Raw genomic sequence first — 144,179 nt, forward strand, 5'->3', positions numbered from 1 at the left:
ATCCTTAGTACAGTCTTGGTCTGTACCTGCATTGGATATTCTCTTTATATCATTCTTGTCTGTGTGCTTAGTATGGGAAGGTGGTAATGGAGGGTGGCCTCAGATGTGGTATCAGCACCTTGGTTTGTCTTCAAAGTAGTTTTTTGTTTGTTTGTTTTTGTCGCGTACTATTGAATAAAATGCTTACCATATTTAGGTTATATCCCACATAGTGGCAATTAAGGAAGTGGATATGACTTTATTAGTTTAATGGTAGCTAAGTCTGAATGTCATTTTACTCTCCTTGTATTAAATTGATCCACCACTTTTCATTCCAGGACACTATAAATTCAGAGAAATAAATTTCTAAAAACATAGGTACACTGGACTCATAGGCGTACACTATATTTAGCCATGCTATACTCTTAAATAGCATAATTAAAGAAGAAAGCCAAGCACACCAAAGAGGCTCTCCCATCTGCCATGAAAAGCACCATAGCACCCTGTATGCTCTTTTCCACCCTCAGGGCTGCAGTACCGGTTTTGAGTGGTTTCCTTCTTCAGTAATTCTTTAAAATTTGGTTCTGTATTCAGTTAGGATCAATACTAAGGTCACTATTTAATACTTATAATTAAACCTCTCCATTTTTTTCTTTGGCCATTATGATAGTATAATGCTATCATAGCTGTTGTTTTTAGTTTGGAAATTGTTGTCTAATAGGCTTTTGCTTATCTTCAAGACTCAACATCATTTCCAGTGATGGTCTGGCTGACTTATGGACAAACAATACTGTATTCAACAATGTATTTTAAGTTAGAAATCCTGAACTTATTCACAGCAATTACAAAATTTTCAACTGCCTTGAACTTAATTTCTTTCAAATACATTTATTCTCTCTTTTTAAGTTCACAAATCACTCACAATGACAGAAAAGACAAGTAAAATAGAGTTGAGAGGTTGTGCCATCTCTCTGTCGCTTGTCAACACTCAGTCTTTAACTTTAGAAATCTTACTTATCCTTCTCCTCTCTCTTGGTTCTGGTCTGAAATCCTCTTCACTTTATAATTTCTTCGCCCACCTTCTTATAAAACTTTCTGCTGTGAAACTCCACCATATTGATATATTTTCTCCACATTCATCACATGTCAAAATTGTGATCCATTTTATCGATGCCTGGTTTTTTAGACCTTTAAAAGTATCAGAATTTCTTTTTATCGGGATTTAATTTATGTTTGATTAGGTGTACATGTGTATAGTGTGTGTGTGTGTGTGTGTGTGTGTGTGTGTGTGTGTGTGTGTGTTTCAGTATCCTTAGGAGGTCATGGTTTTATCCACTGAAACAAGTTAGTTTTAGGTGGCTTTTAGCAACCCAGTGTGGGTGCTGGGTACTAAACAAGAGTTTTATATGCTTTTAAAATGCTGTCTCATCATCTTTGACTATCAAATTATAAACACTTGGATATTACAAAAATACACACAATGTCCTATTTTGGGATATTTTAAGTATTTATATTTCAAATGTTATCTCCCCTCCCGGAATTCCCTCTAAAAACCACCTATTCTATCTACCTTTCTCCTTGTTTCTAGGATGGTGCTCCCCCCACAACTCCCACCTCACTGCCCTAGCATTCCCCTACACCTGGATATCAAGCCTGCACTGGGCCCAGAGATTCTCCTCTCGATGCCAGAAAAGGCCATCCTCTGCTACATATGCCACTGGAGGCAGGGTCCATGGGTCACTCCATGTATATTCTTTGGTTGGTGGTTTAGTCCCTGGCAGCTCCTGGGGGGTGTGGTTGTTTGATACTTTTGTTCTTTTTTTTTTCTCCATCTTTATTAACTTGGGTATTTCTTATTTACATTTCGATTGTTATTCTCTTTCCCAGTTTCCGGGCCAACATCCCCCTAACTCCTCCCCCTCCACTTCTTTATGGGTGTTTCCCTCCCCATCCTCCCCCCATTACTGCCCTCCCCCTATGGGGTTGCAAAGCCCTTCAGCTCCTTCAGTCCTTCTCCTAACTCCTACATTGGGTTCCCCACGCTTGGCCCTATGGTTGGCTGCTAGCATGCTCATTTTTATTGGACTCTCTCTGGCACAGCCTCTTAGGGGACAGGAGCTATACCAGGCTCCTGTCAGAAAGTGCTTCTTGGCATAAACAATAGTGACTTGCTTTGGTGGCTGCATATGAGATGGATCCCCAGGTTGGGCAGTCTCTAGATGGCCTTTCCTTCAGTCTCTGCTCCACTCTTTGTCCCTGTATTTCACTTAGACAGGAGCAATTCTGGGTTAAAATTTTGAGAAGGGTGGGTGACCTCATCCCCTAACTGGGGGCCTTGCCTAACCTCTGGATATGGTCTCTACAAGTTCTCCTTCTCCTTTGTTGGGCATTTCAGCTAATCTCATCCCTGTTGAGTCCTGAGAGCCTCTTGCTCTCCTGGCATCTGGGACTTGCTGGTAGCTACCTCACTACCCCATCTCCCATTGCTGCACACCTCTGTTCTAATTCCTGATCCTCCGTATATCATCCAGGTCTCCTCTTAAATCTGATCCTGCCTCCTTTTTTTCCCTTCCCCTCCTCTTCTCCAAAGTCCCTCCCATCCTTTACCTCCCTCCCATGAGTGAGTATTTTGTTCCCTAAACACAGAGTTATGACTTGGAGGATTGTCAAAATAGCCCAGATAGCAGTGACCCCATAAATCCTCTGTCATTAACAATGAAAGAAAGGATAATTTGCATGAAACATGGGGTCAAAATAAGGGAAATCCAGTTGTAAAAATGTGACCTTTATGAAAGAAGGGAGCAATGTGAAAAAATTTAAAGTTATAAGATACATGTGAACACATAAATTCTATTCTCTTGACTCACTAAACTTCATTAACCAAAAGAAATCATTATGATACTCTCGTAATTGTCTCTGTTTTCTCAGCAACTTTCAACAAAGATAGATAGGATCAGCTCTTTGTATTAACATCTAGAAAGTGAAATGTGCCTCTAAATGTTTCTGTTTTTCCTTGTATCATGCAATAAGCCTAAAGATAAAAGTTTCATACTACACACTACATGTTTTGTAATACATAGCCATACTGCAAAGTGTTCTAAATTCATTAGAGGAGAATAGCCTACTAGATATAGACAATGTATTTTGTTTCTTTGCATAAATATCTAGCAATATTTATAGGTGAATATTTTATGCATGTTGTATTTTAACTATGAATACAAATCAATGGATTATAAATAAATCATTTAAGCATCTGATAAAAGCATATGCAGTTTTGCTTCAATGTTATATATTCTTGTGGGTTTACTCTCAGCTATAACTTCTGAATGCATATTAAGCCATATATTTTCCATCAGTTCCTTTCAAAAAGAAAATACTTAATACTAGGAGTCAGTTAAGTTACTGATGTCTAAAATTGTAACATTTTGGTATTCTTTCTAAATTAAGTCGGATATTAATATATTCTATGTATTCTAATAGCTATGTGAACAAGTTTTGTTACAGACTTAGAAGCACTTTTATATAATTAAACCACACACTATATTGTCATGTTTATTGGTTCGCCCCACAGGGAAGAAATCTACCATTTGCCTAAAGGTCTAATTTGCATTCATGTAGCTGTTGTTAAGTTCTAGTTCAGAGTAAGAAACTAACGTGTATTACAGTTGCAAACTTATTGCAAGATTGGAACTTGAGGCTTCCTTAGAAATCATCTCTCTGGAGAAAAGTTGATCCCTGTAAGATTTTTGTTGTTATTTATTGAGATGATATGTTGCATTTATATTTCCCAACTGCAATACTTCTTACTTTGATTTGTTTTGTTTTGTTTTTCTGATGCAGGGCTTCTGTGTAGACTATTATCCTGTGTAGACTTATTATGTAGACCAGACTGGCCAGGAATACAAAGATCCCCCAGACTTTGCTCCCCAAGTGTTGGCATTAAAGGTGTGAGCCACTGCTGTCCAGGACAATTCTTTCTTGAGCTGTGGTATTTCTCAGAACACTTAAGGAATATGGGAATATAATGGACCATTATCCAGTTTTATTGGTAGACCGGATCAGCAGAGTTAATTTACATTTATGGTAGTGGTTGATATATAGTTTCTCTAGCATCTGCTATTCCAGATTAATCTGATGTTATTTGATATATATGAGGAAACAGTGGAGATTAACATGGTGGAAAATTATAGTGATAAACCAAAAAATTAGAGAAAGCTGAGACCAAGCTTATATAATTATAAGGGGGTCATTATATATCTCAGGGGAGTTTTTTTACCCACTTGTTTAACATAGCAGTTAGTGGCTCTAGGAATACAGTTCAGTGATAAAGGACACTTGCTGCTCTGCATGGGAACACAAGTTGTATTCCCAACACTCACATGACTGCACACAACCATTTGTAAATCAATGTCCATGAGTCCTGGGGCTCTCACCTGCTTTTGTGGGTTTCTGGCACATATGTGGCACTCATAAATATGTGATATCAAACATTTAGATGCATTAAAAATGTCTTGAGTTAGAGAAGTAAGAAGTAATTGAGATTGCTTTTTTTCATAGCATAATTCTCTTTTTAATCTGATCCTGTCATGGTGCAGAAACCATTTTCAAAATTCCATATATTCCTAAGACATCATATACTTCTGCCTTCTGGGTATCAAGTAAGGAACAGGCAGGAAGTGTCTGATTTTTCGCCAAACTCTTACTAGTATCAAACATTTGAAATAGTACGCTAAAGTAAATAGTCATGAAGGCATCTCACCAATGCTGATTAAAAAATTCTTTTATCTTCCCAAGTTTAATGTCATGTGCCCTGTGGTGAATCCCATTTCATTATGTTGTTTATTGTAGAAAACTATAGAAATTTGGAGCTTTTAGATTTCACAATTCACAATTAGTTACTTTTCTTCACTACTGTGAGCATAATTGGAATTGAATCAACGGAAAAAATATAAGAGCAATTGCTTGGGGTTATAGCTGAACAATTAAACAACCTGAATCCAATACAATAATTGAAAACTACTTTCATCAAAATAATACAGTGGAAAGTATAATTAAACCCACATTCATATCAGTAGTTATGTGATTTAACTTCTATATTATGGTCTAGTTCCCATATTTATTTTTGTAATAATTGTAACTCTGTAGAATGCTCACTGACATATTTTGTTCATTTACACACAATTTAAGAAGAAATGTAGCCAAATCTTAACATATTAATATTTGGTGTATGTACTACTGTTATGGAGGATGCATACCAAAATTAATAACACAACTACACACAGTTAAACATTTTTAATTCATATTTCAATCTAATCTAAATAACTCAAATTTGGGATTTCTTATAGGGTAGGCTATTTAGAAGATATTTTTGAAATAACATTAAGGTAGAGTACATATCATTTGTTCAGTACAATGATCTGGAATTTATGATTCAGTGCAAGAGAGAACTCATTTCCTATACAAAGATAATCTTTGCATTAATGTTTGAAATTTCATAGACTGTACTAGTTATCAATTTTCTGCATAGTAGTTTTTTATTTGTAATGATTAAGGAATTTAAAAAAAATTCTCTTTTTCCCTTTCTTTGCAGTCTTGTTTACTTTTGCATTTTAGTTTATTTTATAATATCTGTCATTAGTTAAAGTATGTAAACCTTGTGTTTGGCAAAATCCAGGATTACAGACGCTTTTCCGGTTGAACCCTTATATATGTGCTAATCAAAATCAAAGTCCATATCATCTGTCACACTGTTACCTGTTATCTGTGTCCTATCAAGCTCTCTTTTCTGTCTGGAATTGTGTATCTTTTTCAGACTTATCTATCTCTGCAGAGTTACAGTTTTCATTTGCCCTTTTCTTCTCCTGTCTTTCTTTTGTCATCGGTGCATGTTAATTTTGCAGTCTAATGAAGGAGCTTGTACAGTTTACAACTTCAATCCACTATAAGCTATAAAGTAGCGAGCGAAATCCAAAGAAATCTCCCACATACTTTGAGCCTCTTATTGCTGTTCCCTGAGTGAATCTCTCTATATGGATTTCAAGCTCTTCCTCTCAGAATTTGCAGCTCCACCACACTTGGTGTGATCACACCAGATTTGATAATGTTTTTTTCATTCTGAAGATGATGTTCATGACAGATACTCAACCAAATTAATTTTCTTTAGTTTTGCTCTAGAAAATCACAGATAGATAAGTCATAGACACAAAGATAGGTAGATAAATGACATATGTGTGATAGATAGATGATAAATAGATAGATAGGTGATGCATATAGAGAATACATAGAGATAGAATATAGATACATGATGATAGATATGTGATATCAAATATTTAGATGAATTAAAAATGTCTTGAGTAAGAGAAGTAAGAAGTAATTGAGATTGCTTTTTTTCATAGCATAATTCTCTTTTTAATCTGATCCTGTCATGGTGCAGAAACCATTTTCAAAATTCCATATATTCCTAAGACATCATATACTTCTGCCTTCTGGGTATCAAGTAAGGAACAGGCAGGAAGTGTCTGTAGAAAGAGTTATGTAGAAAGATGATAGATGACAGATAGAGATGATAGATAGATAGATAGATAGATAGATAGATAGATAGATAAATAGATAGTAGATGATAGAGAAAAAATAAATGATAGATAATACGTACATTTCTACACATGGTCCTTAAGTATTCCATATGCTTGTCCCATAATTATAATTTTCTTGTATCTAGAAGAACTGTAAACGAATTTGTAGTTCCTTTAAATTAAAGTTTCTGTTACCATTAGAAGGTGGCTGATATCTTGAGCAGAGCTGTCCAAACATTTTATGAGTATTCAATGACTTTCTGCTGTACTTAAAGCCATACTAATATTTAGAGACTTTATGTACCTGATCATCATAAAAAGTAGAATTATAAAAACTTAGTAATGGGTGTTTGTATATTTCCTTACCTAGTTAGCAATGCATATATGGAAACATGCATGTGTGTACACAGAGAGCAAACTAAGAATTATCAAGTCATTTAATTGATTTTCTATAAATTCCTCTCATCCTTAAATTCGTGACTATAAACCTTCTTGGTAAAAACATTTTTTAAAGCAATTGAAAGTCTAACAGAAAAGAACCTCACATCTCCCACCTTATATCCATATTGTATTTGAAATAGCATCCTTTATATAATAATTCATCCTCTCACATATAAACACTTTAATCGTTCATTCATGTATCTAGTATATACTGAGTTTATACAAGGTATGTGTGTTTGTGTGTGTGTGTGTGTGTGTGTGTGTGTGTGTGTGTGTGTGTGTTTGTGGATGTATTTGTGGTGTGTGTGTTTGTGGGTTTGTGTGTTTGTGGGCTTTGTGGGTGTGTGTGGTTTGTCCTGCTTGGTGAAAAGCATAGTTTCCAATTTCAAGAAACTTTTTTTTTTGAAAGAAACAGAACACTAAAAACAGCTATTCAGCTAAGCCCTTCCGCAATCCTCCTGGCATGGAATGAAAGGACTGAGTGAAATTCTACAAGTTATTAAACAGATGTTTGGAGAGTATTTGAAGAGAAAGCAATGATCATTAGGAACCAGCATGGGCTCACAAAAATAACTTCCTTTTTGTTAGAGGTGCTAGACTGGCAAATTAGTTGAATTTTATGGACAAACTTTGTTAATTTCAGCAAGCTACATATGACTTCAGTAAGGTCACTTCATTGATATTCTTGAAAGAAAGTGGAATTTATTATTCATAAGACAAATCATAATATTAATTGATGATACATAACAAAGGTGTATATTGGTTTGTTTACAGTTTTAGAGAGAGCTTGCTTTGTGAGACATATGGGAACTCTATTATAAGTTAAAATGCACCAAAAAATTAATTTGAAAGTGAAATATTCAACAGAAAGCATTTCTTTTTAAACATTTGAAATTACCTAAAATACTACAAAGTATGGCCAAACATAAATCATTTTAAACATACATATACAAAGGCCTTCTTAACTTTATGAGTATTGTAAAGATACATAAATAAAAACAGATCATAATATTGGAAATTTATACTTACATTTCATAAATTTTATATTCTATTTTTTATAATATAGGGTTATATTTTTACCAAAGACATTTTAAGAACAATAATTGTGATAAAATCTACTCATTATCAATTTTACAATAAAATTATCCTAGGAAATCAGTCTACTCATGAAAAAAATTGTAAATAGATGGCTTAGTTTTTAATATGTTGCCAAAATGGCAAAGGTTGCACATATCTATAATGTACTTAAACTACAACTATAATTATTAGAATACTCAGTTTTGAATTGAATTGAGTTAAATCAAATTAAATTAAAATTATACACCCATAGGAAGTTATCACAAAGTTGGCCAACAGAAATTGAGAAGTTTTTTTTTTTTGTTGTCGTTTTTGTTGTTGTTGTTTGTTGTTGTTGTTGTTGTTGGTTTTCTGTTTTGCTTGTTTCTTTGTTTGTTTTGTTCTTAGTAACTGGCCACATTTGATTCATGGATTTCTTGGGCTGTGTGTGATTGATTTATTTTTAACACAAAAATCCCTATATTAAAAAAGGCAAAAATAAAACAAGAAGCCAACAGAAGTCTGATGTGCCCAGTGTGGTGGTATATGTCTTTTTTTTTTTAAATTTCAAATGTTATCACCTTTCCAGGTTTGCTGTCCATATACCCCTACTCCCTCCCCCTCCCAATTCTTCTATGAGGGTGTCCCCAAACCCAACCACACACCTTTTCCTATCTCCTTGCTCTAACAGTCCCCTACACTGAGGAGTCTAGCCTTGGCAGGACCAAGGGCTTCTCCTTCATTTGGTGCCCAACAAGGCCAGCCTCTGCTACATATGCAGCCGGAGCCATGGGTCTGGCCATGCGTACTCTTTGGATGATGGTTTAGTCCTAGTGAGCTCTAGGGTTGCAAACCCCTTTAGCTCTTTCAAACCTTTCTCTAACTCCTCTGAGAAGATTTTTACTACAAAACCAAGTTCTACTCAACTGATTTCATTTGGTGAACATGTGACCAACAGAGGCAGGTTTGTGATAAGACTAGGATTAATGACTCAAACACTAACAAAAATTAAAGAATTTATATCAGATTATATTTCTAATAAAAGCTTAGCAAAGTTAATATCATGAAATATTGCCCATTCATATAATATCATATCATGGATATCAACTTTCATTTCTTAGACACCAGCACCTAGATATTCAATTATAAAGCTCCTCTGTTTCTTCTTCTATGGGATACTTCTTTTTTTTCCATCTTTATTAAATTGTGTATTTCTTATTTACATTTCAAATGTTATTCTCTTTCCCTGTTTCCAGGCCAACATTCCCCTAACCCCTCCCCCTCCCATTCTATATGGGTGTTCTCCCTCTCCATGCTCCCCCTATTATAGCCCGCCCCCCCCAAGAATCCAGTTCAATGGGGGTCCAGCCTTGGTAGGACCAAGGGCTTCCCCTTACATGGGTGCCCTTACTAGGCTATTCATTGCTATCTATGTAGTTGGAGCCCAGGGTCAGTCCATGTATAGTCTTTGGGTAGTGGCTTAGTCCCTGGAAGCTCTGGTTGGTTGGCATTGTTGTTCATATGCGGTCTCGAGCCCCTTCGAGCTCTTCCAGTTCTTTCTCTGATTCCTTCAACGGGGGTCCTATTCTCAGTTCAGTGGTTTGCTGCTGGCATTCGCCTATGTATTTACTGTATTCTAGCTGTGTCTCTCAGGAGAGATCTACATCCGGTTCCTGTCGGCCTGCATTTCTTTACTTCATCCATCTTGTCTAGTTTGGTGGCTGTATATGCATGGGCCACATGTGGGTCAGGCTCTGAATTGGCGTTACTTCAGCCTCTGTTCTAAACTTTGCTTCTCTATCCCCTCTTAAAGGTATTCTTGTTCTATGGGGTACTTCTTGATTAGTCTTAGATTACACATTTTTCCCTTAGCAAAGGCATTTGGAAGAACTAATCTCCAGGTGTATGTAGTACTGTGATCATTTAATTAGCTCTAAACCTTTGAAAATTTAACATTCTTTCCTCCTTCCTCTCCATACACACTCTCTCTTTTTTCCCCTAAGAACTTTGATATGACACATACATATAGTTAATATAACACCCAAAATAAGAACACAATTTTTTTTATGTTCAACTAGCTAAGAATATTTTTAGACATATTTGAATGTTGGCACAGAGGGAAAGACAGAAAAATAAATGATTGAAAGCCTCCAGAAGAAAGAGAGGTATAAAAGTCAGTAAATCAGAGAGTTCTCTGTTCAAGTACACATTAGACAGTAAGATGGTAAATTGTGAGGAAAGGATGGAGACAGGTGTAAAGAAGCATCCTTTTGGTCTTGAGATTTGTCATATCTGGGAAGAATCAAAGGAGTGAGTAGCAACCAAACGAATGTCAGCTGACTTATAAATACCACTTACGGGCAGCCAGTATCAGACTAGTAAACTAGTAGAAACTAGGACAAGTCTGGAAAACACATTGAACTTTACAGAATAGTGTCTTCATGCATAACAGCATTATAGCAGCTTCCTATTTTTTCTTTTATTGGATATTTTCTTTATTTATATTTCAAATGTCATCTCCTTTTCCTTGTTTCCCCTCTTTAAACCCCCTATCACCCCCTTCCCCTGCTTCTAAGAGGGTGCTCCCACACATACCTACCCACTCCCTCTCACCTCCCTTCCCTGGAATTCCCCTACACTAGGGCATCTAGCCTCCACAGGACCTAGGGCCTCTCCTCTGATTGACAGCTTCTGTAAGGCAAAGGACACTGTCAATAGGATAAAACGCAACCAACAGATTGGAAAAAAAAATCTTGACCAATCCTACATCTGATACAGGGATAATATCCAATATATATACAAAGAACACAAGAAGTTAGACTCCAGAGAATTAAATATTCCTATTAAAAAATGGTGTACAGGGGAATGTATACAGAAAGTGTGGTACATCTACACAATGGAATACTACTCAGCTATCAAAACCAATGACTTTATGAAATTCATAGGCAAATGGGTGGAACTGGAAAGTATCATCCTGAGTGAGGTAACCCAATCACAGAAAAACACACATGGTATGCACTCATTGATAAGTGGATATTAGCCCAAATGCTTGAATTACCCTAGATGCATAGAACACATGAAACTCATGAAGGATGACCAAAATGTGAATGCTTCATTCCTACTTTAAAAGGGGAACAAGAATACCCTTGAGAGGGAATAGGGAGGCAAAGGAACGCCCATTCAGAGCCTGCCCCACATGTGGCCCATACATATACAGCCACCAAACTACATAAGATGGATGAAGCAAAGAAGTGCAGGCTGACAGGAACTGGATGTAGATCTCTCCTAAGAGACACAGCCAGAATATGGCAAATACATAGGCGAATGCCAGTAACAAACCACTAAACTGAGAACAGGACCCCCGTTGAAGGATTCCGAGAAAGGACTGGAAGAGCTTGAAGGGGCTCGAGACCCCTTATGAACAACAATGCTAACCAACCAGAGTTTCCAGGGACTAAGCCACTACCCAGAGACTATATATGGACTGACCCTGGGCTCCAACTGCATAGGTAGCAATGAATAGCCTAGTAAGAGCACCAGTGGAAGGGGAAGCCCTTGGTCCTGCCAAGTCTGAACCCCTAGTGAACAGGATTGATGGGGGGAGGATGAGGAGGGGAGCACCTATATAGAAGGGAAGGGGGCAGGGTTAGGGGTATGTTGGCCTGGAAACCGGGAAAGGGAAAAACAATTGAAATGTAAATAAGAAACACCCAATTTAATAAAGATGGAGGACAAAAAAGAAAAAAATGGGGTACAGATGAAAAGAAGTGCAGAAGGATAAATTGCAATGAAAAAAGGTTATATCTTATAAGAAGTCAATGAATTTGTCCTTCCTTATTTGCCAATAAATTGCTTGCTTACAATATAAAGGTTTTTAATCTCTCAAAAAATTGTGTTTCTCAAAAAATTTATCTTTCTCAAAAAGTTTGTACAATGATGTTTTAGTGAGAAAATCTGATTCAGACATAACAATTAGAATAGGAAAATAACTTCATATTTAAACCAAAGAGATTAATTATATATTGGTGATAGCACGTGAAACATTTGATGAAACTATTTTTTCCTATGTTTTCCTTATATTCTCAGAAATATAACTCAGGCCTGGAAACACAGCACAGACGTATACAGTACCTATGTCAATTTTCCTGTTCCTACATGACAGTTTTCAACCACCCATAACTGTGGTTCCAAAAGTCCTAGCACACTCTTCTGGACCCTTCTGACAAGCATGCAGCACACACACATACATTCAGACAGAGATTCATACTTAATAAATAAATACAAATACATATGAACATTTGGAGAGATCTAACTGTGAGACAAATTGTAGTAACGGTGTACAGATTTTTCTTGGCCATCTATACTAATGAAATAAAACACGGGAGAGTTTCCTTTTGAGTGCTGAAAACTAGCATGTCAGAGGTTCATTTCCTTTGAATTGAAGCAGCCTCTTTCAGAGGCAAGAAGAAGGTTTATATGGCAATTTACAAACTTGGGGAGTTCATAAATTCATTACAAAACAGTTCTATTCAAAACGTTGGACAAGTTCTCCTGAGAGGAGAATCTTCAGAGGAGTAGCCTTCAACTTGAGTAGAGAGCTTCTAGGATACAGTTTTTTGAGGAATCTGCGATAGTTATTTCAGTGATTATGGTGCCTGACTGTTATCTCATACTCTTATAATTAATACCAATAAACTCATCTGGTTAATCCAGTCATCCTGATTGGAATCATTTGGTTGTTATTCCATCAAGTTCATATCAAGGGCTATCAAATGTATATTGATATTTCCCCAGAAGAAGAAGTCATGTAAAACAAAAGTACAAATAGCATCCCTGAATAACAAATACATTTTATGATGATAGGTGACCTACTTTATTTATTTTCAATTGACCAAATCAAATCAGTGAATGAAGGGGTTATTTGGTTTATATATCCACAGTTACAGTCTAATAATAATGAAGTCAAGGCAGGAAGATAAAGTGAATAGCTGAACTACAAACCAGGGACACACACTGTTCACTAGTTTTATTCTGCCTGTTTTCTGATACCACCCAAGCCATCTGTACAAGGGTTGCCACACCCAGAGATCTGACCCTCGCAAATCAATCATTAGTCAAAAAAGAAGACTTGGCTATAGGAGGCAATTTTCCAGTTAAGTTTCCTTTTCCCAGATAAGCCTAGCTTGTGCAAGCAAATAAACAAAAACCTAACAGTAACAGTGACAGAAAGTGAGAAATATGGAACACATCGATGAAGAGATCCCTCATTGAGAAGGAAAGAATGAATGGGAAAGTCCAGTGGGTCTCAATGTTCGACATTTAAGAGAACTTGTCTCTAAGACTTTCAAGCTTAACAGTGGGTATAAATATCTTAAATCTTACAGCGATCTTTGGTGTTCTCACAGGTATTTTGTTACTAGAAAGGAACTTGTTCTTTTTACTTCTAAGCTGCCAAAGCATGGAAAATAACTTGATGCTCAATATCTACTGCTACTCTTTTTAGTCCCACAATCTCCCTGAAGCTTATCAAGCTTGTACAAACCATGAAGAAATTACCCTATTCAAGCTGTGGGCACCTGTCACTGGTGTCAGGAATATAAAGAATACATTATCCCTTCCTAACCCTCCTAGACATTGCAGACTTCCACATTATATTTTAGTTTATTAGTGAGGAAAAGGATATACTGCTAAGAAAACATGCCTTATACTCCATATTTTTGCTCCCACATGACCCTTCTGAATATCATCTTTTTGTAGTTTCTGGCTTTGTTTTCACACACAGAAGACACAATCTCTGGGTTACAGCTAAGAAAGATATAGGGACACAATAAACTATTGTATACATCTGGGTCTAAGACGAGCATGGCTTTTACCAAGGGAGAGCAGAGTGCCACCTAAAACATTTCTTCAAGGGAAAGATGAATACTCTCAATTTCACCATTTGAAAACAGTAGAGACCACTGACCTTCAGATGTGCAAATTTCAATATAAAGTCACATGAATTATGGGAACAATTGATATGATGTCTGAATAGGAAGGCAATTGTAATCACTCTCTAGCAATTGTCCTGACAAAGAATCTAAAAGGATACTTATAAGGAAACTGAATGAAATGCAAGAGAGAAAATGCAAACAATTCCCTGAAATTAGGAAAACAATTCATACTATGAATTAGGAATTCATCAAAGAAAAAAACCAAACAGAAGTCCTGAAAATGAAGAACTCAATAAACTAAATGAAAGCACAATGTAAATCTTCAACAACAGCCAGATTACACAGATGAACAATGCTGGGTCTTAAAGTCAAGTCATGTGAAAATATTTTAATGAAGAGAGTATTAGAGACTTTTGGCTTAGCATTCTTCATATTTACAAAGTTTCTGAAGGGGAAGAAGAGTAAAGAGAGAAAGCATATTCAGTGCAATAATGTTGAATTCCTCAATAAAGAGTGCAACAAGGTGATTCAAGCATGGAAAGTCTGAGGTTACTAAATAGGCATGAGTGGAAAATACTTTCTCCAGAGTGTATTATGTGTGAATTGTCAAATTCATAAGGCGAAGATATGATGCTCCCTACTAGTCACATTTAAGACTATCTCTGTTGTTTTGGTACAGCAGAAACCTAAGAGGATGACAGGGAATGGTTATTTCTCACAAATTGCAGAATACTTCAATCAGTAGAAGCACCATGCCTTCCCATCGGCTCGTGGAAAATTCCCTAATATAAATTCAGAAGGAAGAGAGAGGAAGAGAGAGAAAGGGGGGTAGATAGATACAGAGAGAAGAAACCCATAATACACCTTTATGATCACATGGAATACAACTGGAAACATGTAAGAGAAGAAAATTTAGAAACAATACAGGTACATGAAGAACAAACAAAATATTTTTAAATGAACAATTGCTCATAAAATAGGAAAATTGTTTCCTATTTAGAAATAAAATTTAAAACTTGCCCAAACAAATAAAAACAAAAATTTGACAAACTAAAAGTTTCAGTGATATAAAGTTAAAGGAACAGTATCAAGAAAGATCTTTTTCAACATCTGCATCAGTACAAAAAATTCAAACAGCCAGACAAATATTATGTCATAATCTATACTCCATAATCCATTTTGCATGAGCAATATAAAAGTTAGGTAAGTAGTTATTTTGTGAAAGCATAAGTGAAATTAAGGAAAAATTAATCAGCTAATGCAAGAATACTTTATTTTATTTGAAAAAAGCAACAAGACCAAGTACATAAGTACAAATATTAAAGGAGAGTACAGATACAAATACTGGAATGAGATATCATTCGTAAGTGCAATGAATATCCTTTTGACAAATATAGTTATGCACACCTGTGATCATAGTACTTGGGAAAGCTTAAATAGGAGAATCTCAGTGTTAAGTAGCTAGAGATTCACAATGAATTCCAGCCAGAGTGAGGCTACATGAAAATTCACATCTGTTTATTATGCTTAAAATACTAAAGCTATCCAATGATTTAAAGTATAACATCACTAATTATAGAAGAAGTGTATTTCAATATATTGAAAACTATATATGACAGTTCTTTCCCCAACATAATATTGGGAAAATGAAGAATTTCCTTTAAGAACTAGGACATGATATAAATGTCCACCCTCGTTGCTCTAACTCAACGTAGTACTAAAGTTTTAACCAAAGCAGTTAGACAATTGAAGGGAATAAAAGTCATACAAATAATTAATTAGTATTTGTATAGCATGTGATACGATGCATAGACAATCCCAATGAATATTTTAGAAGTATTGGATTCGAAAATTTATAAAATTTCACAACATAAAATTGACATTGCAAAATCAATGGATTTTTACATGGCAATGACAAACTTGATGAGAAAACAATATATAAAACATTATGTAGCTTCGTAAACTTTCTATAATTAGCAATGCCTTTATCCAAGTAAATACCTCTATGGTGAAAATTAAATCCATTGAACAAAGAAATTAAAGAACACACACAAAGAAAAATGTGTCATATACTTGTAAACTGAGAGAATTAATGATTTTGAAATGATACATACTAGCCAATGTTATCCACAGACTCAACATAATCTTAATCAGTATTTCAATGACATTCTTATAGTATGGGAAGCAGAAATCCTAAAATTTAAATAGAAGCACAAAAGACTGCAAGGAACCAAACAAATTGATAGCAAAGAGTAAAGCTGGAGGCATTATATCTAATTCAAGACTTAACAGAATAATTGTAATCAAAAAACATGTTACTGATATGTGGAACTATGGAATGAATAGAGATGTGAGGAAAAATAACCATCAATAACTAATACTTGACTAAAATACTACAAGTTGCATTTTAAAAATATGACAAAGAGATATATCAGGAAAGACAAAGGCTGTGCTTGCCAATAAGAAAGATTTCTTACCAGTGAGTATGTGAATCAGGACAGCAAATAGGAGTAAGAATATTGAAAGCCTTTAAATATCTAAAAGTTGCTTCAAATATTTTTTATCATATGCACAAAACTGAAATGTGACATCATCATTTTTAGTTATTTTTTAACTTAAAACTTTTTATTCATACAACATATTTTGATTATATATCTTCCCCTTCTCTAATACTTTCAGATCCTTCTACTTTCTTACACACTTGAGTTTATATTCCTTTTCCTTTCAGAATAAAGACAAAAAATACAGAAACAATAACATTCACAAAATAAAATAAAACCCACAAATGAGAATAAAAACAGAGATAATATAAACAACAACTGAGAAAGTCCCAGTGTGGGCTCCAGGCCAGATGCAGTCTATGACTGAGCCTTCTGGTCTACCCTCAACATGGGTCTTCCCAATCTACACTGATAGTGTGCCCTAGCAAAGCAGTGCTTGTTCCTGGAATGGGGGTAGGGATGTGGTCACCCAAGGCTTGTATGGCTGGGTGCGAAATGGGCTGGAGGAAATATTTTTCAATTCCAGTGCTTGAATTTGCCTGACCAAATTATAAGTTTAATATCAACCAACCAGAACCCCCAGAGCTCCCAGGAACTAAATTACCAACCAAAGTATACACATGGAGGGACCAATGGCTCCAGTCACATATGTAGAAGAGGATGTCATTGTCTGGCATCACTAGGAGGAGAAGCCCTTAATCCTGTGAAGGCTCAATTCCTCAGTGTAAGGGGAATGCCAGGGTGTTGAGGTCGAAGTAGGTAGGTGTAAGTGGGAGCATCTTCGCAGAAGCAGTGGGAGGGGGAGGGAGAATAGGAGAGGAGGGGAAATGAGATAACATTTGAAATGTAAATATATAAAATATCCAATAAAAAAAGAAATAAAGTAAAATAAACAAAAAAAGCAACTGACTGCTGTTCATGCAGGCAGAGCTGTACTGTGATGAGAATACAATCTTTGTAGACCACAGTTCTGGGACAATGGTGGTCATGATGTATACCAAAACCCATTAAGTATATGCAATTGTATTGATGTCTGCATGTATATCAGACTTCAAGGATGAAAGTGAGCATTTAAGTTGGTACTTTAGTCACCCCCAGCCCCAACAATGGGAAAAGATCAAACCCTACCTCCCTCACATTATACAGTTTGGCTTTGCTGATGACCCCTTCCCTCATGGAAGGAACAACAAGAAGTGGCAGACTGGATACTCACTTGTACAAATTCAGCAACAATAGTCACTTTTAGACACAGAGTTCCATGAACTGGTTTGTGTGGTGAAGCCTTGCAAGAAGTACCAGATTAGTCAGGATAACCCATGTTCACCATGAGGAGGTCAAACAATAGTATCTGTTATCACTCAGCACTGGACATGGGATGGCCAGTTAATCTACAAAAGTGCCTGAAAGCCAAGCCTGCTTCAGCATTCACACTAACTTACTAAGATCTACCATCCTTATAGAACCCAAATCTTCCTGAGAAGCTATAAATTATACCAACTTTTTTTCCCTCTTTGAAAAGGAGACAGAATTTGTTTAGTCACCCTGTTGATTCAAAGAAAAAATTAGAAGTAGAATCTACAAGTATACATGATGGAAAGTCTCTATAATCCCAGTACTTCAGAAGAGAAAGCAAGATAACCAGGAAGTGAAGGTCACCCTGAGCCTGTCTCAGAAAGACAGCAAGATGAGTCCCTGTCTCCTGAATCTCATTCCAAACTATAATTCAATAGCTTTAACAGGATGTGCTCCATTCCTGAGAGCCCAGTACTTGAGATGCTGAGGAAGATGGTTTGAGGCTTGCCTAAACTGTTTAGCAAAACCTTGTTTCAACAAACAAACAAACAAACAAACAAAACATACAAATGAAAGAAGTGAACAACAACAAAAAACAACAAAAACTAATTTGAATGGCACATGTTCCTTTTTTGAAAATTTTTTTCTTTTACAGGAGAAGCAAAACATGACTAAATGGCCAAGATGTTGTCTTGGAACTCAAACTCTAGCTACTCTTTCAATCTGACTCAAGATAGTCAACTCAACTTGGGTCTACATCAATGAAAAGTCTGACACCTCCTCAGTTCCAGGTTCTTCTGAGAGGTTCAGAGAGACCAATTTATAAAGTTGCTAAGTGAGGCAGCTACAAGGGACACGTTTATAGCCTGCCTTCTGTATATATGAACATCCATAGGGCAAGAAGGATTCTGTTGTATTGTAATGCTACAATGTAGAAATGTGAAAATGATTCAAATACCAATCATAATGGATAAGATCAAAGCTTCAGGTTTTGGGAAAGATGTGAAGAAAGAGGAACATTTCTCCATTGCTGGTGGGATTGCAAACTGGTACAACCACTCTAGACATCAATTTGGAGGGCCCTCAGAAAATCGCAAATAGATCTACCGGAAGACCCTGCAATACCTCTCTTGGGAATTCCACTGTGCTCATAGTGGTGTTATTTGTGATAGCCAGAAGGTGGAAACAACCCAGATGTACCACAACAGAAAAATGGATACAAAAAATGTAGTTCGTTTACACAATGGAATACCACTCAGCTATTAAGAATGAGGACATCCTAAGTTTTGCAGGCAAATGGATGGAACTAGAAAATATCATCCTGAGTGAGGTAATTCAGACCCAAAAGGACATGCACGATATGTTCTCATTAAGAAATAGCTATTAGCCACAAAAAAAAAGACAGCATACCCAGGATATAGTCCACAGAAAAAGGTCAACAAGCTGACGGGCCCAAGTGAGGATGCCTCAGTCCCTCTTGGGAGGGAGAAGAAAGCAACCACAATGGGGGAGGGAGGGAGAGATGTTGTGGGAGGGAAACGGGACATGGTTAAGGGGAGAAGGGAACATGATCTGGTATTGGGTGGAGGAAAAGAATAGAAGCCCTGAGGGCCAACAAGAAGAAGTGGAAACAGGCAAGTAAGGGATGAGGTTGCCATCCCACAGGCAAAACTCTGACCCATAATTGTCCCTGTCTGACAGAACTGCAGGGTTGGAAATGGAGAAGAGAACGAGGTAAATAAAGTCCAGTGACAGGCCCAAAGTGGGATCCAGCTCAAGGAAAGGTCCCAAGGCCTAACACTATTATTGCGGCTATGGAGAGTTCACAAAAAGGTACCTATTATGGCTGCCTTCCTAAAGACCCAGCAAGCAGCTGAAAAGAGTTAGATGTAGTTTTTTGCACCGAACCAGTCAACAGAAGCTGCTGACTATCTGGTTCAATTAGGGAAAAGCTGGAAGGTAAGGAGGAGGGCAGCCCTGTAGGAGGACCAGCAGTCTCAATTAACCTGGACCCCCAAGATCTCTCAGACACTGGATCACCAACCAGGCAACATATACCAGCTAAGTTGATGCTTCCAACACATATATAGCAGAGAACTGCCGGGTCCGGGTTCATTCAGAGAAGATGCACCTAACCTACAGAAGACTGGAGGCCCCAGAGAGTTTATAGATCTGGTGGGGTGGGAGGAGTGGGGACATCCTAGTGGAGACAGGGAGGTCAGAGAGGAGGTATAGGATGTGGAACAGTTGAAAGGTGGACCAGGAGGGGAATAAAATCAGTAGTGTAAAAAATGAAATAGAATTAATATACAAAAAAATTTAAATAGAAAAAGGGAATAATTTACATTCAAATACCCATATTTGTGACATTTTTATCACATAACAATGTATGTGATAAAATAAAATTAACCTGAGTTAAACTGAACTTCCTATGATAATCTTTAAAAACAATAAGCCATATATTCCATTCTCTTTCAAACCTACTTCCTCCCTTTTAAATCTGTAAAGCTCTATGACCCACGTGAAAACTGGGAAGAGTCTACTATAAGTAATATACTCAATTTAGTGTTTGAATTATGCTTTGTAAGCGATTCACTTTATTTGTTATTACAAGAGAGAGAGAGAGAAAATACAGCTCAGAATATAACTTTAAAGACATAGTGACAATCTCTCTTTTAACCTCTATAGATATTTACAAACAAGCCAGACTGGAGCTTCCTTCATCGTAATCCCATTTACCATGATATAGAAGAGAAAAATACTTTAAAACCATTGTTGAGTACATATATATATATATATATATATATATATATAAATATATAAAATCAGGTATTTCAAGTTAAGCCTACAACATCATGTTCTGTACAAACAGCATAATGTTTTGTCTCAGGATTTTCAGAACTCCGTCTGTGGGAATTGGTTCCTAGGCATTTATTTTTAAATTTGCATTTTTTTTCTGTAGTGCTTTCCATATCATATCTGTTGGTCTGATGGTGTTTCAGAGCCTTACTCCATGACAGAAAATGGAAAACTTAACTGAGAGCTAACTTTCAATGTATTAGGTAGGAAAAAATCATTCATTTTACTTGCAGCTTTTGTTGTACCATGGAGTTTATACTTACTGCATTCCGACACTATTGTAAGGATAGGAGAATAATTTCTGATTTCCAGATTGGGGAAAAAAATCCACAAGAAAGAGATATAATTATTATAATTGTATAGTATATTATGAACAAATTAAGGCTAATACAATAGTTTTAATAACATAATTATAGTTTTTTATTACTTATGGTAAAATATTAGTGAAATAAAATAATTTCTCGCCTTCATATTCTGATATTCACTGCTATTCTGCCAGCATTCATGCCCATGCTGGCTATGATTCAGTAGCTAAAACAACAAAGGACCTTCCCTTTTCACACCAGCAGAAACTGACTTTCAAATTAAAGCCACTTCATATATCACATCTTTTCACAATAGGAATTGATGATCTATTATTTCATCGGGTTTGGGACTTTTGACAAGAGAAGTAAAAAGATCTGTAATTCAGAGAATTAAACTGTGTGGATGATCAAGATTAAATTCTGCACAAAGAAGAGAAAAAACTAGAGTGAAATTCATATTGATATCAGACAAATGTTTTGATGAAGGCTTGGGAAAAAGAATAGGCACTAATCAAATGAAGTATCATTCATGCATGGTCCACAATGAAACTGAGAACAGATGTGAAGGGCTGATGTTACAGCAGCAACGAATAATAAACCTATTCAAAGCTGACACCCACTTTACCTGATTATTACTGGTTCTTTGCTTGGATTATATACCAAAAATGTCCATTGGTAAAGTACTAAATCCATCTTGGGTATTGGTTCCACAATCAATTTGTCACGACAAATCACTGAGTGCAGTAGCTTAAGTCACCTACGCAGAACCTGAATCAGGATGTACTGTGCAGTGAAATAAAGCTAATGACAGCAAAAACTGTGCTATTGGGGTGACAATAATGGCAATAATACGCAAAGCACATTGTGTACGTGATCCTCTGTCACCTTGTTGGGCTCTCTTGGCTTTCCCTTTTTATTTCAGGAAACACCAAGAACTGTATTCTTGTTCCCATTTTAAAGATAAGAAATCTAACTAAAAAAGTTGATTAAATTATCCAGTTTCATCTAATAAGTAGAAGAGACAGGATTAATGTGGGTGCTCTGACACCAGTGCATCTGTGCTATAGCTCGACAAATAATCTTTAGGAAATCACACAATTACATAAAACACCCCAAGGCTAGAGGCTTTGAAGGTTATTGTAGGCCAAAATAAGAAGACATTTTGAGTTCCTAAAACTAGAAAATCTGGAAATTACTCAGATATTTTTTAGACTTCGTAAATTAGTAGTCATTTTTATTTTTTATTGCTTAGTTTATTTACATTTCGAACGTTATCCCCTTTTCTGTTTTCTCCTCCACAAACTTCTATTCCCTTCCCACTCCCCCTGCTTCTATTAGGGTGGTCCCACACACACCCATTCACTCCTACCTCAGGTCATCAAGCTGCCACAGAACCAAGGGGCTCCCCTCCTATTAATGACAGATAAGGCTGTGCTCTGCTACATACACAGCTGGAGCCATGGGTCCTTCCATCTGTACTCTTTTATTGCTGTGAGAAAATGGCAACCTAAGGTTGTGTGACTTTAAAACAAATATCCTGATGCTTACTGTATAGTTTGACAAATTATATATACATTATATATAATTATATATTATATAGCATATAATATATATCACAATTTATCATGGCATGAAGATTTAAAAGATATAACAGAATAGAGTTCATAGAAGAAGAGATTTGATATGAAGGCAAGTAGCCAGCTAGGAGGAGAAGCTCAATATCAGGTGAAATGATCAGTACAAAGCACTTTCAAATGAACTGGAAATAAACAGAAACATTTACGCATGTGTTAAATTCAGTGGTATAAGTATAATATATGTAAATACTCATTCATATATTTTTCACTATGTACTTGTGACTGGCTTGGCAAGGATAATTTTTCACTAATAGAAACTTATATATTATAATTTTGGTACATTAGGTTACTAAGTGGAGAATCGTAATGAATGTTTTCTTTAAACTATACACATCAGTTTTACTGTGAAATACATAAGGTAGTCTTAAGACATTCAGTATCCTTCTCTATTGCTTTTCACATTTTAATTTTCTGTTTGGTTTGATTTTTGTTTTTGTTTTCGCTTTTTTATTTTAGATCATATCTCTTCACTAAACATAGCTCATTGATTGGTTAGACTGGCCAACTAGCCTTCTCAAAATATTAAGTTCTTGGATCAGTGAGAGACTATCTCAAAAACATAAGGCAAAGAAGCAATTGTGGAAGTAATTCTGATATCAAAATCTGATTTACACAGTTTTCCCCGAAAGCACGCACACGCGCGTTCGCACACACACACACACACACACACACACACACACAAATGAATACACACATACACACAGTACACGAATGTTACTCAATGTGTTATAATGTAATAAATATAGTAAACAACATTCTCCACTTTCAGAATTTTCATATATATTTGCCTATTTCATAACATAAACTTTGATTCAAATCTTATAGTTATAATTTCTCAGGAGACAACAGATTCAAATGGAAGCCAAACAAAACAAACAAAAAGAAAAAAGAAAATACCTTTATTATGCCTGACCTCTTGTTTTCTAATACGAACAAACTATGCAATTAGAGAAAATAAAGTCTCCAGACGTGTCTCCTTTTATCAATTACAGCCAAACAAACTAGACTTTATAGGCTGATGAGGACAACCCTGAGGTTCAATTTCATTCATCACTTCACACCTTTGTAACAAAGAGACCCAAGTTCAAATTAGTAGTCTGCTTGAGAGGGGGAAAGAAGACAGCAGGAGCAGCCTGTACAAAAGACTGGTATAGACTTTCTAAGTACCACAGATGGATGGAAAGGGGAAAGAAAGGTTTCGGGATTCATAGACTACACATACTGGGGGAAACGGAAGTTTCCCAGGGAAGTGGTCTAGCCACAGATGCTTTGTTTGTTTCTAAAGGACTAAACGTGGGAAAAAAAACTGAACTGACATGAGGAGAGAAAGAGTTACTGGTGGAACAACCAATTTCCCTAATACATCACACTCACAGTGTGCTAAAGCTTGAAGCTGCACACACCCAAGCAATTGCGTTATTTACTGCCTGTCACCACCTTCCACAAACTCTCTTTAAGGCAGCTAGGAATGTTTTCAGTTGAACAACGCGTTATATACTCATCTGCTAGGACAGTATCTGGCACTCAAGGCACACTCAAATATTTTTAAAATTAGCAAATTTATGTCGAGTAAGTGAACAAGAAAGAAAAGGTATGATGTTCTTGTAAAGTTATTGCATTTAATTACTGATCTCATTAATTGGTTAGTGAGAACATGAGAAAGCAGAGAAAAAGAGAAGGCATAAAGTCAGAAGTTTGAACAGAGAGGTATGTGAGAAGCTAAGCACAATCATTTTCTTCCTGAATTTCCTTGTTCTTTTTCTTTTAAAAAATGTAGTCAGGATAAAGCTGAAATAATTTTTCTTTTTAGCTTTTATAGCCCTGATCATAGTATTTCCTTGACAGAAAATTTTATTTGGAGATTTATGGTCATTTATGTTCTTGACCTTTCATCTTCTCTCCAAAGGCAAATTGGAGTAAGCTTTGACTTTGCTTGTTATCATTGAAAAAAACTCATTCTAGACAAAACTTTGCTTTCTGTGGCTAATGCAGTTTCTTATTCATGTGTTCATTATGAGTGAACTTGACCATTGCAATAGTTCCCATAATCGCTTCCCTACCGTTAGAACAATTTTTGATGATATCATCCTCATGCTTCACTTACCTAATTAGACCCTAGTGCATCAATGAGTCATTTTAACTCTCGATTCCGAAGGCTCTTCATGCCGAGGGCTCACCCCTGTCTCTAAGTTTTATGCTCTTCTCTTACCCAAGGCTGTAGTATATTACAATATAGCTTCTTTTTTGAAAATTTCAGTGAGAGTTTATTGATAGCAGGGTGAATCTGTAGCCATTTCTTTATCTTCTTAGTATGTAAGAGAGGTGTTTACTTCACTGGTATATGTGAAGCTATTTACTATACATGTCATACTTATGATTTATTTAACATTAAGATATTTTTATTATAGGCTACTAGTAAGAACTCAGTGTTAAACAAATAGTAAAAATTAAAAAACAGAAAACTAAGATAATCTTTGCTCCTAGTCTAGAAGGAAAGATTTTTAAAGAGTTAGATTTCTTGATATGTTTGCATATAGCTTTTCTACTGACATACTTAGCATATTATAAGATTATGTTGTTCTTAAGATTATATTTGTATATATAATCAATAGCAATCATTTTATCACCTTTTAAAACATTTTAAAATATCATGTTTAATGACTATAAATTTAACTTAAGCTATATTTTTATAATGGGCAGCCATATTTTAACTGATAGAAGTACAGATTACATGAAAGAAGTAAGGTATACAATTGAGGAGAAGGGATAGATAACACTAAAGATGTTCAAAGTAGCTACAAGGATTTTATATTTTATATTTATCTAAAGTTACATATGCTTACTTATGCACAGTTTAAATGGATAACCCTTAGGATGATGGTGCATTGCATAAGTGACATAGACAATCAAAGAAAGATAAAAGAAGCCAGTGCAAATCATGAGAAATCTTTTGTATGAAAACTTTGTATGAATGTGTTAAGGAGTCTAAGAGACTCCTGTCATATTTTTGATATGACAGATTTAATTAGCCAACGCAAATATCATAGCACACCAGCACATTTAACAATATGACCTTCAATTGTTCCTGCGGGATGCAACCTGAAAAAAACTTTTTTTTCTCAATTGACAGCTGCTGGTAGTCCTGTGTATTTACACAATATCTTCATCATAAAATAGACTTTTCCTTAATTTGGGGGATATTCTTCTCAGGCCAATGAATCCAAACTCTTATTTGTGGTTGTTTCTGCACCATAGTCCAATTTCATGGACTGTCTTGGGAATAAGAATTATCCTAAATCCAGACTAGGAAAGGGCACAGGACAGGAATAAAATAGAAAGCTTGGAGAGAGAGGATTAATACTGATCCTGGATTACCACAAAAGTCATCTAAAAGAGTCTCCAGGTGTCCATGTTACCTCCAGATGCGCAGTCTTCCTTGGCCTGCGTCCATTTTTTTCCTCAAGGGCATCTTTATTCATTTAAAATGTACATTAGATACTTCCTACTGAGGGGTTGGTGCTATTGCTTGAGCCTTCCAACCTCCGCTTATCGCCACTGCTCATTAGCCATGGAAAGAGTGGGTTTCCTTAGCAAGTCTCAATTTTGTTATCTTTCCTTGACAACAGCTTACATCCTTTTTAACACCTGTCTTGTTGAACCACTTTCAAGACATCTAGGAAAATGTGTTTTTACTGCCTGTTGCACTGGTATTTTCCCTACTTAGTTCAGAAATGAGTTGATTTTTTTCTCTATATATTTCTGAAACACACTGATTTTAGGTAATAATAACTTCTGCAAGTCCTGAAGCTGTTTCCTTTTGTTATTCCAAGTATACCCTAGCTATGCAATCACCATCCTGGCACAAGTAAACAGACATCTACAAATCCTTTGCTGTATTAGTTCTTCTGAGCTGCAATGTCAAATACCATATGATAGATGCTTAGCAACCTGAAAATATTGCCTTTCAGCATTTTATAGTCTGGAAGTCCAAAATCAAACGATTGAAATATTTGATGCCAGTTGAGGGACCACTCATAATTGTGTCCTTATAATGGTGTCAATAGAGAAAAAAAATACCTTGAAACTGGAGCTTTTAGAGCATTATCCTACAAGGCTAAGTTCATATATTCAACCCCATTTTTTTCCAACTTAAGTGATCAGTCTTGGGAGATGTGGAGAGGAGATGGTTAATCAATATAGCAATACCATGGAAATAATAAACAAAAAGGTCTGGTGATCCCAAATGCTTCTGGAGTTCAACACAAGCTTTGAATTTAAGTAGTGAATGAATTGGGACATCGAGTAAAAATTATGTGTAGTTAGACAGTGATGATAAAATAATTAATCTTTAAAAAGTGGTTGATTGACTTCTTTATTCTGGATTAGTATGGTGGTTCAAATTTTATCTTTTTCTTGCTAAGTGAACTGTCTGATTCTTATAGTCAACTACTTCTTCTCCAGGATACAGTTTCATTGTCCTGGATAAATGCTCTCATTTGGGCAGGAATCTGGATTGTGGGGTAGAATTCTCCCCTGGAATCCAGGGTGACTGTAGGTTGAGAACAATAATTTATCTCTGTGCCATTAGCCAGGAGACAGACACGTCCAAAGGAAAGCAGAGATACATGGGTTTTATCCTCTTAAGTTACTATGTGAGCACAAATCAAGAGTCGATGCTTTTTAGAAAAAGTAGTATCTAAGTGCCCATTTCAATCCCTTCTTATGTTGAACATTTTTCAATTTCAGGAGAAATGAGTTACATCATTGACTTCATAGGCTCATTGGCCCAATGGTGACCTGTTAGATAAAAGGGTCACAGGTTGCAATGGATGAGGCAGATAAGTCGGAAGGGAGAATTATTTACACTTGAAAGTAGAAGCTTCACCATGAAGCATAATATAAGAAAAAGCCAAAGTCTGAGCACAAATTAAACATGGTTTAAGGAGGTATCATTTCATAAAATTAATTATTGTATTCTTTACATTCCAAATGTTGCCCTCCTTCCTGGTCCCCACTCTGAGTTCTCCATCCCATTCTCCCAAAACCTGAGAGGGTGCTCCCCCACTTGCTCAACCACTCCCACATCACCCTGCCAGCATTCCTTCCCTGGGGCATCAAGTTTCTTTTTGGTGGTTTAGCCTCTGGGAGCTCTCAGGGGTCTGCCATGGTCCTGTTCTTCCTATAGGGTTGCAATCCTCTTCATCTCCTTCAATCCTCCCTCTAACTCTTCCATAGGGCTCCCTGACCTCAGTCCAATGGTTGGTTTAAGTATCTTTATCTGTCTCACTTCACTGCAGTTAGAGCCTCACAGAGGACAACCATGCTAGGCTCCTGTCATCAAGTAAAACATGGTATCAGGGTTTAATGTCTCCACATAGGATGGATCCCAAGTTGGACCCGTCTCTGGATGTCTTTTACTTCAGTATCTGCTCAATTTTTGCCCCAGAATTTGCTTTAGACAGAAACAATTCTGCGTCAAGTCAGGAACAAAATTCTGGGTCAAAGATTTTGAAGATGGGTGGCTCCATGCCTCAAATGAGAGCCATGTCTATCTACTGGAGGTGATCACTTTTAGTTCCATATCTCCACTGTTGGGCATTTTAAGTAATGTTATCTCTATTGCCTCTTGGGTGCATCTCACATCCTTCATATCTGGGACATTTTGGAGGTACCCCTCACCACATGTTGCATATTTCTGTTCATTCTCATGACACTCTAAGCTTCTCTCCTGTCTCTCCTCATACCTGATCCTGACCATTCCTTTTCCCTCTCCCTCCTTATGCCTCCCCTGATTATTTTGTTCACTCTTCTAAGTATGCTTAGTTGGACCATTTTGTTGTTCTTGTTGTTAAGCTTCATATGGTCTGTGAGTTTGTATTATAGGTATTCTGAACATTTTGATTAATATCCACTTATCAGTGAGTATATACTATATATATCCTTTTTGGGTCTGGGTTACCTCACTCAAGATGATATTTTCTAGTTCCATCCATTCCCTGTAAAATTCATTATGCCCTTTTTTTTAAAAAAATAACTGAGTAGTATTCCATTGTGTAAATGAACGATAATTTCTGTATCCATTCTTTGATTTAGGGACAGCTGGGTTGTTTGCAGCTTCTGGCTATTACAAATAAGGTTGCTATGAGCACAGTGGGCCATGTGTCCTTGTGATATGTTGGAGCCTCTTTTGGGTGTATTCCCATGAGTGATATCTAGGTCTTCAGATAGAACTATATGCAATTTTCCGAGGAACTCTCAGATTGATTTCCAGAGTGTTTGTACCAGTTTTCAATTCCACCCTCAGTGGAGGAGTGTCCCTCTTTCTCCACATAGTCACCAGTATATGAAGTAGCTCAAGTTTTTGATCTTACCATTTTGATTAATAGAAGGTAGAATCTCAGGATCGTTTTGACTTGTATTTTCCTGATGACTAGGGACTTTGAAATTTTCTTTAAGTGCTTCTCGGCCATTTGATATTCCTCAGTTGAGAATTCTTTGTTTAGCTTTGTACCCCATGATTAAATTGGGTTATTTGCTTTTTAGAAGAGGGAATTACTGGAAATGAATACCATTCAGTTTTTATCACTATTGCTCTGTAGTACAGTTTGTGGTCAGGGATGGTGATTCTCTCAGAAGTTCTTTTATTTTAAACAACTTTATGTGGATGTGCTACTGAGACTAAATATCAGTGCAGGGGATTTGGTTTGAGGGTGTAGGGAACTCAACAGAAACTGGCCCTTAAAATCTCCTGGCTTTAGTTACTATTTAAATTAAATTGTTATTTATTTACATTCCAAAAGTTACCCCCACTGCTAGTCCCCCCTGCCTGAAAGGGGTGTTACCCCACCCACCCACATCTTCCCAGCTAGCATCTCCCTTTCTTGGGCATCACATTTCTTTAGGATTAGGTTCATTATCACCCACTGAAGTCAAATAAGGTAGTCTTCTGCTATGTCACAGGCCAGCCCATGTATGCTTTTTGTTTGGTGGCCTAGACTCTGTGAGGTCTGAGGAGTCTGCTCTAATTGATACTGCTGTTCTTCCTATTGGGTTGCAATCCTCTTTAGCTCCTTCAATTCTTCCCCTAACTCTTCAATAGGGGTCCCCAACATCAGGTCAACTAGTTGGCTGTAAGTATCTGCATCTGTCTCAGTCAGCTGCTGGTAGAGCCCCTCAGGAAATGCATCCTAGGGAGGCTCCTTTCTGCAAGTACAACATGGCAAAATTATTAGTGTCAGGGTTTGGTTCTTGCACATGGTATGAATCCCACCACTGGATGGCCTTTAATTTGGTCTGTGCTCCATATTTTTGGAATTGTTCCTGTCTAAAGATAATGCACAGCAATATCGAGACTTTAGTTATATTTAAATAAGCTAAACTATACAATTCCAAGTTTATTTTGGTCTATAAGACAGGGTCTTTTCATATAATGACAATGGCCCCAATTCATGCCCCAAGAGTTTGGGCTGTGAAAGTGCTAGGATTAAGAGCATTACCACTTTTTCCAGAATAAAAAAAGAAAATTGGACATTGAACTGTCTGAGGATCCAGCTATACCTCTCTTGGGCATATACCCAAAAGATGCCCCAACATATAAAAAAGTCACGTGCTCCACTATGTTCATTGCAGCCTTATTTATAATAGCCAGAAACTGGAAAGAACCCAGATGCCCTTCAACAGAGGAATGGATACAGAAAATGTGGTACATCTACACAATGGAATATTACTCAGCTATCAAATCAACGACTTTATGAAATTCGTAGGCAAATGGTTGGAACTGGAAAATATCATCCTGAGTGAGCTAACCCAATCACAGAAAGACATACATGGTATGCACTCATTGATAAGTGGCTATTAGCCCAAATGCTTGAATTACCCTAGATGCCTAGAACAAACGAAACTCAAGACGGATGATCAAAATGTGAATGCTTCACTCCTTCTTTAAAAGGGGAACAAGAATACTCTTGGCAGGGAAGAGAGAGGCAAAGATTAAAACAGAGACTGAAGGAACACCCATTCAGAGCCTGCCCCACATGTGGCCCATACATATACAGCCACCCAATTAGACAAGATGGATGAAGCAAAGAAGTGCAGACCGACAGGAGCCGGATGTAGATCGCTCCTGAGAGACACAGCCAGAATACAGCAAACACAGAGGCGAATGCCAGCAGCAAACCACTGAACTGAGAATAGGACCCCCGTTGAAGGAATCAGAGAAAGAACTGGAAGAGCTTGAAGGGGCTCGAGACCCCATATGTACAACAATGCCAAGCAACCAGAGCTTCCAGGGACTAAGCCACTAACTAAAGACTATACATGGACTGACCCTGGACTCTGACCTCATAGGTAGCAATGAATATCCTAGTAAGAGCACCAGTGGAAGGGGAAGCCCTGGGTCCTGCTAAGACTGAACCCCCAGTGAACTAGACTGGCGGGGGGAGGGTTGGGAGGGGAACACCCATAAGGAAGGGGAGGGGGGAGGGGGATGTTTGCCCGGATACCGGGAAAGGGAATAACACTCGAAATGTATATAAGAAATACTCAAGTTAATAAAAAAAAATAAAATGTAAAAAAAAAAAAGAGCATTACCACTATGGGCTGACCATAAGACTGGGTGTGGACTCATATAATTGCACTCTTGTCTTTGGGCCATTTTCTCAGAAGCATTATTGATCAAATGTCACATGAATTTTTCCTCACCTTTGAGATGATATATTTCTGTATTGACAGTTGCAATATAAGTAAAAGATGTCTAAAACCACATACAAGCAAGCACAAACACACACACACACACAAACACACAACACAGACACACAAACACACACACATACACACACACACACACACACAAAACCACCAACAACAATGAATAAAAAACCAAAACCAAACAAACAAAAACCACCATGACAACCATCATGAAAAAAGAACATTTACTTCTCAAATGTAAGTAAGAAGTAAAAGAGTCCCTTACCGTATGCTATCTAACGTCAATTCTTAAGCTTAGTTTTATATGTTCGCTAGGTATTATTTAGCAGTGTAAAATATTACCCAGGTAAGTTGGTTAAAACTTATTTTATGTAGCATATCAAGAAATAACAGTTACAATGCTTTCAGGAAAAATTTAAAACACACCAAGAGCAAATGTTTAATGAAATACTAGTTTCAATATAAAGACTCATTAGAATCATTTTTCGTGTATTTGTAAATGTGTTAGAGGAAGATCAAAACCAGGCACGATAAAAAGAAGAGTGATGATTAGAATTTTGTTGAAAGATTAGCAATTGACTGAACTGTCTGGTTACTTTAATTGTTTATACCATTTTAAGATAATAATCAAGATTGACAGCATTATATCTGAACTACCAGGTTGCAGTAACACAGATTAGAAATAATTTGTTTATATGTAAAACTCATATATAAATGATCAAAGTAGGAAAGGTTTACAGATAAATCTCCACTTAATTTTGATTTTTAAGAATAATTTTTTATGAAGTAGAAAAATTTAAGGATGTCCTCTTTAAATGATGAATAAAATTATATTACTTTTCTTTTCAAGGCACTTCTGGGGGATCCTAATATTGGGCACATTGATTTGCCTTTTTAAAAAGGGACTAGTCTGATACAATTAGGAATATTTGAACAGGAAGCCACACAATGTTAGCCTCATTAACAATTGGACTTTGGAGGACAAGACTTTGCTCATGATTTCTTTAACTTTGTATTCTATACTGTTTATGTAATGAGGAATATAAATACATTTAACATACAAAGAAGTCTGCAGCAATTGGTTTCAGAGCTACATAAAAGTTCTTTATGTACAAATTTAGATTTTACTATTGGCAATATAAATGTAAGAACAAATAGACATATTTTCTAGCATACAAATATATGTAACATATATAATAATAAAATCATTAATTGTTCTAAATACACAGATACAGACCAGGTTTTAAATAGAAGAATGTACAAAATATAAGTTATTTCATATGACTACCAACAGTCAATTTGTCAAAAATGTATTGGCTATTTTTTTTTATTAACTTGAGTATTTCTTATATACATTTCAAGTGTTATTCCCTTTCCCGGGTTCCGGGCAAACATTCCCATCCACCCTCCCCTTCCTTATGGGTGTTCCCCTCCCAACCCTCCCCCCATTGCTGCCCTCCCCCCATAGTCTAGTTCACTGGGGGTTCAGTCTTAGCAGGACCCAGGGATTCCCCTTCCACTGGTGCTCTTACTAGGATATTCATTGCTACCTATGGGGTCAGAGTCCAGGGTCAGTCCATGTATAGTCTTTAGGTAGTGGCTTAGTCCCTGGAAGCTCTGGTTGCTTGACATTGTTGTACTTTTGGGGTCTCGAGCCCCTTCAAGCTCTTCCAGTTCTTTCTCTGATTCCTTCAACGGGGGACCTATTCTCAGTTCAGTGGTTTGCTGCTGGCATTCGCCTCTGTATTTGCTGTATTCTGGCTGTGTCTCATAGGAGCGATCTACATCCGGCTCCTGTTGGTCTGCACTTCTTTGCTTCATCCATCTTGTCTAATTGGGTGGCTGTATATGTATGGGCCACATGTGGGGCAGGCTCTGAATGGGTGTTCCTTCAGTCTCTGTTTTAATCTTTGCCTCTCCCTTCCCTGCCAAGGGTATTCTTTTTCCTCATTTAAAGAAGGAGTGAAGCATTCACATTTTGATCATCCGTCTTGAGTTTCGTTTGTTCTAGGGATCTAGGGTAATTCAAGCATTTGGGCTAATAGCCACTTATCAATGAGTGCATACCATGTATGTCTTTCTGTGATTGGGTTAGCTCACTCAGGATGATATTTTCCAGTTCAAACCATTTGCCTACGAATTTCATAAAGTCGTTGTTTTTGATAGCTGAGTAATATTCCATTGTGTAGATGTACCACATTTTCTGTATCCATTCCTCTGTTGAAGGGCATCTGGGTTCCTTCCAGTTTCTGGCTACTATAAATAAGTCTGCGATGAACATAGGGGAGCACGTGTCTCTTTTATATGTTGAGGCATCTTTTGGGTATATGCCCAAGAGAGGTATAGCTGGATCCTCAGGCACTTCAATGTCCAATCTTCTGAGGAACCTCCAGACTGATTTCCAGAATGGTTTTACCAGTCTGCAATCCCACCAAAAATGGAGGAGTGTTCCTCTTTCTCCACATCCTCGCCAGCATCTGCTGTCACCTGAGTTTTTGATCTTAGCCATTCTCACTGGTGTGAGTTTAAATCTCAGGATTGTTTTGATTTGCATTTCCCTTATGACTAAGGATGTTGAACATTTCTTTAGGTGATTCTCAGCCATTCGGCATTCCTCAGCTGTGAATTCTTTGTTTAGCTCTGAACCCCATTTTTTAATACGATTATTTGTTTCCCTGCGGTCTAACTTCTTGAGTTCTTTGTATATTTTGGATATAAGGCCTCTATCTGTTGTAGGATTGGTAAAGATCTTTTCCCAATCTCTTGGTTGCCGTTTTGTCCTAACCACAGTGTCCTTTCCCTTACAGGAGCTTTGCAGTTTTATGAGATCCCATTTGTCGATTCTTGATCTTAGAACATAAGCCATTGGTGTTTTGTTCAGGAAATTTTTTCCAGTGCCCATGTGTTCCAGATGCTTCCCTAGTTTTTCTTCTATTAGTTTGAGTGTGTCTGGTTTGATGTGGAGGTCCTTGATCCACTTGGACTTAAGCTTTGTATAGTGTGATAAGGATGGATCGATCTGCATTCTTCTACATTTTGCCCTCCAGTTGAACAAGCACCATTTGCTGAAAATGCTATCTTTTTTCCATTGGATGGTTTTGGCTCCTTTGTCAAAAATCAAGTGACCATAGGTGTGTGGGTTCATTTCTGGGTCTTCAATTCTATTCCATTGGTCTATCTGTCTGTCTCTGTAACAATACCATGCAGTTTTTGTCACTATTGCTCTGTAATACTGCTTGAGTTCAGGGATAGTGATTCCCCCTGAAGTCCTTTTATTGTTGAGGATAGCTTTAGCTATCCTGGGTTTTTTGTTATTCCAGATGAATTTGCAAATTGTTCTGTCTAACTCTTTGAAGAATTGGATTGGTATTTTGATGGGGATTGCATTGAATCTGTAGATTGCTTTTGGTAAAATGGCCATTTTTACTATATTAATCCTGCCAATCCATGAGCATGGGAGATCTTTCCATCTTCTGAGGTCTTCTTCAATTTCTTTCCTCAGTGTCTTGAAGTTCTTATTGTACAGATCTTTTACTTGCTTGGTTAAAGTCACACCGAGGTACTTTATATTATTTGGGTCTATTATGAAGAGTGTCGTTTCCCTAATTTCTTTCTCGGCTTGTTTCTCTTTTGTATAGAGGAAGGCAACTGATTTATTTGAGTTCATTTTATACCCAGCCACTTTGCTGAAGTTGTTTATCAGCTTTAGTAGTTCTCTGGTGGAACTTTTGGGATCACTTAAATATACTATCATGTCATCTGCAAATAGTGATATTTTGACCTCTTCTTTTCCGATCTGTATTCCCTGGATCTCCTTTTGTTGTCTGATTTCTCTGGCTAGAACTTCAAGAACTATATTGAATAAGTAGGGAGAGAGTGGGCAGCCTTGTCTGGTCCCTGATTTTAGTGGGATTGCTTCAAGTTTCTCTCCATTTAGTTTAATGATAGCAACTGGTTTGCTGTATATGGCTTTTACTATGTTTAGGTATGGGCCTTGAATTCCTATTCTTTCCAGGACTTTTATCATGAAGGTGTGTTGAATTTTGTCAAATGCTTTCTCAGCATCTAATGAAATGATCATGTGGTTCTGTTCTTTCAGTTTGTTTATATAATGGATCACGTTGATGGTTTTCCGTATATTAAACCATCCCTGCATGCCTGGAATGAAGCCTACTTGATCATGGTGGATGATTGTTTTGATGTGCTCTTGAATTCGGTTTGCCAGAATTTTATTGAGTATATTTGCGTCGATATTCATAAGGGAAATTGGTGTGAAGTTCTCTTTCTTTGTTGTGTCTTTGTGTGGTTTAGGTATAAGAGTAATTGTGGCTTCGTAGAAGGAATTCGGTAGGGCTCCATCTGTTTCAATTTTGTGGAATAGTTTGGATAATATTGGTATGAGGTCTTCTATGAAGGTTTGATAGAATTCTGCACTAAACCCGTCTGGACCTGGGCTCTTTTTGGTTGGGAGACCGTTAATGACTGCTTCTATTTCCTTAGGAGTTATGGGGTTGTTTAACTGGTTTATCTGTTCCTGATTTAACTTCGATACCTGGTATCTGTCTAGGAAATTGTCCATTTCCTGAAGATTTTCAAGTTTTGTTGAATATAGGTTTTTATAGTAAGATCTGATGATTTTTTGAATTTCCTCTGAATCTGTAGTTATGTCTCCCTTTTCATTTCTGATTTTGTTAATTTGGACGCACTCTCTGTGTCCTCTCGTTAGTCTGGCTAAGGGTTTATCTATCTTGTTGATTTTCTCAAAGAACCAACTTTTGGTTCTGTTGATTCTTTCTATGGTCCTTTTTGTTTCTACTTGGTTGATTTCAACTCTGAGTTTGATTATTTCCTGCCTTCTACTCCTCCTGGGTGTATTTGCTTCTTTTTGTTCTAGAGCTTTTAGGTGTGCTGTCAAGCTGCTGACATATGCTCTTTCCTGTTTCTTTCTGCAGGCACTCAGCGCTATGAGTTTTCCTCTTAGCACAGCTTTCATTGTGTCCCATAAGTTTGGGTATGTTGTATCTTAATTTTCATTAAATTCTAAAAAGTTTTTAATTTCTTTCTTTATTTCTTCCTTGACCAGGTTATCATTGAGTAGAGCATTGTTCAATTTCCACGTATATGTGGGCATTCTTCCTTACTGTTATTGAAGACCAGTTTTAGGCCGTGGTGGTCCGATAGCACGCATGGGATTATTTCTATCTTTCTGTACCTGTTGAGGCCCGTTTTTTGACCAATTATATAGTCAATTTTGGAGAAAGTACCATGAGGAGCTGAGAAGAAGGTATATCCTTTTGCTTTAGGATAGAATGTTCTATAAATATCCGTTAAGTCCATTTGGCTCATGACTTCTCTTAGTCTGTCGACATCACTGTTTAATTTCTGTTTCCATGATCTGTCCATTGATGAGAGTGGGGTGTTGAAATCTCCCACTATTATTGTGTGAGGTGCAATGTGTGTTTTGAGCTTTAGTAAGGTTTCTTTTACATATGTAGGTTCCCTTGTATTTGGGGCATACATATTCAGGATTGAGAGTTCATCTTGGTGGATTTTTCCTTTGATGAATATGAAGTGTCCTTCCTTATCTTTTTTGATGACTTTTAGTTGGAAATTGATTTCATTTGATATTAGAATGGCTACTCCAGCTTGCTTCTTCTGACCATTTGCTTGGAAAGTTGTTTTCCAGCCTTTCACTCTGAGGTAGTGTCTGTCTCTGTCTCTGAGGTGTGTTTCCTGTAGGCAGCAGAATGCAGGGTCCTCGTTGTGTATCCAGTTTGTTAATCTATGTCTTTTTATTGGGGAGTTGAGGCCATTGCTAATGAGAGATATTAAGGAATAGTGATTATTGCTTCCCGTTATATTCATATTTGGATGTGAGGTTATGTTTGTGTGCTTTCATTTTCTTTGTTTTGTTGCCAAGACGATTAGTTTCTTGCTTCTTCTAGGGTATAGCTTGCCTCCTTATGTTGGGCTTTACCATTTATTATCCTTTGTAGTGCTGGATTTGTAGAAAGATATTGTGTAAATTTGGTTTTGTCATGAAACATCTTGGTTTCTCCATCAATGTTAATTGAAAGTTTTGCTGGATACAGTAACCTGGGCTGGCATTTGTGTTCTCTTACGGTCTGTATGACATCAGTCCAGGATCTTCTGGCCTTCATAGTTTCTGGCGAGAAGTCTGGTGTGATTCTGATAGGTCTGCCTTTATATGTTACTTGACCTTTTTCCCTTACTGCTTTTAATATTCTTTCTTTATTTTGTGCGTTTGGTGTTTTGACAATTATGTGGCGGGAGGTATTTCTTTTCTGGTCCAATCTATTTGGAGTTCTGTAGGCTTCTTGTATGTCTATGGGTATCTCTTTTTTTAGGTTAGGGAAGTTTTCTTCTATGATTTTGTTGAAGATATTTACTGGTCCTTTGAGCTGGGAGTCTTCACTCTCTTCTATACCTATTATCCTTATGTTTGATCTTCTCATTGAGTCCTGGATTTCCTGTATGTTTTGGATCAGTAGCTTTTTCCGCTTTATATTATCTTTGACAGTTGAGTCAATGATTTCTATGGAATCTTCTGCTCCTGAGATTCTCTCTTCCATCTCTTGTATTCTGTTGGTGAAGCTTGTATCTACAGCTCCTTGTCTCTTCTTTTGGTTTTCTATATCCAGGGTTGTTTCCATGTGTTCTTTCTTGATTGCTTCTATTTCCATTTTTAATTCCTTCAAATGTTTGATTGTGTTTTCCTGGAATTCTTTCAGGGATTTTTGTGTCTCCTCTCTATGGGCTTCTACTTGTTTATTTATGTTTTCCTGGAATTTTTTCAGGCATTTTTGTGGTTCCTCTCTGTAGGCTTCTACTTGTTCTCTATGGGAGTTCTTCACGTCTTTCTTGAAGTCCTCCAGCATCATGATCAAAAATGATTTTGAAACTAGATCTTGCTTTTCTGGTGTGTTTGGATATTCCATGTTTGTTTTGATGGGAGAATTGGGCTCCTATGGTGCCATGTAGTCTTGGTTTCTGTTGCTTGGGTTCCTGCGCTTGCCTCTCGCCATCAGATTATCTCTAGTGTTACTTTGTTCTGCTATTTCTGACAGTGGCTAGACTGTCCTATAAGCCTGTGTGTCAGGAGTGCTGTAGAACTGTTTTCCTCTCTTTCAGTCAGTTATGGGGACAGAGTGTTCTGCTTTCGGGCGTGTAGTTTTTTCTCTCTACAGGTCTTCAGCTGTTCCTGTGGGCCTCTGTCTTGAGTTCACCAGGCAGCTTTCTTGCAGCCGAAAATTTGGTCTTACCTGTGGTCCCGAGGCTCAAGTTCGTTCGTGGGGTGCTGCCCACGGGCTCTCTGCAGCGGCAGCAACCAGGAAGACCTGTGCCGCCCCTTCCGGGAGCTTCAGTGCACCAGGGTTCCAGATGGTCTTTGGCTTTTTCCTCTGGCATCCGAGATGTGTGTGCAGAGAGCAGTCTCTTCTGGTTTCCCAGGCTTGTCTGCCTCTCTGAAGGTTTAGCTCTCCCTCCCACGGGATTTGGGTGCAGAGAACTGTTTATCCGGTCTGTTTCCTTCAGGTTCCAGCAGTGTCTCAGGCAGGGGTCCTGCAGCTCCTGGGCCCTCCCCCACGGGATCCCAGAGGCCTTATTCAGTTTCCTCTTGGGCCAGGGATGTGGGCAGGGGTGAGCAGTGTTGGTGGTCTCTTCCGCTATGCAGCCTCAGGAGTGCCCACCTGACCAGGCGGTTGGGTCTCTCTCTCATGGGGTCTGGGAGCAGAGAGCTGCTGCGGGCTGGGATCCGCGGGTGTGGGACTTCTGGTAAACACAGAACGTGCCCGGTCCTAGAGGAATTCTGCTTCCGTGTGTCCCAAGCTCACCAGGCAGTTTTTACAGCAGAAAAGTTGGTCTTACCTGTGGTCCCAAGGCTCAAGTTCGCTCATGGGGTGCTGCCCACAGGCTCTCTGCAGCGGCAGCAACCAGGAAGACCTGTGCCGTCCCTTCCGGGAGCTTCAGTGCCGGCTATTTTAACATATTTTAAATCCAGATGCATTGTATATTTTATGGAAAGGAGTGGTCATTGGCCGCTTTGAATTAAAGTCACGTGCCATTAACTATAAATTTCCACAGGTAAAGTTCAAACATGTTATGCTTTGTATTTTTACTTACAGATGCATGGGGTATCACATACACAAAATTATAATAAAATGGTTGTTTATTAAGGAGTTATTTTAAAAATTAATACCAACAGACACTTGAGTGCATATTAACATCCTTAAGACTTGAATTTGTACACAGTCAAAAAGTCTGACAGAATCATCAGGAAAAACAAAGAGAGAATATTAATGTAACTTGTTATGCTATTTTTGGTTGATATTTCTAGAAAGCCTGCCCTTCTTTTAAGAGAAACTGTGGAGAAGTGATTAGGGTGCAGAGGGGAAGTGAAAGGAGGGACAGAGAGGAAAGTGAAGGGATTTTAGAATGTAATATATGAGAAAAGAGTACACACACACACACACACACACACACACACACACACTTTCCAGCAAAGCTTACAAAGAACAGAATAAATTTTATCACAGCTACTTTTACATTTCATTCAACACAGATGATCAGTTTCTAGATTTATATTACTGCATTCAATTTTGACTTTAGAAAATTTCTTTAGATAAAATTATAGTTTGAAATAGCTTTCATAAAATTTTGAATGCAAAACAAACAAACCATTTTGTAATAAATTTATTGAGAATTTCATGCAGTATATTTTGAACATATTCATCTACTCCCCCCCATTTCTACCCATTACCATCATTTCCAGGTTTGATTATTGCTCATAGTCTCCTAAAATAGAAATGCAGCTTAAGATTTTTTTTATTTTCCATATATAAAAGTGGTCATGCTAATTAAAAATGTAACCTTAGAAGAGCAAATATACCAGACAGAAGCCAATCTTGAACTGATTTATATTAAATTAGACATTTGTGAACAGGCTATTGCTGAGAATTCCAGATAAATTGTAGAAGAATTGAGTCTATCTTATATTAGAGTAAAATAGAGCAGATTAAGATAGTCTATCCATGTGACTCCTCCAAACCTATTTAAGCAGACAACAAAAGCTTGATTTTTCTAATGGCCAGGTCCATTTTTTCCTTAGTCACATATTTTAAAGTTAACTGTTATATTTCTATATTTCACAATAGTGGCTAAAAAACAAGAAAAATTGGTTTTTCTTTTTTTTAATAGGCAATAGTGTGAACAAACATAATATTTAGGTAATAACCCATATGCTTTAATTTTATTTTATAATATCAAAATTCATGCCCCATCACTCTAGTTCAGGCTTAAGTCAGGCTTGCCAAAAATAACATTTGACTGCTTGAGTTAGAAAACAAAGTGACATGACCATCAATTATCTGTTTTTTTCCAGACAAAGTATAGAGAAGAAAGAAAAAAAGGAAGGCAAAGAGGAAAGTCTTCATCCTGTGACTAGCAGTTAAGTTCAAGTGGGACATGAATACTTTTAAAGTAAACATCTTCATGAATGGTTTAGTAGGTACGACGGCTTCTTCTTGAGGTCATTTTACTGCCCATACCACCTCACAGGTGAATTTAATACCATATATAAACTTTGTGGATATACGAGTAATATAAAGAAATAGGACAATGGATATCTATTGTTTGAATTTTATTCAAGATACTGTCCAGGTACTATTTCTGTTCAAAGTATTGCCTTTTTTTTTTTGAAAAAAAAATGAGCTTTTTTTTTCTTACTTCTTACCTATCTTTGTGAAATATAGAAATAAATGTAACAGTGAATTTTAAAATTTATTTATTCATACAGGTGGTAAATACTTGGGAAAGAAGAATCATTCTTGGTGCCAGGAACTGATCTGAACTGATCAAACAGCTCCCTGCACCCGAATCCCATAGGGGAGAGAGCTGAACATCCAGAAGTTCGTACAATCCTGAGACCGCAGGAGAGTCTGCCACTTTTATCCATCTCTGACACATCTTTGGAAATAGAGGAACTGCATAGTGCATATACATACAGGAATATAGGAGCAGTCAGCAGTAGGAACCTGCTGGGTCTGGCCTGTGCCCAGAATGAACTGAACCAGTAACACAGCTCCCTACAACCAAATCCCACAGAGGAGAGAGCTGGACCCTCAAAAGTGTGGACACTCCTGAGAAATCAGAAGAGACTACTCTCTGCCCACATTCCCAACCCAAGAGGCAATCGCCATCTGTGTCCCCTGGGCACAGGAACGTAGGAGCAGACAGGGCCAGAAATATAGGGGTTTCTGCCTGCGCTAAGAACTGAAAGCCAGTATCCAAAATTGCCTACACACCTGAGAGCAGAGGTCTCTGTTCCCAGATCTGGCTGAAAGAAAACAGGTCTACAGGAGTGCTGACAAACAGGCATACAGGAGGGTCAAGGCACTGTCAGAGATACAAGACAAGCTAACACCAGAGACAACCTGATGGCAAGAGGAAACCATAGGAACCTAAGCAACAGAAATCAAGACTACTTGGAATCATCAGAGCCCAGTTCTCCCACCAAAGGTGGATATCCTATCACACCAGAAAGGCAAGATTTACACATAAAATCACATTTGATGATATGATGATGGAGGACTTTAAGAAGGACATAAATAACTCCCTTATAGAAGAAATACAGGACAACACAAGGAAACAAGTAGAAGCCCTTAAAGAGGAAACACAAAAATCCCTTAAAGAATTACATGAAAACAACCAAACTGGTGAAGGAACCAAACAAAACCATTCGGGATTTAAAAATGGAAATAGAAACGACAAAGAAATCACAAAGAGAGACAACCCTGGAGATAGAAAACCTAGGGAAGAGATCAAAAGTCATAGATGCAAACATCAACAACAGAATACAAGAAATCTCTTAACATCAATGGACTCAATTCTCCAATAAAAAGACATAGAACAGACTGGATATGTAAAGAGAATCCAGAATTTTGCTGCATACAGGAAACACACCTCAGAGACAAAGGCAGACACTACCTCAGAGTAAAACACTGGATAACAACTTTACAAGCAATAAAGAAGAAATAAGCTGGAGTAGCCATTCTAATTTTGAATAATTTTTCAACCAAAAGTCAGCAAAAAAGATAAGAAAGGACACTTCCTATTCATCTAATAAAAAATTCACCAACATGAAGTCTCAATCCTAAATATCTATGCTCCAAATGCAAGGGCACCTATATTCAAAAAAGAAACCTGACTAAAGCTCAAATCACACATTGCACCTCACACAATAATAGTAGGAGATTTCAACTCCACACTCTCACCAAAGGACAGATCATGGAAACAGAAATTAAACAGAGACATAGAGAAACTAACAGAAGTTATGAACCAAATGGACTTAACAGATATTTATAGAACATTTCATCCTAAAAAAAAAAAAAGAAAAGAAAAGAAAACAGGATACACCTTCTTCTTAGCACCTCATGGTACCTTATCCAAAATTGACCATACAATTGGTCACAAAACAGGCCTCAACAAATACAGAAAGATAGAAATAATACCATGCGTCCTATCAGATCACCACAGACTACAGCTGCTCTTCAATAACAACAAAAATGACAGAAAACCCACATATACATGGAAGTTGAACAACACTCTTCTTAATGATAACTTGGTCAAGGAAAAATAAAGAGCTTAGATGTCAGAATTGAGAGTTCATGTTGGTAGATTCTTCCTTTCAAAAGTATAAAATGTCCTTTCTTATCTTTTTTGATAACTTTTGGATGAAGTTGATTTTATTTGATATTAGAATGGATACTTCAGCTTGTTTTTTGGGATCATTTGCTTGGAAAAATTTTCCAGTCTTTTACTCTTACTTGATCTCTGTCTTTGTCAATGAGGTATATTTCTTCTATCCAGAAAAAACGCTAGGTTCTGTTCATATATCTAGTCTGTTAGACTATGTCTTTTTATTGGGAACTGAGTCCATTGATGTTAAGAGATATTAAGGAAAAGCGATTCTTGATTTCTGTTATTTTGCTGTTAGAGGTGGAATTTTTTTGTCTGTCCATCTTCATTTGGGCTTGTTGAAAGATTACTTTCTTCATTTTTCTAGGGTGTAGTTTCCCTCCTTGTGTTGGAGTATTCCATCTATTATCCTTTTAGGGGTGGATCTGTAGATAGATATTGTGTAAATGTGGTTTTGTCATAAAATATCTTGGTTTCTCCATCTATGTTAATTGAGAGTTTTGCTGGTTATAGTAGCCTGGGCTGGCATTTGTGTTCTTTTAGGGTCTATATGACATCTGCCCAGGATCTTCTGGCTTTCATAGTCTCTGGTCAGAAGTCTGGTGTGATTCTGATAGATCTGCCTTTTTATGTTACTTGACCTTTTCCCCTTATTGCTTTTAATATTCTTTCTTTGTTTTTTTTGCATTTGGTGTTTTGACTATTATGTAATGGGAGGAATTTCTTTTCTGGTCCAGGCTATTTGGAGTTCTGTAGGTTTTTTGTATAGTCATGGGCATCTCTTTCTTTGGCTTAGGGAAGTTTTCTTCTAAAATTTTGTTGAAGATATTTACTGGCCCATTAAGTTGGGAATTTTGACTCACTTTTATACCTACTATCCTTTGGTTTGGTTTTCTCATTGCTTCCTGAATTTCCTGGATGATTTGGGTTAGGATTTTTTTTTTTTGCATTTAGCATTTTCTTTGACTATTGTGTCAATGTTTTCGATGGTATCTTTTGCACCTGAGACTCCCTCTTCTATCTCCTTTATTCTGTTAGTGATTCTTTTATCTTTGACTCTTGATCTCTTTCCTATGTTTTCTATCTCCAAGGTTGTGTACCTTTGTGATTTCTTGATTGTTTCTGTTTCTATTTTTAGATCCTGTATGGTTTTGTTCAATTTCTTCAGCTATTTGGCTGTTTTTCCTGTAATTCTTTATAGATTTTTGTGTTTCTACTTTAAGGGCTCTACCTTTTTTTACCTGTGGTCTCTCATGTACTTCTTTAAGGGACACACACACACACACACACACACACACACACACACACCCTCTATCATCATCCTGAGATGTGATTTTAAATCCAAATCTTGCTTTTCCAGTGTTATGGGGTATCTAGGACTTGCTGTAATAGGAGAACTGGGTTCTGTTGATGCCAAGTAGCCTTTGTTTATGTTGCTTATGTTCTTGCACTTGTCTCTCACCATCTAGTGTTACCTGCCCCTCCTGTCTCTAAGTGTAGGCTGTCCCTCCTGTGATCCTGGTTATATCAGAACTCCACAGAGTCCAGCTGTCTCTGTGATCCTATGATTATGGGATTCCATGATCATCTGATCATGGCTCTGTCCAATCTCCTGGTAGTCAAGCTTCCTCTGTTATCCTGTGATCCTGTGCATTTCAGAGAACCTCTGTTCCTACGTATGTTAGAGCACCTGGTAGTTAGGCTTCCTCTGAGTGTTGTGGTGGTACTTGGTGTAGAGCAAGCACCTAAGGTCTGTTCAGAGCCCTGGTTCAGACTAGAAGAGACCAATGGCCCTGGCCGGGCAAGGGTTCCTGCATCCCTGGATCGTGGGGACCCAGTTATTTCGGGAGTTGGGGCAAATGTTGTACTCTCCTCATCTCTGATCCTGAGCATGCTATAACACCTGGGAGAGGCTTCTCTGGGTGTTGGGTGATTGAGTGAATTATATATTTCTAAAAACTGATCATCACTTTATTAATGGTCCACATATTGATAAAAACATAGTCTTCTAAAGTTCACTTAATCTACTCCAGCACTGGTTACTCTAGAGCTAGAACATTTTGTATAACAAAACAGGTCACCCGGAATCCATAGTAGTCTATCTTCCTCTACCCCTGGAGTTATGGAATTAAAGATCTATGTCCCATACCCATCCTAGTTTTTAAAGGAAACAGAAATTATACATCAAGTTTATAACAGTCAATAATAACAAAACTCAAAATATATAGATGAGAGATCTTTGCCTATAGAAACAAAGCCAATAAAACACAATTCTGTTGTTTTCCTTCTCATGGTACCAAATGAATCTAAGAAAAGCTGTCCTCTGGTTTTGACCACATATTATTTCTGTGTCATTCACTAATAGTACCATAATCTTTATTATCATGTATAAGTCCTCCAGTTTCTCCACAGTTGGTTTTATTTCAGACCAAGTTCAGTATTATAAAGTATTTGCTCAATGTTCAAACACACACGCACACACACACACACACACACACACACACACACACCATTTTATTTAAGAATGCAAGTCAGCTAAAATGGACCTTACAAAACATCCATCACTCTTTACAATTATTAGGAAATAGGTTGAATCTGTTATTCATAGTTCCAGTTTGAGGGCTCCTATGTGCACAATGACTTCAGTAACAAATGAACACTTGCTAAATTAAACATGATCTTAAGAAGTTTTTCTATCAATGCACCTGATGCTTGAAAAACGGACAAAAAGATCAAAAGAATAAAGCACATGAAGTCCCAAGGGTTTGCATACCCAGAGAGGTGCTTGCCCACACACTGGCATCTTAACAAGAATTCTGTTAATTTTAAAATTCTATTATAATACAAAGACAGGGGAATTCTAATGACAGAATATTTGCTGAGTATCTGACACAGACAGTACAAGAGTGTTGAACTATATCACAGCGGTATCACTTTCCTAAAGTATATGTGAGGTGTTGGTTCAATCTGCTCTATTATAGGAAAGACAGAAAATAGGAGAATATAGAAGAGCACAGACAAGATTTATTGAATATGTGGATGGATTTCATTGAAAGTCTGATAAAAAGTGACTCTGTAAAATAATTTCACTTGCTTCAAAAGCTGAACTGCACTGCTTTGTGCTGAACATGCTGTTGTGATTCCAGTGTCACCAGGAAATTTTGCCATGAAGTTCCAAGAGGAGAGGCAAAATACATACATGGAGAAAGTTTACTGCAACTGTGAGAAATTGGTTCCATCATGACATTTTGGAAATGAACGTTGTATCTGTATTTTCACTTTGAAAATTAGGCTGAGTGCTATCTACTGTTTTACTTCTAGCTTTGAGTCAGTAAATCACTTAGGACCCTACAGCTAAGAGTTCATGTGCAAAGTCCAAGATAAATTCAGATCAAATATTTTATTATCTCTGCACTGTAGCTGTCCTCACATCATCTTTCTAATAAACACACACACACACACACACACACACACACACACACTCATACTCATGCATACATGCACACACAAAAATATGTAATATGTGTGTGTGTGAAAACTGCTTTACTTTGAATATAGCTAAGACACTTTGCATGAAAAATGTACTCTTTTTTTCTCTTCAACAATTCCTCCATCCCCACATTTCCCACCCTTTTTACTTGTCAATGGGATTTTGAACAGAAAATTTAAAAATAATTTTATGTGATATATACAAATATATATCACATTTCTTCCCATATTAGCATACTTTTGTAATTTGCTGAAATCTAGCTATGGGTATACAAGACTATCAACGGTGCTCTGTAAATATGAGTTTGTCTTTGCTGGTTTGCTATGGTCTAAACAAGCCACAACATGTGACTATAAAACTTGTCCTAGAAACATTTAAATACACTTGTAAATAATCCTTAACAATCTTAAAAAATATTGATGTGCTAATAAAATTAGTTTCATTTTTAAAAGAAATTTATTTATAAAATTTGTATATATGTACATATATGTATACATATATTCACACAAAATGTTTTTCCAATTGAAATATTTTAGAAAATATATGAGTTAAATATTTATGTTTGTACATATTTGGGTTTATAGTGTGTTCCTATTATAATATCCATTGCTTTAATGTTGTTTCAATGTTAAATGAACATTATAATACGTTGTATTCATTTGATATTTACACATTTTATAAGTAATCTGGAAAGCAGAATTTCACTAAAATTTTGATATTGGTCCTACTACAAATGAAGATACATTATAATTTTAAAATCTGTAATGAGGAAAATATTGTCCCTAAAGGTGCTGAGGTACCTGATAAGATAAAATTAAGTTTGAAAAATGGTATATATTCTCTACATAATTTTCATTTTTTAAAAATGCAATCCTTTGCCTCAATTCAATATATCTTTCTTTTATAAATATTTTATAAGAAAATACACAAAAATAATTTGCCTGTATAATTTATTTACATTGTGCTAAGTTTAAAATGATATAAAATCATATATACCATCAGATTTGTTCTATTTTCATAAGAAATGTAAGTTTATCAAATTAAAACACACAGACTATTAATAGATTGTTCCCACAAATCAAGGTGATCGAAATAATATCGTAGATGTTCTGAATTAGGTTTCACATTCCATTTGAAGTATCATAATTTAATTCACTTTGCTTTCATCTCTTATAAGGAATAAATTCCAGCATGCTCTGTTTTGTTTTCATGGTTGAAATATACCAAAGTTTTAAAACTGATTTTTTTCAGTGCTCTATTTTTGAAAAAAATTGGTAACATCATTATAACATATTTCTGCTTAGCCGCCCTTCACCCCTGTATTACATGAATCAAAATGGTAACCATAAAGGAGTTTGAAAAATCTCACCACAAAGAACTGATGATGGTCTTAAATATTCTTATAGATATTTTGGCTACCTTGTGCCCCACGAATATATAATTATTTTTAAGGTAATATGCCTGTTTATTCTTTGAGGAATTCTCACATATATACAATATATCTTCATCATTTCTCTCTCACTTCTTCCCTTGTAGTTCTTTCAGGGCCCTCCAATGATTCCTTCTACATATACACACAACATATGGACATGGGTATGCGGCCATCTATAAAACCATGAGCCTAGGGCCCACAGACTTAAAGAAAAATGACTTTTGGTCCCCTCAGTAAATAAAGATTATTTGAAATACACTTCAAAAATACGACTAAGTAGTATGACATTCACACATATTACAATTAAACTTTGTACACAACTGGTCAACAAACACAGTGATTTTAGATTTTGTTACCAAAAACAGAGCTAAGTACTGAACATCTTAACAGGATTTCAAAGATGATCCCTGCTTCTGCATTTTGTCCTCAAAGCTAACCAGCCATATTTGATATCGATGCAGTCTTAGAGCTTGTTCTGCCTTACTCTTTTGAAATATTTTCTATTGCTGGGGGGAGCTGCATGTTCAATTGGCAGCACTCTGATATAGAATTTAAGTGAAATGCAGGCAGTGGTAATCTGTATCTCCTTTTGAAACCCTCTTTAGATAAACCATAATTAACATGTTTCTCTCAAAGAAAGCTTGCAAAGTCAGTAAGCAAGTGTATTGCACCTTGGCCCTTGTAGTGTACTTGAAGTACTTGAAACCTTCAGGTCCTTGTTCACAAGCAGCATGAAAAATAATGCAAATATGTAAGAAATAAAAGATGCAGTCTTTTCATTGAGCATATATGATTGCTGTTGTATTTCTGTCTAAAAGTTATTCCTAAAACAAATAGTTGTCACATGGACTTGATTATTTCATGCTACTTTACTTTCTTTCTCTTGTAGCTTTTCAGAATTATTTTGGCAGAATATACATGTAAAGCTCTTCATTTGACAAAGACTCCTTTGTATGATACTTTTTCAACTTCCATATCTTAAATCCAAATCTCCTTGAGCTTTACTTACGTATGTTCCTTGTTAAGTTTGGAGTACTTGTCCTAAATCGTACTTCTAAAATGTTTAAGAGTCTCATTTTTGTGGTTGATCTTGACCATTAATATAGTAAAAAGGAAATTCCCAAGGATGTTTCTAGTGATTTTACATCAACATCTGGCATATTTGCATTCATGAAAATCTCAAATGGTTATTCAAATATTTCCCATATATTTAGTTTAGTTTTATTAATACTATGTTATGCATGTGGTAACTCTCTGGAGACTATAAAAAATGTGTTTTAGAAGAATGTATCAGAAAGGTTAAATTTTAATTAGAGTCAAGAACAACTAGTACCTTGGTACTTGAGGAACCCCTGAAATGTAATACTCTTCTGGGAATAAGGGAAATAAGAATATATATGCACAACCTTGTGAGCTCAAACAGCATTGTTCCTATCTTCTAGATGATGATAAGTTTTTGCATAAGTATTTATTATTGCAGCCTTCTGGGAATTCAGATGCTTTACTTCATTTTCAAATTCCATTATAAATGGAAATATACTTACAACATGAACACAGTGTATGTCCATTCTTATGGTGACAGCTCTGACTATGTTCAGATTGTGATAAGGATATAGTCCCAGTAGCTATAGTGTCCACTATTTTCAAAATAGGTACATTATAGACAGATGTATCAGAAATAACATGTGCAGACACAAAAATAATTAAAAATCATTTACTTCAGCAAAACTTTAATGAATTTATCACTTGCAAATGATAACATTGTATTGGTAATGTGATTATTTATTAGGAAATAATAAATGTTTCACCACATGATGATTATATTTTAATATAATGTGAGTCTGCTTTGAAACTTATTTTGACATAATAAGAGTTTGGCTTGAGCGAACAGTATGGTAATACAAAATTAATAAATTTTAATTTATATTCATGATGCTGCAATTCAAATAAAACTTCAGGACACTTTATTTGCATTTTGTCATCATGTACATTAATTCTCCCTTTGAACAAATAAGGAGGTAAATTTTTCATAGCATATTTTCAAACAATGATTCTCAAGTACATAATCAAGTACTTTATGGAGAATTTAGTGTTTCTTATTAGTTTTGAGTTAACTGTCTAAAGGTTATTTGATCTATATTATGAACAATATATACATCTATATACATATTTTTCTTCACACAAATCTCATTTTTCTAAACACATGTATGTGTGGAGGTTTCTCAATTTTATGAATAGTTCGTATTATAAGGGATGGTGTACAGGAACTTATCCTGTAAATATATATATATATATATATATATATATAAAATCACATACTAAATTTGTATACGGAATGACCTTAATTCCACAAAGACCACCCAGGATCACTAAACAAAATCTTCATAACTAAGAGGAATAAACCATCTGGATCAGATGGTAGAGTTATGTCCAGGGATATAACTTTTATCATGAAACTAGAAAAAATTCATATTATTGATATACAAATCATCCAAGAAATCATGCAACTTTTAAGATTCAACTGATTAAAGCACCACCAAGATATCTCATAAAGTCTCATAATGCACTTTGTCACTATCATTGGAAAAGGATTATTTCAGAAATATGACAAAATGAGAAGTTGTGGTTTTGTCAAGAACACTGGCAAAGAAGTGACTCTTCATTGTTCCTTCTAGCACAGATGCTTAGGATCCTTTGAGGTTACTGTGCATTATTAGTATTTGTTTACATCATTATTGTTCTCAAAATGAAAACTCCTCAAAGGATAAAGACTATTTAGAGCAGGATTGGGCAATGGACGTAGAATTATATATTGTTGGCTTTATTTTATCAAAAAGAAAAGAGATATCACAGAAAATTAGGATGAATAAAATTATTCAAATATAAAATAAGGAAATAGAAAAGTTTATTTACACCAAGAGAATAAGAAATATATCTTTTATCTTTTATTTTGGTCCATGAATCCATGTTTAGGTGACTTGAAAGATATTATGGATAATTTGTACAAAGAATGGCCGTAGGTAATGACTTATAAAAATATCATTTATCATTACATAAGAACTTTAATGAGCCCAATTTAGTAACTAAGAAAAACATGACAATAGCCTGTACTCATTTCATTTTGAACCTGAGAGTTGTGCGCTGGTTTTATGTACTAGAGTATGACCTACTGACCTTTTTCGGTCAAGAACACTGTTTGGGCTCCTTAACAAACTTAACACATTTTATGTAGACATCAGTATAAATGACCTGCACTCTATTTTTTGTGTCAGAGCATAGGATATTAATTTTTCCACTTTTCAATACCACAAGTTAAGAGAATATTACATTTAGGATGGATTGTTTAAGAATTCTGTAGTCTATTTTTTTTTATGTACCCTCATATCCACGTCTTGGTTCAGTTCATCACGTCTGTACACCTGAGAACTATTGTACTGGTTCTTCACAGAACCTGTTTTACTAAATGATAATTAAGCATATTACCATTAGTCACATATTATAAGAAATAGAACTGTGCAATTCAAAGCTGCTTAGCAGAGGATATGACTGATCATTTCATTCTTTATGAACCCAAAGGTTCTTTGGGAGGAACCTGAGAAAGAACACATTATTCTTTACAGACCTGAGTTATACATTGATCCTATGTTTTCTTCAACTTTCTTACTCTAATGTGTAATGTTAGAGTTAACATCTGACTAATGATATCTTTTGTTCATTTTTACATGTTTTCCCTGTACACTATGATTGTTTCCCAATATATATTTATATTAGTAGTTGATTTTATAAATTTTATTTACTTTATTTAGCCCCCATCCCTCTGAAAAAGTAAAGGGCATAATAATAAATAGTATCAAATAGAATACATTAATAACATATAACTTTGTTAAATTACAAATATGAATGGTACCCACAGCGTCATGTCCTGGAGTCTTAGTGCTATCAAATCACCTTCTGAGAAGTGATTAAAACCTGAGGTCTGAGACCAGTGGATTAAACTATTGGAGGATTTATAATATATTAGCTTTCTTTGAAGCCTGTATGACTAGGAGGTTGGTTCTGCAAAAAGAAGTACATCAGTTGAGATGTATCTAAAAGGGCAATATTTATTTTAATCTTTCCTCTTCCCTTCTTTCCCTGCTTCCTCTGGATGTCAGGGTTTAGATAGTTCTGCTCTAACACATAGCCATACTACAATAGATTGAATTCTAAATTTCTAAGATAAAACAAAACAATGATTCATTCATGGGCATTAAATCTATTAGAGAAAAGATGTATTTTAGGACTGAAAAGAAATTTAAGGTACAAATCAAAGAGTATGGTGGGCACTATTAATAATATTACACAGGTCATATATTAAATGCTTATTTTGAATAAATAGATGTACAACAATTGGACTGAAGTATGTCAATTGGATTGGAGTGTTTCAAACTCAAACAAAGATACATTGTAAAAGTTATGCTAGTAAACAGTAGCACTAAAACATTTATCTTCCTTATCTAAATATAGCATCTACTTCAAAAACACATATCATGAGTTTACAAATGATACTTAAGTTATGTGCTCTCTTAAACAAAAAGGCTAAACACAGCATTCCTTCCCTGACATGGATCATTTTGTACCTTTACTTGGGAAAATCTCCAAACCACAAAATTACTGCCAAATTACTGATAAAATGTCAACTTAATCAATTTTGCTATATGCAAAGAAAGACATAATTTTGCCACATTGTAGATTAGTTGTAAAATAATTCATGCATATTTGTAAGAATGTACATTTATCAGAAAATAGGTAAGTTCATGGGAAATGCTAAGTGGATATTTCACTTAAAATGAATTGTGAGGTATTCTATATTAAACTCACAACATATTATACATATATATATATATGTATATATATGTGTGTGTGTGTGTGTGTGTGTGTGTGTGTGTGTGCACTTTATTTTTTATTGGATATTTTTTATTTACACTTCAAATGTTATACCCTTTCCCAGTTTCCCGTACATAAACCCCCTATCCAATCCTGTCTACCCCTTCTTCTATGAGGGAGCTCCTCAACCACCCAAATACCCCATCCCGCCTCACCATCTTGACATTGCCCTACACTGAGGGGTTCAGCCTTTGTAGAACCAAAGGCTTCTCCTCCCATTAGTGTCCAACAAGGCCAGCCACTGCTACATAATCAGCTAGAGCCATGGGAGTGTCTATGTGTAGTCTTTGGATGGTGGTTTAGTCCCCGGAAGCTCTGGTTGGTTGATATTTGTTCTTATGGGGTTGCAAGCTCCTTTAGCATCCTTCAATCCTTTCTCTAGCTCCTCCAATGGGGATCCCACTCTCAGTTTAATGGTTTGCTGCTAGCCTTTGTCTCTTTATTTTTCATGCTCTGCCAGAGGCTCTCAGGAGACAGCTATATCAGTCTCCTGGCAGCATGCACTTCTTGGTACCAGCAATATTGTCTGGGTTTTGTGGATGTATGTATATGAGCTGGATCCCCAGGTGGGGCACACTCTGAACTTTGTCTCTATATCTCATCCTCTGAATATTTTTCTTCCCCCTTTTAAGAAAGACTGAAGCATCTGCACTTTGGTCATCCTTCTTATCGAGCTTCATGTAGTCTCTGGATTGTATCTTGGGTAATTGAGCCTTTGGGCTAAAATCCACTTATCAATGAGTGCATACCATGTGTATTTTTTGTGATTGGTTTGCCTCACTCAGGATATTTCCTAGTTCCTTTCATTTTTCTAATAATTTCATGAAGTCGTTGTTTTTAACAGCTGAGTGGTATTCCATTGTATACATGTACCACATTTCCTGTATCGATTCCTCTGTTGAAGGACACCTGGGCCCTTTTCAGCTTCTGGCTATTATAAATAAGACTACTATGAACACAGTGGAGAATGTGTCCTTGTTATATGTTGGAGCATCTTTTGTGTATATACCCAGGAGTGGTAGTGTTGGGTACTCAGGTAGTACTGTATCCCATTTTCTACTTAACCTAGAGGCTGATTTTCACAGAAGTTGTACCAGCTTGCCACCCCAGCCATAATGAAGGAGTATTCCTCTTTCTCTATATCCTCCCAGCATCTGTTATCACCCGAGTCTTTTATCTTAGCCATTCTGATTGGTATGAGGTATAATCTCTGGGTTATTTTGATTTGCATTTGCCTGATTACTAAGAATGCTGAACATTTCTTTAGGTACTTCTTGGCCATTTGATATTTCTCAGCTGAGAGTATTTTGTTTAGCTCTGTACCCCATCATTAATAGTGTTATTTGGCTCTCTGGAATCTATTGTCTTGAGTTCTTCATATATATTGCATATTAGTCCTCTCTTGGATGTAGGATTACTAAAGACCTTTTCCCAATCTGTTAGTTGCCTTTTTGTCATAGTGACAGTATCTTCCAGAAGCTTTCCAATTTTATGAAGTCCCATTTGTATATTCTTGATCTTAGAGCATAAGCCATTGGTGTTTTATTCAGGAAAATTTCCCCAGTGCCACAATGTGCGAGGCTCTTCCCCACTCTCTTCTATTAGTTTGAGTGTATCTGGTTTTATGTGGAGCTCCTTGATCCACTTGGACTTGAGCTTTGTACAAGAAGATAAGAATGGATCTATTTACATTCTTCTACATGCCGACCTCCAGTTGAAAATTTATTGAAAATGCTATCTTTTTTCCATTTGATGGTTTTGGCTCCTTTGTTAAAGATCAAGTGACCATAGGTGTGTGGGTTCCTTTCTGGGTCTTCAATTCTATTCCATTGATGTACCTGTCTGTCTCTTTACCAATATCCTACAGTTTTTTATCACTATTGTTCTGTAATACTGCTTGAGGTCAGGGATGGTAATTTCTCCATAAGTTATTTTATTATTAAGAATAGTTTTCTCAATCCTGTTTTTTGTTGTTCCATATGAATTTGCAAATTACTCTTCCTAACTCTGTGAAGAATTGAGTTGTAATTTTGATGGGGATTGCATTGAATCTGTAGATTGCTTTTGGAAAAATGGCCATTTTTTACTATATTGATCCTGCAAATCCATGGACATGGGAGGTCTTTCCATCTTCTGAGATCTTCTTGAATTTTTTTCCTCAGAGACTTGAAGTTCTTGTCATACAGATATTTCACTTGCTTGGTTCGAGTCACACTGAGGTATTTTATGTTATTTGGAACTATGGTGAAGGGTGTCATTTCCCCAATTTCTTTCTCAGCCTGTTTATCCTTTGTGTAGAGGTAGGCTACTGATTTGTTTGAGTTAACTTTATACCCCGCCACTTTGCTGAAGTTGTTTATCAGGTTTAGTAGTTCTCTGGTGGAACTTTTGGGGTCACTTAAGTATATCATTATATCATCTGAAAATAGTGATATTTTGACTTCGTCCTTTCCAATTTATATCCCTTTGACCCTCTTTTGTTTTCTGATCACTCTGGCTAGGACCTCAAGTACTATATTGAATAGCTAGGGAGAGAGTGTATTTTAATGAAAACCCACAATCTCTACCACCATACTGCAATGAACACTAGTGATGGATTTTTGTGTAGGATACATGACTTTGCTGGTCTGGGCTTTCCGTAAGTTTCTCATATCTGTAGCTGTGGATTAGGAAGTTGTTCTACATTTGCTTGGAATTACATTTATCTTGAAAATCTATTAGAATGAGAACACATAGCATGGCTTTTTGGAGTTTAATCTTATAAATTCTGGCCAGGATATAATCTTGGACTGACTGTAAAAAGACATGAAAATGAAAGAATGAGTAGCTATGTAGGCTTACAGCTTGAATATTGTGTTTCTATAGGTCCATATGAAATATGAAGTTTCCTGAGATCCATAAAAGCGAACAACTTCCTTCTCCTAATGAAAGGACAACTATAGTCACACTTTTAAAAAAGGTACAGAATAATGAAGAACTGGTACTGTTTATACAACAGATAGAAAGGGAAAACACAGAATCATTCTTCCATCTCTAATTCTAATAGTTCCCTACATCTAACCTGATCACCTTGAACTTCTGGTTGACTACATCATCGAGTTTCTAGATGTGTAGTTTCCCATATCAACATTAACTATCAGATATGCTTCAAAAATCTGTCCCCTGGTTTTATGAAAAAGAATATTTGTCTGAACACAACTTAAATTTCTTCTCATTTACCTACTATGAGACTAGCATATTTTCAAAGCATCCCTTTTTAAGACAACCCCCTGCCTTATAAGGGAATGTCAGGGTAGGGAAGGTGGTAAGGGGTCGGTGGATGGGTAGGAGAACATCCTCACAGAAGAAGGGGGAGGGATTTAATGGACAGGAAACCAGGAGAGGGAATAACATTTGAAATTTAAATAAAATAATATCCAATTTAAAAAAGATATTCATTGTGTTAGCAAATCATATCTCTTCTGCTTAATTGTTGACCTAATGTGGTAATTTGAATAATGGCCACTGTAGGCTCATATATCTTAATATTTAGTCATGGGAGAGTAGAAATCTTTAATAGAGTTAGAAAAATTAGGAGGTTTGGTCTTGTTAGAAGACATGTATCACTGGGGATGTATATAAGGTTTCAGAACCCTATGCCCAGGTTCTTGCTCTTACTGTAGGTCAACATGTATCTCTTAGTTACATGACACTGCTCCATCCCCATGTCTGCCTCTAAGTCCCCTTCAATAATGATAATGGACTAAAACTCTGAAACTATAATCAAGCCCCCAATTAAATATCATCTTTTATGAGTAGCCTTGGTCTTGATGTCTCTTCCAGCAATAGAACACTCACTAAAATACGAAGTGTTCTAATTTACTGAGAAGAGTGATAGGAGGAAATATGACCTCTTTATTTAGCATCCATACAGCGGTTACCAGCTCTGCAGTGTTTTTAAGGTGTTTTCTCTTTTTCATTTTCTCACATTTTAGAAGAAGCATATTCTAAAATGACAGAAAGCCTCTAAATTTCATTTTCTGACACCTAGCACAAGGACATGCTCCCTATTCTGTATGTCTGAGATTTTCTTTAACAACTGATTTTTCCTCTACCATGTAAATTTACATTATTTTTCTTTTCATAACGTTTTTATCCTGTTTTTAACAATGCCTTCTTTCTTTTAGTCTCATTCATTGGCTTACCATTACTCACCATAAACAACAACAAATTTAGTAATTTTGTTGAGTCCCTGTCTTTTATCACTAAGCTGGATGTTTTGTGGTCATTAGCACTTTAATCACATGTGAGATATCTGATACTTTCATTTGTAGTGTGTCCACATTGTAAATGGAAAGGTAAAACTCTAAATAATTAACTAAATTTCCCTGTATGTTGGTGTAGCTGTTGTATTTGGGCTGTTAAAAAGTCAAAGGTATTGTTCTTAATTATTCCAATACATGAACAGCTAACAATTTTCCATAATTGTACTTTGATAGTTTTCTTTATTTTTATGATATTCTTTTTTCTTTTATTTATTCTAATAGCCATGCTAGAAACTAATTGTGTTCACTCCTCTGTCCTTCAGTGACCTAAGGTAACCCTTTATTAACTGTTGCTTGATTATTTCCTAGTACCTCTATTTTTTTAATCTTCTGATCAACACACCCTTCCTAATCTAGAGTGAGTAAAAGAGGTGAGCGAGAATTCATTAAATCCCACAATTCTTGCCATCATTTTTCATAAATAATTACAGTTTCACTTAATTACTCCTTCATGGCTATAAGTCATCTTGTCAAGAATTATCTTCAGCATTATATTTAACCTTCTAAGAGCTTCTTGAAAATGAAATGATCTCACATTGATGGCGTTTCCTTCACACTTGTAAACAGTCTCCCAAGTCATATTTGTGAATTCACCTAATGCCCGACTTGTTTCATTAGTACAGGTCTCCAGAGATGCTGCATTTGAATTTGTAGCCTCGACTTAGCCAATAAGTCCTCTCATTTTATGTCTTTTCTCACTTCGTTTCTTCTGCCTGAATCCATCTCTCTCAAACACCTTTGTCTTTTGATGATTTATCAGTTGAAAAAGCTGACGTTTAGAAAGGGATCTTAGAAAGAGCTGACTTACAATGAAGAATGTATTGATTTATGTTTCTGAAAATCAAATAGAAAGGTAGGACCAAATAGTACTGATCACTTGGCCATAATTTCTTATGATTTTAGGGGCTCTTCATTCCAAAGTGACAGTGTGAGCCTTATACTTGCTTTCAATTTGGCACAAGCATGAGCCAATGTTATTTTTAAAGCTCACAGAAGAAATTGCCTCCCTTTGCCATACAACCTAATTCAGAGTGAAACCTCTCTTAATCCATTTGATATTCACCATTTGCATGTGGAACCTGAAGTAATTACCATACCAAAAGAGTAAAATTGCTCAGACTCTTCATTCGATAAAAGCCAATCATTAATTCCGTGCCATGGTGAGCTAAAAAGTCTTTATTTTAGGGTCTTTCTTGATTGGTTTATTTTGATTTGTGTTGATTTTTGTTATTTTGTTGGAATTATGTCTATTTTAGTGATGCCAGATATATCAAACTCAAGAAGTGATTCATGCTATGAAGGGACTAAAGCTCTAACCGCTAAAGCTTAAATGTTTTGTACAACGCCTAATTTTTCACTTGAGGCTGTTTTTCTTTATCTTCCTGCTTGGATGAAAGTCAAACTTAGAAAACATGAAGAACTGTAGGAAACTTAGTGTGCTTTAATTCAGGGGTTCTCAAACTTCCTAATAGTGTGACCCTTTAATGCTGTTGTTCATGTTGTGGTAGCCAAGAACCAAAAATTATTTTGTTCTAACCTCATAACTAAATTTCAATACTGTTATGATTCATACTGTTAATATTATGGACAGCAGAAGTTTCCCACAGGAGCCATAACACACAGGTTGATAATCATTGGTCAAATATAAGTATTCTATATACATTTGTGAAAAATATTGATCACACTGAAAATTAAGGAAACAGTTTATTTGTTCAGTTCATACTACTAAATTAAAGATGTACTGTTAATCTAAAACTACTAACTCATATTAAATATTTTCCAAAAGCCATACTAATGCAGTATAAAGACTCATATGTTTGAATTACCAAAGTATACTTCATTTTTTGTGAATCTGAACTCTATGCTACATTTAGTTTTTTCCTTCAGATGCATCAAGGATTCTATAAGTAAGATATTCTTTTTCTAGTAGTATTTAAAAACATTAATTATAAAATTCATTTCCTTCTGTTTCAATTGTCAGACATATATCCAAATGCATCTGGAGAATATCAATATCTGTCACAAATTCACAGTAGATTCTCTTGATTACATCAAGCGTAACTGCTATTGAATTGAGATTCCTGTTTCTTGACAGTCATACAAAACTTAAGAAGTTATCCACTTCCTTAGGTCAGAAGTGTGTGAAGAAATTCATACAACAAAGAAAAGCATTTTGACTAAAGGTTATGTCTTGGATTTTATGCTGCACAGTACAATAAAGTCTTTTATCATTATTTTCACACAAAATAGATTTTTGAACAGCATATATAAAAAACAATAAGCATTAACATGGATGCTTCATTCAAAAAGAGTATGCTACTGTGAGACGAATGTCTAGACCTTACCATCCAATTACAACATTGACAAAGCATGCAGTGATATGAAACCCTATTCTTGAAAGTGATCTTCAATGTAATTTAATGCCAGGCTCAAAGTACAAAACACGTTCAGCTCTTACTTGAATCTCTGAAGTGGTGTATGTTACAGGTATCTTGCAATCTGCTTGTAAGCATGTTAAACAAAGTGTTATAGTCATATTTTCTTTGTGATGGAGATTCTCAAAACAGCTGCATTTGACTGCTCTTTAGACCTTGAATCTTAAAACACTGCCTAACATTTGTTAAAACGTAAAAAAAAAAAAAAAGAAAACCTCAAGCCTTATTCTTTTCTCATTTGCAAAATGCAAACCTCTAGGGTAAGCTACAGTTAGGGAACAAGAATTAGCGGAGCACAGAAACTACCTGACTTCATCTGGGGGATGCTGGAAGCAATTGCCGAAAGGCTTTCCAGCTGGAGAAATATTCAAATAAAACTAATTAGAGCATCTACCTTAGAGGGTTAGATATATTGTAGAGCTTAAACTTTGCATCAAAGCATGTCAATAGTCTCCTGAGGATCTGCGGGACTACTTCAGGTGGTGAGGTGTGTGTTAGAGCTATCTTAATAATAATAAGGCATTATTTGTCTTTTCTCCCCTGAGCTGGCATTTATACTGATTGTGTAAAACTAATGATAAGTAAAATTGCTGGTGCCTCAACATAAATCAAGGCATTAGCAGCAGCAAAGCATACTAGTATATAAATAATCAGGAACATAAATAATGACAGTAACAGCAGTGGGGAGAGAAAATGAGAATGTAAATAATAATGGTAATAGCAATGGGAAGAAAATGATGCAATTACCCAGAGTCTGACAGTTTCCCTATTCCTTCCCCATAACTGAGTATTTGTGCTAGAGGTTTTCAGAGGAATATTGACCATCCACTGTAATTCTCTAGACTGAGTTGTCAATCATTGTTTTATTCTCTACATTAACCAATTGGCTTGCTTCTTTTAATTGTTCCTTAGAGTAACTATTTTAGGCAAGGCTACCCAGTCTGTTACTGTAATTGATTGTACATCTCTGGGCCTCTCTACCATGGCCATCTCTATAAAGAAGAGGCTATATATCATGTTCTAATACAAGAACTAGGTTGAGTATGTGACATAACTAACACATTGTTACAATCTCATTCTATACAATTGAGGTATGAGATATAGATACAAGAGTAAGATGATATTAATGTAATGTAAGTAATGTAAAGTAATGTAAGTTACAAGATCTTCTCTGCCACCTAAACAGAAGGGTTCAGAATTCTTCCATTTGGTAACAAGGCACCATTTTATCAAAAGCACTTATATGTTTTATCAGTGATTCCTTGGAAGAACTGTGTACTGATTCCAGTGACTATTTCCTTGATGATCATTTCCCTTTGTGGCTCTGGAGAAAGCACTCCTTGTACCAGGCATGATAGTAACGAAAAGATGGACTTGAAGGAAAGAGGCGTCTCTGGAAGTAGAGAAGGTTTCACTTGCTAGATAGAGTAAATGGACTGTTAAATGCAGCAATCATTAAGGATAATGTAAAAATGCATTCTTATTAGCTCAGACCCTTTCCTTAATGGGCTTAGCAACAGGTACAAGGCTGAGAAATCTGTAAGAGAAAATGATATTAACCTTGAAGTTACAGTAAATGGACTCAAAAGACAAAGAATATGAATGTACTTTATTAAAAAGTAGAAAAGATTTAAAAATATATATTCTTCCAAAGAGCCTACAGATAGGAGCACAGTTTTTCCAAAACTTTTATTTATTCCAACTACATGTATATCTGCTATCTGTCACGAATGAATTTGTATTACTTTAAGGCACCAATGTACCTTGATTTCCATAGCAGCAGTAGAAAATTCATACTATTATAATCATGCAAATGAAGACGCATATTTTCTGGAAATAGGACCCAGAAAAGGGAGTTTGAAAACACAAATAGTAAGATGATGTTAGTATCATTACAAATCAATAGTAATATGGAAGAGTGATACATATGAAACTGTTTTCTAATCAATCTAATTATAGATTTGCAGAGTAAGGATTTTCATATATACTGGAAAATAATTTTTATTTTAAAGCTTTATGCATGAGCAGTACACATCTACATCGCCTCTTTCTCTTCCCACTTTACTCACTGCAAAATTTCTGATTTATTATTTGATAACTATTGCTACAAACACACACACACACACACACACACACACGTAGACATGTATAAGCAACTTACATGGTATATTTAACATTGCTTGTATGTACATATGTCCAAAGTTTATATCTTGGGATTAGACAACAAATGTAGGATATAGCCAGACATTTTTTGTCTATAAGTCTTTGTAATTTTTCAAAATTTAATTAGCAGTTTAATGACAAGAAAGGGAATCAATCATTTTAAGACATGCAGAATTTCTTATGAACTTTCATATTGTCAGTATTTCAAATCTACATTCCTAAAGTAGGGTTGAACTTTGAAATTATATAAGTTTTTCTTACTTCAAATATGTATCTGAGAGTGTTATTAAATAATAGGGCATTTCACTAGAATATCCAAGGACAGGATTAGTCAATCAGACACCACAAACACACACACACACACACACACACACACACGCACACACACACACACACACACACTGCACAGAAGATAAAATATAGTAAAATTAATTTTAGTATTCTAAACACTTCTTCAAATTTTTGTTGATTGCAAGGTATAAAATCTCTAAACAGGAAGGATGAAAGTTTTGTGGTTAAAAAACAAAGTTATCTTTCAATGTAACTTCTTATATCTACATGAAATAAAAAGAAAATATTGCTAAAAGCCTTGCTACATACACTCTGTTCACTACATACACTACATAGTACATACACAATGCTACACACACTATTGTACCCTACAGTCAGTCATTTTTAATCCCCAAACTTAAAGTGTTACTTTATATTTGAAGACAAACTTTATAGGTGAGACTAAAATACCGATCCTAAGATTAAAATAAATTATCCTGCGCAAACCCCTAAACAGGATACAAAACAGTCATTAGAACCATTCTAAAAGGAATCAAAATGGCATAAAGAAGGAATAGTAAGTATGAGAACAATAGAGACTGAGATAATAAATAAGGGAGCCAAGAAACAACTTGTAGAATATGACTCCTTGGAGATTCTAAAGATAGCCATTTCTGGTGAAGCTTTGATTTCTACTCAGTGAGACAATTTAAATTTCTGACTTTTGTTATGATGAGAAAGTAAATTTATGTTACTAAAACATTGTTATGATTTGTTATAGTAACAGTAGGAAATTAATGTAGCTCCTTAAGCAAAGTCAGTGAAAGCTGATAGACATGGGCCACAGAGGCTAGAAACACTAAGGGACCAGGTCAAGCTGAACTAAGGAAATGACTTCCTTACAAGTCAAGGAAAATGCCCGTCAAGGATGAGGAAACGTGAGTGTGCTAGGAAACTGAAATTGCTTGGCTTGTTCATCAGCAAATGAATAACTTAAAAGTGTATTTTTTTCACTTGTTCAAATGTACATTAGTTCAAAATCATACATTTATTGTAGATGAAGGTTAAAGATTTAAGTCATTAATCTTTCAACTTATGTGGTAAATTACTTTGTATGGTGCTGAGCAATAAATATCTGGATGATTAATATGTTCTTTCTCATATTGATATTGAACATTGATGTTTAGAACTTAGTTTCAATTGATTATATCTTAATTTAAAATTATTCATCTCATGCAAAAATGTGTCTTCACTATATAAGTTATAACATAGATCACACTGTCTCATTAATTTCCATTATTTCTTTTTGGTGGTATTTTAATAACCACTCATTTCTTTCTGCAATGGCAGAGCTAAGGGTAAGAAAGCATGTAACTATTCTCATAAATACTTGAAGAATCCAGAAATTTATATTTTAACAAGTTGCTTAAAATTGCACATAGCCTAAAGTTTATTATTTAATATATGTTAAATGAGCTAATAAGCAATGTGAAGTTTAAAATTTGAGAACCATATGATGCCTCTATTTTCTTTCTTTCTATCGTTCTTTCGTTCTTTATATTATTCCTCACATGCTTATAGCAATTTCCCCTACATCATATTCTGACAGTCCTTTTCCCTCACTTCCCCTCTTTCTTCCAGGTCTGCCCTTCCTCCATTTCACTTCAGAAAACAGAGAGGCCTCCCATGAGTATCAACCAAACATGACATATCAAGTTGAAATAACTCTAGGCTTATCTCCTCAAGTTAAGCCTAGATAAGGCAACCCAATAGGAGAAAAGGGTCCCAAGAGCAGGCAAAAGACATACAGCCTCACTCCTACTGTTGGGAGTCCCACAAGAACAAAAACATATACAACCATAACCTTGGTCAAACACATATAGGATCCGACTGTCCATTCAGTCTCTGTGAGCCCCCGTGAGCCCTGGCTAGTTGATTTTTGTGGGTTTTCTTGTAGCATCCTTGAAATCTCTGTCTGCTATGATTCTTGTTTGCCTCTTCCACAGGTTGAATCCATTTCCTTCCGTTTGTGAGTGACACAGCTGAAGTTTGGTCAAAGTTTGATCAAATGTTGAATGTGCACAAATACAGAGAAAAGTAAGAAATAAGCAATCAAAACTAAAATTTTTCACATGCTGAGGAATCTGAGGTAATAAAATAATTTCTGAGAGAGCTCACAGCCCGGACAGGTGGGCATTCCTGAGACTACAGAGCAGGAGAGGCCAACAATATTGCCCACCATTGCCCACATCTCTGGCCAAAGAGGAAACTGTATAGGGCCTCTGGCAACCGAGGGATAGGGGCACAAAAATCCCTGAAAGAATTCCTGGAAAACGCAATCAAACAGGTAAAGGAATTAAAAATGGAATTAGAAGAAATAAATAAAGCACAAAGGGAGACAACCCTGGATATAGAAAACCAAAGGAAGAGACAAGGAGCCATTGATACAAGCATCACCAACAGAATACAAGAGATAGAAGAGAGAATCTCATGAGCAGAAGATTCCATAGAAATCATTGACACAACAGTCATATATAATGTAAAATGGAAAAAGCTACTGGTCCAAAACATACAGGAAATCCAGGACTCAGTGAGAAAATCAAACCAAAGGATAATAGATATAGAAGAGAGTGAAGACTCCCAGCTCAAAGGACCAGTAAATATCTTCAACAAAATCATAGAAGAAAACTTCCCTAACCTAAAGAAAGAGATGTCCATAAACATACAAGAAACCTACAGAACTCCAAATAGATTGGACCAGAAAAGAAACTTCTCCTGCCAAATAATAGTCAAAACACCAAATGAACAAATCAAAGAATATTAAAAGCAGTAAGGGAAAAAGGTCAAGTAACATATAAAGGCAGACCTATCAGAATCACACCAGACTTCTCACCAGAGACTATGAAAGCCAGAAGATCCTGGAGAGTTGTCAGACAGACCCTAAGAGAACACAAATACCAGCCCAGGTTACTGTATCCAGCAAAACTCTCAATTAACATGGATGGAGAAACCAAAATATTCCATGACAAAACCAAATTTACACAATATCTTTCTACAAATACAGCACTACAAAGAATAACAAATGGTAAATCCCAACATAAGGAGGCAAGCTATACCCTAGAAAAAGCAAGACACTAAACGTCTTGGCAACAAAACAAATGAAGAAAAGCACACAAACATAATCTCAACTCCAAATATGAATATAACAGGAAGCAATAATCACTATTCCTTAATATCTCTCAACATCAATGGTCTCAACTCCCCAATAAAAAGACATAGATTAACAAACTGGGTACACAATGAGACCCTGAATTCTGCTGCCTACAGGAAACACACCTCAGAGACAAAGACAGACACTACCTCAGAGTGAAAGGCTGGAAATCAACTTTACAGGCAAATGGTCGGAAGAAGCAAGCTGGAGTAGCCATTCTAATATCAAATAAAATCAATTTTCAACTAAAACTCATCAAAAAAGATAAGGAAGGACACTTCATATTCATCACAGGAAAAATCAACCAAGATGAACTCTCAATCCTAAATATATATGCTCCAAATAGAAGGGCACCTACATACATAAAAGAAACCTTACTAAAGCTCAAAGTACACATTGTACCTCACACAATAATAGTAGGAGATTTCAATACCCACTTCATCAATGGACAGATCATGGAAACAGAAATTAAACAGAGACATAGACAGATTAGGAGAAGTCATGAACCAAACGGACTTAACAGATATTTACAGAACATTCTATCCTAAAACAAAAGGATATAGCTTCTTCTCACAACCTCATGGTACTTTCTCCAAATTGACCATATAATTGGTCATAAAACAGGCCTTAATAGATACAGAAAGAAAGAAATAATCCCATGCGTCCTACCATTCCACCACGGGCTAAAGCTGGTTGTAAACAGTAATAAGAGAAGAACGCCCACGTATACATGGAAATTGAACAATGCTCTACTCAATGATAACCTGGTCAAGGAAGAAACACAGAAAGAAATTAAAAACTTCTTAGAATTTAAAGAAAATGAAGTTACAACATACCCAAACTTATGGGACACAATGAAAGCTGAGCTAAGAGGAAAACTCAGAGCTCTGAGTGCCTGCAGAAAGATACAGGATAGAGCATATATCAGCAGTTTGACAGCACACCTAAAAGCTGTAGAACAAAAAGAAGCAAATACACCAAGGAGGAGTAGAAGACAGGAAATAATCAAACTCAGAGCTGAAATCAACCAAGAAGAAACAAAAAGGAGTATACAAAGAATCAACAGAACCAAAAGTTGGTTCTTTGAGAAAATCAACAAGATAGATAAACCCTTAGCCAGACTAAAGAGAGGACACCGAGAGTATGTCCAAATTAACAAAATCAGAAATGAAAAGGGAGACATAACAACAGAATCAGAGGAAATTCAAAAAATCATCAGATCCTACTACAAAAGCCTATATTCAACAAAACTTGAAAATCTGCAGGAAATGGACAATTTTCTAGACAGATACCAGGTACCAAGTTAAATCAGGAACAGATAAACATTTAAACAACCCCATAACTCCTAATGAAATAGAAGCAGTCATTAAAGGTCTCCCAACCAAAAAGAGACCAGGTCCAGATGGGTTCAGTGCAGAATTCTATCAGACCTCCATAGAAGACCTCATACCAATACTATGCAAACTATGTCACAAAATTGAAACAGATGGAGTGCTAAAAATTGCTTCTATGAAGCCACAATTACTCCTATACCTAAACCACACAAAGACCCAGTTTCCCTTATGAATATAGATGAAAAAAATATTCAATAAAATTCTGGCATACCGAATCCAAGAGCACGTCAAAACAATCACCCATCATGATCAACTAGGCTTCATCCCAGGCATGCAGGGATGGTTTAATATATGGAAAACCATCAACGTAATCCACTATATAAAAAACTGAAAGATAAAAACCACATGATCATTTCATTAGATGCTGAGAAAGCATTTGACAAAATTAAACACCCCTTCATGATAAAAGACCTGGAAAGAATAAGGATTCAAGGCCCATACCTAAACATAGTAAAAGCCATATACAGCAAACCAGTAGCTAACATTAAACTAAATGGAGAGAAACTTGAAGCAATCCCACTAAAATCAGGGACCAGACAAGGCTGCCCACTCTCTCCCTAATTATTCAATATAGTTCTTGAATTTCTAGTCACAGCAATCAGTCAACAAAAGGAGATAGAGGAAAACAGATTGGAAAAGAAGAACTCAAAACATCACTATTTACAGATGATATGATTGTATATTTCAGTGATCCCAAAAGTTCCACCAGAGAACTACTAAACGTGATAAACACTTTCAGCAAAGTGGCTTTGTATAAAATTAACTCAAATAAATCAGTAGCCTTCCTCTACACAAAAGAGAAACAATCTGAGAAAGAAATTAGGGAAAAAACATCCTTCATAAAAGTCCCAAATAATATAAAATACCTCAGTGTGAGTTTAACCAAGCATGTGAAAGACCTGTATGATAAGAACTTCAAGCCTCTGAAGAGAGAAATTGAAGATCTCAGACTATGGAAAGATCTCCCATGCTCATGGATTGGCAGGGTTAATATAGTAAAAATGGCCATTTTACCAAAAGTGATCTACAGATTCAATGTAATCGCCATCAAAATACCAATCCAATTCTTCAGAGAGTTAGACAGAACAATTTGCAAATTCATCTGGAATAACAAAAAACCCAGGGAAGCTAAAACTATCCTCAACAGTAAAAGGACTTCTGGAGGAACCACTATACCTGAACTCAAGCAGTATTACAGAGCAATAGTGATAAAAACTCCATGGTATTTGTACAGAGACAGACAGATAGACCAGTGGAATAGAAATAAAGACCCAGAAATGAATCCACACACCTATGATAACTTGATATTTGACAAAGGAGCTAAATCCTTCCAATGGAAAAAAGATAGCATTTTCAGCAAATGGTGCTGGTTCAACTGGAGGTCAGCATGTAGAAGAATGCAGATGGATCCATGCTCATGACCCTGTACAAAGCTTAAGTCCAAGTGGATCATGGACCTCCACATCAAACCAGATACACTCAATCTAATAGAAGAAAAAGTGGGGAAGCATCTGGAACACATGGGCACTGGAGAAAATTTCCTGAACAAAATACCAATGGCTTATTCTCTAAGATCAAGCATCGACAAATGGGATCTCATAAAACTGCAAGTCTTCTGTAAGGCAAAGGACACTGTTGTTAGGACAAAACGGCAACCAACAGATTGGGAAAAGATCTTTATCAATCCTACAACTGATAGAGAGCTTATATCCAAAATATACAAAGAACTCAAGAAGTTAGACCGCAGGGAAACAAATAACCCTATTAAAAATGGGGCTCAGAGCTAAACAAAGAATTCACAGCTGGGGAATGCCGAATGGCTGAGAAACACCTAAAGAAATGTTCAACATCTTTAGTCATAAGGGAAATGCAAATCAAAACAACCGTGAGATTTCACCTCACACCAGTGAGAATGGCTAAGATCAAAAACTCAGGTGACAGCAAATGCTGGCGAGGATGTGGAGAAAGAGGAACACTCCTCCATTGTTGGTGGGATTGCAGACTGGTACAACCATTCTGGAAATCAGTCTGGAGGATCCTCAGAAAATTGGACATTGAACTGCCTGAGGATCCAGCTATACCTCTCTTGGGCATATACCCAAAAGATGCCCCAACATATAACAAAGACACATGTTCCACTGTGTTCATCGCAGCCTTATTTATAATAGCCAGAAAATGGAAAGAACCCAGATGCCCTTCAACAGAGGAATGGATACAGAAAATGTGGTACATCTACACAATGGAATATTACTCAGCTATCAAAAACAACGAGTTTATGAAATTCGTAGGCAAATGGTTGGAACTGGAAAATATCATCCTGTGTGAGCTAACCCAATCACAGAAAGACATACATGGTATGCACTCATTGATAAGTGGCTATTAGCCCAAATGCTTGAATTACCCTAGATGCCTAGAACAAATGAAACTCAAGACGGATGATTAAAATGTGAATGCTTCACTCCTTCTTTAAATGAGGAAAAAGAATACCCTTGGCAGGGAAGGGAGAGGCAAAGATTAAAACAGAGACTGAAGGAACACCCATTCAGAGCCTGCCCCACATGTGGCCCATACATATACAGCCACCCAATTAGACAAGATGGATGAAGCAAAGAAGTGCAGACCGACAGGAGCCGGATGTAGATCGCTCCTGAGAGACACAGCCAGAATACAGCAAATACAGAGGCGAATGCCAGAAGCAAACCACTGAACTGAGAATAGGTCCCCTATTGAAGGAATCAGAGAAAGAACTGGAAGAGCTTGAAGGGGCTCGAGACCCCAAAAGTACAACAATGCCAAGCAACCAGAGCTTCCAGGGACTAAGCCACTACCTAAAGACTATACATGGACTGACCCTGGACTCTGACCCCATAGGTAGCAATGAATATCCTAGTAAGAGCACCAGTGGAAGGGGAAGCCCTGGGTCCTGCTAAGACTGAACCCCCAGTGAACTAGTCTGTGGGGGGGAGGGCCGCAATGGGGGGAGGGTTGGGAGGGGAACACCCATAAGGAAGGGGAGGGGGGAGGGGGATGTTTGCCCGGAAACCGGGAAAGGGAATAACACTCGAAATGTATATAAGAAATACTCAAGTTAATAAAAAAAATTTTTATATTGTGCATTAATAAATTAGGCAAGGATTTTATAGATGTACGATAAGAGTATTTTCATTGGAGAACAATAATGAACTGATATTCCTCATGACTCGCAGACCAATGCTATGCGAATAATGAACTTCATTTATAGTTTTAAAAAGGCCAATGTTAGAGGCAAAGACTTTCTTCTGGCCTGACAGAATTTTCGCCACTTATGAGCACAGTCGCTTTCCTCAGCTTCCCTGGGGGAGGCTCAAACTGGGCAACATTCTCCCATGGGGAAGAGGCTCAGGAGCCCTTGTTGCTAACAGAAGACTTATGGATAGTTGATAGTTTCTGAGGGAGGACATTTTAGTTTCTTTCACTAAATTGCATTAATGTAATAAAATATATTGAACACTTTCCAGTAGATGTCTCTATATAGTAAAAGGGCAGCACATAGCTGAGTAATAAGAAAGCAACCAGCACGCAGCAAAAATAGTGTTCACACTGAATAAAGCATGGTATCTAAAAGGAAAGAAAAGAAAGAAAGAAAAGAAAGAATGAAAGGAAGGAAGGAAGGAAGGAACCAGGAGCAAATACAGGCCAATCCAAGGCCCCTGGCACCAATATAGCAGAGGTTGGCCTAGTCAGTCCTCAGTGGGAGAAAATGTGCTTAATCCTAGAGACTTGGGGCTCTGGGTGGGGAAACAGGCTGTTGAAGAGAAAGGGGAGGAGGAATGAGATGAGGACCTGTGAGAGGGGTCAGCGCACGGGTATCAGTGACTGGAATGTATAAAAATAAAATAATAAAAATTGAAAAAAAAAGAATAAGAAAGCAAGCCAACAAGGAAGCAAACGGTGAAAGGTGAAAGGAAAGTTCTAGGAAGGAAGGAGGGAAGGAAGGAGGGAGGGAGGGAAGGAAGGAAGGAAGGAAGGGAGGGAGGGAGGGAGGGAGAAAGGGAGGAAGGAAGGAGGGAAGGAAGGAAGGAAGGGAGAAAGGGAGGAAGGAAGGAGGGAAGGAAGGAAGGAAGGAAGAAAGGGAGGAAGGAAGGAGGGAAGGAAGGAAGGAAGGAAGGAAGGAAGGGAGAAAGGGAGGAAGGAAGGAGAAAAGGAAGGAAGGAAGGAAGGAAGGGAGAAAGGGAGGAAGGAAGGAGGGAAGTAAGGAAGGAAGGAAGGAAGGAAGGGAGGAAGGAAGGAAGGGAGAAAGGGAGGAAGGGAGGGAGGGAGGAAGGGAGGAAGGGAGGAAGGGAGGAAGGGAGGAAGGAAGGAAGGAAGGGAGGGAGGAACGGAGGAAGGGAGGAAGGGAGGAAGGGAGGGAGGGAGGAAGGGAGGAAGGGAGGATGGGAGGAAGGAGAGAGTGGGGAAGAGAGAAAGAATAGATGGAGTGTGAAGAGGGGGTAGTGATCTTTGAGGCATCAGAAGGGAGGAGCCAGAGTGGGTGAGTATGATCCTAATGTATGGTATTAATATATGAGACTCTGAAAAAAACAAATATATATATATACGTAAAACAAATGAACAATAATAACAGAAAGACACACCCCCTGAAAAATCCCAAACTGAACCATGTAGTTGTCTCTATGAATAACTTGTTCAGAGTCAGAAGAAGCAGGCATTTTGAGGTTGTCTTTAGCTGCATGGTGAGTTTGGGGCCAGCTTGGGTTATCTAAGACCTTTTAACAAACCACTCTATCTTTGCAAATTTAATTTGTATTATTGGAACACAGACAAATAATTTTTTTTAAAAAAAGTCAAGATATACAGTTCTAGATTGTAACAGCTATCTGTCCTTGTTAAATGTAGTGAATCTTTACTCAAAGTTGCTATCAATATACAATTATGGTTTTAGATGTTAAAAATACCAGAGAAAATATAAGGAATGACAATGTACGTTATGTTACATCTGCTTTAAAAGGGGAAGAAAGGTGAAGAATAAAGGGGACGAGGGGAGGAGAGTGGGGCAGAGGAATGGGGAAGGGGAGAGGAGAGAAAGAGATAGTATAGAAGAGGAGAAGAGAGGGGGGGACCTAAGTTCTAGGGTAATTTATGTTGTATTTTTCTGTTAATAAAAAGAATGTCAAAGGCACAAAGCTTCCATGTAGGTAGTCACCTCACATGATAAAGTTACCTCCAAAATCTGAGTCAAGGAGACCTCAGAATACGCACTGAAATATTACCTCACCAATCAGGCACTGAGCCAGTCAAACATAATTCAGTCTGATAGAAGAAAGGAGGTGAACAGAGCAGATTGGCCACAGCACAGAAAATGGGACAATTCTTCCTCTGATTGCTTTTTCTGGCTTTCTGTTTCATTTTTGAGGGTAACGCGAAAATAATTCATTTTTTAAACTATTATGTTTTCTGGTTAGTGAGCCTGCTTACATATTGGGACAGGCCTGTATTAACAACTAGAAGCTGCAACTGCTCACAAATGGAACATTAAAAAATATAATATTCTTATTTGTGAAACATCTCAACCCTGATCTGAGTCCCCAAGAGTTTTATTTGGAGAAGTTTCTACTCATCTTGTGTGTTAATTTTCTCAGGCATGGGAACACCACATCTTTTGAAAAATGTTGGCATATAGCAATATAGTTACAATAAGCCAGCCTTTCATTTACATGGATGTGAATTTTATTATAATACATGTACATAAACATGAGCTTTGAGAGAATTGTTTTAATTTTAATTATTTTGAGAAATAAGTTTAACTTTCTTCAGACTAATTTTAATTGTAGTTTACAGTTAGCGATGTATATATTTTTGAATTAAATTTTCTTAAATACAATAAAAAAGAACCACCAGAAACTTACTCTCTTGTCTCTTAAGTAGTGATATAGTGCCATGAATTAAATTATTTATTCCCTGTATAGATTTTTAAAGCAAAGGTTAAAGACATCAGGAGAAGAATCTTGGAAATGAGTAGGCAGGTGACTGTATCATATCTATGGGAAATGAAGATTACAGGGCTCTCTGAACCACTCAAGTATCATCGAAAATGATTGTCTAAGTTTATGACTTCTATTTTTCTACCCACAGGAATAGAGACAGTAATAATTATCTACAATTTCACTTACTTTGAGAATGTATTTTCTTGTCACTTTCTTCTGATTGACTGTGAATATACCTGGCACATTCATTTTCATAAATATACCAGATGAACTTTTGTCAGTGTGTTTTTCTATTTTTTTTAACATCATGTCAGTATTCTCCTTTCCTAAAAGCTACAGAATCTAACGATTTCCATCTATTGAGCATGCAGAGTGACCTTGACCGGCTCCCAGGCAAAGTAAATTACGGGTCAACACAGTCAAAAAGAGAAGCCAAAGTGAAGCCAAAAACAACTTAAAACTCACACAGGCCTACTGGAAGAAATTTTTATTGGAAAATTCTTAGCATTGCATTTCAGGCTACCACAACAAAATCTTAGTCTGCGTGGCTTAGAAATAACAGAAATGTTTGCCAGAATCGGATGCTGGTACATGCAAGACTGAAAAGAAAAATGGTTTAGTAGCTGGGGATGGTCATAGATTGCTTTTTCCTTGTCATGTCTTTGCCTCGCTGAAGAGGCAATGGAAACTCTAGATATTATGGATCCCTGTGTCAAACTCTGCCTCCTAATAATATCATATTATGATTGAAATTTCAATGTAAAAAGTTTGCGGTTGTGCAAGAACTATTTGTATCTCTGAATAATAAAAGAATTTGCAGGTAAAAGGTGCTGGATAAAATGTTGTTGGGTTTAGTGAGTTAGTAAACACTTAACAAAAAGCAGACACAAGCTATATAGAGATACATAGATTGCATGATAGGTGTTAACATGATAAAATTCTAACTTCCTGTGATTAATTGCTATGAATGTAAAAATGGTCATTTAAACATCAGAATCTGGAGAATAACAGTTAATGCATCAGTTTTATTAGCTCAAGTATTTGAGAAAGAAAATTTGCACTCTGTCAGTGAAAGACCAACATAAGCCTTCCTTGGGTAGAGGCAAAGCCATGCTTATCTCCAGTTTCACATTGAGTATAGTTTTCGCTATCCTGGGCTTTTTGTTATTCCAAATGAATTTGCAATTGCTCTTTCTATCTCTATAAAGAATTGAGTAGGAATTTTGATGGGGATTCCATTGAATCTGTAGATTGCTTTTGGCACAATGAACATTTTTACTATATTAATCATGCCCATCCATGAGCATGGAAGATCTTTCCATCTTCTGAGATCTGCCTCAATTTCTTTCTTCAGAGACTTGAAGTTCTTGTAATACATATCTTTCACTTGCTTGGTTAAAGTCACACCGAGGTATTTTATATTATTTGGGACTATTGTGAAGGGTGTCATTTCCCTAATTTCTTTCTCAGCCTGTTTAACCTTTGAGTAGAGGGAGGCTACTGATTTGTTTGAGTTAATTATATACCCCAACACTTTGCTGAAGTTGTTTATCAGGTTAAGTAGTTCTCTGGTGGAACTTTTGGGGTCACTTAATTATAGTATCATATCATCTGCAAAGAGTGGTATTTTGATTTCTTCCCTTCCAATCTGTATCCCTTTGACCTCCTTTTGTTGTCTGATTGCTCTGTTTAGGACTTTGAGTACTATATTGAGTAAGTAGGGAGAGGGTGGCCAGCCTTGTCTAGTCCCTGATTTTAATGGGATTGCTTCAAGTTTCTCTTCATTTAGTTTGATGTTAGCTACTGGTTTGCTGTATATTGCCTTTACTATGTTTAGATGTGGGCTTTGAATCCCTGCTCTTTCCAGGACTTTCATCATGAAGGGGTGTTGAATTTTGTCAAATGCTTTCTCAGCATCTAATGAAATAATCATGTGGTTTCTATCTTTGAGTTTGTTTATATAGTGCATTACGTTGATGGATTTCCATATATTAAACCATCCCTGCATCCTTGGGATTTACCCTACTTGATCATGATGGATGATCATTTAGATGTGTTCTTGGATTTGGTTTGGAAGAATTTTATTGAGTATTTTTGCATCAATATTCATAAGGGAAATTGCTCTTTCTTTGTTGGGACTTCGTGTTGTTCTTATGGGTTACAAGCCCCTTCAGCTCTTTTAATCCTGTCTCTAACTCCTCCAGTGTGTACCCCATTATCAGTTCAATGATTTGCTGCTAGCATTCGCCTCGGTATTTGTCTCACTCTGGTTGAGCCTCTCAGGATTCAGCTATATCAGGCTCCTGTCAACATGTACTTCTTGGCTTCATTAATATTGTCTAGGTTTTGTGGATATATATATATATATATATATATATATATATATATATATATATATATATATATGCCAGGTAGGGCAGGCTCTGAATGGCCATTCCTTCAGTCTCTGCTCCAAACTTTGTCTCCATATCTCTGCCTATGAATATTTTTGTTCCCCCTTTTAAGGACTGAAGCATCCACACTTTGATCATCCTTCTTCTTGAGCTTCATGTGGTCTGTGGATTATATCTTGAGTAATTCGAGCTTTTGGGCTAATACCCACTTATCAGTGAGTATATACCGTGTGTGTGTGTGTTTTGTTTTGTTTTTTGAGATTGGGTTACCTCACTCATGATGATATTTTCTAGTTCCATCCATTTGCCTATGAATTTCATGAAGTCATTCTTTTTGCTAAGTAGTTCTCCATTGTGTAGATCTAGCACATTTTCTGTATCCATTCCTATGTTGAAGGGCATCTGGGTTCTTTCCAGCTTCTGGATATTATAAATAAGACTGCTATGAACATAGTGAAGCATGTGCCTTTGTTATAGGTTGGAGCATCTTTTAGGTATATGCCTAAGAGTGGTATTTTCTAGTTTATTTTCTGGTAGCAATTTACTGATTGATTGCATCAGATGTGCTAATTTCATAAATTTAATAGAACAGTTATTTGTTTTTAATATCTTAATGTAACTGAATAATTTTAGAAAACATGTATGTGTGTATATATATGTATGTATGTGTGTGTGTTTTTGCATGTAACATAAATGTATGTGTCACTTTATTAATCTCTTACCCATCATGCTATTTTTGTTGTTTTGATCTTGTGCAGATTTTGTGCTTATATTCACGAGTACTGCGAATTCATGTCACAAGATTACTGTAGTGTTCATTACATATTACTTCACTACAGATAGCTCTTTAAACCTTTCATCCACTCAAGTTGTATGATCCTTGAGTTTGGGCAGTAGGTAGGACATGTGACATTTTGATGTGACATTCTGAGCTAAGCACTTGTGAGTCTCCTATTATACACTGGGCAATAGTCAGTCTCTATATAAATTTCCGTAAATTTCTTCAGGGATGTGGATACTGAGAAGCCATTCAAGCTCGAGTATATTGTCTTGCAGTATTTCACTATGTGAAATCTCAGGGTTGTGTTTGTTTAATGTGATGAATTTGGGTGGGAATAGTTGCTAGTAGAATGGGTGGGTGCGTGGTTGGAGAGAAGGGGAGAATAGGAGGATAGATTTCATCAATATGAAATATTTCCATGTGTGAAAAATCTCAAACAATAAAGTAATCTTGCATAATCTGGTAGTCCTATTAAGCAGGACTTACATTAATATCTGATACTAAAAATGGCTTCAAATTTTGTTGTAGCAATCACAGCAAACAAGTCGACACTTGGAAGATTTGGAATGACTTGTACATTTCAGAAATGGTATCTTAAACTATCTTTATACGTTATCAAAAAACAAAGAAAAATAATATAAAATTACTTGCAAATTATTAGTTACTCCTTGTTATTGAACTGAAAAATGCTAATATTGGCTGTAGAAAAAGGTCTAATCAAAATCTAAGAATATGACTGCCACGCTAGTTGGTCTGAGTAGCAGATACTGTAGAAAACCAACCTGGTAAAGAAAAAGGTCCATTTTTATTACCGTTTTAGAGTTTTCTTCATTCTATGCTTGTGTGGCTCTGCTTCTTTGAGCCCAAGACAGTGCAATTTATCACCTAAGGAGTGTATGAAGGAGGGGGTTGTACACCTCATGGAAGTTGGGAAAGAAGCAGAAAGGTGTACAGTCACCACATCACTTTCACGGCTGTGTTCCATGATCCATGACTTCATATATGTATGAAGACCTAGTTGCTAAAGGTTCTGAGACTTTATAATAGCACCTCTGGTTGGTAACCACACTTCTGACACACCTGCTTTTAGCATTCAGGATTGAAGACAGAGGAGTAATGCCACACAGGGATTACACAGTCAAAATTTAAATTAATTACTGCTAAATAATTTTACTGAAGAATTACACACACACACACATACACACACACACACACACACACACACACACACACACGAACAAACACACACACAAACCTTGAGACCAAGTGTTAATAATACCTGTTTTTTGAGTTTACATTTATATGTCTTTTTTAGGTACTCCATCTCATTTTTAGTACTTTCCAGTATCAATCTATATCAATACTCTTATGTAAGTTCTATGAGATACAATATTTTTAGTTAATTCCAACAAATTAAAGACATGGATTTTCTCATGATAGGAACATTGCCTCTTCTGTAATAGGGTGTTGTATGAGGGATGCTGCCAGAGCTTCAAGCCACATAAACAATAGTGTGGGTCTCGAATTCACCTGGCCGAACCAGTGGTTTATTGGAGGAATGGGAAAATAGCTGACTTAAATGATGTTAGAGAAAATAACCTTACGATCGAAGGTAGAAAAGCATTTTTTAAATGGCTTCTGCTAATGTCTCTGGAGACCACATGGCCCACCCTACCTACCACCAAAGAATAAACTTTCTATCATATTTTATATTTTAAAGCCCATCAAACTTACGTTGGAAAAAGTTGATACAAGTATGCCTTTTGATTGTGATAAAATCATGATTGAGAGCAAACATGAAACTACAAATCTTGATACAATAATACTGCTTTGCCACCAGCTCATAGCAACACTTTTATGCATTTGTATTATGGCATTGGCCTCCATAATTAATATACATGAAGAAAATATTGCCATAGTCAAATTTATTTCAATGTTCAACCAATCAGTAGCACATTTTCATTGTTTTCCTCAGCAGAAGAAGCTATAAAGTATCATACAGAAAAGGAAGGTGAGGACCTCACCGCCTGGTCAGGTGGGCACTCCTGAGGCTGCAGAGCAGAAGAGATCACCAACACTGCCCACCCCTGCCCACATCCCTGGCCCAAGAGGAAACTGTATAAGGCCTCTGGGCTCCCGTGGGGGATGGCCCAGGAGCGGCAGGACCCCTGCCTAAGACACCGCCGGAAACTGAAGGAACAGACCAGATAAACAGTTCTCTGCACCCAAATCCCGTGGGAGGGAGAGCTAAACCTTCAGAGAGGCAGACAAGCCTGGGAACCAGAAGAGACTGCTCTCTGTACACACATCTCGGACGCCAGAGGAAAACACCAAAGGCCATCTGGAAACCTGGTGCACTGAAGCTCCCGGAAGGGGCGGCACATATCTTCCTGGTTGCTGCCACTGCAGAGAGCCCGTGGGCAGCACCCCACGAGCAAACTTGAGCCTCGGACCACAGGTAAGACCAACTTGTCTGCTGCAAGAAAGCTGCCTGGTGAAATCGGGACACACAGAGGCAGAATTCCTCTAGGACCGGGCACGTCCTGTGTTTACCAGAAGTCCCACACCTGCGGATCCCGGCCCGCAGCTCTCTGCTCCCAGACCCCGTGGCAAAGAGAAGTCACCGCCTGGTCAGGTGGGCACTCCTGAGGCTGCAGAGCGGAAGAGACCACCAACACTGCCCACCCCTGCCCACATCCCTGGCCCAAGAGGAAACTGTATAAGGCCTCTGGGCTCCCGTGGGGGAGGGCCCAGGAGCGGCAGGACCCCTGCCTGAGACACCACCGGAACCTGAAGGAACAGACCGGATAAACAGTTCTCTGCACCCAAATCCCGTGGGAGGGAGAGCTAAACCTTCAGAGAGGCAGACAAGCCTGTGAAACCAGAAGGGACTGCTCTCTGTACACACATCTCGGACCCCAGAGGAAAACACCAAAGGCCATCTGGAACCCTGGTGCACTGAAGCTCCCAGAAGGGGCGGCGCATATCTTCCTGGTTGCTGCCGCTGCAGAGAGCCCGTGGGCAGCACCCCACGAGGGAACTTGAGCCTCGGGACCACAGGTAAGACCAACTTTTCTACTGCAAGAAAGCTGCCTGGTGAACTCAAGACACAGGCCCACAGGAACAGCTGAAGACTTGTAGAGAGGAAAAACTACACGCCCGAAAGCAGAACACTCTGTCTCCATAACTGACTGAAAGAGAGGAAAACAGGTCTACAGCACTCCTGACACACAGGCTTATAGGACAGTCTAGCCACTGTCAGAAATAGCAGAACAAAGTAACACTAGAGATAATCTGATGGCGAGAGGCAAGCGCAGGAACCCAAGCAACAGAAACCAAGACTACATGCCATCATCGGAGCCCAATTCTCCCACCAAAACAAACATGGAATATCCAAACACACCAGAAAAGCAAGATCTAGTTTCAAAATCATATTTGATCATGATGCTGGAGGACTTCAAGAAAGACATGAAGAACTCCCTTAGGGAAACACAGGAAAACATTAATAAACAAGTAGAAGCCTACAGAGAGGAATCGCAAAAATCCCTGAAAGAATCGCAAAAATTCCTGAAAGAATTCCAGGAAAACACAATCAAACAGTTGAAGGAATTAAAAATGGAAATAGAAGCAATCAAGAAAGAACACATGGAAACAACCCTGGATATAGAAAACCAAAAGAAGAGACAAGGAGCTGTAGATACAAGCTTCACCAACAGAATACAAGAGATGGAAGAGAGGATCTCAGGAGCAGAAGATTCCATAGAAATCATTGACTCAACTGTCAAAGATAATGTAAAGCAGAAAAAGCTACTGGTCCAAAACATACAGGAAATCCAGGACTCAATGAGAAGATCAAACCTAAGGATAATAGGTATAGAAGAGAGTGAAGACTCCCAGCTCAAAGGACCAGTAAATATCTTCAACAAAATCATAGAAGAAAACTTCCCTAACCTAAAAAAAGAGATACCCATAGGCATACAAGAAGACTACAGAACTCCAAATAGATTGGACCAGAAAAGAAACACCTCCCGTCACATAATAGTCAAAACACCAAACACACAAAATAAAGAAAGAATATTAAAAGCAGTAAGGGAAAAATGTCAAGTAACATATAAAGGCAGACCTATCAGAATCACACCAGTCTTCTCGCCAGAAATTATGACGGCCAGAAAATCCTGGACTGATGTCATACAGACCCTAAGAGAACACAAATGCCAGCCCAGGTTACTGTATCCTGCAAAACTCTCAATTAACATAGATGGAGAATCCAAGATATTCCATGCCAAAACCAAATTTACACAATATCTTTCTACAAATCCAGCACTACAAAGGATAATAAATGGTAAAGCCCAACATAAGGAGGAAAGCTATACCCTAGAAGAAGCAAGAAACTAATCGTCTTGGCAACAAAACAAAGAGAATGAAAGCACACAAACATAACCTCACATCCAAATATGAATATAATGGGAAGCAATAATCACTACTTCTTAATATCTCTCAACATCAATGGCCTCAACTCCCCAATAAAAAAACATAGATTAACAAACTGGATACGCAACGAGGACCCTGCATTCTGCTGCCTACAGGAAACACACCTCAGAGACAAAGACAGACATTACCTCAGAGTGAAAGGCTGGAAAACAATTTTCCAAGCAAATAGTCAGAAGAAGCAAGCTGGAGTAGCCATTCTAATATCAAATAAAATCAATTTTCAACTAAAAGTCATCAAAAAAGATAAGGAAGGAAACTTCATATTCATCAAAGGAAAAATCCACCACGATGAACTCTCAATCCTAAATATCTATGCCCCAAATACAATGACACCTACATATGTAAAAGAAACCTTACTAAAGCTCAAAACACACATTGCACCTCACACAATAATAGTGGGAGATTTCAACACCCCACTCTCATCAATGGACAGATCATGGAAACAGAAATTAAACAGAGATGTAGACAGACAAAGAGAAGTCATGAGCCAAATGGACTTAACGGATATTTATAGAACATTCTATCCTAAAGCAAAAGGATATACCTTCTTCTCAGCTCCTCATGGTACTTTCTCCAAAATTGACCATATAATTGGTCAAAAAACGTGCCTCAACAGGTACAGAAAGATAGAAATAATCTCATGCGTGCTATCGGACCACCACGGCCTAAAATTGGTCTTCAATAACAATCAAGGAAGAATGCCCACATATACTTGGAAATTGAACAATGCTCTACTCAATGATAACCTGGTCAAGGAAGAAATAAAGAAAGAAATGAAAAACTTTTTAGAATTTAATGAAAATGAAGGTACAACATACCCAAACTTATGGGACACAATGAAAGCTGTGCTAAGAGGAAAACTCATAGCTCTGAGTGCCTGCAGAAAGAAACAGGAAAGAGCATATGCCAGCAGCTTGACAGCACACCTAAAAGCTCTAGAACAAAAAGAAGCAAATACACCCAGGAGGAGTAGAAGGCAGGAAATAATCAAACTCAGAGCAGAAATCAACCAAGTAGAAACAAAAAGGACCATAGAAAGAATCAACATAACCAAAAGTTGGTTCTTTGAGAAAATCAACAAGATAGATAAACCCTTAGCCAGACTAACGAGAGGACACAGAGAGTGCGTCCAAATTAACAAAATTAGAAATGAAAAGGGAGACATAACAACAGATTGAGAGGAAATTCAAAAAATCATGAGATCTTACTATAAAAACCTATATTCAACAAAACTTGAAAATCTTCAGGAAATGGACAATTTCCTAGACAGATACCAGGTATCGAAGTTAAATCAGGAAAAGATAAACCAGTTAAACAACCCCATAACTCCTAAGGAAATAGAAGCAGTCATTAAAGGTCTCCCAACCAGAAAGAGCCCATGTCCAGACGGGTTTAGTGCAGAATTCTATCAAACCTTCATAGAAGACCTCAGACCAATATTATCCAAACTATTCCACAAAATTGAAACAGATGGATCACTACCAAATACCTTCTACGAAGCCACGATTACTCTTATACCTAAACCACACAAAGACACAACAAAGAAAGAGAACTTCAGACCAATTTCCCTTATGAATATCGACGCAAAAATTCTCAACAAAATTCTGGCAAACCGAATCCAAGAGCACATCAAAACAATCATCCACCATGACCAAGTAGGCTTCATCCCAGGCATGCAGGGATGGTTTAATATACGGAAAACCATCAACGTGATCCATTATATAAACAAACTGAAAGAACAAAACCACATGATCATTTCATTAGACGCTGAGAAAGCAATTGACAAAATTCAACACCCCTTCATGATAAAAGACCTGGAAAGAATAGGAATTCAAGGCCCATACCTGAACATAGTAAAAGCCATATACAGCAAACCAGTTGCTAACATTAAATTAAATGGAGAGAAACTTGAAGCAATCCCACTAAAATCAGGGACTAGAGAAGGCTGCCCAGTCTCTCCCTACTTATTCAATATAGTTCTTGAAGTTCTAGCCAGAGCAATCAGAAAACAAAAGGAGGTCAAGGGGATACAGATCGGAAAAGAAGAAGTCAAAATATCACTATTTGCAGATGATATGATAGTATATTTAAGTGATCCCAAAAGTTCCACCAGAGAACTACTAAAGCTGATAAACAACTTCAGCAAAGTGGCTGGGTATAAAATTAACTCAAATGAATCAGTTGCCTTCCTCTATACAAAAGAGAAACAAGCCGAGAAAGAAATTAGGGAAATGACACTCTTCATAATAGACCCAAATAATATAAAGTACCTCGGTGTGACTTTAACAAAGCAAGTAAAAGATCTGTACAATAAGAACTTCAAGACACTGAAGAAGGAAATTGAAGAAGACCTCAGAAGATGGAAAGATCTCCCATGCTCATGGATTGGCAGGATTAATATAGTAAAAATGGCCATTTTACCAAAAGCAATCTACAGATTCAATGCAATCCCCATCAAAATACCAATCCAACTCTTCAAAGAGTTAGACAGAACAATTTGCAAATTCATCTGGAATAACAAAAAACCCAGGATACCTAAAGCTATCCTCAACAAAAAAAGGACTTCAGGGGGAATCACTATCCCTGAACTCAGGCAGTATTACAGAGCAATAGTGATAAAAACTGCATGGTATTGGTACAGAGACAGACAGATAGACCAATGGAATAGAATTGAAGACCCAGAAATGAACCCACACACCTATGGTCACTTGATTTTTGACAAAGGAGCCAAAACCATCCAATGGAAAAAAGATAGCATTTTCAGCAAATGGTGCTGGTTCAACTGGAGGGCAACATGTAGAAGAATGCAGATCGATCCATGCTTATCACCCTGTGCAAAGCTTAAGTCCAAGTGGATCAAGGACCTCCAAATCAAACCACACACTCAAACTAATAGAAGAAAAACTAGGGAAGCATCTGGAACACGTGGGCACTGGAAAAAAATTCATAAACAAAACACCAATGGCTTACGCTCTAAGATCAAGAATCGACAAATGGGATCTCATAAAACTGCAAAGCTTCTGTAAGGCAAAGGACACTGTGGTTAGGACAAAACGGCAACCAACAGATTGGGAAAAGATCTTTACCAATCCTACAACAGATAGAGGCCTTATATCCAAAATATACAAAGAACTCAAGAAGTTAGACCGCAGGGAAACAAATAACCCTATTAAAAAAATGGGGTTCAGAGCTAAACAAAGAATTCACAGCTGAGGAATGCCGAATGGCTGAGAAACACCTAAAGAAATGTTCAACATCTTTAGTCATAAGAGAAATGCCAATCAAAACAACCCTGAGATTTCACCTCACACCAGTGAGAATGTCTAAGATCAAAAACTCAGGGGACAACAGATGCTGGGGAGGATGTGGAGAAAGAGGAACACTCCTCCATTGTTGGTGGGATTGCAAACTGGTACAACCATTCTGGAAATCAGTCTGGAGGATCCTCAGAAAATTGGACATTGAACTGCCTGAGGATCCAGCTATACCTCTCTTTGGCCTATACCCAAAAGATGCCCCAACATATATAAAAGACACGGGCTCCACTATGTTCATTGCAGCCTTATTTATAATAGCCAGAAGCTGGAAAGAACCCAGATGCCCTTCAACAGAGGAATGGATACAGAAAATGTGGTACATCTACACAATGGAATATTACTCAGCTATCAAAAACAACGACTTTATGAAATTCGTAGGCAAATGGTTGGAACTGGAAAACATCATCCTGAGTGAGCTAACCCAAACATAGAAAGACATACATGGTATGCACTCATTGATAAGTGGCTATTAGCCCAAATGCTTGAATTACCCTAGATGCCTAGAACAAATGAAACTCAAGACGGATGATGAAAATGTGAATGCTTCACTCTTTCTTTGAAAGGGGAACAAGAATACCCTTGGCAGGGAAGAGAGAGGCAAAGATTAAAACAGAGACTGAAGGAACACCCATTCAGAGCCTGCCCCACATGTGGCCCATACATATACAGCCACCCAATTAGACAAGATGGATGAAGCAAAGAAGTGCAGACCGACAGGAGCCGGATGTAGATCGCTCCTGAGAGACATAGCCAGAATACAGCAAATACAGAGGCGAATGCCAGCAGCAAACAACTGAACTGAGAATAGGTCCCCCGTTGAAGGAATCAGAGAAAGAACTGGAAGAGCTTGAAGGGGCTCGAGACCCCATATGTACAACAATACTAAGCAACCAGAGCTTCCAGGGACTAAGCCACTACCTAAAGACTATACATGGACTGACCCTGGACTCTGTCCTCATAGGTAGCAATGAATATCCTAGTAAGAGCACCAGTGGAAGGGGAAGCCCTGGTTCCTGCTAAGACTGAACCCCCAGTGAACTAGACTGGTGGGGGGAGGGCGGCAATGGGGGGAGGGTTGGGAGGGGAACACCCATAAGGAAGGGGAGGGGAGAGGGGGATGTTTGCCCGGATACCGGGAAAGGGAATAACACTCGAAATGTATATAAGAAATACTCAAGTTAATAAAAAAAATAAATAAAATGTAAAAAAAACAATAGTCTAAAATCACAGCATAATAAAAATTAGACAAATCAAAAAAGAAAAAAAAAAGAGAAGTTTTACTCACATAGAGAGGAAGCTTCCTTTGACTCCTTATATGGGGTATGTACTTTTGAGAGCTTTAATACATGCTAGCCGTTTCCCTAATATAAAAAAAAAAGAAAAGAAAAGGAAGGTGAGAATAATCATAGTCTCAAGGAATTTAAAATTTGACCTTCAGTGAAATATATAAGCGCACATCTAAACTATCGTACATGATAAAATAAAACCTTGCCAACTGTGAGCATCTTTGATACTCTTTGAAACATAAGGCTGGAAAACACAACAGAAAATAAGAAACTCACAAAGCAATTTTGAAATCTATAAATGCTATCATTTTAATATTTTACTATCCATTTCAATAACAAAAGTGTTGATTTGCACTGACAAATGATCTCGTAACTTTGAAAAATGAATCAATACAATAAATTTAAAAGCCTTTGAAATTTATACTATGTATTGTAACAAGTCACCCTTTAATGCTAATGTGTACATGTTGGAAACATTGATTTATATATTGTGCCAATGCAATTACACATTTGAATTACCACACCACATGTGATATCAGGTATACAACATATTACTAGGTCAGTGTTTCAGCTACCTTATTTTTAAATCAATTTAAAAGTTTCCAGCTTCTCTCACCCGAATCAACGATTCTATAAATTTCTCTTTTCACTTTCATTGGTTTTCAAAGCCAATTTGTATCTTTAATGTTTTTAATAGTCTGGCCAAAAGAAAATTGAATGAGGATTATTCCTTTTGTCTCTTTCCCTACTGATTATTTCCTACTTTTTCTACCCTCCAATCACTTAACTGCTTCATTTTCTGATTATCTAGACACCATTTGCAGTGGTGCTATCTTTATTAAATTTAATTTTCTCCTCTCAGGAAATTTTTTTCACTCAATACAACCAGAGCCTCTTGACATTTATCCTTTTCATGAGAATCTCCTCATTATTTGTGGCAGGTTGTCTCTGCCATTTCCTTTTCCTCTCCTTCTCGGCTGCTAATGGGAGGCTAGCACTATACATATTTCTAGACTTCCTTCTCCCTCTATATCACATTGTGAAGAGCATCTAACATTCTCTGGTACTGATAGAAAAGAGCCTGAACAAAGAAAAAGGAAAAGTCTATAGATGATGGTTTTCCAAAAGGATGATAAAATTGCAGGAACGAGAAGCTAGCTGTTGCTATGGCTTTTTCCCTCCCGTAGACGAATCAGGCTTTTCTTTGCTGACTGGATAATGTTGGAATCTTAATACCATGGGTATGAGGGATCATTATGTCACATTCACCTATAAAGTCTATAAGCTCTTTGAAAGGAGTCATGATAACTCACCAAGAATCAGGTATGTGATTTTTCATTCTGTTTTTGTCACTGAAGAGCTACATAAATCAGCACAGACAATTAGTTCAGCGTGCTTTGAAGTAACCAGTGGTAATCAAGGTTAATGATACCTACTTCAGTTGGTTACTGAGGCACTTCATTTACCAGTTAAACTTGCACCCTTTATGTACATCAGAGTGCACTGAAAATTATGATGTTTGGAGACTGTTAGATGAGCAAGAAAGACATTCTATGTCTGCACTTCAGCGCTAAACTATTTCCCAAATAATTGTGTTGAAATTAAGTTCCCCCAAAAATAACAAATGAAGCAACCAGAACTAAAATTAACCTTATAATTTATTTTCTGACAAAACCCCACCAAATTCTCAAGGTAATTAACTGCATATGGAGTGTTACCAAATAAATATCATGGAGTTTTGAAAGGGACAGTATAGATAATGACAGTGTATTTTGAAAGTTGGATAATTACTCCTGGGCATGATATGCCACAGACAAAAGTAGAAAAACTTATTCTCCATTCATTTTTCTCTCAGTAGTTAGAGACACTTGAAATTTGATGTAGAATTAAGGGCAAAATGTATTATTCAAGTCCCTGGGCTACGAGTTCATGCCTTGGAGAGAGTAAATCGCTGTTTAGTACCTGGCAAGCATCTTAACTGATTGTTTTAAGAAAAAGTGCAATAGCATTTATTGTGATTTGAATCTGAAAAATCTTAAGAAGATATATCGTTACCTACCTTTTCTCTTTAAAAGTAAAATCTGTTGAATTTTGCACTTTCTTTTATTTTGAAGATTATTACTAGAGGAATATACACTATTACTATTCAGAAACAACATGACATGTTATATTTGTTCAGCTCAGACATATTTTACATGGCCAGGGATACTTATTACATTGCTCAATATTCTAGCAATCATTTTATGCTATTTTTAGGACAATTTAATTGACTACTATTGAAATATACAAACTAAGCACATTTTGTCTTTATGCCAACATTGTTTTAAAGATTTATTATCCCCACTGTTTGACATTTCATCTAAGGTCACCCATATTGACTCCTTGAAGCCTCACAGTATGGATATGGCACCTGAAGAGGCCATCTTCAGTAGCCAGACAGGACCTCAGGTGGAGATGGGGACATCAATCCACCTACAAAACTTTCCACTCAAAATTGTTCCTGTCTAAAAAAAAGAGAGGGGGTGGAAAAAATGTACCAACACTGAAGGAATGGCTGACCAGTGATCATTCCAAACTGGAATCCATCCCATTGGTGGCCACCAATCCCTAACACTATTGCTAATGCTATGTTGTATTTGCACACAGAAGCTTAGCATGGCTGTCCTCCAAGAGGCTCTAAAGATGATGCACTTCTCTAAAGAGACAGATGCACATACTCACAGCCAACCATAGGGTTCAGGTCTGGGACCCCTGGGGAAAAACTATGGGGAGGAAAGAAGGAACTGAAGGAGATGGCAACTTCATACAGAGAACAATGGTGTCAACTAACCTGGACCTCTGGGAGCTCCCAGAGACTAAGCCATCAACCAAAGAACATACAGAGGCTTGTCCTAGACCCCCAGACATACTTACATGGCAGAGTGCTGCCTTGTCTGGCCTCACTGGGAGAGAATGAACCTAGTATTACAGCGACTTGATGCCCCATGATGGTTGGAAATGAGGTTGGGGGGTCAGATAGGGAGAGCACCCTCTCAGGAAGGGAGGAGGAAGAACTCTATAAGATGTAACAGGGAGGTGGCAATATTTTGGATGTAAATAAATAAATAAAATAATTTGTTATTAAAAACAAGGTAAAAATTAAAATCAAGATTTAATGCACATCATCCGAAAGTTTTTCATTAATGTAAAATATTATTTCTTTAATACTGGGATTACTCATCCTGAAAGTTATTCATTTCATTTTTTTAAATGATTGCAATTAAGTAAGTTCAAGCTGGATTTGGATTTTATTCTATGCATCTAACAGCAATGAAATGCTAGGTAAGTTGTTGTAAACCCCTGTGGGAGATGACTTACAGTAGACTAGAGGAAGCTGCACAGGAAAGGTCTCAACTTCTTCATAAGCACTGATCCATTCTGAGCAGCAACCTGGGCATCAGAGTGCGACCATCTCAATAGAGAGGAGCTCATCAGGTCGTGTCATGCAATTCTTAAAACAAAAGGAGAGTGTCAGGTTATAAAGTGTAAGAAGTGACCATTGTTATAAAGCTGAGGATCAAGAAACATGGAGAAAATGTTCATTTAGATGAGGTAGGTTCCACACTAAAAAGGAACCGGTAATTCAACATTACTTATATCCTTTCCACAGCAACCACTGTATTTCATTTCTTTTTAATTTTCTTTCATTGTCTTTCTCTCTTTTTTATTTCCTTCCCCATCACCCATCTCCCTGAAGAGTCTTCCTCATATTTTCATATCTTCGTGTGTTTGCTTGTTTCCTCTTAACTCACTGAGTTAGTCAGGACTGTTTGCAAGTACACAGGAAGGGACAAAGTCAGGAATTGCAGCATGGGAAGATTCACAGTGGCTCCACCACAGAAGGAAATGACCACTTTCCCAGTAAACTAACTGCTGGATGATCTGATGATCACAAAACTTCTTTATTTTTATAGATCACCCCAAAAATGTCAATGTCTTTCAGCAGGCATGGGACCATGGTACAGTTACTGTATTTTTTTGTGTATACTTGCCCCACAATGCATGAAAATGGTTATTTTGTATGTTTTTGTCAATTTTCACGATTTTTGTCAGAACTCCAAGTTTTATATAAAGTAGTTTATCATTGCCCTAAGTATATTCTGGTCAATGTGTTTCTCAATTACTAGAAAGCTGAAGCTTGTGTTTTATTATCCTGTTTGTATGATTTTAACATCTAGAATAGTTTTTCTATATATGCTTGGTCCCAAAACAATTAATCTGCTTATGTTTACATATAAAAGTAGAACTGTTTCACATGCAATCTCTTCATAGATTTGTTTTAAGACATATTCCCTTTCATTACTAGTATTGTATCCTTTCTCAATTTTATACTTAGGGCATTTGCCAATATTTCTGGGGAAAGGCTCTCTTTATTTAATTGTTGCCAATATGATTTTGTTCTCTGGCTACACACATTTTTTTTCCAATCAGCATTTTCTGAGTTCCCACTTTGGTCAGAAATCAGATAATACATTAGTTTGCATTGAGGTAGTAGTCCTATCATCCAGCTTGGGTTTTACTGAAATTAGGTTTCTCCATTTGGCAGAAAATAAATGGTGTGGCAACTCTGTATGGTTTCTACCACACACTACTGATGATACAAGTATTCAAATTGTACAATTTTAGAAGAAGATGTGGCACCTGTCTTGTGTAGATTGCTTTATGTGCACCTTCTGCTTTGTTCCTAAACACCTTGCTATTACCTAAGTAGGATCCATGTCCAATGGTATATAATAGATTAAATTCATTTATTACTCCATTTTATGAATTCAGTGGATGAAAAATTACAGGTACCTACTTAATGTCTCCGGTTTTTACTATATGTTATTTTAAAAATCATTCCAATACTTTATTCTTAAAACCTGAATAAAAATCAGCTTTAAGTTTTTTCCAGAAATTGGAAATAGTTCTACCTGAAGACCCAGCTATACCACTGCTGTGCATATACCCAAAAGAAGCTGCAACATATAACAAGGACACATGCAGCACTATGTTCATAGCAGTCTTCTTCATAATAACCAGAAGCTGGAACAACCCAGATGTCCTCCAACAGAGGAACGGATACAGGTGACCTCTTTTGGGCCTTTAAATTATTTTTCCCATGAGGTGGAATGGAAAACAAAGAAATAACAGCAACAACAAAACTAGACATTCTATTTTTGTAGAAGGTAGAGATGCTAGGAACACAGAAGACCAGATATAGCAGCTTATTAGACAGAGGAACTAAGGTGTCAACTCCAGTATTTTTGTTATCTGGTCAGTTAGTAATCACTTGCATCTTGGCAAATTAAATATCAAAAGAGGGACCAAGAGGACTGAAAAATGTTACTTTTACTATCTCCTTAATAATCTGGTACTTCTGAGAGAAAATCAAAAGATCCCCCTTTCCAAGGGAATGAAAGTGGAATATGAATGTGTACGTGTTCTTAATAGAGCTAACATGTACTGAATAATAGTTAATAAATTAAGAAAAGCAAAAATGTGTCTTACTCAGCTTATACACTCCAATTTATAGCTATTTCAGTATAATCACTGTCTTTTGAATAAGGGTTTCTAAATTATGCATCCAATTAATTCCATATATTTAGGAGGATGCTGAATGTGAATTTTATGTTACTAGCAAATGATGTCGTCTGAATCTGTACCTGTGATGTGTTTCATCAGTGGATTTCTTTGAATATTCAAATCTTTCCAGTCCTTTGCCTATATCTTCTTTAAACTTCTTTTGAAGGTATTTTATTCTGTAACAAAGTCGTGCATTGTTGGATATTTTTTCTAACATGGTTCAAAACTAAACTAGCAAATGATTCATATGTCTGCCGATAACTAATGGAGGCACATACTCTACGACAACAAACTAATATCTTTTTTATTTTCTTTTTCCTTCTCTCCCTCTACACACACCACACACACACACACACACACACACGCACACAGAGCACATCACACACATACACACACAAACACACATACACATACACATACACATACACACACACACACACACACACACACACAAACACACTACATACAAGTTAATGATTCAAGGATGGCAGTTGATCTCATAAGTTAGATCCTCCATACAGATGATGCCATATTTACCAAGAGTTCAAACAATTATCTGTCAAGGAAAATCATTGCTGATTTTGCCCCACTTTAAGATGAGCCCATATAGCAAGCTCATATTGGAGGTTCCCCCCTTTAATGTGTGGTTCCACAATCCTTAGCAATTAGTTAAAATCCTTGTTGGATTCAACTAGGATGCTATTGAATAACTGGCGCAGAGCAAATCATTGGAATACCTTGCGAACCTTTTGGCTTACACCATTGATACCTCAAATTCTGGTAAGAAACACAAATTTCTATTCTGTATGTACAAAGAAATTGCAACTTGTCTTAGAATCTCAGTACTGTATTCCTTTTTGATGTCATTTATTTTGTTCTTGTTTCCATAGATGTTTCCCACCTGCCTTTCAAAGCAGTTTTTAGGGCAAAAATTTCTGGCAGGACCTTCATTTTCAACTCTGTATTTCTTAAATTTTCTTAGCTTTCTTATGCTTCTTTGGCCCAACCTTCATGATTCCAGCCAGAAAAGAGAGCAATTCTCTTGATATAAACATAACCTATGAAATTTACTTATGTGTTTGTATTTAGTCATAAAACATATAGCTCTTTCTCTAGTACAAAAAGAACTCTTATTTTCACAGTTGTTTTTGTGAAAACATTTTATCGGGATTTTTATGCAAGCCATGATTTAACTTGAATCAGTAAAAGTTTTCTTTTTCTGCTAAAACCTCTTGTGTCCACAAAAAAAAAAAACTAGTATGTGACTACAAATTATAGATGACCTTTTCCTTTTTATTGAGTAAATATTTTGCTAAACTTCACAATAATTTATGTAAACAGTTTCCGTTTTTAAATCAAACCTTTCAGGTTCTACTTTGGCAAAAGTGCGAACACATGCAATTAGTAATTGCATGCTTACTGCGTTATTATTATTAAGGCTGAACAGTTTCACATGAATAATTCCCCCTTTCTGAAAACAGTAACAAATATTATTAAAGTTGACAAGTGGTTTATGTCCATTTTGAATTATAATTCTGTCTGTTGTTCAGTAGTATTCGGTCATAAAATATCTTGATGAGTAGCCTTTTTACTACTGTGTTTCAGGAAAAATGTCTAGGTTATACAGTCAAGTTCTGATGTTTTCAAGCAAATTTGCATTTGCCTCAAACATTACTGCACCATCAGGACTTACATATATTTCATTCAATCTACAGGAAGTAACCAATGGTCTTAAATCCTTTCTATTAGCTCACAGAGTACACTTGTCTCATTCAAAATGCCAAATCTCAGTGTGACAAATAATTTGTATTTATTATACCTTCGTTTTGATCATGAAATGGGCCAGGAAAAATTTACTTTAGTGTTGCATGCAAAGAGCACTTTACTCTGCCTAGTATTACAGAAGAGAGCACTGTGAATTATCTTTACTCATTTTCTTTGTCATCTTCCCCGGGTTTAGACTTCTTTCTGGTATTATATTGAAAATAATTTATCAAATATTAAAATGGGAACATGAAAATATGTGGGGATACTGTATGTGTAGTTAGCTAAAGTGATCAAGTCAGTAATTTTAAATTATATTCCATGATGCACTGGCTCTTCAGAATATTAGTGGATGGCATTTGCAGCCAAAATAGCATTTTATGGCAGTAAGAATTCTCTAAATCTAATATACACCATAGCTTCAAAGCAAGCTGTAGTCTTTCAAATTTCCTCAATATTTTATCACAATTTATTATTTCCCAAGAGGAACTTCTGAAATAAAATAGCTTCTAAAGTTATCTTGAAGTTAGGGATAGCTTAGTTTTAACATATTGACACATGAGGACTCAAGTTGGATCTTATAGCCCTAGTGAAAGTTAGGCATGGTGGCAATTAACTATAATCCAATGGCTGCAGTGATGGGCACAAGAGAAAACAAAAGATTCGCTGGCTAGCTAGTTTATCTAAAGTGTAAATCATGGGTCTCAAAATGCAAGAAAATCTGTTCTGAAAGAATAGCACTGATGTTTGCCTCTGACTTACACATGTGCCTGCACATATACACAAATGCTTCTTCCATAGACACACAAACACACACACACACACACACACACACACACACACACACACACACTTGGACACTCCCCAAGACACAAACACACAATTCATTTGCAGAAAAATTAATCTAATGTTTGCTATAACAAAAGGAGCCAAATTTGGTTGTCTTTTATTCCACTGATATTTACCACTAGTTAAACTAAGTTGCTTTGTTTCGAGCCTGCTCCCCAATTCCATTACAGATATGTATTGCCTGTTTGGAGAGCGTATGGTGTTGCATGTGTAGATGTCAGAGGACAATTTTTAGAAGTTGGTTTTCTCCTTCCATGTGGGTCTGGCTTGGATCTCAGGTCATCGGGCTCAGTGGCAAGCTTCTCGACTCACAGAAACTTGTTGCCTACCTGTTTTAGTACTTACTTTAGGATCACCTATTTTTCTGTATGCTGAAGTCACACCCTCAAATGACATTTAGATGGGAACATTATGTTCAGTCTTGTTCCTCACACAAACTAGTAACTATTAGTTTCAGATAAAATAGACCATAGACCTATTGTACACAACTACTTTTAATTCAAACATTGTCTGCCTTTTGCTTTTGTGCTTGTTTCTGTTTGTTTTTTTCGTGTCTGTTATCTTGTCTGTTCCTCATGTGAGGGAGGTGTTCATGAAAAGATCCAGATCTTGTTTACACTGTGTATGTCACAACAACCTGACGGATTTTATAAAATCAGTTTTCATAAATGTTTTTCTGGGTACTTTTTGAACAATAGATCTCATCAAATTCATTGCCTTTTAACGAACCATGAATGTACAGGACTGCAACTGTCAAGGTCTGCGCGAGAAACTACATTTATTGCTGGGCTAATTTCAGCTTGGGACCTCAAACTTTTTAACCCCAGTTTTTCAGTCTCTTCCATGGAGTTTGTGTCTCTCAACTTGAAATGTGCATTGAAGGAAGCTGAAAAACACGGTGATTACAGTTCAGCAAATTAAGTTCTACAATGGCCTAATTAGAATCACAAATTATTCCTTTCTGTCTCCAGAATATTCCTATCACATGTGGCGAGAAACACACAAAACAAATGAGGCTTTCAAAAGTCCTGCTCACCTCTCTCCTCACTTCAGAAGGGTGAGCTGGAGTTGAAAATAAACTGAAATTCTAAACCTATGAAAGACATAAAACGAATGTTATAAAGTGGAGAGAGCCCAGAATTGAAATGTATCAATACTTAGCAATGTGTTAAAAGATATACATATTTAATATAGTCTGCTATTTGTCCAAAATGATAACTATTTTAAGATTATTTTCTTCATTTTTTACTTTGTTTAGGAGACCCTATTTATGTGGGATACTTAATCTCCCTTTTCAATGTTTTTATTTACTTTTTATTTATTTTTAACTTTTAATCGGTTATTTATATATGTTCTAGAGGTTGCCTCCCTGCTGGCCCCACTCCCAGAGTTCTTCACCCCTTCCTCCTTCCCTTTGAATCTGAGCAGGTGCTCCCTCACAATATTCCCCTACCCTGGAGCATCAAGTGTCTACAGGATTAGGTACATCCTCTCCCACTGAAGCCAGACAAGGTAGCCCTCTGCTACATATGTGACAGGGGCCTCGGACCAAACCATATACACTCTTCGGTTGGTGACTTAGTCTTTGTGGTGCCCAGGGGTCTGGGTTTAAATACCTAGATTTTCTATGGAAATGATATTGAATTATATTTAATGAGATTTACAAAACCAGGTTTGGAACATTTTCTATTCATACTATTGGTGACACATTCTAATATAAGAAGCAGTAACAGATTAATTTTAAAGTTTTGCTTATTATAACAGGTCTCAACTGAAATTTATATGGATTATTTTTTTAAATTCCCATTGGTGACAAGTATCACAGTCAAGTTAATACTACTATAAATAATACTACTATAAAAGTTAATAAAAGTTTCCCTTAAGCGAGTTTACTCTGCTTATGATCACTTTGTTCTAAATAACATGGGAAGGAAAAGGCCTGCTCAACACTTGTGGCTATACCAAGAGTCCACATATTATTGTTTACTCAGTTTACCAATACGTTTGGGCCTCAGATACAATCATCCCTTCACCAATTTATCAAGAGCATGTCCTGTTTATCTCTGGAATTAAGATTTTTCTGTTAATTTTTCTACAGCTTTAAAAGTTAAATATTAAATGTTCACATGTGTGTCTTTATCAAATTGGCAACATTAAGATAAAAAGCTATGCTGCTGCTACTGTACTGTTGTATTAGAATCCATTATCCAAAAGCATGTTTTACAGTTAAATAATATTTACAGTGAAAGTGCATGCTAACCTCACGAAACAGGCAAGCCTGACACACCTATAACTAACAGACCGAGTTTCTTGGAATTTTAGGCTGAAGACTACCAAATTGTGCTCTCATAAATCAATGACCAGGTCTTACAAGCCCGGGAAGCTGCTACCCCCTTTCTTTTGTATTATAAAAGTAGCTTGCCTCATTGGACAGAGCTGTGCCATTCTGACCCCCTTGCAGGGTGGACACTGTTGTGATATTTTAGAAACGTCTCATCATCAAATGTGTTCAGTGAGTGCCAGCTTTCCCTTCAGCAGTAGTGTGAAATAAATAATCAAAAGCTCCCAGATAGCTCTAAGACTTGAACAGGGGCAGTATTGTTAGCAAACAAGTTGACACAGAGGTTTTATATTCTAGGTAGGGGTAGAGATGACAAAGACAAATCTTGCTTTGGAAAATAAAGAGAGAATCTTTGAACAAAAATATGAAAAGACAAGAAAAGCAATGAAGAAAAAAATAATCATATTTTGGAAGCTGGAAATTGTTTAAAACGGAGATAAAAGAAACTATATTCAGAGTGTCTTCACTAATACACTTTTTAGCAGAGGTCATTCTTGTAATTGTTATTTCGAGATTTGTCTAAGAAGCAGTTATAACCATTCTTAAGCTGAGACTCACCACAATTTTACAAACTCTTGTCTACTACATCAACTAGCCATGCATTCACTCTCTAGAAAAGAGTAGAATTTTATTCTCTACAATACATTAAAAGGCCTCTAGGCAGCACACGCATCACAGAATTTATCAGAAGACAACATCTATTTGCTGAAACCCAGTGCACCATTTTGTTCCTCCTATAGACTTACTTTCTATAGCACTGGGATAAATAGATAGCGCACTTTCATTTCCAACATAAAAGCTATAAGATTTTAGCATCATTACTACCACTCCTACCACATGCACACAAATATATTACATACATATAATTTGATAATGTATATTTAATTTTTTTAAGATTCTGTTTAATTTTAAAATGGAAAATAACTATTTCTGCCCTCCTTTAAAAATTGTGTTTTACTCGTCCTTTTTTTCTTTTTCTTTCATAACCCGGTATTTATTATTTGTAGTGGAGGGGTTTTCTTCTTCTTCTTTTTCTTTTTCTTGTATTTTGATAAATTCTTTATTTTACTTTATTTTATATATTTTTATTGGATTTTTTATTTACATTTCAAATGTTATTCCCTTTCTCGGTTTCCTGAACATAAGCCCCCTATCCCATACCCCTCTTCTTCTTCTATAAGGGTGTTTTCCTCTCCATCCACTCCCCCTTCTTGCCCCTCCCTGACATTCCCCTACACTGGGGAGTCCAACCTTGGCAGGACCAAGGGTTTCTCATTTTAGTGGGACCCAACAAGGCCATCCTCTGCTACATATGCAGCTGGAGCCATGGGTGGGTCCAGATCCATGTACAGTCTTTGAGTAGTGGTTTAGTCCCTAGGGGCTCTGGTTGGTTGTCATTGCTGTTCTTATGGAGTTTCAAGCCCCTTCAGCCCTTTAAATCCTTTCTCTAATTCCTCCAACAGGGGTTCTGTTCTTAGTTCAATGGTCTGCTGCTAGCATTCACCTCTGTATTTGACAGGTTATGGTTGTGTCTCTCAGGAGAGATCTATGTCCGGTTCCTGTCAGCATGCACTTCTTAGTTTCATCCATCTTATCTAGTTTTGGTGGTTGTATATATATGGGCCTCATGGGGGCATGCTCTGAATGGCCATTCCTTCAGTCTCTGCTCTAAACTTTGCCTCCATATCCCCTACTATGATTATTTTTGTTCCCCATTTAAGAAGGAGTGAAGCCTATGCACTTTGGTTATCCTTCTTCTTGACCTTCAAGTGGTCTGTGGATTGTATCTTGGGTAATCCGAGCTTTTGGGCTAATATCCACTTATCAGTGAGTGCATACCATGTGTGTTTTTCTGTGATTGGGTTACCTCACTCAGGGTGATATTTTCAAGTTCAACAAATTTGCCTATGAATTTCATGAAGTCATTATTTTTGATAGCTGAGTAATATTCCATTGTGTACATGTACCACATTTTCTGTATGCATTCCTCTGTTGAAGGGCATCTGGGTTCTTTCCAACTTCTGGCTATTATAAATAAGGCTGCTATGAACATAGTGGAGCATGTTTCTTTGTTGTATGTTGGAACATCTTTAAGGTATATGTCCAAGAGGGGTGTAGCTGGGTCCTCAGGTAGTGCAGTGTTCAATTTTCTGAGAACCTCCAGACTGATTTCCAGAGTGGTTGTACCAGTTTGCAATCTCACCAAAAATGGAGGAATGTTCCTCTTTCTCCACATCCTTACCAGCATCTGTTTTCACCTGAGTTTTTGATCTTAGCCATTCTGACTGTTGTGAGGTGGAATCTCAGGGTTGTTTTGATTTGCATTTCCCTGATGACAAAGGATGTTGAACATTTCTTTAGGTGCTTCTCAGCCATTTGATATTCCTTAGCTGAGAATTCTTTGTTTAGCTCTGTACCCCATTTCGTAATAGGGTTATTTGTCTCTTGAATCAAGAATAAAACTATTTATCTATCTCTAAATATTTTTGGGCTTTTTGTTCTTTGTTTTTTTTTAACTTTTGTAGAAGTGAGAGTACATGAAATTCTATAAAATTTCAGAAATTAAAAAAAAATGGCATGAACCTAACTATGAAATATGGTTCAGTAAAAGGCTAGTGTGTCCTTTTCTATGGTAAACGCGTCCTAAACAGAAAAACAGAACATAAACTGTAGTAACTCCAACAGAAAAATTAAGAAACAGTGGAAGAAAGGTTAGTTTATAATAGTTTTAAACTATAAAGTGGCTATCAATGCTGACTAGATTTGTCTCAACAGAAAGATGGAGTGAAAAACAGGAAACACATTTTCTATAAATATGTGCTTTGCTATGTCAATATATTCATTATATTTTCAAAAAAAGAAGAATCAATGAAATATTTTCATTTAATCAAACCTTAGTATTCCATATGCACCCATCTGTTTCTACTTACCACATCAATGTTTATAATGCCAGAGTTATCTTAAAAAAAAAACTCCTCAAGTTATAAAAATATAGGAAAATTTAATGAATATTCATGATGTATATCACAGGAAATTTTTATTCCTTAAACATTTTGCTGAATTTTTATATTTTAAAATTCACACCTATTAAGGCTAAAATGAAAACATGAGGTTAAAAATCTATATTTAATGTGGATTCAACTTAGATAATTGAAAATAAATCACTCTGATGTGCTTAATTTTTCAAAAGTAGAATTTCTCATATTATTCTTTTAAATTTTCTACATTCTATTAAATATTACATATTAGAAAGTTCATTTTACACATACTTTTAGAACTTAAAAATCTACGAAGATATGATGATTATATTTTTTTCCTGAGGTTATATGCTGTTCACTACATTTTCAAATTTGATCAACATCAGCAAGTACAATTTGAACTCACAAACCTAATGTAAATGGTAATATTATTGTTCCCTCTCCTATTTAACGTAGGTGGAAAAGTTTCCTAGGTTAATTAAACATTGATAGGTTTCCTCAGGAAAAGAATTGGAGTGAGTGGTCACACCCTGCTGGCAGGAGCCTTCCTTACATACTATTATCAATATTATTCTCGATGGTTATGCATTTAACGTGAAGGAATCTTGTTTGGACAGGTCTCTCTCCCTCTCCCTCTTGTTCTCCCTCTCCCCTTCCCTGCCCTTCTCCCCCTCTCCTCCACTCTGTTCCACTCTCTTCCCTTCCCCTTCCCCTCCCTTTCCTTCTCCTCTACTCTCCTCCCCTTCTCCTCCCCCTCCCTCTTCCTCTGCCTCTCTCTCTCTCTCTCTCTCTCTCTCTCTCTCTCTCTCTCAATACATCAGTAAACCTCATACTGTTTCATTTCTGTCACTGAGATACTTCCCTGAGGCTTTAACTAAAGTGCCCAACTGAGGCTGTCTAGTCCCTGTTCTCACTCGGATAGCTGGCTATGTAGACATGTGATCAGGCACTAAAATTCTCTGTCCTGGACAACTCTTCATGTACTAAGAATACTTGTCATCAGTATTCAGAGTCTTTCAGAGAAAGGAAGACATGCCCAGCTTTTTGGTAGGCACAAATGACAGGATACAGGCAAGTATGCTGTTCCTCCCTCGTGATGCTTCTCTGACATTTAGCTGATTGAGAACATAGGGTGATCTATATGGAATGACCAGAGTAACTTGTGAGAGAGGTGGCCTAATGCTTCGCAGGACAAATCAGGGATGGCTATATACTCCAGGTTGTAGCTTTCCAGACCAACAAGTATCTTCTGTATTTCCAGGAAATAAATGTAAAATTTAATTGTTCCTAATACATAATGTGTGATCTTTCATAGATTTATATAAATGAGAAGAATGGGGATTTTATACCTATATTTACTTTTTGAAAAAACGAGTTAGGGTGAAATATTGAGCTTAAACGTATAAACCTACCCATAAAATTGCTGACTAGAATAAATTTGGAAAGTAACAATATATGCAAGTGACACATGTCTACTGATTTAATTGCATTTAGAAACCTCACAGAAGCCTGTGGGCTTTGGTTTAATACAATGACTCCTAAATGTATATTTCTTTTCACCATGTGACTTTATTCCTAAATTATTTCAGAAGTATTATTCAATATACCTTTTTTTTCCTGGAAGGAGAATTATTAAAAGTAGTAATAAATTACCTTATTTGCTTAACTTGGCTGAATCTCTTACAATCATATTGAATATTTTTAGTAGGGGAAGTTTCTATAAATGTTCTCTCTTTTTTTGTGCCTTTCATGGAATTCAGTGGGTGCCATAAGCTTGCTCAGTGTGTTCCTCTCTGAAAGTGGCTTCTAATCAGCAGAATGGGCAGTGAACCTGACAGGGCCAGTGATTTTGACATCAATGCTGACTTATTCATTGGAAAGAAATTACTTCCTTGCAATTTCAAATTTCAGCTTCATACATACTATAGTTTCTCTCCCACAAAAAAAAACAGTACTTAGATCTTAAAGACACATAGAAATATAGAAAAAGTGTCTGCTACATTAGTTTTTTCTCAAAGATCACTGATAAAACCTTAGTAATAGTAAACAGATAAATTCACCTTTTAGATCTCTCTGGAAGGTCTTAATCAATATGTCCAATGTTCTAATTTCTTTTCCTGCCATTAATTTGTATCCAAAGTTAATATTTTCACTGTAAACTTGGTTCTGCAAGTGGAAAATGAGTGATATATTATTGCTTGTTTAAAAATTGGATATTTTATTTACATTTCATATGTTATCCTCTTTCCCAGTTTCCCCTCTGGAAATCCCTACCTATACTTCCTCCCCTGGCTTCTATGAATGTGCTCCCCCAATCTCCCTACCCTGACATTTACCTACCCAGTGGCATTGAGCCTCCACAAGACCAAGGGCCTCTCCTTTTATTGATGCCTGACAAGACTATCCTCTGCTACATGTGCTGCTGAAGCCATGGGTACTCTGGTTGGTGTTTTAGACCCTGGGAGCTCTGGAGTTTAGGTTCGTTGATATTGCTATTCTTCCTGTGGGGTTGCAAATTCCTTCAGATACTTAAGTCCTTTCTTTAATTCATCCATTGGGGACCCTGTTCTCAGTCATATGGTTGAATGAGATTCACCTCCATAGTTGTCATGCTCTGGCAGAGCCTCTCAGGGGACAGCTATATCAGCCTCCTATCAGAAAGCACTTCTTGACATCACCATTAATGTCTGGTTTTGGTGACTGTATGTGGGACGGTGGGACAGTTTCTGAATGGCCTTTCCTTCACTCTCTACTCCATACTTTTTCTCCTTATTTTCTTCTGTGTATATTTTGTTTGCAGTTCTAAGAAGGACTGAAGCATCCTCATTTGGTCTTCATTCTTCTTGAGCTTCATGTGGTCTGTAAATTGAATCATGGGTATTCTGAGTTTGGGGGCTAATGTCCACTGCTTAATATATGTGTTTTTTGTGACTGGGTTACCTCACTCAGGATATTTTCCAGTTCTCTCCATTTGCCTGCAAATTTCATGAAGTCACTGTTTTAATAACTGAGTAGTTCTCCATTGTGTAAATGTACCACATTTTCTGTATCCATTCTTCTATTGAAGAATATCTGGGATCTTTCTAACTTCTGGCTATTACAAATAAGGCTGCTATATGCATTGTACAGCAAGTGTCCTTGTTATATGATGGAACATATTATGGGTAGCTGGGTCCTCAGGTGTTACTATGTCCAATTTACTGAGGACCCACCAGACTGATTTCCAGACAGGTTGTACCAGCTTGCAATCCCACCAACAATGGAGGAACATACTTCTTTCTCCACATCCTTCCCAGCATTTGCTGTGACCTGAGCTTTGGATCTTAGACATTCTGACTGTTGCAAGGTGGAGTCTCAGTTTGCTTAGATTTGCTTTTCCCTGTTGACTAAGAATTTTGAACAATTCTTTATGTGCTTCACAGCCATTTGATATTCTTCAGTTGAGAATTCTTTGTTTAGTTCTGCATCCCATTTTCTTTCTTTCTTTTCTTTTCTTTTTTTTTAATTTTTTCCCCATCTCCATTAACTTGGGTATTTATTTACGTTTCTATTGTTATTCCCTTTCCCGGTTTCCAGGCCAACATCCCCCTAACCCCTCCCCCTTCCCTTCTATATAGATGTTCCCCATTACTGCCCTCTCCCCAACAATCACATTCACTGGGGGTTCAGCCTTGGCAGGACCAAGGGCTTCTCCTTCCACTGTTGCTCTTACTAGGCTATTTATTGCTACCTATGAATTTGGAGCCCAGGGTCAGTCCATGTACAGTCTTTGGGTAGTGGCTTAGACTCTGGAAGCTCTGGTTGGTTGGCATTATTGTTCACATGGGGTCTCAAGCCCCTTCAAGCTCTTTAAGTCCTTTCTCTGATTCCTTCAACCGGGGTCCAGTTCCCAGTTCAGTGGTTTGCTGCTGGCATTCGTCTATGTATTTGCTTTATTCTGGCTGTGTCTCTCAGGAGAGATCTACATCCTGTTCCTGTCAGCCTGCACTTCTTTGCTTCATCCATCTTATCTAGTTTGGTGGCTGTATATCTATGGGCCACATGTGGGGCAGGCTCTGAATGGGTGTTCCTTCTGCCTCTGTTCTAAACTTTGTCTCCCTATTCCCTCCCAAAGGTATTCTTGTTCCCCTTTTAAAGAAGGAGTGAAGCATTCACATTTTGGTCATTCTTCTTGAGTTTCATGTGTTCTGTGCATCTAGGGTAATTCGAGCATTTGGGCTAATATCCACTTATCGATGAGTGAATACCATGTGTGTTTTTCTGTGATTGGATTACTTCACTCAGGATGATATTTTCCAGTTCCATCCATTTGCCTATGAATTTCATAAAGTCATTGTTTTTGATAGCTGAGTAGCATTTTTAATATGGTTATTTGGCTCTCTGGAGTCTGACTCTTGAGTAGTTTGTATATATTGGATATTAGTCTTCAATTGGATGTTGGATTGGTAAAGATATTTTCCCAATCTTTGTCTGCCATTTTGTCCTACTGAGTGTCCTTTGCCTTATAGAAGTTTTGCAATTTTATGAGGTCCCATCTCTTTACTGTTGATCATAGAGCATAAGCCATGGGTGTTCTGTTCCGGTAATTTTCCCCAGTGCCCGTGTGTTGGAGGCTCTTCCCCATTTTCTCTTCTATTAGTTTTGGTGTATCTTGTTTTATGTGGAGGTCTTGATCCACTTGAACTTGAGCTTTGCACTGAGTGATAAGAATGGATCTATTTCATTCTTCTACATATTTACCTCAGTTGAACCAGCACCATTTGTTGAAAATGCTATCTTTTTTCCACTGGGTGGTTTTAACTCCTGTGTCAAAGATCAGTTTTGTGGGGGTTCATTTCTGGGTCTTCAATTCAATTCCATTGATCTACCTGCCTGTCTATGTACTGATACCATACAATTTTTATCACTATTGCTCTGTAATATAGCTTGAGGTAAGGGATGGTGGTTCCCCCCAAAATTCTTTTATTGTTGAAAACAGTTTTTGCTATCCTGGGTTTTTGGTTATTTCAAATGAATTTGCAAATTGCTCTTTCTAACTCTATGAAGAATTGTGTTGGATTACTTTCAACAAGATAACCATTTTTACTATATTAACCCTTCCAATACATGAGCATGGGAAATCTTTCCATGTTCTGAGATCTTCTTTGATTTCTTTCTTCAGATCGTTAAAGGTCTTGTAATACAGAACTTCCCTCCTTTGCTTAGTTAGAGTCACACCAAGGTATTTTATATTTTCTGTGACTATTATGTAAGGTGTTGTTTTCCTAAATTTCTTTCTCAGCCTATATATCCTTTGACCAGAGAAAGGCTACTGATTTGTTTGAGTTAATTTTATATCCACAACTTGTCTGAAGTGGTTTATCAGACTTAGGGGAGCTCTGGTGGAACTTTTGGGGTTATTTAAGTATACTATCACATGATCTGCAAATAATGATATTTGATTTCTTCATTTCCAACTTGTTTCCCTCCTTTTGTTATCTAATTGCTCTTGCTAGGACTCTGGGTACTATATTGAATAGGTAGGGAGAATGTGGGCAGTCCTGATTTTAGTGGAATTGCTTCAAGTCTCTCTCCATTTAGTTTGATGTTAGCTATTGGTTTGCTGTATATTACTTTTACTACATTTGGGTATGCCTTGAATTTTTGATGTGATGGAATCAGGATTGTGAGTGGAATTTATAAAATGTGATTATTTTAAAAATACTTTGATGGCGTCTAGTCAGTTACTTTTGTTTTATTATAATAAAACAACATGGTTAAGGCCAACCTAAGAGAAAGCTTATTGCGAATTACAGTACCAGAAGACGAATCCATCATGGTGGGGCAGAGGCAGCAGGTGGCAGGCCTGGCAGTAGGAAAAGAAAGCTGAGACCTCCCTTTTTCAGCCAAATCATGAATTAGAAAAAGAGTAAACAAGAAGTAGGACATAATTACAAAGTACCAAAGCTTATCCCCAGTTACTTCCTTCTTCCAGCAAGCCTGCACTTTCTCAGTATCCCTAAATGATGCCACCAACTGAGGACCAAGTATTTAACTGCCTGAGTCTGTGCTGTGCATTTCACATTTATTCCATCATGCACACAATATCAACAAACCCCCTTTAGGGATAAAATGTCTTATCAATGCTCTTTCACTATTTGCTTTTAGTCAGCTATTATGTGTGTGGCATGGTAGAGCTCATATAAGAGATATTTACTATTAGCAAATCTTATGCAAGTTCTTGTAGTAGAGATGTCTACATCTCAATATGGAGCTCGGTTGATAGATTGCTTATCTAATGGTGATAAAGACCTGGCTCCAATCTCTAGAAATCATAAACTGTGTTTCCTGGTGCCCTTTTGTAACCCTGACACATGGAAGATGGAGGCAGACAAATCACAGCTCAATACCAGCCTGGAGTATGTATTATTTTATCTGAAAAAAAACAAACAAATTAACAAGAACAGTTTTGAAAAAATTGAAAAAATACCAGCATGGGAAGACAATGTGTACACAAGTCCACCCCTAACCAAGAGGCTGTGTGCAATCGATACTGGCTGGGAACGTGAAAATCAGCATATTGTAAAGGAGTCTTAATAGTTATATCACTGTGGTCCAGAGCAGGCCTCAAGATCAGTATTATTTGAAAAATAGTATATTTATACTACAAAATAGTATAAATATATCATTTCCTACTTTTCCTTTCTCCTCAAGTATCTCCTCCATGCTGTCTTTGAAACTCATGGCAGCAGTATTTGTGTGTGTGTGTGTGTGTGTGTGTGTGTGTGTGTGTTATGGAGGTGGAAGGTATCTGACATAAATTGTGGAGGGAAAATATGGTAAAATATATATTTTATGACAAATTACAATAACTTGATAAATTGTTTGAATTAGAAAAACATAATAGAGCTCAGACTTACCTGGATGTAGTATTCATCCATGTACATTTTATAATTAGAAAGTATAATAATTTTTAGCTGGGTGGTGGTAGTACACACCTTTAATTTCAACACTAGGGAGGCAGATGTAGGTGGATCTCTGAGTTCAAGGCCAGCCTGGTCTACAGAATAATTTGTAGGCCTTCCAGGGCTACACAGAGAAACTCTGTCTTGAGAAGCCAAAATTGAACATCAAGAAAGTCACAACTTTATTTTTATTTTCTGAGATAATAGTATAAATATATCACTTCCTACCTTTCCTTTCTCCTCAAGTACCTCCTCCGTGCTGTCTTTGAAACTCATGGCCGCATGTGTGTGTGTGTGTGTGTGTGTGTGTGTGTATGGTATATATGAATAATAAACACATATTTTAAATATATAAATAACAATGTTATCACATACATACACTTATATACATAAACATGTACACGATCATGTTCATGTTCAAGTTCACGTACATATACATATATACACATACACATACATATACATGTTTTCAGACCTGACCATTTAGGATTGTGCTCTTCAATCTCACTCTTAACCTTCTTTAGTTACCAGGATCTTTTTCTGTTTAGTATTGACACCTTATGAAAATGTCCTCACCTCTATATTAGCATGTTTATTTTGTTGATGAGAACTACCATGCCAATTAACTTTAAATTAAAGGGAGACTGATGTTTTTTATCTAAAAACAAAAATGAGCTAAAACTTGTGAAGTAACTCTTCATTCTCTGGAGCTTCAAATATGAATGACACAAAAGTAAACAGACACTCTTAAAAAGTGGGAAAACATGAAGAACTCCTAGGTTAGAAGAAACTTCAAAGAGAACAAAGAATTTTATATCTAAAACCAAGGTGAAAACACGTGTTTACATTTTTTAAATCACACATGCTTTCCCATGCACTATAGTTTCTCACTAGCAAATCAAACTGAAGCATTTGGGGACAGTACACTGTGATGAGTACACAGTGTCTTTGGAGACAAAGTAGTTGGCAATATTTTTAAAAACAGTGCTAGGTAAGCATTGGCTTTAAAACTCAATACCTACAGGGATTTCTAACATTTTGACAATATGGCATGCTGTTTTTTTTAAGTGCTTGTGGTTACGTTCATAGCTGTCTTGTACAGTGTATGTGTCACTGGTGCTCCATCCTGTGCTAACAACAAACCATGTCCTGTGGCATTGGCCTGCCCTAGCCCAGATAGCACTCAACCCAGAAAGCCCCATCTTTAGGTGATGTTTGGTTGGTCTTTTTTTGAGCCTGCTCTTTGAGTCTCTCCATTTATTTTACCTCCATTAATGCTGACACTGAAAGGTTTCTTAATAGCATTTCTCTCCTCACTAAAGTGCAGAAAACTGAATCCTACCTGTGCTTTAAAATCATTCCTATAGACCGGTAGGTCTCACAAAACACACCTAATGTGAAGCACTAAGACGGCAGATGTCCTTCCAGTGGCAAAATGAGGGAAATGAGTTTTGCTAAATAATACAAACTATCTCAGAAGAAATATAGGTCACACTGAAGAGGAAAAGATGACTCAGGATTCTTAGGAAGATTGACGCTTTCTTTTGTAAATAAATTATATTCTTCATTCTTACCTGCAGATGCCTGACTTAACACCTCCAAAGCTTCAAGAATTTTCATTGGATTTTACTTTCTGAAATCCTTTCCTCAGATCATGTAAACTATTTAACTGATAGAGTGGAGGTCTCCAAAAACACTACAGGATGCAGCCATCTAGAGGAGGCCAGAGTGAAGCAAGAAACAGCTCTATTTTGGAATCCTGAGAAGTAAAATGGAACAAGGTTGAACGAGTAAATTTCATGGAGAAATCTCTTAATCTTATACATGTAGCTAAATGAAAAAGCAGCCAATACATAAAGAACAACCAATAAGTGTTATAGAACTACAACAGAAAATGTAAAAAGAGAAAAAGAAAAAGAAAGAAAGAAAAAAGAAAGAAGGAACAAAGGAAGGAAGGGAAGGAAGGAAAGGAATGAAAGAAGGAAAGAAGAAAAGAAGAAAAAGAAAGAAAGGAAGAAAGAAAGATAGAACAAAAGGAAGAAAGAAAGAAAGAAAGAAAGAAAGAAAGAAAGAAAGGAAGAAAGAAAGAAAGAGAAATAAGTATAAAATGCGTAGATAACTCCTTACTTTCATGCAGTTTAAGCTGAATAGATAAAACTGAGAAAATTTCCTAACTGTTTGGGAAGAAAATATAGTGTTTAGCTGGTACTGAAAAATAATATTTGAGAAAATATTTGGATATATGGGAAGAATGCAAATATGAGTCTCCAATTTTTGGCTATATCTTTATTTAATTATCCATTTTCCTATTAATGGCCACATTGTTTATTTTCAATTTTAGCTACTATAAGTAAGACTGTTTCAAACATTTTTAATATGTCTTTTGTGGACATGCATTTTCATTTATCTCATGTTCCTGGATGGAATAGTCAATAGATGTGCAAATTCACAAGAAGCAGTAAAACAATGGTCAACATGAACTTTTATTTTATTGCTCCACTGGTACAGTCAGGATTTATACTGCTTTGCATGTTTGCTCTCTTTTGGTCTTATCAGAAGTTCTTTTAAAATTGTACCTGTATTAAACTGAATGTAGCACACAAGGCTTATGTAATCATTTTTAGTGCGCAAATTCCACATGGGAAACACAAATCAGTTTTCCTGACCATTCTGTTGTAATTTGAAATAGCTATTCAAGATCCTCACAACTTTAGTTCTTTTTTCATTAAAAATTTTCTTTGTCAATGGTTTTTAAATTCATTGTGTAGCATTCATTCAGTAATATTGAGAGCTATACTGGCTGCAAGTAATTTCTCCAACTGTATTTTCTTTATGATATACTCATGAAAGGAAAGTCTGAATGTCAATAAAGCTTCTTTTCTCAATTTCTTTTTCTTCATGGCTACAAGGTGTTTGTTTATTTGTTTGTTGGTTTGATTGATTGATTTTTGGTCCAATTAATGCTCTTCTGTTTATTTCAATCCTCTTTCCTCCAAAGACAATGTTAATTGAAGTGGAAATTTTTGGTTTCTTCATAGATTCAGTTGTGCCATGTGAAGTTTTTCTGGAAACTGTCTCATGAGAGGAATTTTTTGCTGAAGCAGACATGTGGGAGGATGTTTTGCTGAGAACAGACACGTGGTGGATTGGAAGCCTCCTGGAGATGGGATCATGTGATATTTTGCTAGAGTAGACACTTGACGGAACATGCAGTATTTGGAAAGGATATAAATATAACACAACAAACAACGGATGATGCTGTGTTGTATTGGTATGCCTTACAATTTGTTGGTCATCATTTGTCTTGACTTCATAGAGGCCAATGCCACCAAAGAACTTCTGGTTGTGTTCTGGTGGCTCCTTGCTGTTTCCACAGAATTGAGTCAATTGGGAGAGCCTCACAGTTTCTTCTGGATCAAACTGCCTTTGCTGATTTGTGATTGGTGTTTGCCAGTGAATAGAACTGCTACTTCAGATTCTTGTAAACTGAATTTCTGATATTCTAACAGTGCAGCTTAGATTTGGTTCAAAGAACTGTTTCTAAACACGTCCACATCCTTCTTTGCTCTGTCAACCTTTCATTTCCACTACCTCTGGTGGGTGATGGGTAAAAGAACATTTAAAGCATCTAAGAAGACTACAGTCAATGCCTTGTGCTTTCATTCAGAGTTATTTGGGGGTGTAAGTTTTACCGGTAAGTCCAGACCTTTACAAATAAATTTGACATTAATATCAAGGTTTTGAATTTTGAGAGTCCTGCCAGAGAAGCTTAGTTTTATCTGCAATAGTCAATAGTAAATTTTTAAACATACACAAGTCTGCACCAGTAATAGGATCTTTTCCAAACATTCTTTCTATGCAAATTTAACTATCTCTGTCAAAAAAATCAAACTTATCACAAATGGATGAGCCTAACAGAAATAGCACTGTTCAATGTGCAAAAAAAGGGAATGTGATATCCATTGATAGCTGTAGGGTAATTATCGAATTTACTTATCTATTTCATGTGCCCTATTTTAGATGTCTTTATTCTGAAGTCTTCTTTGGTTATTCAAACTTATTAATATTTTTAGAGGATAGCTTAATTGAGCACTTGTCCCAAATGCTCTACTATCCAATTAAAATTCTAAAACAGGTTCCAATTTTTAGACTGTGAGCTACAAGAAAGACCTTGTATCAATACACCAGAGGTCTAGTAATGTGAAAATCACTTTTTATTTGCATTAAGTCGCAACTTTTATAATATAGTTCGTTATGAAATTTTTTAGTAATTATCATGAAGACACACATATTAATGAAATGAGGAACAGTATTATATTAATTATCAAAAGATATTTCCCATATGCATTTTCCAGATATATTTCTGGAAAGACTTTCAGATGCCTGAGGCATGTCCAAATTAAGAGTGAGTTATTAACTCATTTGATCTTTATTGGATTAAAAAAATCAATAATAAGTATTCTGTGTATCTGTATGTTTATATGTTTTTGTATGTGTTCTGTTATATATTAACTTTGAAATTTTGTCTGTGTCATTATTAAAATTTAGAGAACAAGAGAATGCTTCTATTTCAACCACCTGGTGAGAACATGAATAATTTCTCTTATAGACAAAAAAAATGAAAGAACAACCTTGAATTGCCTAGACAAGGGTAACCTGAGTTGTGGTCAAGATGATTAAACATGATATGGCATTCTGAATAAAATTTTTGAACCAAAGTTGCCATCAGATGAGATGTACTGAGAAACACAAAGTGTGAATTATCTTTAGTAAGTTATATATTATTTCTTGCATTGTTAAATATACTATATGATAGTAAAAGAAGTAAAATTTGATCATAATTCCTATAATTAGCATTTAATTTGAAAATGAATAATGAATGCAAGGAATCTCATTTTTACATCTTGATCATTAGCTTTCTATAGCCATATGATATAATTAAAACACTACTATTTAATAATTTTTCACCAACACAACATACACCCTTTATGGGCACATGAAATTTAAACATAATTTTCCTTATTGAAAATATACTGAAACTTGTTTTAATAGTAAAACATAAGTGTTAACATTTAGTTTTTAACGTGGGAAAAATTAAGAAAAGTAACTCCACATTGAATGATCAAAGTCTACAATAAATTCTTTCAGCATGCTGCAAGCTATCTCCCTTTATTTGTCTATTATTTTCTACAATATGTAACTCTAAAAATGAGCAATTCGCAACCAATTATCAAAAAAGAGAAAAACTAAGTCCCATTAACCGTATCAACTGCAAAATGAATTTAACTAATCACAACACAAATGCAGTAAAAATGCAAAGCATGCAGCAGTAAATTTCCCAGTGTCTTGTTCACTGAAGCTTTCCCTGCTTGTGGTAAACTGCTAAACAATTAAGGACCATAGATGCTCAGATGTAATGTGGCCGTGAATATCAATGGAGCCCCATGGCCATAGAGAAAGAAGTTACAGCCACACAATGAGTGAGAAATTGTAACGTTCTCATGCCAAAGTCAGTTTCCAGTTGATTTTCATGACGTTTGAATTGAATGCATGTATCTCTCTCTCTCTCTCTCTCTCTCTCTCTCTCTCTCTCTCTCTCTCTCTGTGTGTGTGTGTGTGTGTCTGTGTATGTGTGTGCAAGAATGTGTGCACATTTGTACATATGGGGCAAGTTATTAGTTTCAGATGTTCTTCGTCATTGATCTTGTTTTCAATTATTTTTGTTCTACTTTATTTTTATATGTGTAAAAATTTTGCCTGCATGTATATATGTTTTCGACTTGCATTCCTGGTGTTTGTGGAGGTCAGATGAGGGAGTCAGATTCACTTAATCTGGAGTTAGTGATCATTGTGAGCCATGGGGTTTGTTTTGGGAGGCAAACCCCGCTCCCGTGCGTGAATACCAAGGACCTTAAACACTCCCTCATCTGACCAACACCCACAGTGCTTTTGTCTTTAGACATAATCTCTCAGTGGTCTGACACTCACAAAGTTGTCTAGTCTGGCTGTCCAATGAGCTTTAGGAATCCACCTTCCTTACTTCTCTAGTTGCATACCAGTGTTTTGATTTTGTTTTCACACCTGTTCTGGGAATTGAACTCAGGTCCTCACAGTTACATATCAAGTGCTTCACTGACTGAGCTATCTCCCCAGCACATGATGCAATGTTTACTGATACTTTTTACCAGTTGGCCCTATCCTGTCAGATTTTATAAATCAGCACAGAACTGGCCTCCTGCATGTGTCCAGGTGTGTTGTCTTAAGTATAAAGTATGAATAAAACTAATACTCAGAGCCTTTCCTTGTGCATTTAGAGACTTCCAATCTTGAGGAAAGTCACTTTCTGGCCAAGATATTAAGGTCATTTCCTTGGCTAAAACAGTGAACTAAGGAGTCTGCAGAGGTCACACCCAGACTCGAATAAGAAAGTAAAATATATGAATATGTATATAAATAGCTGCATTGTGAATTTATAAATAAATTATAGAAAGTTAGACTAATGTCTTCAAAATGACCTTATTGACACTCCTATTCTAAAAATAGCCACATCAGCTCTTCTTGTCTGGCTTACAGAAAATGCCCCAAAACAGCCTCAAGCTAAGAGCACTTTCAGTGGTCACATTTTTTCTTTGGACATATTGGCTGCGTGCCTCCAGTCAGCAATGAACATCAATGTTTCAGTTTTCATTTGAGTCTAGATTGACTGGCATGTGTGAGTGAAGGTGGGCTAGGCTGGCATTGCTTAACACATGCGATTCTTTATTGTTAAAAGTTACCAAATACTGACAGCCAAAGAATTTACGTCCTATCACTGGAAAATGTCTTAGTTGCATTAGAATATGGAAGAATGCACATGTGTGACGACACTTGACTAACATTCATCTGGCCTTTCTTTTTCTTCTCTGCAGCAGGCTCAATGGTGATGTCAGCAAGTACATACAGAACTGCCATCATTTTTCCCCCTAATTATGTTACCATTCTTAGCACAAAATCTGCCTGCCTCTCCAGAGTTTTCCATTTCAGTGATAACTGCTATTATATGTCATGTCATCCCTTTAAAGTTATCCCTCAATGGGAACTTAACTCATGTGCTGCACTGATGCTTCATCTTTGTCTTCTGAGACAAGACCATGAGCTTGTTATTTCTGGTCTCCCATCTCAGCAGAAAGTGCAGGTGCTTGTAAGAATGCCTTTGTGTATAAAAGGAACTCACATTTATCAAAACTATCCATGTACAGCTATGTATCACTCAAACCTAAATTCTGATATGCTGTGCGAATTTTATTTAAGAACTCAATTTTTGAGCTGAGGAGATAAGATCTTCCAGTAAAGTGCTTGATTTTGGATTCTAAATACCCATATAAAAGCCAAATGTAACGGCACATGTCTAATTTTAGCACAGTGAAGGTAGCAACAGGAGTCTCCTTGGGTTTGCTGGTCAGCAAGTCTAGGGAGATACAGTTTCAGCGAGAGACCCTTTCTCTAAAAATAAGGTGAATTGACTGAGAAAGACCTTTGATGTTGACCACGAATCTCCATGTGTTCTCACATGCATGCACACATCTCACACATGCACATACAAATGAACATGCACCTCAAGTTGACACACATACACAAAAATAAACAGAAAGAATAAATTCTAAATGGAATCAGAGAATGAGTAGCAGTTATTAATTGAATCAAATACTGGATTTATTAGATTTCCATTATATGGAACTGAAGTGTTAAGTTCAGGTAGTCAGACTTGGTAACAAGGGAGCTAACTGGATGGAACATCTTGGCAGATGTTTTCTTATTCTTTTCATCTTGTTTTAGCTGTTCTTTTTTTCTTAGTCTATCTTTTGAGATATCACCATGATAAGTATGAGCAATATAATGTTGGTAATGTTGCAAACTCTGTCACAGGAGTGGAATGGAGCTGCTCTTCTTGCCCTCTGCATTATCAAATGGATGCAACAATGAAAGATGCTGTATTAGGGTTTCACTGCAGTGAACAGACCCTATGACCACAACAACTCTTCTAAGGACAACATTTAATTAGTGTTGACTTACAAGTTCAGAAGCTCAGTCTATTATCATCAAGGTGGGAACATGGCAACATCCAGGCAGGCATGGTGCAGGAAGAGCTGGGAGTTCTACATCTTCCTCTAAAGACTGCTAGCAGAACACTGGTTTCCAGGCAGTTAGGATAAGGGTCTTAAAGCCCATACCCATAATGACACAACTACTCCAAGAAAGCCATGCCTACTCCAGCAGGTCCACACCTTCTAATAGTTTAACTCCCTCAGTCGAACATACACAAACCATCACAGATGAATTCATCAGAGCCTCCATGCCTACAAAGGTTCATTTCCATAAAACTTAGGTGACCAGCACAGAAAACAGTTCATTCTTGACATCTGTGGGCTAAACACCATGGTTTATGATGAGTGTTGTGATAGCCAGTGAAAGAACAAACAAGTAACGCTACAAATTTTCTGGAGTTTGGAGACTAATAACAGACGAGTATCTATGGTTCAGGGATTTTCCATAAGATCACTGTAATCTAGAAAATGACTGTGCCTAATCTCTTTTAAAGCATTATTCCATCCTTTTTATATGTTGCATCTTAGCAATTTAAAGCATCAACATTAACCCTATATTTCTCTTTTAATATCTAGTTTTCTATTATGGAAGTTCTGTTCTTTTGCTCTTTTTTATCTGTTCACACTAACTCAAAATTTAACTAGTAGTGTGGACTCACATCAAATGTGAAGAGATGACTTTTAGATAAAATGGTCAGATTTGGGGGAGGGGCAGGGTAGGTGGTGGAGGCGGAAGATTTGTTTTTTGTTTCACAGTTCTTTTGAACATTCTATCTTTTTCCCTCCAGAGACAATTTCTGTCAATGATGTAAGAAGCTCTACTCCTTCTCAATTCACGGCTTCCCAGCCCTGCCACTTCAAGGACCCATTTTCTCTACATAATCCCTTGGAGGTTTTGTGTAGTGTACACAGGGTAAGGTATTCTAGTCATCGTCACCACCACAGCTTCCTGAAAATGACAGAGCTTGGAGCATCAAGGAAGAAGAAGGTAGCCATGATTAGCAAAACTAAAAACAGCAAATAAGAAGAGAACAATTTTTTTAACTCCCACAATTTTTGAATGATAGAAGGTCTGAAAATAAGTGCCTAGATATTATGAACTCCATGGAATAAGAGAGGAAATACGTCTCAAAGAGATTAAATGCCAGCCTCTATGTCACACAGCTGGTGCACTATAGAGCCTTCATTTAAATTCAACTATCAGCATATGAGCCTCTATTCAATTTCTGAGGAAGGAAAATGGTATGGAAATCCACATGGGTGTCAGGAAACAGGACCCACTTTGAAAGTCTGCATCCCTTTAGCATCTTCATCCAGACCCTTCTCTGAGCCAAAATGGCATTACAAAACCCCCATATACAGGATTCCTGTCAAAGGTGTTCATACAGTTTGCTTTTTCTACTATAGTTTTAGTATTTCATCACTATTATTTCATCAACCAGTTATCCATGGATGCATCGTTACTGCAAGATTTCCTTGGAGATTTCTGTCCATCTTCCTTTTTTTCCCTTGATGTGGTTTACATGTGTTTCTTAAAAATTTGCTTTCTGGCTGTGTTATTCCCAAAATTCTGAGGTTAGATGATAATAAAGACCTGTGGAGTATTCCATACCTGTAGTAATAATAGTATCTAGGCTTCTAGCCACAGCAAGGCCTGAACTGCCATTGGTTGCCTGTATGTCTTGCATGTGTTTGTCTCCAAGAGGCCTTTGCCTGTGTCTAGATTTACTTTCAATGGGATTTTGTGGCTCTCTTGAGCCCCTAACAGCTAGTGCTTATGATGAAAAAGAGCACTAGAAGGGGAAAACACAAATCTAAGAATAATCTCTTATAAATTTCTAATACCATAGACTTACTGGATTCTCAAGGGAGAAAAAGTTTATTCAGAAAGCAGGCCATTTCAAGTAATGAAAATAATCCAAATCTGCTTTTCAGAAGTTTATTCAAGGTATTATTTTAAGTTATTTTGTGTTTTGTTTTAATTTTTTCTCTCTTTTCCTATGACACTTTTTTTCAGAAGTCTATGCATGTATATGGAGTGACCATCTCTTTCCCTAGAGGATTCTTATCAGGTTTTGATGAAAATGCCTACTTCATTTAAATGCACCCTTATGTTCTTAGGAGGAAATACAGAGACAAAGTTTGGAGCAGAGACTGAGGGAAAGGCCATCCAGAGAATGCCCCACCTGGGGATCCAGCCCATATACGCATAGCCACCAAACCCAGACAATATTGCTGATGCCAAGAAGTGTGTGCGGACAGGAGCCTGTTATAAGCTGTCTCCTGGGACGCTCTGCCATAGCATGAGAAATACAGAGATGAATGCTAGCAGCAAACTATTGAACTGAGAATGGGGTCCCTATTGGAGGAGTTAGAGAAAGGATTGAAAGAGCTGAAAGGGTTTGCAACCCCATAAGAGCAATAATACCAACCAACCAGAGTTCCCAGGGACTAAACCACCATCCAAAGAATACACATGGACAGACCCATGGCTCCAGCTTCATATGTACCAGAGGATGACCTTGTTGGGCATCAGTAGAAGGAGAAGCTCCTGCCAAGGCTAGAAGCCCCAGTGTAGGGGAATGTCAGGGAGGGAAGGTGGGAAGGGGTAGGTGGGTGTGCGGGTGAGGGAACACCATCATAGAAGAAGGGAGAGGGGGATGGAATAGGGGGTTTATGAACAGGATACCAGGAAAGGGGATAAAATTTGAAATGTAAATAAAACATATCGAATAAAAAATAAATAAAAAGAAAAGAGGCAGAAGGGAAGAAAACCAAATCACATTCTCAAAAAAAAAAAAAAAGCGCTCTTGGTCTTTACTCAGTGGCCCAAGTTTTATCTCTCTTAAGGACATTGCGTTTCTTTCTTGTCACTCTTGGCAAACAATGAGATGTATATAAAGCAGTGATCATTAGCTAACTCAGACTTTGGTTTAGTCAGTAATGATTGCACTCTGCATAAAGACACATTTAACAAAATAATAATTAGTTTTATGTGTTTTTCAAGAAGTTTTATCTCCCTTTATACTGGCAAATATTTTATAATTCCTTGTGACAGCAAAGCTATTAATAGTGGGAATTTTGTTAGCTTTCTGGATATTTCTCAACTGTCGGCATTTGAAAATGCCTACACCCTCTCACTCCATTCCCTTCTCTAGGGATTGGCTCATTTTAGACTTTTAGTCTTATATAATTTTATATGTCATTCTCCTTTCCAAGGCATAACCCAGACCTCAAATTCACATCATCTAGTTGTCAAGGGAGAGTCAAATGTTTATGGATTAATAGAAGCACCTTCCTCTTTTTCTATTTTTATGAGAAAGTAAAGATGTCTTTTAAAGATTTCAACCTATCCTTGAATACAGGAACATTTAAGACTCCGTGTGAATATCTCCAGCATGGCTGCTTCTGCCATCTTCAGAGTCACTCTGCATACCCTGAACCCTGCCCAGAAATAACTGGCTGCCCCCCAAGTGATGCTGTGTATGCAACTCTAGTTTCTGAATTTCTTTCTTCCATTTTCTCCAATTTTCTGCTGCATTTCTTCTAAGGCTTAACTTTCCCAGAGGCTTTAATTGGTCCATTTTTAATCCCTTTTGGCATCGTGTAATTATTGGCTTCCCTTGTAGGGAAAAAGCAAGAGAGTCATGTTGTTAAATATAAAATATTTTATTGTAGGGCCTCTGTGAGCACTTTAAATTGACCTTTTGTGTGGTATGTATGGAGTCAGCACTGCACAATATGGGCCCATGTTGTATTCTAATATTTTAAACAGATCTCCATTCACTGCACCACACAGACTCTTGCTTAACTTATGTGCCTCCCTAAACTTCCTGCTATCTTTATTGCAATGACCTTGAGGCTATATTCACTTCTGGCCAATTAAGCTGTAAATCAGAATTTATCACTAATAGCCATGCAATTATAGGCTGCAGTGAAATTGCTCAGCAAAGAGAGATATCTGTATACATTTAGGTTTTGTTTATCTGCCAAAGAACAGACAAAATTAGAGCAAATGCAGTCTGCTCCTTTCCCTAACCAACTCAAAATAATGCTTACCTGGCATATATATATATATATACATATATATATATATATATAATTTTCATTAAAATGCATGTACAATTCTATATTAATTATATACTTTCAATAAATTTGAGTCAGAGGTTACATTTTATTAGATGTATAGCATAAACTTAGATGTACAATAACAGAACAAAATTTTTCTATACAATGGTGTGTAAAATTGTTCTGTCTTCATTAACTGTACTGAAAATGCCAAAAGCAAAGGATTGGCTGTCTAATTGCTTTTTCATTTGTAGAATGAACAGGCAAGCTGCATTGAATTTGGTCTTGAAATGTCCTTATCTACATTTCTAAGTTGTGATGGGTCTAATCAATAAAAATATCAAAATATTTACCCTCTCCCATTGGATAGCAGTCATGGTGTGCACAGGTCAGTGATGGAGATGTTAAATATACCTTCATTTTTTGTCTATTTGAGGAAATAGAAAAATAATATAATTCTGATGTCAGATGCTGTACCAGAAATTGAAACAGCAAACACATGGGAAAAGAGGTATCTTCTGACTTCTATTGATAACAAGAACTCTTGCAAACCTCTTTTTGTGCAACATTGGTTGATAGTAGTGTGGCTTTTATGCACACCTTCAGGCCACTTCACAATATCTAAAAGTGTCTGTTATGAACAAATATTTATTCTATGGGCCATTGTACAAACAGAATTTTCTGTGTGTTTAATCTTTTGGATTGTTAGAAATGCATTAAATTTCTATTGTTAAATGCAATTAACCATCACCAGTTCTAACATAAATACTCACGTAAGAGATCATTTGAAGTATGGTATATTTCAAAATTATCATATTATGAATATTTAAATGTTTTGGTTACTTAATTAAGATGCTTTCCATAAATTGGACATACAAAAACTATCAGGCAGTCCATTACTTAACAAAGAATTTCATCACTTGAAGGAGAACTTTAATTCAATGTCTTTGCAATTCAAATTATATACAATTAATGGCATACCATAAAATAATATCATTTTGTAACTATAGTCATTGAAAAGATATCCTATTGTTTCTCAAAGTATTACTTTAAAGAATAAATTAAAATTAGAGCTTTGGGTTTTGGAACATATTAATGTACTAATGTAATATTAATACAAATTTTATACATTTTTGTTTTTCTTGATTATTACATTGTCTTAGATAAGTTTTCTATTGCTATGAACAGACACCATAACCACCTCAACTCTTACAAAAAATATTTAATTGCAGCTGGCTTTCAAGTCAGGGGGTTTATTCTGTTACAACCCGGGCAGGAAACATGGCAGCATGCAGTCAGACATAGTGCTGGAGAAGAAGCTGAAAAGTGCACGTCTTGATCCACAGGAGCCAGAGGGAGAACTGTCTTGAGCTTCTGAGACCTCAAAGCTTGTGTCACTTCTTATGGACCAAGCTTTCAAACACATAAGCCTATTCAAACCACCATATAAATTGTGAGAAACAGCGAAGTTCCTGATTATTTCCCAGTGGAATTGCATTATATTTATGTGTGATGTTTAAGCTAGTTTTAATTAACAGTTTTGTTTTTTTCTTGCATAGAAATATGGCTCTCATTTAAAATTTTTTGATTAATCCAGAACATGATCTCTAAGAAAATTTAATTACTCAAATCTAGTCATAAGTAAGCATTTGTTTAGGTATTCTAAGGAAACAAAAAGAAATATAGATTTAGATTGTTAGGTTGGTTTAGCAATGAAAAGTTATCATATAGAAATGCTGGCCTATTTTTGTCAGTCTACATGAAGACATATTTGAAAAGAGGGGATGGTAGTTGAGAAAATCCCTCCAGAAGTAGAGAAATCTGTAATTGATTAGTGATGTAGAAGGGCCCAGACCACTAAGGGTTGTGTCAACCCTGAAGAGGTGATCCTGGATGTTACCTGAAAGCAGACTGAGCAAGCCACAGGGTACAAGCCTATAAGCTGTGCTCTGCCATGGTCTTCACTTTAGTTAATGATTCTAGGCTCCTACCATGAGTCCCTCCCTGAATTTATGTTATCATGGACAATAATTAGGACATCTTAACTGAAATAAACTCTGTCCTTCCCAGGTTGCTTTTGGCATGGTATTTAATCTTACAATATGGGCCATAGTTAAAACAAAGACCTTTGTTCAGTTTTCAAGTCACAACTGCCTGTATCTGTGGCTCCAGGGAATCCAACAGCTTCTTCTGGTGTCTAAAAGCACAAGCACACATAGAGCATCCATTCTCAGACAGACAGAGACACATACACACAGACACACAGACAGACAGATACACAGACACACACACACACACACACAGAAAGAGAGAGACAGACAGAGACAGAATCAGAGAGACAGAGAGAGAGACAGAAAGAGAAATAATCTAAAATGTTATTGAGCACATAATCATTTTTATGATTGAAAACAGACTCTTCTCTCATCCAATACATCCCAACCACGGTTTTCCTTCCTTGCATTTCTTCTTACAGCCCTCCACCTTCTCCTGTCCCAACCTATAACCTTTCTGTTTTATTTTTTAAAAACAGCCTCCATGAGAAGACAGACACACAAGACAGGACAACAAGATATAACAAGAGCCCTCACATGAGTGTTGGTTAAGCGAATATTTTTTTAAAAAGAAATCAATGTATTTTTGACAGAAATATGTGAACAGTACCGTGAATTGTATAAAATTTCAAATAATGTTACTTGAGAAGACACAATAAACAAAAGAATATAAAGATGCAATGTGAAGAAGAAATCCAAGAGACAGTTTAAATGGTCTCAAATGAACCTGAAATTTTGGAATGCTTAATACAGTTCAAAAGATGTTCATATGCTTATGCTATGCAGAATGGCATGAGGACATATGTGACACAAAATGATCATATGTGAGATGGAACATACCAACAACAGAGTAAGAATTATGAGCTTTATTTGTAGACCCAAGAAACACTAAAACTATTTTGAATAGATTATTATAGCTATTTTTCAGGAAAATACAATTTAACCTTAATATAGAATAATATCTAGAATACATCCCATAAAAATATTGATCATTGAAAACACACAGATTTCAGAAGAGTGGTAGTGAAAAAGTATGCTTAGAGTTTGTTCCACAATATGCAATACAGGAACCATTTTTAAGGAATGACAGGGGTAATATTAAAAATGTGAAATAAGTAGAAACCATATCATACTGACAAAGAAACACAGAGTTGCAAGGCAATCATCTTGAGAATAATTTTATGAGAAGACAAATACTGTATCTAGAGGAAGAAGTTAGTTCATTCTGGCATCTGCAGAGTAAACCCTCATACCAAGAGTATGTTCCAACTCCTCCCAACTCCCATCACCACAAAACTTACAACAGCCGGTAATAACTTTGCCACAGTGTTACATTATTCTGTTTATCTCTTTATCTATTCACTCAGATTACATTTATTAAGAAGAAATTAATTGTCAGATTCTGCCCTATGGGAAAAGAAATTGACAAAGTAAAGAATCTCCTTTTTCAAGAGTTTCAGTCTTTCTTAAATGAGAAAATCAACAAGCATGCAAACTAGTCTTACAATGAAGAGTGAGGAATGAGGGAGGGTTATGGCTTACATGAGCTTAGAGTATTTTTGGAAAATAAAATGATAAGAAAACAGCTAGCACAAGAATTTTCCATTTTCAATACAGAGTTTCCTTGCTCATATCAGAATGGTTTCACAAACAATTAAAAAGCAGTAAGTTAAAATTAACCCCCACACACATCATTCAATAACTTAACAAATTGAATTGATTTCTTTGACATTCGGGACCTGACAGCTATGTATATCAGATGTATATCAGAAACAGGGTTCTTCACAGATATTCTTATAGGCGAAGAGTTTAGGGAACAAAACAAAGAGTTCAATAAGGCTTGACTACATTTTCATGTACACACCTTTTTCAGAACTCTGTCATTGAATCTGTCATAGCAGTCATAGAATCCAAACATTTTCCAGAGATGAGGAGATAAGACAAACTCAAGTTCATCCAGGAGTAGGAAGCATGTTACATGGAGTTACATACAACAGGGCCTATACTTGTAGGACTAGAGAAGTAAGCTAATTATATTTTCTTTAACATATAAATTAGTCACTAATATATTGGACATATTTGGATTGCTCTGTATCTCTGAGAATAATTGCACAAATATACTTTATTTCAGAAATTTTCCAATTTCCTTTTTGATATCAGTTTTTCTCTTTTCTAATAATTATTCAGAAAGATTAAAATAAAACATACATTATATATAATCTATATACTATAAAAACATTTCATTACTACCATTCATTACAATATTCTTCAAAAATATTACTAATATACAGAACATACGCAGACATATTGCCTTTTTAAAAGTCTTATACTGATACCTGGCTCTGTTATTTAACTTTCCTTAAATATTTTTACAGGTCTCCAAAATGAAAGTGAAACATTTTAAGATATTTGGAGTTCTATAACACCAAGAAAGCTAAGCACACAGTGAACTCTTGATAAATATTAGCTGAATGAACAAACACATTCAGCTGGTAGAGGAGATTCCATACCAGACATAGGAATCTGGATTTTAGCCCACAAGAAAAACCCGAGGAAATTTTTGCACAGAGAAATGCATAATGAAAACAATTATTTAGATATGTTTTCCCAATGCTGGATTCAGGAATAACAAAAGGGGAAATTTAGAGATGAAAACTAATCAAGGAGCTATTACAGGAATTCAATACAGGAGCCTCTGTCTGAATAATGGCAGAGACAAAGGGAATATGGAACCAATGCTGAGGGCTTTTAAAATAAACGTAGTTAAATTGTTAAATTGAAAGATGTTAACTGTGGTGTGTAAAGGAAGAAACAGCTGTAGTGTTTTAAGGCATATTTGGGGGAAGGAATGTAGCGGTGCTATTGTAGAGAAACTCACCAACACTTGTACATTTCTCTGACACAGCTGTGTCACGATTTGGCGGCAATTCTTCTCTTTGTAGATAAAAGATACATTCCCATTAGTACTTTGAATTAGATTAATTTTACTCTAAATAACCTTCACTTAGGATCTGCTGAACATTCTTTTGGAGGGTTGGAAAAATAGGTTTCCTATTAATTTATGCTACAAGCCTACAAAGCACTATGCATGGAACAGCTTCCTTCAAGAAAACAGTTATCATAGACACATGTAAATATTTAATAATTCAATTAGACTAAAGTGTGTTTAGTAAGTATATTATAAAATATAACACAGAGATTTGATCATAAATCAACTTGAAAAGAAAAATCATGCAAAGCAATTTTTTTCTCCTAAAACTCAAGATAATAATTCTGTGGTTTGACTTTATTGATAGAGATAACATATAAGCTGTCTTTTTTCAAATTAAATTTATTTAAATATGGTATTTTTCAAATTGTCTTCATAAACAAGTTTCAGTATAAAATTTAATTTACGCAGTAAAGTATTTCATTGTGTTTTCCTGACTTAAATAAAAATCTCACAATATATAAGCCAACAATAGAAAGTTCAAATGGCTCTTTATAATTGCATGAACTTTTAAAGGTATCCATGTGAATTCACAGGGTTTCCATCTCTCTGTAATGGCATATGTAGCAAACAAGGAATGGAGACTGTAAATAAAAATTAGCGAACTCACACTGCCCCTAACCTAACATTTGCCTTTGCTTGAATTTGTGTAGAAACTTTATTTTACTTGAGAAGTTATGGTAACCCCTGAAGTTACTACGGAAGACTATCTGAATATCTAATGTCTCAGCAATTTCTAGCAAATTAATTATATTCTAATAAAAGAGGTGACCATGAATGAAACTGTCTGCCCTCTTTTCTCTAAGGAATGAAGGAAAAATCACAACATAAACATTTGCTTAGCAGGCCTTCACTGCTCAGAGGAAGGGTACATGAAATCCTTGATATCTGGTAAACTTGGCACAATTCTACGTTCTTCATATTTACACTAAACGAAGGGGTGAGTTTTCAGAGGGGAGCAACATAGCTTAAGGATCCTAGCAAATTTAAATGAGGCTTAGTTAAAGTTGTTTATTTACTAGTTTATCACCTACCGAGAAGAAAGGGTTGAATCTTGCTAAAGAGCGTATCTATTTTACAAATGTGTAAATGTTATCACAGGTGGACAGGGCACAAGCCATTTTTCCTTCCCTGTTGTAATGCGTTAGCACACATGAAGTGGGACATATCTATGAGGGCTCTGGAAATCATCTGACTAGCCACTGTATCTAAGAGAAACTCAGGAGAGGACCTAGTCAAAAAGCAAGAATTTCATGTTTGGCACAACTATGTGTGCCCTGTCCCCTCTGCAGCTGTCAGCAAAATTGAAAGTGAAGTTCACCGAGCCACCTACTTATGAAAAACTTCTGACAAGCTAGAAGTCACAAGCAGAAGAGGGTATGTCACTGATGTAGCTGAGGGACATGTCAAGGCACAGAGAGACTGGCAGAGTTTTGAGTAGTGGTTCTTAACATTTCTAATGCTAAACGCCTTTCATACGATTCCCCAACCATAATATTATTTCATTGCTACTTTTATGAGTTTTAATATAAATATTTACAGTTTCCAGTTGTCTTAGGTGAGTCCCGTGAAAGGGTCATGCAACTGCAAAAGTGTCATGACACATGGATTGACATCACAGAGAGACTGCACTGTCATAGGTAGGTGACAAATGCAGCAAGTAGTCAGGAAATGATGGAAAGATTCCTAGGCATTACGCTGATACTGCTTGAAGATTGTATGTAAAATCTGTTACAGGGTGACTGTCTGTCAAAGGCTCCAAGCCAAGAAAGGAAGGGATGGGAGTGTAGTTCAGTGGAAAAATATATCTCTAGCATGTAAAAAGGCAATTCTAATGAAAAAAGGTAAAACTACGACTTTTTTTTTCAGAATAGAAAAATCATCCTATAGATTGCATGAAACCTCAATGGTACTTAAAGAGCCAAATAACAGTGAACACTAAGAAAAATTATGAAGTACTAACATATACAGGTTCAAATATTTTTTGTAAAACAAAACATCATGACAGTGTTCAAAGAGAAGACCACTGTATCATCGGAATGAAGTGGAATAAAGAACATAGAAGGACATCATTGTGTAAATACTCAGATGATTTTTCAAAATGAGTCCATGGCTGCCCAGCGTCATGGGAAAGGTGACAGAAAATCGAATATCCATATCTAAAAAATTAAGAATGTACCCTGTGATACTTCTTTCTGTGTGTCAAGTTCACTGAGTCACCTGTAACCAAACTAAATAGAATTTCTTGATGAGTTTAGATTTGTACTGGTGGCCCCATGAAAGTAAATTAGTTTTCCTAACGTTATGAATATCGGTTCACTGATGCAGCTGAATGGCACAATAAGTGGAGGAAAAGTCAGTTCATACAAGCCTTTTCCATGTGGGTAAGATGAGTCATGGATCTCTTCTACCAGTTTGTAAATTTTATATATATGCGTGTGTGTGTGTGTGTGTGTGTGTGTGCGCGTGTGTGTGTGCGTGTGTGTGTGCGTGTGTGCGTGTGTGTGTGTGTGTGTGTGTGTGTGTGTGTGTGTGTGTGTTCCAGTGTTTGTTCTAACCATCACCTCTGATTGTATGGGTAAGGTGCAGGCCCTGCAGTTCCCTTCTATTGGGTTGTATCAGATTTTCTGACTAGAAGGTCAGGAGCTGATTTTATATAAACCACCAGGATGAGTCTCCTATGCACGAATGATGGTGAGCAACTGCTGTGGGTTTTCCTAATTTAGCCAGTCTTCTTAGGTGAGTTTTAATTATCTTGACAATATTTACACAAGTTGTATTAGTTTCCTATGGCTGCTATAACAAATGGCCATAAGCTCCGTGCCTTCGAGCAATGGACATTTATTTTTTCTTACAGCTTCAGAAATCCGGAGCAACCCCAGTGAACCTTAAGCAGAAATGGTGGAATTGATATGTTAGGTTTTAGGTTTTTTGTTTTCATGACTTCACTTTTGGATTCCCATCCCTTACTTCCTCTGCAAAGCCAGCAACATAGCCGTCTAATCAGTGTGTCTGTGAAGTTTGGATTCTTATTATGATGGAACCTCTGTCACAGCAAGCAGACTGTCCCTCTCCTCTCTCTAAATATGATAACTTTAGCTGTTTTGCTATGCCACCAAGAAAATACTTCACTCTATCTTCCTATCTCAATATTGATAATCCATTCACAAAAAGGATGTTTTTGCCTCAAAATGTTAAGATCCACAAAATCCATGGATTAGGAAGTAATTCAGTCCACCATCAATCACTGGTCATCATCAAAACATGACCATGTTTTATACAGGAGTCGTTACATATGTAGATTATATATTGAGTCAAAGTATATCTATCTCATATATATATGTATATATATATATGAATTCTAATATATTTCTAGTACTTTAAAAGTATATATTGTTATATTTTCTCTTAAAAGAAGTGTACTACACAAGTGTCTTTGTTAGGGTTTTATTATCATGAAGAGACACCACAACTACAGCAACTCTTATTAAAGAAAACTTTTAATTGGGTCTTGCTTATAGTTTCAAAGGTTTAGTCCATTCTCACCATGGTAGGAAGCATGAAGGCCCAGAGGCAAGCATTCAACAAAAATCTCCAACTTTCCTAACACTTTATTGCTTTATTTTTGTGAAAATTCATAGACATGCAATGAATATCTATTTCCAACTTTCGATAGAGCATGTGGACAGTTAGTGAGGATAGCATGCAATACCTGCTTGACCAGCTCAGTTTGTGTTATGCCTGTAACTTCATAATACTTTAAATCAAATTGGTCCAGAAAAATGCCATGGGAGTCTAAAAATTGCCCTTGCCTCCACTTCACTTGGTTGTTGGAAATCACACAATTCTGGAGTTTTGCAATTCCTTTAAGAAAGCAAATAAACCTACTGTTTGCTTGGTTTTGGTTTTGTTTGTTTATTTTTCCTTTTCACTCTATTGAGAATGACTAGGAAAACATATTCTAACCTCTCTTCTATGAAGCTTGGAGGCATACTTGATTTTTTTTTAAAGTATTGTCAATTTGCATCATTTTCTTAATCCAGCACTGCGAAGCCCAGACAGAGAGCACAGCAGAAAGAGCCAGAGATAGCTTTGAGTTACTCTTCAAAGCAGCAGAACTACTGCTGACGTATTGGTCTAGGTTTCCGCTGACTGCAAGTACTAGGCACATTGCTTCTGCGGTCTCTTCAGAAGGTAGCTGTGATCCACAGGCTTCCATGGATCCTTCCAGCAGTACACAAGTCAATCCAGTGGCCACCTGTGCCCGCTAGCAGCATTTCCTCCTACAGTTTGCTCCCTGATAGGTTTCCTTGTCCTCCATTTTTAGAGTGTATAAAATCTCCTTAACATAACTATTTCTATTCTATTTTGTGGTTGTATCTTTTCCTTTCGGTTATATTCTGGCCTTGAAAATACTGTTAGCCATTTTCTCCATAATTAGCTGCCTTTGACTTTCATGTCTCTCTGTTCTGTGATCATAAATACCCAGAAAACTAAATTATCTGGCATTTTCAGGTGAAAAAAAAAGTTAATTTAAAATATGTCTCAGTAGTTTTAGATGGCATAGAGAAAGACAACATCCTAATACAAGAATAAAGATTCTTCATATCAATTGAAAATATATGTTTCATATTATGAATTTCGACGTGAAAAGTAAAAGAGAGTAGCAAATATGGTGAATGGCAAACAGAAACTGAGACAGAATTATGTAATGTAAAAGGAGCTGATGAAGATTTCACAAACAAAGGAAATATGGTGCTGGGGTTTTGTTTGTAGAACCAGAAAACCATTTGCAGCTGCAAAACATCAGCACTTCTCTTTATATGTAATAGTTGTTAACCCAATGGCACATCATATCAGATATAAATGTGTCACTATTCATTCAAATTAACCGGAACCTTTTGTAGCCACTGGGCATTAGAGCTGTCTGTCTGAGTGACAGTTAACAGGGACTATGCTGTAGGACGTAAGGCTACTTTTAATTCTCACTGCCTATGACATGAGCCGTAGACTTCTGTCAATAAGTTCTAGGAAAAGAAAATGAAAGAATGGTTTTCTGTGTATTAAATGCAGACAACGTATTTTCTATAATGAATAAATTCTTCCCGCGATTATCACTATTTATAGCATTTTAAAAATTAGCATCTTCCTGGCACCTTTGAAAATACCCAAATAACTGTTGCTCACAAATTCTATTACACTCTCAATCTGTTAGGAAGCACCCATATCACATGCATCCAAGATGCTGTCTACGCAAGTTCCAGCAAACATTCTGAACCCTGTGCAAATTTACATTCATCCAAGAGAGTCATTAAACATCTAGAACTCAATCCAGGCTGGTGGAATGGCCAATTCTGCCTTCTCTCCTTTCTTACATACACAGTATGAAATTCCGAGTTATGTTCATCAATGATCTCCCCCTATTTCTGCCCACAAAAAAACGCAATATGTGACTTATTTTGATCTTTGCCAAGAATAAATGGTGACCTAAAGAGGTTCTTGAAAGTTAGCAAAGTTGTGAAATACAGATGTCTTCGTGATGTGTCTTGTAAATTTTGGAATCTAAAGAGACAGAGCTTGATATAGGGTTGAAAGGGTCATTGCATAATTAGGCCTTTAAAAAATCCATATACTATGTCCATTGCATACAATGCATTTTATAATGTTGCCTAAATGCTAATTCTTGTCACAGCCAGCATTTCCTTTTTAACAAGACACCAGCCAGTGCTGAAGCTGAAGCAGCCTTTATTTTTTTCCCAGTCTACTTTAATATTAATTTAGATACATATAAGGAATATGGTCACTTCTGAGTCAAAGACAAATAATCAAAGCAATTTTATTCATGTAGTGTAGGTGATAAAATAGGTGGGGTTTCATTCATACATTCCATAATGATGTCATTTGTTATGCTCTTTGTTGATAGACATAGCATAGCTTTGCAAAAAAAATTGACTAAAGTCACTTAAAAATATCCTCAGAATGCTGAGACGATAGCTTGCCAGGTAAAAAATTTGAAGCACAAGAGTCAGAACTACTATTTGAGTCCCCAAAACGCACTTAGAAAGCATGACGAACATGCTACCCATCTGTAATACCAGCCCATGGGAAACAGGAACAGGGTAAGATGGCTACCCAGAGGTTTTGATGTGTGTGTGTGTGTGTGTGTGTGTGTGTGTGTGTGTGTGAGAGAGAGAGAGAGAGAGAGAGAGAGAGAGAGAGAGAGAGAGATTGAGGAAGACTTCATTCAATCTCAAGGCTTCTAACACACATATTTGATTTTGCACCTGTACGCAGATATGCTCACACACATGCAAATCCAAAGCATACATAACACTGAGTACACAAAAACACAGCCTGCTCAAATATCTAACAAGTGCTTTAATTCACATAAAATTTTAGCAAATCCTAACAAGACAAAATCTATCAGAAGAGTAAAATTTAAAGAACTCAAATTCTGATACCCTCTGTTTGGTTTCAATGTTCAGATCTGTTAGTCCCACTGTACAGTCTGACAGTGAGTGAACATTCTGTGTTTCTGTGGAGGTTCTTTATTGGGTTTATTTTTTTTTACATTTCAAATGTTATTCCTTTTCCTGATTTCCAGTCCATAAGCACCCTATCCCCTTCCCTTCCTCCTTCCCCTTCTTTCATAAGGGTGTTCCCCCTTCCCAACCATTCCCCCTTCCTACCCTGATATACCCCATGTATTTATGTGTTTAAACATGGAATATTAAGACATTCTGCTGCTCTCATAGCTTAACAATAGGAACTATACATTAATTTAAATCTTTGAAAGACTATTACTGTTTAAACTACAGAAACAACTATTTTCTGTGCAATGAAATTTGTGCCATGTAGAAGTAATTCTTCTTCTTCTTCTTCTTCTTCTTCTTCTTCTTCTTCTTCTTCTTCTTCTTCTTCTTCTTCTTCTTCTTCTTCTTCTTCCTACTGCTCCCCCTCTCTCTTTCTCTATATTTCTCTCTTATATTTTATTGATTCTATGTAAATTTCGCACCATACATCCCAGTTCCACTTATCTCTTCTTTCATCCAGTCTCCCCATATCTGTTCTCTATCCTTACAACGACCCCCACACACAAAATAAAACAAACAAACAAACAAACAAACAAACAAACAAAATCTCACTGTGGAAGCTGCTGGGTTTTATACTGTATCGTATAGTACACCCTTTTGCCCAGACAGCATTTCTAGCAAATGATCTTTACGCTGAGTCATTGGTTTGATTCAAAGCCTCTGGCTTCTGCTACACTATCAAACTGAGATCCTCATTAGTATTCCTATTGGATATCCTGTTGTTGCCTTGTATCAAGGAGATCCTGAAACTTTGAATCTGGCCCCTTCAAATACTCCAGTATTTTATAGATGTAGTAGGTGATGGGATGGGCCAAATCAAAGACCTGCATCTGGGCCTGAGTGGTGTTTGTGCTTGTCAGCTGGATAGCTCCCCCATGCTTACACCATTGTGGCCACCTCTCCAACACTGTGCAGGTGAGGGATCTGATAAACTCACTGGCTCTCATGCCCTTACTCATGGGACTAATCTTATTTACAGTGAGTTTGGCACATGTGGATTTTAATGTAGACAGAGTGCTAACGACTTACCACATCCTATCACCATTCAGAAATAAAAAGAGTGATTAAGGAGAAAATTATCCTTTTAACACTTTCCTAACTACAGCCTACAAAGAAAGTGTTCAGGAGAGTGTTGAAAGAGAGTATACAGGAGTTTATATCCAGCAACATGGCTGTAAAGATAGCAAAGACTTTCTAGGTCTGTGTGATCTCTCTGGAATGCAGAACTTCCTTAGTACACGCCTTTAATTTCTCTGGCTGGAATGTTTTAGCACAGACCTTTAATCTCAAATGATGACTTTAATTGAGTAGTAAGTCAAAATGATGAATCAAAGAAAGATTTTGACAGTTGAGTTTATGAGTTCCTTCCATGGCAGTTGAAGGTAGAGAGTAAGAGGAAATCAGAAGATTAATACACAGTGTCACAGTTAGTTTGAGGTCAAACAGGGCAATTCAGTGAGAAGCAGAGAGAAGTGATATTGAATCAGTCAGCTTGGAGAGAAGGTTTGAGCCAGACAACTGAGTTAAGTCAGGAAGCCAGAGTTCAAAAAGAACTGGAAGGGCTGGAGAGATGGCTCAGCCATTAAAGGCTAGGCTCACAACCAAATATATAAAAAGAACTGGAAAAGGTGAACTTGTTCAGCAGGTAGCCTCTGAAATGACAATTACATCTGGCAAATAAAAGTTACTTTTACAAGAGAATATCTTTGATATTTGTAAGAGAAAACAAAAAATTTAACTTCCAACTCCTTTTGAAACTATAATATTTTTACTCTTCAGGAAAAAAAGAAAGATGTTACTTTTAAAATATTTTTTTAAAGAATGAATGAAAGAAAGATCCTGTCAGATGTGGTAAAGCCTATTTCACCACTGAATTCTGAACATATTCTCAAATTTCATTAGGATATAATGTATTTTCCCTTTTCAGTGTTAGCCTAAATATTATATCAAGTAATACCTTTACCAATTCACATATGGATTTTATGAGCTATAAACCTTCTTTCTATGTATTAAGAGCCCCGAATCTCTTCTATTTTTTCCTCAGAACTATTTCCTTATCTTCTACTTCTTTTCCACTGAAGCAGATTGTCTTTTTACTCAGGTTCTATTTTGAAATGTTCATTCGTTGTTGAATGTCTATCAGTATCTGCCATATCTAGCTTCTTCATCCTTTGTGCCTTTCAACTTTCATTTTCTTCAATGAAAAGTCTTCTACATTTTCACTTTTCTCTTATTCTTTAAGGACCTAAAGGATGACAAAACCACTTTTAGAAAGAGCTGGGTCAGTAATATAAGGTATTTTTTTTGTAAGATTCTCTATCATGCATAACAGAACAAAATAGGAAACAAGAGGAAGCAAACTAGAGTTGTGTGAAATTGCTCATTTATTCGTCTCAAATAGTTTTGGGTTTTCATGAAAGTGCTGAAAAGTTCACAAATTGTATTCCAATGAGATGAATATTTGTTTTCCAAGTTTCCATCAAAACTTCTGTCTTTCAGTGCATGTTTTATATGCATGAGACATCCTGTTCCCGTGTGTAACTGGTATAGCCTGTTTGTTCACAGGCATGAAAATGGAAATGAGACATGAAATGTGCTCCTGTTGCCTGACTGTATAAGGAAAAATGCAAATTGTGCTGTGTGCCAGGAATCCGCACTAATGTGCAGCTGGGCAGGTGCTTTCATTCACTTTTATAATTCCAATTGGAAATCATAGAATTTAAAATGTTTTCTAACAGGTGACTTTATTTTGACCTGCCCCTTCCTGGATAACTGTAAAATAAGAGGCTAACATAATGTGTGACCCTATTACCTTTAATCACAATAAGAAAATATATATACATATACATGGTCAAAGATTTGGGCCTTTCTACAATATTTTTAGTTCCATATAGACAGTTTTTCTCTTGGTGATAATATAATAATTCATTCATTTCCTGCCTCAGATTGCAATTTTCTAAATGAGCAACTGTAAATGTAGTAGTCCCTTAATGGATCAGTAATATGACAACAAGTTTGTTATCTGCTAGCTTGAAATACCATGTAAAGGGTACATTGAAATTGGTTTTCCTCTGTGTGCTTTAAATGATATTAAAGCATTCCTTAATTTGGAGGAGGCAAATTGTTCTATCATAAAGCACTGACAGAGGCATTTGTAAGACAGTAGCTCAAAGTAAAATGCCATTTGGCTCTAGAATTGTTGGAAAGATTTCCTTCTGTCTTTCCTTCTTCCTTCCTTCCTTCCTTCCTTCCTTCCTTCCTTCCTTCCTTCTTTCCTTCCTTCCTTCCTTCCTACCTTCTGTCTTTCCTTCCTTCCTTTCCATTGTGTTTACATGTATTTTATAACTTTTCAAGTTCTCTCTCATATCTCATTTTCATATTCACTAGGAAAGATAAAATTTGCAGAGAGTAGATATGAACAGATAGGAAACCCAATGTTTGTGGAAAGCCTGCATGAGCCAAATGGCATCATTTCCAAAATATGGAATGAGTGTACTAGATTCAGTTAATAACGGTACAACAAAATTCTGAAACTTTAAATATTTTATATATCTACCAATGATTTGTTTTCAGTCATCTCATAACTTTTGTAAAGCTACACGGCATAAACAAAGTGTTTCACAGTCACATATATGTACATATTGTACCGATACAGATCCGAGAATCCTTAACTATTCTAACTTGTTTTTTCATTACTCATACAAGTTTGTTATTCTTGTTTGGTTGAAAGATACAATGCCTTCCACTTTTAATATTAAATTATCCTTTGAGTGTAAATGGGATAGAGTGAGAGCTCCATATCCTGTTTCATCAGGACCAACCCCCTTTCTGTCTTTCATTGAAAAACAGACTTCTTTGGGATAGTAGTAAACAAAATTAAATGTGATGAAATAAAACAAAAGACATTCCATCAGAATTGGACAAAGCAAACATACAGAAGGAAACACCCCCAAAAGAGGAACAAGGATGAGAGACCCATTGGTTCACACTCTCGATAATCCAATACAAACACTAAACTGGTAGGCAAAATATATACACAGAGGACCTGTAAGTAAAAAGAGAGAAGTAAAAATTAAATACAAATAACATAAAATAAAATAAAAAATAATAAGATTAAAATTTAAAAATATATTTTAAATATTCTGAGTTTTCTGAGAAAATGTGCCTTTTTAATTGATTTTCTTCTGCCATCTACTACTAGTTATGAAGGCTAGCTTTACAATAAGTTTCTTTCTCCAATCAGACTCCCTTGGAGGAAACCAGTTTTATTTGTAAGTGGTTTTCAATTGGAGACTGATTGTAGGTTAAGGATGGAGACCTGTGTCCTCTTCTGTTTTCAGTGCTAGGACCCAGCTGGTGCAGAGCTGTTTCAGAACCTGTGAGTTCATATGTGCATCCCTCAGCTTGGTTATGGGGTCTGTTTTCTTAATGTCTGCCTTCCCGTCAGGTTCTTAGACTCTTTATGCTTTCTTTTCTTGGGGTTTTCAGAGCCCTGAGAGGAGAGATTTGACAAAGTCATCCCACTTAGGGCTGAGTGTTTCCAGCTCTCACACTCTCTGAATAATGTCCAGTTGTTGAGGTATCTGGGGTTGAAGCTCTGTGAACACTTCTCTGTAATCCTGGGCTATTAAGGTCCCACAGTTGCTCCCACAAATTTTATGCCACCATAGCGCTGCCACGTCTTTCAGGCATGACATCAATGTAGATCAAAGGGCCTGTGGCTAGATTGGTGTTTGTTTCCCCACTAATAGCACACAGAGTACCTTCCTGAAACACAGGCTCTAGAATTAAAGCCTCTATGCAATCACCAGCTTGATCTCTTTCATATATGTATATAATTTAGAAAGCTTCTACTTTATTAAGTTTCCAGAGTACCCCTCAAATGGCCCTTAAGTTTTGCTATTTCTTCCTATATTCTGTCCTTCATCCCCTTCTCCCTGTTCCCCTCCAATTGATTCTTATAACCCACTACCCCCATCCATCCACACTATGTGTTATATTTCCCTTTCCTAGGTAGCCTAAGGAGATTTATCTGCCTCTCCCACCCCACAATCTCTTATTTTATACATAACATTGGTGGATTAAAGGTTGGTATCTTGATTACAATTAACTTTAAAACAAATATATGCATATAAACAAATAAAGACCATATTTGCCTAATTGTTCCTTACCTCTGAATCTCTGTGACTCACTTCATATTTTATTTTTATTATTTTCCAAGAAAGGGTTTCTCACTGCACAGGCTATCCTGTACTCACTGTGTATCCAGGGAAGGCTTGAAAGCATGATCGTACTTTCTCTGTCTTAGGTTTAGCACCTAAGGTCAGATTTAGATTAACCTAAGGTTAGGTTTAGATTATAGGTGAGCACTACAACACCTAATTGTATCCATTATTTTAAACATTCTAATTGTTATACTTTAAGAAATGTTAGCTAAGGTCAATAAATGATAGAAGGAACCCAGTTACCCAGTATCAGAGCAGTAAAGTAGGCTCTTGACTACCTGTACAAAGATGGTAAGGACAAAAATAATACATAATCTTTGGTTTATAACCCTGAGAGTTGAGTTTTCTTAAATTAAAGGTTTATACAGAATTAACATACAGAAAGCCAGAACACGTGATTTTACATTCAATATAGATTATAGGCAGAAAGTTCCTAGAGCTACATTTATTTTGTGGGTCACATTGATAAATTTCTATGTTTAGAATTTTCTATATTTACAATAAAAATTACTTCATAATAAATATTGAGCAGCCTTAATGGACACATCAAATGAAAAGTTTATCTTCTTAATTTATTCAACACTTCACATAATATATCAGTTTGCCAAAATGTGCTTTTCCTTCATGTACTTCTCCAGAAGACAGAAAATAGCTATCAAACCTCATGTGAACTCTGAAACTCTCCACCTGCACTTAATGTCAGATTCCACAAGTTATAAACTCTATCCTACACAGTGGTCTCAGTTTTGAATCCACTGTGCTGTCAATCACGCTTCTCATTTACCAGCTATAAAGTAGATTTTCTGTAATCCCTGCCTTGAGTTAAAATAATTTGATATAATAGCTCATTGAATATAGTAAACTTTATTCATACTCATCATTTACAACAAAGGATCCAACAAGGGATATCATTGGATAACGACTAAAAAGAACTATAAAAAAGGAAGATAAAGGGAGTCAGAGGAGTTCAATGCCCCCTCTGAAAATACTACCTTATGTGTACATCCATGTATTCAGTAAATTGGGAGATTCTTAGGTCCCAAGTCAAGAAGATTCATCATCAAGGCAAAAATGGTTACAGTCTCAATATTCAGCAACTTTTTTTGTTCCTGGAGGGAAGAGAGTTCAACATTTATAATCTTGTCAAGATCTTCTGGTAACTTCCCCCAATCTAGAAGCCAAGTGTTATGTCATTAAAACAAATCATAGTCCTATCTCTCATAAATTATCTAGAGATGAGTAGAATTTCTGTGTCAGACACTCCAACCAGGACGAACACAGTCTTAAGAGATCTGTTGCAGAACCAAAATTTGCATATTTTACTAGTTCATACTACCATGCGTTATGAAAAGGTTTATATTTTATTAATGATTAGGGAACACACCTTCTTTCCTGGGAAGTTTAAACTTTAATAGAAATGTAGATTAGGTGGTAATTAAGATAAGTAGTCTATACAAGATATTGTAAGTAGCATCTGACTCAGCTATGGGAGATCAGTGCCCACTCAGGATAGCAAAATAATTAACATTCGTGTGGAAATGAAGTTAAACATGAGGATAAATTTGAGGGTTTCCAATTGAAGATGCCATCAAAAAGTCTCAGGAGAAAAGTACAGTAGAGCTGATGAGGACAACAAATAGTAGCTCTGGCATTGGATTATGAGGGGAGGCTAGGGGTAATGAGAGAAGCCTGGGAGGAAGTACCACTTCATCTAAAGTCAGGGATGATAATACAAGTACTCACTCCATCTTGATGGCTTTAGGCAAGGGGAAGCCTAAGTATAGAAGTGTGTGTGTGTGTGTGTGTGTGTGTGTGTGAGTGTGTGTGTGTGTGTACCTATATTAGTTTTAATTATAAATAATTAACTCTCCAGGAATACACACACACACACACACACACACACACACACACACACACACACATTGAGCTTCTTATAGTAAAATTCAATTCTTATCTATCCTGTATTTGTATATTATGGTATTGAAATATTAGTTCTCGGGCTGGGAAGATGGTTCAGTAGGCACATATGAAGACTAGCTCTCAGATCCCCAGATTCCATAAAAAACCAAGTGCACATGACAGTAGATCTGTAGTCTGCTACACCGGAAGTGGAGCTAGAACATGGGAGCAAGCTGGCTAGTGAAATTACCCTATCTTCAAGTTCCAGGTACAGCAAGAGATTGTGTCTCTATCTGCAATGTGTAAAATAATATAGGAAGACATCCAATATCAAACTCAGGGATATATATATGTAATATATATATATAGATATAGATATATAGATATATGTTTTTTTTCATGTGCACAACCCCACACATATGTATTTACACACATATAGATAGGCAGGCACACCACACCTACACACAAATGCAACAAACATTACTTCTTTTATTCTACACTCATGGGACTGATTTCTGGAAGCAATACAGAATAGTTTAAAACACTCTTGGTTCCTCTTAATATGGGTTATGATCTATATTTTATGTAAATATTTCATATTTTCAATTTGTTTTAAACACATTAATAGCATATTTATACTTAATATACATTGTTATAGAATATAAAATATTTTTAATACATGGTAAATATGTTATCATTAAATTATAGCAAAATAGTTCTTCAGATGATGCTGTACCATAACACAAACTAGAGAGCACAGCACAGTAACTGGTCATGATATTTGCTGGTGTTGAACCACATGAAAATATTTTTTTATGTGTTTTTGAACTCTTTGGTAGTCACAACAAACAAGGTTTAACTTTTGTATGATCATCAGATGACATTGTTGGGCCACACAATGGCCGTTGGAAGGAAGAGATGGGTACAATGGAAAGGAGTAAGACTGGGTAATGCATTGTGTATTACACTGCAGATGTCAGGGGACATCGTGCGGAATGTGGGATGATGGCAAATGAGCCTGCCAGTTAATTCTCAGTGACGACTACCTGAATAAGAACACTTGCTCTTAACGACTCCTTGGGAACATGGGGTGCAAGGATGATTTTAGCCATGTTTGTCAATCTAGATGGAATATGTATGTATATTTAATTCTGAAAGGCAATGAGGAACACAGTCAATGAGGTTGTATAGTCCATGTTATTAATTTAGAAATATAACCCAGATGGAGGGAAATGGCTCTTTGGTGAAGAGCCCTAGCTGCTCTAACACAGAAACTGGATTGGTTAGAGGCACCCACTTGGCAGCTCCCAGGATCCTGCAAATGTATTTTCAGACAATCCAACATCCTCTGCTGAGCTTCTGTGTTTTCCTGAATGCACTGTGGTATTCTTATATACAGTCGAAGAAAATATAAATAAAAATATCAGATGTTTTAAAAGAACTTATTTGTCACATTGAGAATATTTTCTATATACTTTAAGCTGAGAATGCTTATAACGTAACAGGTCACAGACAATTCTCAGTAGATAGTGAACATCTCTGGCAATCTCCAGTATGAAATCTTGGAGGGAAGTCACATGAGCATTGAACATTGTGCCAACCGCGTCTGGTCCTGCTCGGTCGCATTTTTTTTTCCTCTAGTGTCTCTGATAAGCTGTATCTTTGTGTTCTTCACCTCCATCAGGACACCTTGAAACGATTTAGGTATCGTGTAACAGTCTCTGGCAAAGCATACATTACTATCGGTTCCATCTAAGAAGCATACACTACTTTCAGATGCATCTGTGCTATGGTCTAGCAATTAAATGCATTTTCCTACTTAACACAGACTTTTCTAATCCAACTTTTTCAGGCCATCAAACAGGAACGTAAAGCCCCATTTCTTTAACAGACTGAAGAGATGACACATTTAGTCAAAGTGATACCTAAACTTAACCAGACTAATGAATTGAGACCATTTCAGAGGAATTTCTTTCTTACTCCATTTACTAAATGCAGTACAGAAACTGCTGTACACTTTTGGGCTTCACGGAGAAAGGAACTATTACATATATATTTATTCACAGCTCAGAGTCACTGAGGGCTCATTATCAGCCCTTTTCATTGTACAATTGTCCTTTCTTAGACATTTTCCAAAGGCTTATCAATCAACTCAATTACATTTATAAAGTGAGATTCATGTGTCCATCTCACAGGGCTATGGAGACTTCATAGATATGGAGGCATGATAAATATTTAAAAGACTAAATCAAACAAATAACGTTTTTCAGTGAAACCTTACAAATCAACACTAAGTGTGAACTCCTCATGCATAAAACAATAGAATCGGAAGTTGAGAAAGAAGGGCGTGGAAGGATTTGTGATCTGTTGGAATTGGACAGAAGAGTGGCAAGTGGAGGTCATGGACTGTAAATTGTGGGAGACGCCTCTGGAATCTGGAAGTCATTATGTGACAAATTTACACAGGGTGAGTACAAAGGAGAAGAATGAAATTATCAGCTAATAGTGTATTGCGGGGGGGTGGACTTTTCAATAATCTTAAGGTCAAAAACTGGATTTTACAGCAAAGGAAATCAGTTCTTTAAGGTTAGCAGCAGAGATTACATATTAAGCATTTATCCCAGACCACCAATCAGTAGAAGCCCAATTTTATCTGTACTAAATTCATGAAAATTTGAAGACATCCATGCTTGAATATCACACAGACAATTATGCAAAACATCAAGCAGCTTCATAGGTCTGCAGGGACCCGAAAGAATATCTGAGTGTCATCTGCATACATATGACACTGCAGGCCACTGCATTGAATAATGTTACTCACTAAAAATATCTAAATATAAAGCCGAATAGGATTTCAAACAAGCCTCAGGGGAATCTTAAAGTAACTCAGTAAAGCACAAACCATTCCCTGAAGGAGCAAATTGTAAGGCGAATATAGGGATGAAGGAAACTACCAAAACTACCAATGTTCACTCCAGAAAATTCAAAACCAGTCCTGTCAAAGAAAAAAAAGGGCAAAGTAAGCAGAATTCAAACTAGGCATACACCCTTAAAATGTACAAGAAAACAGACATTCAGCCAACAGAATGCTCACAGACATTATATTCTAATCTAAGTCCCAGAGCTCATGATGTGAATATTTAACATGAAATTCTAAAATGACAGCCGAGCCAAACTTCAATATTTATGGCATCTTCTCTAATGATTTACAAAATTTTCAAATGTTAGTGGAGAAGGAAGCAGAGACAGCCACACACGGAACCACAAAAGCACAGTTAATTGTCCAATGGAATTAATTCTCTTCAATTACTATTTTCTGTATGACCTTGGAAAATGGTTTCTGTAATTCGCTTTTGAATACGTAGATATGAACACATTAAATATAATCATACACATATTTGGCATGTCTAGTAATCTGTTTGATGATATTTTGATAACTCTCTGTATAGAACTGAGAAGCCTTAAAAAGAAAAAGGTAATATGTCTGTTTTTCTGTCGTTATCATTATCCAATACTGTAAAAAGTATGTATAATCTTTCCAAATGACAAATCAGCCAGATATCAAACATCTTTTATAGCTTATTTATGATCTGTGTCTTTCACAATCCAAATGTTCAAACTTTTCCAGGCCAAAGACTGACAGTGGCAAATGGAGTTAACTGACAAAGAAGAATTGATTCAAGACTACTACAATTAGAGGAAAGATTGAACTGAATAGGCACCAGAATAGCAGGCTAGGAGACTTTAAATGCTGGGCAAGCTAATGGAAAAGTACCCGAGGAAGTTAGGGGTAAGATTGGTGTACTATTAGGCTACCTGTGATTGCTGATTGACACTGATAACTTATCCATTAGAAAAGTTAGCTTGCCACCCTTCCAGGCAGTAGAAGATAGCTATCTCCCTTGATCTCACTTTCCAAAGGAGGGGCTTCTAGTGCCTAATAAAGACTTTCCTAGATTTTAAAATGGACTTCTCTAAGGAACAGTGAAAATTGCAGATTTTCCCAAGAAAATGATCTAAGAAGCAATGATAAGACACAGCCAGCTGAATTTCAGTTCGATTGTAGCCATGAAATTCATCCTAGTTAGCTAAATGCATCTCTCAGATATGCTCTGAACTCTTCCAAAATGTCCTCTCCTACTTTGAAAACAGCTGGAAGAATTTCAACCCGATTCTGTTTTACAGATATTATCAATATTCATAGCAGACTAATAAGTTATCATTATATCCACAGAATAATAGAAGAAAATAGCTGGAAACTTAGACATGATTGTAGCACTCAACATTCAATGTGATGATGATGACCAAAGATGGATTGAGCCTCAAGACTTCTAACATCACGATATGAAGTGATACTGATTGAAGTTATAAACCTTCAGTCAATAGTCATGGTAAGAAATACTTTAGAGTTTTAGCACTCTTCAATATTTTGACAATTAAGCCAGAGCAGACTTGCCTATGTTGTAAAAGGAACTGATTCTTAACCATAATTAATTTTAAGTGAAAATTACCATAGCCAATAAGAAAAATACAAATTTCCAGATTGATTGTTTTTTGCTATGGATATTTTGTAATACAATATTCATATCTATATGCTCTGAGAAATTTAGCAAAACACGTCTTCGTTAGCATACTACACTGCTTCTATTTGATGATTACCAGATTAGAAATTTAAGCATGGTAACAGTAAAAGATTCTGCATAGTCTGCAAAGGCTGTTGCTGTGGGCAAGATGACTCTTCTTTTCCTAGAAGCAGGGGTTGCCTGGAAGCTCCCTACCTGGCTGCCACCTCTCGCAGAAAACAGGCGCCCGTGGCTCTTCCTAGTAAAAATTCCATTCTGCCTTTAACAGCTCTGTGAAAATTTTATCTGGAAAGAAAAAACTAAAACTTCTATGGTGCTCTTTCTAATGTCACCACAGGTAGTTAACAGTTTGGTTAAAAATAATTAAGCCAATTTGTTAATATGAAACTTAAACTCCCTCAGATAGAACACTGTGTTCACAGGATGAAAGAGATTGTCTAAGTGGAAGGTTTCTCCAGGGAGACTTGAAGCCAGTCTCAGCATGAGGTGCTTTATTTTCTACTATAATTCTTCACACTTCTGCAAAATTGTTGGAAGCCTGTACCTCTGTGAGTCATTTTGCTTATTCTCTCTGCTGTCACTGGTCCCTACTGGGACTACCTCTAGTCATTCCTAAGCAGATACCCTACAGCTAGCTCAGAGCATTAACAGAATGCACAGTGAACTGAATACAGTATGACAGATGCCTCTAGTTGGGACAAAGATGGTACAAACAGAAGACAATAACTGAGATACACTGCACTTGTCACTAACAAAGACAAAGCTGAGCCTAATTCCAAGGAACAGTCATGGGGGAGGGGAGGCCCATTCATTTATGTTAGTCCTATTTATCCTTCTGGACTATTTGAATTAAATTGTCTAGCCTTTCTTGGTGATAGATGTGGGTCAATAAATAGAAAAACATTGGATATTCAAATAGTACCTTAGTTAACACTTGACCCAACTTTCTGCTTGATACTGCCATAAGACTCCATCAGCTTCCAACACTGATAAGCATGTCTATAAGTATATTTAGATGCACTAAATTTATTCACTACTCTTTTCTATTCACTGCACAAGTATTACCCATTTCTTCTTATACACAGCCCTTCTGATACCCAAGTAGGTCAGAAACTCAATGCTTTTATCTATGCAGCTAAGGAATGAAAACATCAAAATAATTTCATCACAGTGAATGTCATAATATTTTCTTAATTATGGTAGAAATGTTTCTCTTTTAAGAGATTTGATGTTTATGTCTAAAATGTAATATCATCTTGTGTGTGTGTGTGTGTGTGTGTGTGATTTTATGCACTCCCATGTGTGCATGTGTGCATATGTGCTTTGTTTGGTTTTGTTTTTTTGGCTAATCCAACTTAAAAGTTATAAGCAAACAAGTTATGCTTCTTAACTCACTCATGATCCAGAGGCTAGGAAACAATGTTTCCAAGCAGGACCTTATCTCTCTGTGTGTCTGTGTGTCTATACACACTGACATACATGACATTCAACCATCATCTGAATTATGCCCATGCAGAAAAAAACAATAAATTTTACATTACAATTTTATAGCAAACAAAATAGAAGGCAAAATGTACAGTCAAAAATGTTTATATACACACATATGATCCTGTCTAACAGTCAAAGTATACTACTATGTTTTCTGGAGTATTTCCAATAGGTTACAGTTATGCCCAAAAGACTATTTTCCCATTGCAATGCAGCATAATACAATACAGCTACAACTTCACCATAGGACAAAGCTTCTCTGATGATGCCTTAGCAGAGCACTGATCTATGAGTATTGCAGAATGTTATTATGAGTTATTTTCTTGTTAAAATTTCTATTAGTATAATGTTGTATTTGGTTTCTTGCTAGGTTCATCCTCTATCTCTTCTTGAGTTCTTGGTCACCTGAACAATGTCAGACATGAATTCCATCTCATGCAGTAGGCCTTACATCAAATCAGATAGGGCTTGGTTACTCTTGGTTACTTTGCACCACTGTTGCCCTGGTCCATATCTTGCAGACAGGGTACAACAATAAAATAAAAGGTTTGGAACTGCCTTGGTGCCTACCTTTCTCCTCTAGTAGTGTGCAGAGTACCTTCTAGTATCATGAATGCTAGTTAATAGGGGTGAAAACCCTAAGAACATATCAGCTCTATTTCTCCATGTTCAGTGAGTTCTGCAGGTTTTGTCTTCAGCAATTGGGCCTTACCATCTGTTTTTGAAGAATGAACAACAGCCCATGCTGTTGGAGAGTTTTCATGGGACACCTTTGGCCAACAGCTCAGTAAGATACAACCCATTCCAAGAACTGGAGGTTTCATCTGGTTGTGAGATATGTTTATGTTGGGCTTTGTCTCCCCCACTATTTGGTGATTCCATTTATGTTTTATTCATATATGTGTACACTTTAAGATGCTCTACTGTAGGAGGTTCCATATGACCCTTAATTTTACCTGTCACTGGATAACTGTTCTGTTTCCCCTTCCTATAGAGATCATTCCCTCAACTCTAGTCCCTTACTCTATACCCCATCTCTATTGTTATATGAATTGTAGCTTGTTTGTCAAAAAGACTTAATAGTGAAGATCTACATACAGGTGAATATATACTTATCATTTTGTGTCTAGGTTTTCTCATTCAAAATGGTTTTTTTCATACCACCATCCATTTGCCTGACATATTTCATGATATTTTTAAATAGCAGAGAAATATTCCATTTTGTAAATATACTGTATTTTCCTTGTCCATTCATCCACTGGTGGATACATAATTTGTTTCCAATTTCTGGTTATTATGAATAGACCAGGAATGATCATAGTTGAGCAAGTGTCTCTGTAGTAGGATGTAGAGTTCTTTTGGCATATATTCAAGAGTTCTATTTCTGGATTTTCATGTAGACCTATTCCCATCTTCCCGAAGAAACAACATGTTGATTCCTATAGTGGCTATAAAAGTTTTCACTCCCACCACCAATAAATGAGTGTTCCCTTAACTCCACATAATCACTGTCATAAGCTGTCATTTGTATTAGTGGTTCTGGCCATTTTGACTGTATGAAATCACAAAGGAGTTTTGATTTGCATTTTGATGAATACTAAGGATGCTGCACATTTCTTTAAGTATTTCTTAGTTATCTGCTTTTCCTCTATTGAGATCTCAGTTTAAATCTGACCTCCTGTTAACTTGCTTTGTTTGTTTTCTTAATGTTCAGTGTTTTGTTGTTGCTGCTGTAGTTGCTGTTGGTTAGTTGGTTTTTGGCTTTGGTTTGTTGTTTTGTTTTTTTGTTTTTTTGTTTTTTTTGTTTTTTTGACATTTTTGTTTTTGAGTTCCCTATATGTTTTGGATATAAGTCCTTTTTGGGAT

This window comes from Rattus norvegicus, chromosome 15 (genome assembly GCF_036323735.1).
Source record: "Rattus norvegicus strain BN/NHsdMcwi chromosome 15, GRCr8, whole genome shotgun sequence".
Lineage (NCBI taxonomy): Eukaryota > Metazoa > Chordata > Mammalia > Rodentia > Muridae > Rattus > Rattus norvegicus.